Here is a 140139-nt window from a genome sequence, read left to right on the forward strand (position 1 = left end):
GCCACGGCCCTGGAAAATGATTTGTAACAGACTTAATACCACATGCACGATAAGCCTTGCCCGCCAAAATTGTAGGAATGTTCCCGGCTGGGAAGGATATTGTGACGCTTACTATGACGGCGAGTATGACACATACGGCCATCAAACAGTTTGGGAGAAGAACAGAGCTGGCGCATGGATAAGAGCTTTTCCACCCAACGTTGGATGTGCCAAGGCTGTCCTGGGACATGGAATGTCGAAAAGGAAGTAGGTCCTAGGCCGCATAGTGCCATTTGTTGGTGATGCTTTGATAATGCTTGAGGAAGGATATGCCTTCAAGAAAAGTCTATGCAAAGGACGAGAAATTGTCGGTTACAAATGGTTGGGACCCAATCGGATTGAGCTGTGGGAAAGGAAGAGGTCGGCATGAATGTTCTTGGTGGGAAAGAACGCAAATAATAGCTGGAGGAATCATCACCACTTTCGCTGCAGAGACCGGAGAAGTCATTAAAGAAGGTCTCGAAGTGGTGACTGGTTGGATTGGACATTTGTTTGGATATCTTTGGCCCTATCTGTTAATCATAATAGGACTTATTATTGCTGCAGTGATTGGATATGTTTTGTTAAAAGGAAGTTTTGCAGCTGCCCTGCGCTTGTGTGGGAGGAGCACACAACGCAGTGAGATGGAGCCCCTCCCCCGTTAGGGGAGGAGCGATGAAGCCTACAAAGCCTGACGCCGAGACACGCCCTGTTCATTTTGATTTGGGGGAGTGAAGAAAGAAGAAGCATCTACATAACAGCATACAAACTTAAGGAGATAAATAGAAAGAATAAGAGAGCACGATGTCCAACAATACTGGCGACGTAAATGACACCATCTTCAAAGTGAGTAGAGTGGAGTTTATTGCACTACTGTTAGTATGGCTGCTATACTGCTGTGTCGGCCATTGGGACTTACGACAACCACTGCGAATAGTAACGCTACTACATGGATGTGTCAGATTGGTGATCATCAATCTGCACTACGGTCAGAGTGACTTAGGGTTGTCTCTATTCGTCACTCACGTCCTCGGTCGCTTTACTCTCCAGTTTGACTGTTGGAGAATATGGCAGTACACATCAATTACAATGTGGATGGTGATAGATATGACAGCAATCTTTTACGCCCCGGCAGTGATAGCTGACATTGTGTGTGAGGCCGTGATGACCTTGACCCTGTTAGCGTACATAGCTACGTTAACTGGAGCCGTACAACGCAAGAAACCCTGGCTCTACAAACTTGGACTTATCATAATTTGGGGCTTAGGATGGGGAATATTATCAACTTTATACTGGCTGTCCATGGTTAGTCAATTACTCCTGCTGTTATGGTTTACGACCTATGATGCTTGCTTCCCACGTACGGCTCCTTCAGCTACAACGGGAATGACAACGTCACCACAGTCCCGCTCTCCTATGGTGATCATGAGGCATCTCTGGCGTACATCTGAATAATCCCGGCGAACACTTCCGCTTGCTTGCAATATAACAGTTAAAAGACTAATGTTTCCTCTTACACTACAGGGGGATATAAGATGTATTCATTGTCAAGCCACCCTGGAGCAAGCACTCTACTTCCGGGAGATAACACCGACTCTGTGGTGCCCGACGTGCTACGGCAACAACTTCCCTGTTCAAGTGGTGCGGGGAATAGTGGGACGGAAGGATACTTCTTTTCTGCCCCAGGTACCATCGGAAGCATACTTAAAAATTGAGGTCGAGGCACGTGATTTGGCATTCTCTCTTGATTGCTCAATTACGAGCTGACACCATAGTGTCTCCAGAGGGATATATGTACTGCCCCGTGTTTACCAAAATGTGGATGTATCCTACGGGAATAAGATTCTCCACAGCTGATCTCGCCGATGGCCGGATCGTGGCCATTGGTCCTTCATTACCACCAGTTCCACGTTCACCTCCACGGCGCAATACAGAGGTTGGGGTGCAAACCGAGGAAATGAACTGGTGTTTGGAGGCCCTTACGCGGGTGTTCCTGGACGAACACCTTCAACAGCCCGAGTTCCAGGATATTCTCACTGAGGCTTCACCTCGAACGAAGGATACATCATCGCGACCATCTACACCAGTTACATCATGTTATACACCCATCACCCCCACTTCACCATGCGCACCATTGTTCCCTGACGGATTATCATCTCGGGAATATGAGGCAAATCCGCCTCCTTTGGGATTACTATCACAATCACCACTACTGGAAGGGCAGCCTTCTGACAGTGACGGCAATCTACAAGTGGGAGGAGATGAGTATGTGGTGCTGGATGAGTGTCGTTCAACTCCAGCTCCTCCTGTTCTGTCTCCAATGGTGGATGAAAAAGAAGTGCTCACCCTTCATCCTGTCGACGATGACAAGGATGTTTTTATGGAGGTATTGAGAGATCGGCAGAGCTTTAAGTCATGGAGGGGGTGTCAGGAAAGATGACTTTAAGCTTGCTCTCAGCTTGTTTTCATCTTGGAGTATAATACGTGCCATGGGATTAATATACATGCTGTTAAATTAAACTGCACAGTTTTTGGTACCTTCCAGGAGTAAGTGAGATCATGACGGACTTTTCCATTGCAAATGGGGAGGTCCACGGAATGAACTCGGTGGTGAAGACGAGGGAATATATCTAAAAATGATTCTAACATGACAAGTATGATCAAATGAAGTAGTAATGTGTTAAAATTAAGAGTTGATTAGAAGATGTATTTTACGAGTAAGTGAAATGAATGATTATATGAGTTGTTTTCATAAAGAGTGCAGTGTCAGAGAAAAAGAGGGAGTGAAGAAGATGTCGCAAGTGGGGCAAGAAAAACTGATGTGAAACAATTGACCAAATGATTAAGATGTTGGTGAAATATGAAATGAATAATAAGGAATGAGAATGTTTGTATATGATCATATGAATTGTTTTTATGTCAAAGAGAGTTGAAATGAAATGATTGAATATGACTGATGTGATTTTCAAGAAATGATTTAAAAGAATGAATTCTCAGAAAAGCTGAAGTGTTAACAGAAAAGAGGAACTTGAGAAATAAGTTACTGGTAGGGGCTGTGGAGATTTCCAGTAAAGCAGAAGGAGAAGGGAGGAGGTTTTGAGTCAACAGTGTCCCCATGGTAGCCAAGATCATCTGAGGACGACTGGAGTCAGGAACATATATAAGTTGTTGAAACACCAGAAAACGGGGTTATTCTTCCAGGGAGAGGTGCTGTTGCCACTACTCCCCTGCTACGAGTTGATCACAAGACTTGACCATCTAGTGAGCATTAATTGGAATCGTGGAGTGAGAGGATTGGAGCCGTGCAGAGTCGTTTGAGAGATATTACAACGCCCACTCAGGCCGTCCAGTTACGGAGTAGCAGAACAATGGAGGATAACCACTGGCCTTAAGTCTGAGTGGGGAATGTTCAACGATTACTCTCTCAAGGAATATCACAGCATACCAGAATGGATTAGATCAACTTGTGGTTGATTGAAGATGGAATAATATCTTATGTGGATTAACTTTGCTGAAGGATCACAAGATCGCACAAGGATCGTGGTCAGCCAACGACTAATAGCTGATGAAGAGGAAATCAAGTTCATCGAGCTGGGGACCTTAACCTCGAAAACCTTCCTCCCTCACTCCCAGGAAAATTTGTTAAGAAATCAATCCAGTCCCAGTCAAAGCAAGATCAGTCAGAATTATAGTATTAAAAATAAATAAATTAATTAATTAATTAATAATAATAATAAATCTCAGCCAATCATTATTTTAATTGTATTTGTATTACTGTTGTGAAATCATCACCATATAACTCATGATGAATATGTTATCGGCCCTTGCAAAACCTGCAATAAAACTCCAAGCATGCAGTCAAAGTGCTAAGGCTCGGACACTGGATTATTGATGCTTCTTAAGGTGTGAAAGTTAAGTTTATTGGGTACACAACAACAAAGTGCTCTAAAAGGTTAGTCTGGTTTTCAATAAAAATAACACATCCTGGGGACTCGCTGTATGAGTCACTAAATTTAAAATCTAGCAACATTCCAAGAGCCCTGATCCATAAGAGGAGAGCTGCCATTAACGGGCGTGGCCGGTTCGTATCCTGGTTCCTGAGGAGGCTATTCAACCGGGGTGCGAGACCAGCTTCAGCGGGGTGGACGTCCGGATGGAGGCAGTGAGCAGCTAGACGAATCTCCTTGACACCAGCTTAAATAGCCCTTGTGTAGCCTTGCCGGGTAATACCCGTGGAGACACGAAGGTCGGACCCCAGAGACGGAGAGCTGGTTTTACACAACCACACTCACCAGAGGGTGAGTGTGTGCCGTGTATCTAGGTAGTGGGATCGGACAGTATCTCTGACAATACAAAGAACACTACAATCACAATCTAAAAACTGATAATATAATGACATACAACAAGAGAGCTATTACAATAGTATGTAGTTTCCGTACATAGCCAATTTCAGAATTTAACATTTAGTTCAATGTGCTGTAATTTTACAATGAAGACAGTTACTTCAAAAATATTTTCTGGCATTGAGCTCTGGATACCATAGATTGTTTTAGAAGTATTTTCATATTCATCTAAGGAACTTCATTTTTCACCTCTTGTGCACCACAGTTGGTCAACTTGATTGTGATTCAGCCAATTTTATATATATATATATATATATATATATATATATATATATATATATATATATATATATATATATATATACACACATATATATATATATATATATATATATATATATATATATATATATATATATATATATATATATATATATATACACACATATATATATATATATATATATATATATATATACACACACGCACACAGTGGGGTAAAAAGTAGTCAGCCCGACTGTGCAAATTCTCCTACTTAGAAAGATGAGAGACATCTGTAATTTTCACTGTAATTTTAACTGTGAGAGACAAAATGAAAAAAAAATCCAGGAGAGATCACATTGTAGGATTTTTAAAGAATTTATTTGTAAATTATGGTGGGAAAAGACAAAATGAGAAAACAAACAAACAAACAAAAAAAAAAACAGGAAATCAAATTGTAGGATTTTTAAAGAATTTATTTGTAAATTATGGTGGAAAATAAGTATTTGGTCAATAACAAAAGTTCATCTCAATACTTTGTAACATAATCTTTGTTGGCAATGACAGAGGTCAAATGTTTCCTGTAAGTCTTCACCATAATCGTCTTATGTCTTATGTCGTCATCAGAAATAAATGTAAACAAAGCAATTTTGTTTAATTAAAATATTTTTTAAAGTGTTCAAAGTTATTGGCAACAAGAACAAAACAAAATGCTTTAATAAATTGAAAGAAAAAAAATACCACCATAAAGCTATGGTAGTCACATTATTGGCACCCTTTGATGAATTTACAGTAAGTCATCACTTTTACAGCCAGTTTTCTCAGGCAGTGGATATATGAACATTTCCAAGTCACTGAATATGTGTTGGACTCGTTGGACTTCACTTCCATCAATGTTTAAGAAATACAAACAGTATGGTACTGTATAATAAATCTTTATATTTTTTAATTTTTATCTTTGTTTTTATATTTTTATTACATATGCCTTTTTAAGTTCTTCTTGCCCTTCTTAAAATGTATTTCATTCTATTACGTACTTATCATTTTGTATTGTCTTTAAGACACAATGCTGAATGACTTGCATGTTACTTTCTTTTTCAATGCTTTTCATTTGTAAGATTGACCATCTATTTTCTGTACCCACATTCTTTGTTAACATTCGATTGTTTGTAAAAACCTTGTAACTGTTAGAATGGCCCAAGCAGTGGGTCCCTTCTGAGTCTGGTCTGCTTGAGGTTTCTTCCTCAATAACACCAGAGGGATGTTTCTGTGTAGGCTCTCAGTTGTCCAGGTGGTTTCCATAGTAGAGAAGCTTGAATCTTCAACTGGACTGGGTTGCTTGACGTGACGACATTTCGCTTCAAATCACAGAACCTTCCTTAGCTAAAATTCTTGCTCTGGTGGTCTGAAGCAACCCAGTCCAGTTGAAGATTCAAGCTTCTCTACTATAACACCAGAGGGAGTTTTTCCCTACCACTGTCACCTGAGGGGTTGGTAAGGTTAGACCTTACCCATGTGAAGTGCCTTGAGGCAGCATTGTTGTGATTTGGGGGTATATTAATAAAATAAATTGAATTGGATCTACCACCTGCAGTACCTTCATGGCACAACACATAGGTACGTGCGTATGACCTAAATATGGCGTCCACTGCTGTACATGCTGAGAGACTTTCCAGGCACTAGTGCTGTGTTTGCATTTCATGGAAAGTGTTTATTTTTTGACAATCGGGAATCTCCCTATTTGATGATGTAGTTGAAATCCCCCCCTTGCAACCTAATTTTCAAATGGCATTCCTGTGTTGAGTAGAACTTAGGAAATTCCGTGATTGAAAAATTGCAAAGAAAAAGTCGAAGAAATTCACCTTGAAGGCAAGTAAGATTGTTTTTTAAATCATCTAGAAAAATTAATTAATGTATTTACAAACCTTTCTGCAAAGTTTGGTGGTGATTGAAGCCTTCGCATGCATATTTTTATGATCCGCAAAACCGATGTCGAGTCAGCAAGACGGCGGACATGGTGAAATTGATGTTTGTTTACCCTGGAAACTACTCTCAGCAAAAAGTGTTTATACGGCAGATCACTGAAAATCACACATTTAAATGACATAATAATTAGGTCTGACAGAGTACCATCATTTTGAAATGTAAACAATGAGACAGCAGTCACTGCTTTCTGGAGTTTGTTCCTTAAAACACACAGATGTAAATTACCAAGATCTTCCCACCTTAAAATGCGCATAACTTTCTTCATATTTGACATAGAACTAATATTTAAACATCATTTTGAAGGTCTCTATAAGCTCTTTTGCACCCACAATTTCTGTTACAATTCCTTTAATTTTTTTTTTTTTTTTTTTTTTTGTCACGTACTTACCCCAAGGGGCCACAGCTCACACTTTGGAATGTTTGTAGGAAATAAAACTTTTTTTTTTTTACAGTGACTTGCAAAATATTGAATTTCACTTTTTTTTTTTTTTTTGCACATTGCAAGATGTCAATGTTTTTTAGTGAGCCACAATCTGGGACCCCCAACCCCCCCCCCCCCCCCAAAAACAAAACAAAACAATAACTAGTTACGCCCCTGTCTCGGTTCTGAAACTCATTGCTCTCCAGAACATCGATTTAAATTTCTTCTTAATGCTTCGCAAACACTATATTTCAATATCAGAAAGGAGATGCACTCTCACAACAAAAGTGGACATGCTTGATGTGTGCCGCTGAACACTTTGACATTCACGGCTGTCAGCAGCAGCTGCTTTCCAAAGAGAGAGAGAAAAACTAACTACGCAGCCATTTTGAGTCGTCTAACCTAAACTCATATGAACACAACGACGACAGTTCGCATAACTCGGCAGAGACGTGATTGTGAGCACTGCACGCGTCCCACGCAGCGTCTCCGGCGCTCCCAGCAGAGACAACGGCGGCTCCGCGCACCGTATTCCCGTTCCCCTCCGAAGCTCTCACACTGCGTTAGGAGCCTGAACTACAGCTCGGAGCCATCTACCCGGACCTTTATTTCCTTCGACTAACCAATCACAGCCGCCCGAAAGCACACGTCATGAATTGTACATCCAATCGGCGCATGCGTCTCAAGAGCGAGCGTAGCTGGGTAAAGATGGCGGCGGGTTCCGATTTAGATGTTTTCTTCAACACGGAGGCGGCCAAGAAAGTAGTTAGTGCTTCAGCGGGGGACCCGGTGTGTGACTGTGCAGCGGGAGTTCGTCTTAACATTACGGTTCAGGGACAGTGTGTGTAAAATTATGCCGGTAACTTAGCTGTACCTTGTCTTTGCAGTGTTTAGGGCAGTGAAATGGTACTTTTCTAAAGCAGGTAAGATAGCTGCCCACTCTGGTTAGCTAATAGCTAGTTAACGCTCACGTTTTTTGGGGAGGTAGGTGTGGGGGGATTTGCCTTCACTTTTTTCCCCCCATGAAACTAATGCGAGTCAGAGAGTTGTTCGACCGTGGGGTCAGAAGTGCACCGAGGTGTCGTTAACTCCGCGGGTTTCTCGGAGTATGGACGGAGCAGCAGCGGCGGCGGCGGCGGGACCGAGCGCGGCAGCCGCGCAGAGTCACTCCAAGGCGGCACCAGCTGGAGGAGTTATCCCGGTGTTGTCAGACCCAGCGTCTGGCGCCGGGAAAACCGGAATAACTGGTGTGCAAACTTTGAATGGAAGTACAATGGTGATAAACTCTCACACAACCAGAGGAATAGCTGCTGACAGCTCGCACGCTGCTGTCACTCTTGTCAACAACGGACCCGGTTGTGTCAGCAAGGGGAACCTCGCAGTTCTGTCTGCCACACCGAGCAGTACTGTTATTCGGACTTGTGCAACAAATGCGCAGACCGCCGTGACTTCGCCTGCGATCGCTTCTCAGTCGTCTGCGAACGCTGTGCCCACAGTCACGCTGGTCAGGCCACCTATGCAAACTCATACCTCGCAGACTGCCACTGTTTTAACCTCAACAGCAGCCGGTAGTGTCTCTCCTGGCAACAAATGCGACTCTTCAAAAATGCAGTCTGGTGCACACATCGCTTCTTCAGCGGCGATGAGGAGTGCGACTGTTTTACAACATCTGAGGACTTCAGTACCGTCGTCAGTCAGTGGTGCTTCTGGTGGAATCCGAGCGATTGCGCCTCAGGTGCTGGCTCCTCGCCTCAGCCAGCCTCAGCAGAATGCACCCAACATTCAGAACATTCAGCTCCCTCCAGGTATGGCACTTTGAAAGTTAACAGCATGTGCAACCTCAAGGGCATTATTTATTTTTTATTTAAGAGCCACTTACTTTACACAAGTATTAACATTTGTTTGTAGTAGTAATAATAATCATCGTAAAAATTTGACAAACTAAGTATGAGGAATGTTGCTAATAGAAACAGTTTTCTTTGGGCAAGTGAGGAGATGAATACAGGATGAGCATTTCCAAGACTCTGAGTATATCTTGGACTTCATTTCCAAGGAGATAGCTGAAAAGTTATGCCCCCAGTGAGGTTATTTCAATAACATGCAAGATACAGTCAGTTGCCCAGTTCCAGATCACCTTTTTTAAAGTCCCGCTATACGGAGCCATAATGCAACTGAATGTCCTTTATTGCATATTGTTGTATTGGGTATTTGGGTGTTATCTAGCTGAAGAAGTCAGGATGGGGTAGCCCTTCTACTTAAAGTGTGAAGCCACATTATGTGTGGCGCAAATATTTTCCGGAAATGGATCACTTTGCCGGTTCTGGATCACGACACTCTGTGTCACTTTGGGGGTATTCCTGGCATCTGGCTGGAGCCCTTCTAATGCAGAATGATACACACTGTGCCCGAGAATGTGTTTTGAACACAAAATGATATAAATTATACTTATTAAATGAGAATTTACTTAGTTTCGAAAGGCACTGTTCTACGTTTTTACGAGCAAAAAATGAAGTGTAGAAGTGAGATTTCTCCCGAATTAAAAAGTAAAAGCCCCCACATTCATGCCCATTCGTGATGTTGAGATGACCCCCAAAGTCCACATGACTCACAAGTACAGACACGAACGAGGCTGCTGCTTCAGTGATCCACAACCGGCAAATTTTCACGTTGGAGATAAATGCATGCAGCAATTAAACAGCAAGACATAACACACTGCCATTTTCTACCCAAGTAAGTAAGTATTTTCCCACTGTAGAACCAAAAACACAGAATGGCTAACTCACCTTTGCTGCGTCTCAGAGATCATTACTTTCAAACTTGCAGGAATGAGTGAGTGAGAAAAAGCGCGCACACTGCAGACACCGGATGTTTTGATTCCTCTGCTGATCACAAGGATGGCTGGATCCCGTCAAGCTTGTGGTCGTTTGTAGACAAAACATCACTCTTTCCATTGGTACCAAGTATTAGCTTTTTTGCGCTGATTACGAGAAATGGCAGCACAAATACTACAGCAGTGATCCGGAACCGGCAATGATCCAGAACTGAGCAAGTGACTGTATTGAAGTGAAACTTGTACTAGAGTACTCCTTTACTTATTGAGTATCACTATACCAAATGGTTTTCTTCTACAATTTTAGGCTTTCAGCACACTCATGCATGTAGTAGTACGTAAAAAAAAAAAAAAAAAAAAAAAAAAATATATATATATATATATATATATATATATATATATGGCAATGTGCATTTGAAATGGCTTGCTCATGTTGAATTCCTCACCGCAGAGAGAAGTCCCATGGATATTATCAACAAATGTGTAGGAGGAGGAGGTAAGAAAGGAGTTTAAAGGGCGAAAATCCAACTGTGATGAGTCTGCATGACCAGGCTCGTTGTAGGCACCCCATGACAGCCACAAATGCACAGTATCAAATGCAAGTGGATGAATTCCCACAAATATGTGGACACTTTGCAAAAGCTGTGCGCACACTTGAAGTGGGTTTGTCTTGGAAAATTTATAATTCTTCAGCATGACAGTGCTCATGCGCACACGTTGAGAAACACAGGATGCATTGCAGTGGATCAAATAGTAGATCTTACCACACCTGCTGTCCAGTCTGGATCTCACTAAGCATATGCCATTCACATCAAACAGCTACGGGGGCTGCCAAAAACAAAGTACTTATTTTTCGGAATGTTTCTGACAGTGTTTATGTCACTCTGAACAAACATCCAAGCGTGCTGTTGAATGAAATGTAGACAACCTGCTGCTAGCGTAAGAACAGAGCCGCAGATTAATTGCAAAGTTTACATAAGTGTGATGTTGTGGCACAGTGACATGTTTTTAAAGTGATAGCTGTGTTAATTTTGATGCAGTCGCAGTAATAGCAGCAGCCACTCTTGGACTGCAGGAAGATCTGCTTGCGTTTGCACGTTGGTTAGTCTTGAATGCAGCCTGTTATAAACACCATTTCTGCAAAAGACACAGCTTTGTGCATTTTGAGAAGTGTTGTTGATGTAGTAACGGTGAAAAATCGGAGTCTAAGAAATATAGCTGTGTGTTCAGGTAGCCTGAACACACTGCAGTTTCAGATACACGTCCACACAGCTTTGGGGAGAGAGTTCTACATGTGCATTCACAGCGCCAGTTATGATCAGATTAAGAGTGTCATGCTCCGTTGAGACTCTTAACAAATCTGGATCAAAAATCTCACAGACTTTCTCAAAAAATTAAAAGAGTAGAGGGTTAAGTGTCTGTCTCCTCTGTACAGAGCATACTGAATGAACAGAGTAGTGCCTGTGAAGGCTCGTGCACATTCGCAACCTGGTAGAAAGTAAGGATGCACCTATCCACATTTTTTCACTTCCGATCCGATCCTGATACCTGAATTTGGATATCTGCCGGTACTATTCCGATACCAGAGCTCTGTTTGCTTTAATATTATTACAGGGTTCTAGCTAGGATAAAATTTTAGCATAGTGGTAATGTCGAGGGAGCGAAGGTGCGGAAGGGGGGAAGCTTTTGAAAATTCAAGCTAAAAATTGGCCATTCTAGGGGTACCCAAAGGGGAAAAGCCAGGTATGACAGCCCAAGTCCCTTCATCATGTCCAGAAGGCTGGGGAAGTTTGTTGAGTGGGCAATCTCATTCTGGGTTAGCCAGTACATGGCCCTCAGTGAGGCAGTCGGAGTCCGTGGACATTTTTAAGTCGAGACTTAAACCTATTTTTATTCTCTTTCTTATGAGTAGTTTTTATTTTGTTATGATTTATTGTTTTACTTGTTTTTAATTAGGTATTTGAATTTTTTTTATTTTTATTTATTTTAATTTTTTCTGTTGAACTGTTCTGTATGAGGCACCTTGAGATGGCTTTTGTTGTAATTTGGCTCTATATAAGCTGATTAAATTGAAATTGAACAACATTTTATTGAGTCTTAAAGTAAATAAATATGAAATTGATTACTGGATCCTTAAACTCTGGACATAATAAACTCTACATGGTAGATCCTTGATCTCTGGACATAAATAGAAATAAAATGTTAGTTTTTGTCAAAAGCATTTCCTTTCAGACATTATTGGCATGAATGTCTTTCGACACCTATGAGCTGAGCTCTTGCAGCTGTGCTGCAGGTCAGGTTTATAAAGAATGCAGGACGTCTCATTTTGGGAGGAAAAACGTTTTCGTCGATTGTAGTTTATTGTCTGTATTGCAACGTTTGTAAGAGGTGTCATTTTATTTAAAGCGGCAATTTGTTTTGAAGTTATTAAGTCCGAGCGGACTCTCTGTCTCAGCAGAGAGCCGCGCAGCGTTTGAAGCTGAAAAATGTACTTAAATGTACAGGAAATATATGACAGTCTATATGATAGCGATTCTGAAATCCATCCAGCATGTATACACATACATTGCTACATTATAAACAATGTATCACTGAATAAACAAAGCACAGTAACTAACGTGTAGCTAGCTGTACATAAGCTATGCCCATGCATGGACTATATTTTGCCCAAATTCCATTTTTTGGTAATTAATTGCATTGCCCCCAGGGGGTTAATGTCTACAACTGTACATTTTACATATATTTTAAGACAGAATAAACAAATTCTGAAAATATCAAGTTAATATCTTTAATCGGTTTTGATTTATGGCCAAGTAAACATGATCACAAACGGAACTTAGAGGGTTAACACGGACATGCCCCCTTTTTCAAACTCCCATAGAATCTAAATGAAACAAGATATTGAGCTGCCGCCAAGACCATTGTAATTCTCTTAACATGAGCTACAAAATACAGTGAGGAAAATAAGTATTTGAACACCCTGCGATTTTGCAAGTTCTCCCACTTAGAAATCATGGAGGGGTCTGAAATTTTCATCTTAGGTGCACGTCCACTGTGAGAGACATAATCTAAAAAAAAAAAAAAATTGCAGATCAAAATGTATGATGTTTTTAATAATTTATTTGAATGTTACTGCTGCAAATAAGTATTTGAACACCTGTGAAAATCAGTGTTAATATTTGGTACAGTAGCCTTTGTTTTCAATTAAAGAGGTCAAACGTTTCCTGTAGTTTTTACCAGGTTTGCACACACTGCAGCAGGGATTTTGGTCCACTCCTCCATTCAGATCTTCTGTAGATCTTTCAGGTTTGGAGTTTCAGCTCCCTCCAAAGATTTTCTATTGAGTTCAGGTCTGGAGACTGGCCAGGCCGCTCCAGGACCTTGAAATGCTTCTTATGGAGCCCCTCCTTAGTTACCCTGACTGTGTGTTTGGGGTCATTGTCATGCTGGAAGACCCAGCCATGATCCATCTTCAATGCTCTTACTGAGGGAAGGAGGTTGTTTGCCAAAATCTCGCAATACATGACCCCATCCATCCTTCCTTCAATACGGTGCAGTCATCATGTCCCCTGTGCAGAAGAGCACCCCCAGAGTATGATGTTTCCACCCCCATGCTTCACAGTTGGGATGGCTTTGTTGGGGTTGTTCTCATCCTCTAAACATGGTTTGTGGAATTAATTCCAAAAAGCTCTATTTTGGTCTCATCTGACCACATGACCTTCTCCCATGCCTCCTCTGGATCATCCAGATGGTCACTGGTGAACTTCAAATGGGCCTGGACATGTGCTGGCTTGAGCAGGGGGACCTTGCTGCCCTGCAGGATTTTAAACCATGACAGCATCATGTGTTACTAATGTAATCTTTGTGACTGTGGTCCCAGCTCTCTTCAGGTCATTGACCAGGTCCTCCTGTGTAGTTCTGAGCTTTCTCAGAATCATCCTTACCCCACAAAGTGAGATCTTGCATGGAATCCCAGACCGAGGGAGACTGACAGTCATCTTGTGTTTCTTCCACTTTCTAATAAATAATCATAACTGTTGTCATAGTTGTTGTCTTCTACCAAGCTGCTTGCCTGTTGTCCTGTAGTCCATCCCAGCCTTGTGCAGGTCTACAGTTTTGTCCCTGGTGTCCTAAGACAGCGCTTTGGTCTTGCTATGGCGGACAGGTTGGAGTGTGATTGAGTGTGTGAACAGGTGTCTTTTATACAGGTAACAAGTTCAAACAGGTGCAATTAATACAGGTAAAGAGTGCAGGATAAGAGGGCTTCTTAAAGAAAAATTAATGGGTCTGTGAGAGCCAGAATTCTTGCTGGTTGGCAGGTGTTCAAATACTTATTTGTAGCAGTAACATACAAATAAATTATTAAAAAAATCATACATCGTGATTTCCGGATTTTTTTTTTTTTTTTTTTTTTACATTATGTCTCTCACAGCACCTAAGATGAAACTTTCAGACCACGCCATGATTTCTAAGTGGGAGAACTTGCAAAACCGCAGGGTGTTCAAATACTTATTTTCCTCACTGTATATCAAAACCAGGCAATTCTAAACTATAAAACTGGGACTTCCCCTTATTTTGGATGATTTCATATGGAATGACCCAACTGTGAACCACTGTTCCTTTGCTGCAGAGTGCAGGAGAGGGGGAGAGGGGTTCTGAGCTGAGGCATGTATCTCACTGAGATGCCTGACTGTAACAGTTCTATCGCTGAACACTGCAAAACAAATTTTTTTATTTATTCCATCGGCTCCCTGGGCGGAGGCGGACGGCTGCGTTACGACCTGAATCAAACTTTTGAGAAAGTGCCACATTAAATAATGCAAGAATTTTTAAAAATGAAGCAGTAAGACATAATCAGCAAGGGAACAACAGTTTACCCAGAGTGACTTCAAATATGAGTAAATTAATTATATGAGTAATAATTAAATATTTCTATTAACTGGTTTCATGTTGAGTTTTGTAAGTGAGGAAATGCTCTGAAAACACTTCATGTATTGGGCAGTGCAGTCTCATTTGAGGGCGGGCACTAAAGCGTTAAAATATGATGCAATAATCTTACATCCTTGGACAGCCCTATCAGAGTTTTTGGCCAAATTACATGGCAAACAAAGTGAAAATGCAAAGACAAATTGAGGATGCATTGGAAAGTGGACAGGTGTTGCGGTTTGTTTATGACCCGGCACTCTAACCGAGCCTCATGCAGAGGCGGTTGTGCAGGAGAGAGAACACAGCTACTCTGGTGAGCTGTGTAGACTAGTGATGGGATGATGATACCTCAAGGAGTGTATTGACACACTACACAAACTGTGTCGGGACTGTATTGACACTGTGTTGGTCGCTCAATAGTGACCCCTGCCGTAGTTATAAAATCATTTCAGGTAAATAAAATGAAAATAAGATGGAAAAGCTAACGTGCTGCAAACGCAACATCAGCCTGTGAAATAGTTCATCGCCTGTCCTCTATTTAAAATATGATCTCATCATTGCATAATTTCATGTGCTCAATTTGTGTGTCGAGTTACGCTGTTCATGAGAAGAGTTTAAAATTTGCTTAAAACCTTGTTTGTGTAAATGCTAAACTGAGTTGGTTTGTAAAATATATAGCAAATTTGTCTGTAATAAAATTCAGAGTTAAAATTTGTAACTTATGTATGGAAATTTGTTAACTTAAGTGTTAAAGCATACGAAATAAAAGACTAAAAATAGGTTCGTTTATGCATTTTTATTGAGGAACAAAAAGGTTTCTGAAGTGTCTTTGCTCCAAGGCGATTTCTCCTCTTACACACCAGTTCCCCTGCCTTAGAAAAAACTCTTTCACAGGGTACAGATGAAGATGGTGAGCATAAAAATTTCAGTGCGAGTTGATAAAGGTGTGGATATGTTTTCTGGTTATTCTTCCAGTATTGTAAAGGAGTACAAACATAATAAACATAATTGGAAAAAGAACAGTAAACAAAGATTTACCTTATTTGGCGCCAAAAGATCAAAATTATTCCAGACTGGGGAAACGTCTTTGAACGATACATGAAGTCAGTGGAACAAGGTGAGGGCAAGCAAAAATCCAACAGCAAAACTCCATCCAACAAATCCGCAACATGTCGATACAGTTTGTTTCCTTATAAACACAATTTGGCGCGGCACAGTCACATGATTTTTTCTTAAAGCGATACACGCACCAATACGGGGTTTTACTCTTGTGTGCTGACGCACCAGTGTTGTTCATCCCATCACTAGTGTAGACTAACACATACCGACATGACCTCTCCCAGTTGCCTGGTCTTCCCTTCTCCACTGTGAACCGAAAAAACCCCTCCACTTTTCGCGACTGCTTTGGTGATTGCAACCGAAAGCAAAACAGTACCCCATTTATCTGACGTTATGCTGTGTTAGTATTTTGTAATGGGAGGCTGTCCTCAGAAGTGGTCAAATCGTGCGGTATTACGCAGGGGTTCAAAGGAGACTGCGCTGCCCTATTCATAGCGGTGTGCCATCTAGTGTTCAAGAGATGAAACTTCAGCCACTGACCCAACAATAAATAAATTTATTTGATTATTTCACCTTAACAAATTTAGGCTTGCATCTTAGATGTACCTTCTGGCAAATTGTAGCTGTAGTTTTAAGATCTGCAGAATAAATGTTCTCAACATTACATTATATCTGTTTTTGTTTTTTGTTGTTTTTTAATTTATTTTTTATCAATTTAACTTTGCTAAGGGGCACATTCAGAAACACCCACAGTACATTATAATTTTTAGGTATATATCGTGATATATACCTTTACCGTGAAGGGATTCAGTTTATACCGTGATATGAATTTTAGGTCCTATCGCCCAGCCCTAAGCTACAATATGCCAGAAGATACATAGATGCAAACTTAGATTTGATGTTTTGGTGAAAGAATTAAGTACTTTCATTTTTTGGTGGTATCTTGTGGCATTTTGGAAATGTGGAAATGTGCTTCTTCCTCAAAATGGTACATGTCCTTGTATACAGTTTTTGGGGTGCACCTGTGGAAAAAAAAAATCAAATCAAATCTTGATTGATGAAAAATGCAGGTTTTGGAAAAAAGCATAGACTATAGAGAAAAGACAGTGCTCTCTGTTTCTGTCTCTCAAAGAAATTAGCTCTTTAGAATGCTGAAACACACAAATGTAAAAGAACAAAATAAATCTGATTAATGGTATACATGTTTATGTACATGTAAACGGGACCATTGTTGGGTCAGTGGCTGAAGTTTCATCTCTGGAATACCAGATGGCACACCTGCTCGAGTAGGCTACATGTACCATTTTGAGGTATGAGTGCATTTCCAAAATGCCATAAGAAACCACCAAAAAATAAATAAAAGTACTTAATTTACACATATTTGGAGTCTGGGTAAATTGTCGCACCCTTCCTCCCGGCTCCTTTTGTCTTTCTGCCCTCTGTTAAAAAATCCTCGTGCTTTTTAATGTGGTGCTTTTTTCAAATTGATTAAGTTCATTGTATTGTAGGTTGCGACAGAGCCTCCACCTCTCGGTACAACGGCTTTGCAAACATTGCACATTGCTGTCTTGCTTTGCGGTGTTTCTAGTATAAAATATTTCCAACCATCTGTTGATTATTGATAAAATACACGGGCTAGTGTTGTGGATAACCTTTTTGAATAATGAGGAGGGGGCGACATCAAGTGGGCAGGAGGAAGGTTTCATTCTCTCAACAAGACTGATGGCTCTTTCAATGATATTTGTGGAAAACTGTCCAGTACTAATGGCCTGGTGAGACATGGGGTAGGAAAAGAAAAGGGGGGGTGTATGTTTGCCCTGATATCATGGATTTTACTGATTTAAAAAAGGACAAAAAAGGTCCCATAGTCCTCATTAGACTGAATGGTTGCAGCAGAAGGTGCAGGTATAACAGTATTTCTGATTGTGTCAAATAAAATTTTGGTATTTCTTCTACTCTAAAAAATTAGTTTAGAAAAATAAGCAGTATTATTAGCACACCAGTGTAGTATGGAATTATGTTTATTCTCCTTTCAATTCATATTATTAGCAGCAGAACTGGTCTCAGCTTCATTACATCTAAATTCTGGGTTTTCTAGTGAAGCACATTGCTAGCTGCCGGTGGCTACCTTAGTAATCTCTCTGCTTCTCTGTTGATTTATTTCTGGTGATTTAATGTCTTATGCTGCGTTTACACATAGGCAGGACGCGTTACGAATGTCATATTTGCATCATCCTTGGCAGGTTTCTTAATAGTGCGTGTTGGTGCGTGATATTTGTGATTTTTGTGGAGCATGTTTTTGACTGACAAAAAATCTTCCACGAATGTCATGCACAATTAATCATCAGTAATAGATATCAACAGATAGTATCTAAGTTTGGGGTTTCCATTAGAAAGCATATAGAGTATGGATTTGCCTTTCTATAGTAAGCTAGCAGGGTGAACTTTAGATAGATACCTAAAACATATTACATCATAGCTTCTGTTTCTATAAAAAAATAACCATATTTATATCATAGCCTACTAGCTATAATTTAATTTTACAAGTCTACAGACTAGGTATATGTATACTACAATCTTCTCCTGTATGAATATTTAGGTTTTAGAAGCTAACTCCTATAATATTATGTAATAACTATATTTCTTGTATATGTTTTTTATTATCCTGATTATGTAAATATCACTTATACATGTTGTCCATTTTCTTGAGCCACTTAGGTGGGTAGGGAGAGTTCCCATGGGATAAAAAAGCTTTTCAACTTACCATCCCTAGTTCTCAAGACCAGGCACCTAAGTGGCTCTACTCTACTCTTCTTTTTTTTTTAGATATTTAGATAAACTTTAGTATACACAAATAGAGTCCTCCTTAGAATTGGAATGTATTACAGAATACATACCTTACTGAATTGTCATGCACCACCCTCATTTTCATCTCATGTTGTGAAGGTTGCAACTGAGCGCGTTGATCCTTCTTGATTAGTGGTGATCCTTAATAGAGCGTGACAGCGTTCTCTGATGTGCGCACAATTAAACTCCGCTGCACCGCATTCAGTTTCATTGCTGCAGTATACTGAAGGACAGTGACGCCAAGTCAGCTAAAAGTCTCATTCTAGTGCTCATCATTGAGCTTCTGCAGGTGTTCCACCTGCTGCTGCTGCTGTGCTTGATGTGTGCGACAGAGAGGAGAGCTGCGTGGAGCCACACATCTGGCTCTCGCCATCTCCTCCTCTTCTCTGCGCCACTCCATAGCACAGAGCCAAACTAAGCATGCAGTCACAAAGTTCTTCTGCTGTGGATTAATCTAGATTTTGAGGAGCAAACTAGAGCGATCTGAATTGTTGAGCAGCTGATGGTAGGATGAGTATGGGCGTGTGTGTGTCGAGACAATTTGCCTCATTCACAACGTGAAAGAACGTAACGATGCGCTGTTACACGCAGTAGTGCGGAACATTATTCTTGACCGTGCGTAATGGTTCCAGATAATTCGCCAGCAACGTGTCCCATTAATCATAACGCATGGGAACAGGTTGCAGCAGTTCTTGAAGATACCTGACGCCTTTGCCTCAAATCATCACATTCGTGATCAGCGGCCAAGAATGTATACTTGCATCGGGTGCATTTACAACCCCAGTTCCAATGAAGTTGGGACGTTGTGTAAAATGTAAATAAAAGCAGACTACAATGATTTGCAAATCCTCTTTAACCTATATTCAATGTGAATTCAAAGTGATAAACTATATTGTTTTTGTGCAAATATTTGCTCATTTTGAAATGGATGCCTGCAACACGTTTCAAAAAAGCTGGGACAGTGGTATGTTTACCACTGTGTTACATCACCTTTTCTTCTAACAACACTCAATAAGCCTTTGGGAACTGAGGACACTAATTGTTGAAGCTTTGTAGGTGGAATTCTTTCCCATTCTTGCTTGATGTACGACTTCAATTGTTCAACAGTCCGGGGTCTCCGTTGTCGTATTTTGTGCTTCATAATGCGCCACACATTTTCAATGGGTGACAGGTCTGGACTGCAGGCAGGCCAGTCTAGTACCTGCACTCTTTTACTATAAAGCCACACTGTTGTAACACATGCAGAATGTGGCTTGGCATTGTCTTGCTGAAATAAGCAGGCATGTCCCTGAAAAAGACATTGCTTGGATGGCAGCATGTGTTGCACTAAAACCTGGATGTACCATTGATGGTGCCATCACAGATGTGTAAGTTGCCCATGCCATGGGCACTAACACACCCCCATACCATCACAGATGCTGGCTTTTGAACTTTGCGCTGGTAACAATCTGGATGATGTTTTTCCTTTTTTGTCCGGAGGACACAACACCCATGATTTCCAAAAACAATTTGAAATGTGGACTCATCAGACCACAGCACACTTTTCCACTTTGCATCTGTCCATTTCAAATGAGCTCGGGCCCAGAGAAGGCGGCGGCGTTTCTGGATGTTGTTGATGTATGGCTTTCACTTTGCATGGTAGAGTTTTAACTTGCACTTGTAGATGTAACGACGAACTGTGTTAATTGACAGTGGTTTTCTGAAGTGTTCCTGAGCTCACGCTGTAAGATCCTTTACATAATGATGTCGGTTTTTAATGCAGTGCCGCCTGAGAGATCGAAGGTTACAGGCATTCACTATTGGTTTTCGGCCTTGCCGCTTATGTGCAGAAAGTTCTCCAGATTCTCTGAATCTTCTGATTATACAACCACTGGCAAAAATTATGGAATCACCGGCCTCGGAGGATGTTCATTCAGTTGTTTAATTTTGTAGATAAAAAGCAGATCACAGACATGACACAAAACTAAAGTCATTTCAAATGGCAACTTTCTGGCTTTAAGAAACAGTATAAGAAACCAGGAAAAAAAATTGTGGCAGTCAGTAATGGTTACTTTTTTAGAACAAGCAGAGGGAAAAAAATATGGAATCACTCATTTCTGAGGAAAAAATTATGGAATCATGAAAAACAAAAGAACGCTCCAACACATCACGAGTATTTTGTTGCACCACCTCTGGCTTTTATAACAGCTTGCAGTCTCTGAGGCATGGACTTAATGAGTGACAAACAGTACTCTTCATCAATCTGGCTCCAACTTTCTCTGATTGCTGTTGCCAGATCAGCTTTACAGGTTGGAGCCTTGTCATGGACCATTTTCTTCAACTTCCACCAAAGATTTTCAATTGGATTAAGATCCGGACTAATTGCAGGCCATGACATTGACCCTATGTGTCTCTTTGCAAGGAATGTTTTCACAGTTTTTGCTCTATGGCAAGATGCATTATCATCCTGAAAAATGATTTCATCATCCCCAAACATCCTTTCAATTGATGGGATTAGAAAAGTGTCCAAAATATCAACGTAAACTTGTGCATTGATTGACGATGTAATCACAGCCATCTCCCCAGTGCCTTTACCTGACATGCAGCCCCATATCATCAATGACTGTGGAAATTTACATGTTCTCTTCAGGCAGTCATCTTTATAAATCTCATTGGAACGTCACCAAACAAAAGTTCCAGCATCATCACCTTGCCCAATGCAGATTCGAGATTCATCACTGAATATGACTTTCATCCAGTCATCCACAGTCCACGATTGCTTTTCCTTAGCCCATTGTAACCTTGTTTTTTTCTGTTTAGGTGTTAATGATGGCTTCGTTTAGCTTTTCTGTATGTAAATCCCATTTTCTTTAGGTGGTTTCTTACAGTTCGGTCACGACGTTGACTCCAGTTTCCTCCCATTCGTTCCTCATTTGTTTTGTTGTGCATTTTCGATTTTTGAGACATATTGCTTTAAGTTTTCTGTCTTGATGCTTTGATGTCTTCCTTGGTCTACCAGTATGTTTGCCTTTAACAACCTTCCCATGTTGTTTGTATTTGGTCCAGAGTTTAGACACAGCTGACTGTGAACAACCAACATCTTTTGCAACATTGTGTGATGATTTACCCTCTTTTAAGAGTTTGATAATCCTCTCCTTTGTTTCAATTGACATCTCTCGTGTTGGAGCCATGATTCATGTCAGTCCACTTGGTGCAACAGCTCTCCAAGGTGTGATCACTCCTTTTTAGATGCAGACTAACGAGCAGATCTGATGTGATGCAGGTGTTAGTTTTGGGGATGAAAATTTACTGGGTGATTCCATAATTTTTTCCTCAGAATTGAGTGAGTCCATATTTTTTTCCCTCTGCTTGGTCTAAAAAAGTAACCGTTACTGACTGCCACAATTCTTTTTCCTGATTTCTTATAGTGTTTCTTAATGCCAGAAAGTTGCCATTTGAAATGACTTTAGTTTTGTGTCATGTCTGTGATCTGCTTTTTTTCCTACAAAATTAAACAACTGAATGAACATCCTCCGAGGCCGGTGATTCCATAATTTTTGCCAGGAGTTGTATTATGAACTGTAGATGATGGAATCCCTAAATTCCTTGCAATTGAACTTTGAGAAACATTGTTCTTAAACTGTTGGACTATTTTTTTTTCAGGCAGTTGTTCACAAAGTGGCGAGCTTCGCTCCATCTTTACTTGTGAACAGCTAAGCCTTTTGGGGATGGTCCTTTTATACCCAATCATGACACCTGTTTCCAGTTTACCTGTTCACCTGTGGAATGTTCCAAACAGGTGTTCTTTGAGCATTTATCATCTTTCCTAGTCTTTTGTTGCCCCGTCCCAGATTTTTGAAATGTGTTGCAGGCATCCATTTCAAAATGAGCAAATATTTGCACAACAACGTCTATCAATTTGAACATTAAATATCTTGTCTTTGTGGTGTATTCAAGTGAATATAGGTTGAAGAGGATTTGCAAATCATTATATTCTGTTTTTATTTACATTTCACACAACATCCCAACTTAATTGGAATTGGGGTTGTACTTCCGGCTAACTGATTCTGCTCTTTTTCTTTCTGTCTGAGGCATTGATGAGACCTTGTGAATTAAAAAACATTCTGGACTCGCACGCCATTCCAACTCATTGTGGAAACTTTGCATAGTTTTTTACCACCCTTGGAAAAATGTCAGCTGCAGTAATGTTCAGAATAATAGTAGTGCTATGTGACTAAAAAGATTAATTCAGGTTTTGAGTATGCGAGTATTTCTTATTGTTATATACATAAGTTTTCCCCTCTCCAATCAACTTTTTAATCAAACTACGCTGTTCTTCAATCAATCAATCAATCAATTTTATTTATATAGCGCCAAATCACAACAAACAGTTGCCCCAAGGTGCTTTATATTGTAAGGCAAGGCCATACAATAATTACGTAAAAACCCCAACGGTCAAAACGACCCCCTGTGAGCAAGCACTTGGCGACAGTGGGAAGGAAAAACTCCCTTTTAACAGGAAGAAACCTCCAGCAGAACCAGGCTCAGGGAAGGGCAGTCTAGTGCTGGGACTGGTTGGGGCTGAGGGAGAGAACCAGGAAAAAGACATGCTGTGGAGGGGAGCAGAGATCAATCACTAATGATTAAATGCAGAGTGGTGCATACAGAGCAAAAGGAGAAAGAAACACTCAGTGCATCATAGGAACCCCCCAGCAGTCTAAGTCTATAGCAGCATAACTAAGGGATGGTTCAGGGTCATCTGATCCAGCCCTAACTATAAGCTTTAGCAAAAAGGAAAGTTTTCAACTTAATCTTAAAAGTAGAGAGGGTGTCTGTCTCCCTAATCCGAATTGGGAGCTGGTTCCACAGGAGAGGAGCCTGAAAGCTGAAGGCTCTGCCTCCCATTCTACTCTTACAAACCCTAGGAACTACAAGTAAGCCTGCAGTCTGAGAGCGAAGCGCTCTATTGGGGTGATATGGTACTATGAGGTCCCTAAGATAAGATGGGACCTGATTATTGAAAACCTTCTAAGTAAGAAGAAGAATTTTAAATTCTATTCTAGAATTAACAGGAAGCCAATGAAGAGAGGCCAATATGGGTGAGATATGCTCTCTCCTTCTAGTCCCCGCTAGTACTCTAGCTGCAGCATTTTGAATTAACTGAAGGCTTTTCAGGGAACTTTTAGGACAACATGATAATAATGAATTACAATAGTCCAGCCTAGAGGAAATAAATGCATGAATTAGTTTTTCAGCATCACTCTGAGACAAGACCTTTCTAATTTTAGAGATATTGCGTAAATGCAAAAAAGCAGTCCTACATATTTGTTTAATATGCGCATTGAATGAAATATCCTGATCAAAAATGACTCAAAGATTTCTCACAGTATTACTAGAGGTCAGGGTAATGCCATCCAGAGTAAGGATCTGGTTAGACACCATGTTTCTAAGATTTGTGGGGCCAAGTACAATAACTTCAGTTTTATCTGAGTTTAAAAGCAGGAAATTAGAGGTCATCCATGTCTTTATGTCTGTAAGACAATCCTGCAGTTTAGCTAATTGGTGTGTGTCCTCTGGCTTCATGGATAGATAAAGCTGGGTATCATCTGCGTAACAATGAAAATTTAAGCAATGCCGTCTAATAATACTGCCTAAGGGAAGGATGTATAAAGTGAATAAAATTGGTCCTAGCACAGAACCTTGTGGAACTCCATAATTAACCTTAGTCTGTGAAGAAGATTCCCCATTTACATGAACAAATTGTAATCTATTAGATAAATATGATTCAAACCACCGCAGCGCAGTGCCTTTAATACCTATGGCATGCTCTAATCTCTGTAATAAAATTTTATGGTCAACAGTATCAAAAGCAGCACTGAGGTCTAACAGAACAAGCACAGAGATGAGTCCACTGTCTGAGGCCATAAGAAGATCATTTGTTACCTTCACTAATGCTGTTTCTGTACTATGATGAATTCTAAAACCTGACTGAAACTCTTCAAAAAGACCATTCCTCTGCAGATGATCAGTTAGCTGTTTTACAACTACCCTTTCAAGAATTTTTGAGAGAAAAGGAAGGCTGGAGATTGGCCTATAATTAGCTAAGATAGCTGGGTCAAGTGATGGCTTTTTAAGTAATGGTTTAATTACTGCCACCTTAAAAGCCTGTGGTACATAGCCAACTAATAAAGATAGAGTGATCATATTTAAGATCGAAGCATTAAATAATGGTAGGGCTTCCTTGAGCAGCCTGGTAGGAATGGGGTCTACTAGACATGTTGATGGTTTGGATGAAGTAACTAATGAAAATAACTGAGACAGAACAATCGGAGAGAAAGAGTCTAACCAAATACCGGCATCACTTAAAGCAGCCAAAGATAACGATACGTCTTTGGGATGGTTACGAGTAATTTTTTCTCTAATAGTTAAAATTTTATTAGCAAAGAAAGTCATGAAGTCATTACTAGTTAAAGTTAAAGGAATACTCGGCTCAATAGAGCTCTGACTCTTTGTCAGCCTGGCTACAGTGCTGAAAAGAAACATGGGGTTGTTCTTATTTTCTTCAATTAGTGATGAGTAGTAAGATGTCCTAGCTTTACGGAGGGCTTTTTTATAGAGCAACAGACTCTTTTTCCAGGCTAAGTGAAGATCTTATAAATTAGTGAGATGCCATTTCCTCTCCAACTTACGGGTTATCTGCTTTAAGCTGCGAGTTTGTGAGTTATACCACAGAGTCAGGCACTTCTGATTTAAAGCTCTCTTTTTCAGAGGAGCTACAGCATCCAAAGTTGTCTTAAATGAGGATGTAAAACTATTGACGAGATACTCTATCTCACTTACAAAGTTTAGGTAGCTACTCTGCACTGTGTTGGTATATGGCATTAGAGAACATAAAGAAGGAATAATATCCTTAAACCTAGTTACAGTGCTTTCTGAAAGACTTCTAGTGTAATGAAACTTATTCCCCACTGCTGTGTAGTCCATCCGAGTAAATGTAAATGTTATTAAGAAATGATCAGACAGAAGGGAGTTTTCAGGGAATACTGTTAAGTCTTCAATTTCCATACCATAAGTCAGAACAAGATCTAAGATATGATTAAAGTGGTGGGTGGACTCATTTACATTTTGAGCAAAGCCAATTGAGTCTGATAATAGATTAAATGCAGTGTTGAGGCTGTCATTCTTAGCATCTGTGTGGATGTTAAAATCGCCCACTATAATTATCTTATCTAAGCTAAGCACTAAGTCAGACAAAAGGTCCGAAAATTCACAGAGAAACTCACAGTAACGACCAGGTGGATGATAGATAATAACAAATAAAACTGGTTTTTGGGACTTCCAATTTGGATGGACAAGACTAAGAGTCAAGCTTTCAAATGAATTAAAGCTCTGTCTGGGTTTTTGATTAATTAATAAGCTGGAATGGAAGATTGCTGCTAATCCTCCGCCTCGGCCCGTGCTACGAGCATTCTGGCAGTTAGTGTGACTCGGGGGTGTTGACTCATTTAAACTAACATATTCATCCTGCTGTAACCAGGTTTCTTTAAGGCAGAATAAATCAATATGTTGATCAATTATTATATCATTTACTAACAGGGACTTAGAAGAGAGAGACCTAATGTTTAATAGACCACATTTAACTGTTTTAGTCTGTGGTGCAGTTGAAGGTGCTATATTATTTTTTCTTTTTGAATTTTTATGCTTAAATAGTTTTTTGCTGGTTATTGGTGGTCTGGGAGCAGGCACTGTCTCTACGGGGATGGGGTAATGAGGGGATGGCAGGGGGAAAGAAGCTGCAGAGAGGTGTGTAAGACTACAACTCTGCTTCCTGGTCCCAACCCTGGATAGTCACGGTTTGGAGGATTTAAGAAAATTGGCCAGATTTCTAGAAATGAGAGCTTCTTCATCCAAAGTGGGATGGATGCCGTCTCTCCTAACAAGACCAGGTTTTCCCCAGAAGCTTTGCCAATTATCTATGAAGCCCACCTCATTTTTTGGACACCACTCAGAGCCAGCAATTCAAGGAGAACATGCGGCTAAACATGTCACTCCCGGTCCGATTGGGGAGGGGCCCAGAGAAAACTACAGAGTCCGACATTGTTTTTGCAAAGTTACACACCGATTCAGTGTTAATTTTAGTGACCTCCGATTGGCGTAACCGGGTGTCATTACTGCTGACGTGAATTACAATCTTACCAAATTTACGCTTAGCCTTAGCCAGCAGTTTCAAATTTCCTTCAATGTCGCCTGCTCTGGCCCCCGGAAGACAATTGACTATGGTTGCTGGTGTCGCTAACTTCACATTTCTCAAAACAGAGTCACCAATAACCAGAGTTTGATCCTCGGCGGGTGTGTTGTCGAGTGGGGAAAAACGGTTAGAAATGTGAACGGGTTGGCGGTGTACACGGGGCTTCTGTTTAGGACTACGCTTCCTCCTCACAGTCACCCAGTCGGCCTGCTTTCCCGGCTGCTCGGGATCTGCCAGAGGGAAACTGACGGCGGCTTAGCTACCTTGGTCCGCACCGACTACAGGGGCCTGGCTAGCTGTAGAATTTTCCACGGTCCGGAGCCGAGTCTCCAATTCGCCCAGCCTGGCGTCCAAAGCTACGAATAAGCTACACTTATTACAAGTACCATTACTGCTAAAGGAGGCCGAGGAATAACTAAACATTTCACACCCAGAGCAGAAAAGTGCGGGAGAGACAGGAGAAGCCGCCATGCTAAACCGGCTAAGAGCTAGTAGCTGCGCTAAGCTAGCGGATTCCTAAAAGCACACAAAGTGAATAATGTGTAAATAATTTAGAGGTGATTCAGCAGAGGGAGTGCTTTAGTTAAGGCACATGAAGATTACACTGTGAAACAAATCGTTATCTAGGTAACTAGATCAATCTAACTGCGCAGATTAAACAGCTAACAGATGCAGCAAAACACCGCTGTGCTCCGGAACAGGAAGTAATACAATACCGCATTGTATCAAGACATTGTTCTTCTGAACAATGTCTTGAACGTCCCATTTTCCTCAGGCTTTCAAAGAGAAAAGCATGTTCAACAGGTGCTGGCTTCATCCTTAAATAGGGGACACCTGATTCACACCTGTTTGTTCCAAAAAATTGATGAACTCACTGACTGAATGCCACACTACTATTATTGTGAACACCCCCTTTTCTACTTTTTTTAATAATAGCCCAATTTCATAGCCTTAAGCGTGTGCATATCATGAATGCTTGGTCTTGTTGGATTTGTGAGAATCTACTGAATTTACTGGTACCTTGTTTCCCATGTAACAATAAGAAATATACTCAAAACCTGGATTAATCTTTTTAGTCACATAGCACTACTATTATTCTGAACACTATTGTACCTATTTTCTAACCCAATCTATAGCCTGCGTATCCCCATGGGCAACATGCTAGTTTATCATTAAACCTCAAACACAAGAATATGCAAATAAATAAAAAATACTGTTTTTTCTGTAATTCATCCCCTTTAGTAATTGTCTTTCTGTGAGCAAGATTTAAATTTGGACTATATTAATTTTGAAATCTGCTCCTAGCAAGTTCAGATCTGAATGGGGGGGAAAAATCTATTAATGATTCATACTGGGTTTTTTTTTTCCAAAAGGTTTACATGTAACAAATATCCAAGTTTCTTAATGAACAGTCAGTTAAGTGCTAACTAGCTTGAACTAGCGAGCTGTTTTCTGTATCAGAGCAAGTACTCTGTGGTTCAGATAGCAGCTTGTGGTTCAGGCTAATGCTTGTCTCCAAATGAAAATGATTTGAGTCTGTGTTTCCTTGAAAAATGTTGAAAAGCAGGTGTTTGACTCAGATTAAAAGCAGTCAGGACAGAAAAAAACCTGTTGTTGCTGTAATCTGGTGGAAGGAAAAAAGTCTGCATTAATGCTAGCGCTCTGAAAGTAGAATAACTAAGTATAAAATGGCTATTATTCTGAAATGGTTTGTGCAGTGTATGTATTTGTTAAACAGTACATCTTTACAAACATTACTGTCACTGTCCACTCTAGGGCTGTCACGATTAGGAATTTCTGGAGACGATTAATTGTCAGGCAAATAATTGTGATTGACGATTATATTGTCTAGTTTTTTCTTTTTTTCCCTTCTTTATATTCTACTATCGCGGTATGATTACACCACTCTGGAAAAACATTTGGCTTCTCTGAGTGGAGAAGCCAGGAATAATACAACATTTTTATTTTTTATCTTCATTTTACATATAGTTAGGGCTGTCACAATTAGGAATTTCTGGAGATGATTAATTGTCAGACAGATAATTGCGATTGACGAATATATTGTCTTTTTTTTTCTTTTTCCCCCTTCTTTATACTCTGTTGTAATATAATTACACAACTCTGGAAGAACGTTTGGCTTCTGTTAGTGGAGAAACTGGGAATGGTGCAACATTTTTATTTTCATTTTACATACAGTCCCAACTTTTTCAATTTTTATTTATTTGTTCAATCTTGAGCTTACTCAAGATTGAACAAATAAATACCTTTGGAAAATAACAGCTGTTAAAGTTCAGAGTTTTCACCTGCTTTTTGTGATCTGTGCGTTTGAACATCACCACAGCTTCTCCATGTCAGGGTTTTTTGTTTTTTGTGGCTCAGTTCATTCATATATTCTCATTTTTTAAATATGTTTTTAAAGCTATTTCACCGTTTATTTCATCTCATGATCTCATAAATTCAGCATACGACGCGCACATGGTGTGAACACGACGGTAACGGCAGAATCACACCTTTAGAGAAAGTTCAGAGGGAAGTAAAAGCAGCTTCACTTTTTTTTTTTTTTTAACTTGTTCACTCGGGTTAAAATCCTCTCTCTTTTCCGCGCTCGCTGCGCACTGATGGTTCTCAGACTGTAACGTGTCACGCCTGTATTCAGGAATCTCCCTCACGCACCCCCTCCCTCCCAGTCTGCAGCCTGTTGACTCCGTGCGTGCGCGCACACACACACACACACACACACCGACAGCTCCGCATTTTAGACGGCTTTTGAAGAAGACGGCCACTGTTTTAATCGGCCGTCTTATCCAAACGGCAGGACGGCTCGCTCTTCAGCCTCCATGTTATTGTCCCGCCTTAAGACGAGAGCGAGGCTGCAGCACAATGACGTCAGATTCTGAGTCGTTTTATGCTTTGTGGATAAAATAAATAATTCACGGTAATCGCGAATATGAAAAATAATCGCGAATATGAAAAATAATCACGATTGACGAATATTGTAATAATTGTGACAGCCCTATCCACATCTGGACCTGATTGCATGTGATGACCTCCCGGGCTGTGACTAGGGTTGGGTATCGAGCAGAGGTGGGACAAAGTCACTATCAAATCACTCTCAAGTCATGAATCAGCAACTCCCAAGTCATAATGACCACCAATTGTTTGCAAGCAGACTTGGGACTTGCAAATTGATGACTTGAGAATGATTTGACAGTGACTTCCTCCCACCTCTGGTATCGAGAACCGGTTCTTTTCGAGAACCGTCAAGAAATGATTTGGTCCACTGATATCAATAGCCTTTTTTCTTAACGATTCTCTTATCGGTCCTTCAGAGCAGCCATTGTTTTTGAGGGTGTTTATCAGGAAACTAAAATTTCTCTACTTTGATTGCAAATCCTGCAGTGAGTCTGTAATCAACCGCTTCTGCAGTGGCTGTGCTTGAAGCAATGAAGCAGTGCTCCGACCTGCTGCTTCATTGGATCTCTGTAGGGCTGAAACGATTAATCGAGTAATTCGAATAATTTGATTACAAAAAATGGTTGAGGCAAATTCTTTGTCTCAAAGCTTTGTTTAAAGCTGTAGTACATATGCCAGGCCTGTAGGTGGCACTGTAACGCTCCCACAAAAAACCGAGAAGATGACTGTAGTGCATGCCCATAACTAATGTAAGCACTAATCAATGTAGCAGGTGATGCTACAAGTTTACAAAGCCACATGCTGAGTAAAATAAAGTTTTTAAGAGAAAGGGTCTGTGCTGATCATCTGAAATGGACTTATTATGCATTTAAAGTGAAGCAGTGTGTTTTATATATATATATATATATATATATATATATATATATATATATTTTAAATGTGGTTTGCTCCACTGGCTGCTCTCCACCTCCGCAGATGAAGTGAAAGGAAGCGCACTTTAAATTAATCCTGTTTAACTATTCAAAAAAAAAAGAAGCTTTTTTCAGATTTGATAAGAGTTTTTATCAACAGGCTGTAGAGTTAAGTTATCAGTGCAGCTGTTGTGGAAATGTTGCACTCCACAGCCGTTTTTTCAAAGGCGTTGTTATTCGCCAAGTATCCACAGAAAACAAGGAATTTGACTTTGGTTTGAGCTGCTCTGTACTTCATGTAGAAATATACACTAAACACTGAATAAACCATAGCAATAAAAAGTGCAAATAAGAAGTGCCTGGGCTTATGGTTTGGCAAAGCTCCAAAACTCTTAATAATGTGAAAAAATAAATAATTACCTGGGAAAACAGAGAGAGGGAACATCCTAAACTTAAAAATCTGCATGATAGCACAGCGACATTGTGCCATTGCTTAGGGAGACCCCTGCCACTACCGATATTGTTTAAAAATATAAAAGGACTTTTTTATCAGATTACTCCATTAAGCGATAAAATAATCAATAGAATACTTGATTCCAAAAATATTTGATAGCTGCAGCCCTAGTTCTCTGCTTTGCTGCTTTTCAGAAGTGGCAAATCCGTTTCTTAACCCCTCTCAAAGCCATTAAAATATGTCAATCACGAGTCACTTTTGTGTGGATTAATGGCCCAGTCACACGGCACTTAACGAAGGGTGACGAAGCCCTGACGAAACAAGAAATCTGGACTTTCGTTGACTGTCGTTGGCATTGTTTACACTTCGTGCAGCCTCCTTCCTGCAGCTGGCGCTACGTCAGGATTTTTAAGCTGTTGAAAAATTTGAACAAAGGGCAACGAAAACCTCAATTCGTCTGTCTCGTTTTTCTGTCGTTCTTGACGTTTTTTAATTGTTTGTTTAGTTTTTCTCACGTTATTGTTTAATTTGACATCATTGGTGCAGCTGAACGTTTTCACACAGTGCAGGAGCCGGTTTGTGAGCACGGAAACTGCTGCTGCTTCATGTACTGTTGGAAATTACAGGGCAACCTCAGCCTGCTTGCTTGGATTTTTTTTATCTGTGTGGGGGAGCAGTTTCAATGGGCTCAGGCACCTTACATAGGCCAGAATTAATCTTTTGTGTGGATATAATTATTTTGCCACAAGCAACTGTTGAATTTGAAACAACAAAAAATTTGTGTAATTTCCGACGGTACTTGAATGCAGCATCAGCGGCAGCAGGAGCTCCTGCGTGCACTGATTATTTTGTATTAAATATAACAATATGAGTGTAGGAATGATAATCCAGTCTTTCTGTACATGTGGCAACGGGTAGATGAATCAAAAATTATTATATAAAGAGCTGTTCTGGAAGGAAGAATTTACGTTGTGGACACCTCTTTCCAAACGTTGTAATACAGACAACAAACCAAAACATTTTTTTTTCTCCCAAAATAAGACATTGTGTTTTATGAATTACATCCTGACTTGCAGCGTACCCGGCTGAGCTCAGCTCAGATGTTATGGAGTTACATTTGTGTCATTAATATCTGAAAGTAAATGCTTTTGACAAAAACTACAGATCTGGTTTATTTCTATTTATGTCCAGAGATCAAGAATCCAGTGACCAATTTTATATTTATTTACTTTAAGACTCAATAAAATGTTGTTGACATAGAAAACCTGTAAAGCCTACTTTTAGTATACAGAAAATTCACAGGAGGTATTGATAAGGGATTTCATAAGGAATCAGATCGATAAGTGGAATCGATAATGGCATTGATATCGATAAAATCTGATCAGAACCCATCCCTAGCTGTGACTGGTCAGATCAAACTTCTCCGGCCATCCATCCATTTTCTAAACCTACTTATGTCAATGTAGGGTCTGGGCACTGAAGCTTATCCCAGTTATTCCTGGGTGAGAGGCGGAGTACATCCTGAGACAGGTTGCCAGACTATCGTAGTGCCAGATCAAAGTAATCCACAGTGCAAATAACAATTTAGAAACACCAAGCAGTGGTATATAACTATCCATGTTGTCAATGAGGGGCAGTTTCAGTGGTGAGACAGTGGAACTGATGCGCCACAAACTTTGGGTCATTTCACTCCTCTGATATTTGCCTCTTGTAGGTGTGGTCTTGGTTCGCAGTGAGAGTGGGCAGCTGCTGATGATTCACCAGCAGACCTTGGCTCAGATGCAGTCCCAAAGTGCCATGACACCAAGACCAGCAGCCCCAACCAGCACTCCACCCATTCATATCACTTCTCTACAGGTACTCCCACACTGACACTGTGACTACAACAATGCTGGATGCATCGGGCGATTGTTGGTACATGTGACCATAAACCGATAAGGAACTGGCCAGCCATTAATGGTTCCAAAGGCCTCCACGTAACTCAGGTACAAAAAGAAAAAAAAAAGAAATTCACCACTCACTTTCATGATGTAAGCCACGTACAATTCCACCTGGAAAGTTTCCATGCAAAATATGCAAAATCCACTTTATCAAACTCCTGCCGGGCCATGCCTCTGATCAACATCAAATTAGGCTGTGTCTCAATTCACGGGTCACAATTCTCTGACAATTGCATTTGTCGACCGCGGGACTACACTGTCTCATTTCAAAGGCAATGTGGAATGCAGTTGAAGAATGTAGTCTTCCCTGAAAACTGCAGTCAAACAATCTCTAGAGTCATTGCGTGACAATTTCAGGCTTCATATGTACAATTACACATAAGTAACGTTTATAAGTAAAGTATATGTATATAAGTATTGAAAAATGATTACTAAACTACAGGTTTCAGTCACTATGCTAGCTTGTCATATGCAGCTGTTAAGGTTGCTGTGCTACAGAGTGTAGGGACAGGATGCGCTAATGATGCAAGTGCTGCTGTTGATGTGATGCAACCAGTGCATTTTTGTGGTGTTTTATATGTAATGAAAATAAATTATCTGTGTGTCTATGAAAGCCAGAAAATGTTTTGTGGGCTGGGCAGTCTCATTTCACAGTGACTGGATCAGCCTCCATGCTGTCGAAAGCCTTCGAATGATGCGGCCCCTGAACTGAGACACAGGCAAAACTTAACTTTAAATCATCCTGCAATATATTTGTTGACATTTCCCCCCACTTTAACTGCTTTACTGATAAATGCTGTGGTAATAAATTAGCTCCCTCAAGCATTTCTGTCAGAAACATTGTTTTGTTGTTATCACAGGGATTTCATAGGTGTCAAACTGATTCCAGAAAGGGCCAAGAGGGTGCAGCTACTGACTCCACCAGGTGACTCCACTGATTAACATCACTTTGAACAGATGGAATCAGTTCATCATTGAAATCACCTGGTGGAGTTAGTGGCTGCAAAGAAAACCTGCACCCTCTTGGCCCTTTCTACAACCCCTGGCAAAAATTATGGAATCACCGGCCTCAGAGGATGTTCATTCAGTTGTTTAATTTTGTAGAAAAAAAGCAGATCACAGACATGACACAAAACTAAAGTCATTTCAAATGGCAACTTTCTGGCTTTAAGAAACACTATAAGAAATCAAGAAAAAAAGATTGTGGCAGTCAGTAACGGTTACTTTTTTTAGACCAAGCAGAGGAAAAAAATATGGAATCACTCAATTCTGAGGAAAAAATTATGGAATCACCCTGTAAATTTTCATCCCCCAAATTAACACCTGCATCAAATCAGATCTGCTCATTGACATTGACCCTATGCCATGACATTGACCCTGTGTGTCTTTTTGCAAGGAATGTTTTTGCAGTTTATGCTCTATGGCAAGATGCATTATCATCTTGAAAAATGATTTCATCATCCCCAAACATCCTTTCAATTGTCCAAAATATCAACATAAACTTGTGCATTTATTGATGATGTAATGACAGCCATCTCCCCAGTGCCTTTACCTGACATGCAGCCCCATATCATCAATGACTGTGGAAATTTACATGTTCTCTTCAGGCAGTCATCTTTATAAATCTCATTGGAAAGGCACCAAACAAAAGTTCCAGCATCATCACCTTGCCCAATGCAGATTCGAGATTCATCACTGAATATGACTTTCATCCAGTCATCCACAGTCCACGATTGCTTTTCCTTAGCCCATTGTAACCTTGTTTTTTTCTGTTTAGGTGTTAATTATGCCTTTCGTTTAGCTTTTCTGTATGTAAATCCCATTTCCTTTAGGCGGTTTCTTACAGTTCGGTCACAGACGTTGACTCCAGTTTCCTCCCATTCGTTCCTCATTTGTTTTGTTGTACATTTTTCAATTTTTGAGACATATTGCTTTAAGTTTTCTGTCTTGACGCTTTGTCTTCCTTGGTCTACCAGTATGTTTGCCTTTAACAACCTTCCCATGTTGTTTGTATTTGGTCCAGAGTTTAGACACAGCTGACTGTGAACAACCAACATCTTTTGCAACATTGCGTGATGATTTACTCTCTTTTAAGAGTTTGATAATCCTCTCCTTTGTTTCAATTGACATCTCTCGTGTTGGAGCCATGATTCATGTCAGGTCCACTTGGTGCAACAGCTCTCCAAGGTGTGTTCACCTCCTTTTTAGATGCAGACTAACGAGCAGATCTGATATGATGCAGGTGTTAGTTTTGGGGATGAAAATTTACAGAGTGATTCCATAATTTTTTCCTCATAATTGAGTGATTCCATATTTTTTTCCTCTGCTTGGTCTAAAAAAGTAACCGTTACTGACTGCCACAATCTTTTTTTCTTGATTTCTTATAGTGTTTCTTAAAGCCAGAAAGTTGCCATTTGAAATGACTTTAGTTTTGTGTCATGTCTGTGATCTGCTTTTTTTCTACAAAATTAAACAACTGAATGAACATCCTCCGAGGCCGGTGATTCCATAATTTTTGCCAGGGGTTGTAGAATCAGTTTGACACCTATGGATTAGATGGCAGTGTTCTATGCATTTTGACCCATCTACTGGATTGCACTGTAAATAGTGCCTGCCAAATATCACACGGTCGTTGCATTGAAGATTCACACTTAACAAACAGAATTTTCAGTTTTGCAAATGCCTTTTTTTAACAAATGAAAATAATAACATATTTAACCAGTACGCATTTATTTGTAAAAACCAACACACGTTACAGTATCTTGTGTGTTGGTTTTTTTTACATATAATAAATCAACCAATCAGTGATGAGCGGAGGCTCATTTTCCCATAATGCCTTTTGGCATCTGTGTGTGTTAATGTTCAAACCTTCAGAATTAGTGCATTATTTTAAAATTAAAAGATATGTTATATTTTCATTTTGTAAAAATGACAGAGTTGGCATTAATCTATATAAACTATCCAGATAAATTTGGGGTAACGTATATCATAGCTACGACAGACTGGCGTCCTGTCCTGGGTGTACCCCACCTCATGCTCTATGACTGCTGGGATAGGCTCCAGTCCCCGCGACCCTTGATTGACTAAGCGGTTAAAGATGTGTGTGTATCATAGAATCCTATGGATGTTGACCTTGCTTAACCTTTGCTCAACACAGTCAAAACTGTTCCATTGATTAATGCTTTTATGAAAAATTGAACAATACAACCCCTGGCAATAATTATGGAATCACCGGCCTCGGAGGATGTTCATTCAGTTGTTTAATTTTGTAGAAAAAAAGCAGATCACAGACATGACACAAAACTAAAGTCATTTCAAATGGCAACTTTCTGGCTTTAAGAAACACTATAAGAAATCAGGAAAAATAATTGTGGCAGTCAGTAACGGTTACTTTTTTAGACCAAGCAGAGGTAAAAAAATATGGAATCACTCAATTCTGAGGAATAAATTATGGAATCACCCTGTAAATTTTCATCCCCAAAACTAACACCTGTATCAAATCAGATCTGCTTGTTAGTCTGCATCTAAAAAGGAGTGATCACACCTTGGAGAGCTGTTGCACCAAGTGGACTGACAAGAATCATGGCTCCAACACGAGAGATGTCAATTGAAACAAAGGAGAGGATTATCAAACTCTTAAAAGAGGGTAAATCATCATGCCATGTTGCAAAAGATGTTGGTTGTTCACAATCAGCTGTGTCTAAACTCTGGACCAAATACAAACATGGGAAGGTTGTTAAAGGCAAACATACTGGTAGACCAAGGAAGACATCAAAGCGTCAAGACAGAAAACTTAAAGCAATATGTCTCAAAAATCGAAAATGCACAACAAAACAAATGAGGAATGAATGGGAGGAAACTGGAGTCAACGTCTGTGACCGAACTGTAAGAAACCGTCTAAAGGAAATGGGATTTACATACAGAAAAGCTAAACGAAAGCCATCATTAACACCTAAACAGAAAAAAACAAGGTTACAATGGGCTAAGGAAAAGCAATCGTGGACTGTGGATGACTGGATGAAAGTCATATTCAGTGATGAATCTCGAATCTGCATTGGGCAAGGTGATGATGCTGGAACTTTTGTTTGGTGCCGTTCCAGTGAGATTTATAAAGATGACTGCCTGAAGAGAACATGTACATTTCCACAGTTAGAACATGTAAATTTCCACAGTTATTGATGATATGGGGCTGCATGTCAGGTAGAAGCACTGGGGAGATGGCTGTCATTACATCATCAATGCACAAGTTTACGTTGATATTTTGGACACTTTTCTTATCCCATCAATTGAAAGGATGTTTGGGGATGATGAAATCATTTTTCAAGATGATAATGCATCTTGCCATAGAGCAAAACTGTGAAAACATTCCTTGCAAAAAGACACATAGCGTCAATGTCATGGCCTGCAAATAGTCCGGATCTTAATCCAATTGAAAATCTTTGGTGGAAGTTGAAGAAAATGGTCCATGACAAGGCTCCAACCTGCAAAGAGAAAGTTGGAGCCAGCTTGATGAAGATTACTGTTTGTCACTCATTAAGTCCATGCCTCAGAGACTGCAAGCTGTTATAAAAGCCAGAGGTGGTGCAACAAAATACTAGTGATGTGTTGGAACGTTCTTTTGTTTTTCATGATTCCATAATTTTTTCCTCAGAATTGAGTGATTCCATATTTTTTTTCCCTCTGCTTGGTTTAAAAAAGTAACTGTTACTGACTACCACAATTTTTTTTTCCTGATTTCTTATAGTGTTTCTTAAAGCCAGAAAGTTGCCATTTGAAATGACTTTAGTTTTGTGTCATGTCTGTGATCTGCTTTTTTCTACAAAATTAAACAACTGAATGAACATCCTCTGAGGACTGTGATTCCGTAATTTTTGCCAGGGGTTGTAGATTAGTTATGCTGCCTATAATGGGTTGTCTGCATGATGCTATCATGTTAATATGGACCAACATTTCTTAGGGCTCCTTCACACATAGTGTGAATAAAGTGCTACTCAAGGCGAAACAGCTCTTATGATCGAACCACGAAACATTGCGCCGATGGGCAGACATGCACGACTGTTCGTGCATGTGGGAACACACTGCCGGCAGCTGTGAAGAAAAAATAAATAAGAAATAAAAAAATACATGCTGTGAGGGTTTTGTGCACGCAGCAGCACAACAGCTTTTCACAACAGATTTTCATAGCAGCTGGAAAAAAAAATTACATGCCACCCACGGTACTCGAACCCGCGCCTTCAAAGCTCTTATTGCCACTCAGAAACTTTACCACTGAGCTACAATTGCTGTCCTGTGAAAGCTGCGGGAACCTGCCTGATATAAGGAAGGAGATGGATATATTTAAAATGAAATAAACCCATACACCATATAAAAACACCACATTTATCAAGCGGGCAATACAAATATGATCCATCTGTTCCTCTGTAGATGACTCATGGTACAGACATACAGTTATGAAATAACATGAACAAGAAGCAGTTCGATCTTCTTGTGTCCATATCTGCTGGTCCGCTGCTGCCAGCCAGCCCGCGCCTGTTCTGCCTGACGTGTCTTGTGGATGGCGCGCTGCAGCACAGACACTGCATCATGTGGAATAGAGCTTACATGGGTGACGTGACAGTCATATTGCCCGCTGCATGTTATGAGCTGGCGGTTCAGTTTCATTCTGGGGAAAGCCTGTGAATGTGCAGCGGATCGATGGGCTCGCACAGTGCACACTCTGTCTTTCAGCAGCTGGTGTGCGCAAATAGTTGTAGCAACAGGTGTATGATTTATACGTTTTGCACACGATTCCTGCTTCATGCGCACTTAATGCGCAAATTGACCAAATTTGCACTGTGTGTGAAGGGGCCCTTAGGAATGTTTCCAAAGCCTTGTTGAATCTATGCCACAAAGAATTAAGGCTGTTCTGAAGACAAAAGGGGATCCAGCCCAGTAGTAGCAAGGTGTACCTGATAAAGTAGCCGGTTAGTGTATATTTCATCAGTTCTTTGTTGTGGTTTGTTTTGTTATTTCGTTCTTGGTAGTATGACCAAAGCAGATGGTCACCCCACAAAGTCTGGTTGATTGAGGGTTTTTTTCCCCTGTATTCAAATTGCCTGAGGGAGTTTTTTTCTTACCACTGTTTCCACTGTGCTTGCTCAAGGAGTAGGTAAGGTTAGACCTTACTTGTGTGAAGCACCTTTGGGAGACACAAGTTGTGATTTGGTGCTGTATAAATAAATAGAATTGAATCAGTCAGTCATGATTATTATTGTTGTTGATTGATTGTTGATTGATTGAATAGTTTTCCAAATTGACAATATCCTCTGACTTTTACCTTGCTCAACATTAACGGTGGTGTGCTTGTGCAATGTAACTAGAAATATGTTAGTGCTTTGTATCAGTTGTCCATCTGGGCAAGCAAGTGCTAAATTATACTTGCAGTGGTCTGACATTAAGATTAAGTCTGGGAATGTCCCAATCTGATCAGAATCTGCACTGTAAAAGCAATTTTTGATTGATTGGTGTCTGATAAATTCATCCAGATTCACTAAACCGGTGCTTCCTCTTGCTTCGTATCAAATGCACAGTATGAATGGAGGAAGCCAGTCAGTGCTGCTAAGGCGTTCAACACAGAGCTGCAGTGCATCATGTTTTTAAGTGACGTTGTAACACTCTACTTTGGTTTAAAAATGCAACATTTATTTTATTTACACAGATCATCAACAATGCACATCAGTCTCTGTTACGTAGTACATTTTAAATGCATTTTTTGCACATAATAATAATGCTATTAATAATTATAATAATACTATTAATAATTATAATGATGTTAATTGTAATGACTACACTTTTAACAACTAAAACTCTGTTTAATCAATATTACCCTGAATCAAGGCTTTGAACCGGTTCATGGAACTAAAACGAAAACCAGAAACTTTTGGTATTTCCCTAGCAATAAAAAGGAAACCAGAAACTTTATATTTGCATTTAATGCTCTGGAACACAACTGTTTATTTAAAATAATGTTAAGGATTAATGCCATTATTTTTTTTTTTTGTTATTGAATAGATTTCCATTTACAATGACCCGGTGAGGACTTTAGACTCCATTATTGCTCCACACCAAAACAGTTGGTGGTGATTAAAGTGGATATGACACTTAAAGACAACATAGTCTTATTACATGTAACAAAAGTTACATAATTCGGTCAACCTAAGCGTTTTGGGAAAATGGGGAATAAGTTTCATTACACTAGAAGTCTTTCAGAAAGCGCTGTAACTAGGTTTAAGGATATGTTTCCTTCTTTATGTTCCCTAATGCCATATACCAACACAGTGCAGAGTAGCTACCTAAACTCTGTATGTGAGATAGAGTATCTCGTCAGTAGTTTTACATCCTCATTGAAGACAACTTTGGATGCTGTAGCTCCTCTGAAAAAGAGAGCTTTAAATCAGAAGTGCCTGACTCCGTGGTATAACTCACAAACTCGCAGCTTAAAGCAGATAACCCGTAAGTTGGAGAGGAAATGGCATCTCACTAATTTAGAAGATCTTCACTTAGCCTGGAAAAAGAGTCTGTTGCTCTATAAAAAAGCCCTCCGTAAAGGTAGGTCATCTTACTACTCATCACTAATTGAAGAAAATAAGAACAACCCCAGGTTTCTTTTCAGCACTGTAGCCAAGCTGACAAAGAGTCAGAGCTCTATTGAGCCGAGTATTCCTTTAACTTTAACTAGTAATGACTTCATGACTTTCTTTGCTAATAAAATTTTAACTGTATTAGAGAAAAAATTACTCATAACCATCCCAAAGACGTATCGCTATCTTTGGCTGCTTTCAGTGATGCTGGTATTTGGTTAGATTCTTTCTCTCAGATTGTTCTGTCTGAGTTATTTTCATTAGTTACTTCATCCAAACCATCAACATGTCTATTAGACCCCATTCCTACCAGGCTGCTCAAGGAAGCCCTACCATTATTTAATGCTTCGATCTTAAATATTATCAATCTATCTTTATTAGTTGGCTATGTACCGCAGGCTTTTAAGGTGGCAGTAATTAAACCATTACTTAAAAAGCCATCACTTGACCCAGCTATCTTAGCTAATTATAGGCCAATCTCCAACCTTCCTTTTCTCTCAAAAATTCTTGAAAGGGTAGTTGTAAAACAGCTAACTGATCATCTGCAGAGGAATGGTCTATTTGAAGAGTTTCAGTCAGGTTTTAGAATTCATCATAGTACAGAAACAGCATTAGTGAAGGTTACAAATGATCTTCTTATGGCCTCAGACAGTGGACTCATCTCTGTGCTTGTTCTGTTAGACCTCAGTGCTGCTTTTGATACTGTTGACCATAAAATTTTATTACAGAGATTAGAGCATGCCATAGGTATTAAAGGCACTGTGCTGCGGTGGTTTGAATCATATTTATCTAATAGATTACAATTTGTTCATGTAAATGGGGAATCTTCTTCACAGACTAAGGTTAATTATGGAGTTCCACAAGGTTCTGTGCTAGGACCAATTTTATTCACTTTATACATGCTTCCCTTAGGCAATATTATTAGACGGTATTGCTTAAATTTTCATTGTTACGCAGATGATACCCAGCTTTATCTATCCATGAAGCCAGAGGACACACACCAATTAGCTAAACTGCAGGATTGTCTTACAGACATAAGGACATGGATGACCTCTAATTTCCTGCTTTTAAACTCAGATAAAACTGAAGTTATTGTACTTGGCCCCACAAATCTTAGAAACATGGTGTCTAACCAGATCCTTACTCTGGATGGCATTACCCTGACCTCTACTAATACTGTGAGAAATCCTGGAGTCATTTTTGATCAGGATATGTCATTCAAAGCGCATATTAAACAAATATGTAAGACTGCTTTTTTGCATTTACGCAATATCTCTAAAATTAGAAAGGTCTTGTCTCAGAGTGATGCTGAAAAACTAATTCATGCATTTATTTCCTCTAGGCTGGACTATTGTAATTCATTATTATCAGGTTGTCCTAAAAGTTCCCTGAAAAGCCTTCAGTTAATTCAAAATGCTGCAGCTAGAGTACTGACGGGGACTAGAAGGAGAGAGCATATCTCACCCATATTGGCCTCTCTTCATTGGCTTCCTGTTAATTCTAGAATAGAATTTAAAATTCTTCTTCTTACTTATAAGGTTTTGAATAATCAGGTCCCTTCTTATCTTAGGGACCTCATAGTACCATATCACCCCAATAGAGCGCTTCGCTCTCAGACTGCAGGCTTACTTGTAGTTCCTAGGGTTTGTAAGAGTAGAATGGGAGGCAGAGCCTTCAGCTTTCAGGCTCCTCTTCTGTGGAACCAGCTCCCAATTCGGATCAGGGAGACAGACACCCTCTCTACTTTTAAGATTAGGCTTAAAACTTTCCTTTTTGCTAAAGCTTATAGTTAGGGCTGGATCAGGTGACCCTGAACCATCCCTTAGTTATGCTGCTATAGATGTAGACTGCTGGGGGGTTCCCATAATGCACTGAGTGTTTCTTTCTCCTTTTGCTCTGTATGCACCACTCTGCATTTAATCATTAGTGATTGATCTCTGCTCCCCTCCACAGCATGTCTTTTTCCTGGTTCTCTCCCTCAGCCCCAACCAGTCCCAGCAGAAGACTGCCCCTCCCTGAGCCTGGTTTTGCTGGAGGTTTCTTCCTGTTAAAAGGGAGTTTTTCCTTCCCACTGTCGCCAAGTGCTTGCTCACAGGGGGTCGTTTTGACCATTGGGGTTTTTACGTAATTATTGTATGGCCTTGCCTTACAATATAAAGCACCTTGGGGCAACTGTTTGTTGTGATTTGGCTCTATATAAATAAAATTGATTGATTGATTGATTGACAGCAGACACTTTCCTCTACCGTCTCCATATTCTCGCACCGCTCACAGGAACACCTAAAATGTCAACTCCAAATAATATGTTCACAATAATCTTGAAATGGTCAAGGAACTTGTAAAAATATCAGTGCAATACGTAGTAAACACAGCGGCGGCATGTTCACTGTTGTTTTCGGTGATCTTTTTTGAAACTTTGCCGCTTATTTCCTATTCTTTTGTGAAAATAACGTAACAAAACACAGATGAATGCAATGCCTGGCACTCAAACGGCAAAAACCCCAAGGTAATGATGGTGGTCCGCAAGTAGTAGCTACACTATCGCAGCTCCGGAAAAATAACAAAGGCAGTAAACAAATGCTCGAATCGAAAATGCTATAATTATAGTGTTATAAACAGCAGCAACAAAAATCAAAGCCTCCCTTACCATTCCGTATTCTGCAGCCTTTCAAAATCCATCGGAATTGGCACGTCTCTTGCCTCTGCTTCGGCTCCACCATAAGCACCGTCTGCATTATTTTCGCTGCCAGAATGCTCCTGGTTTGAATGTTCGTCTGAAAGATACGGCTCGAATCTTTAGGGTCTAATCACTGCTGCAGCATCCTCAGGATCCGAGTCAGTCTCGATTTCCTCACAGAAATAATCCACTTTTGAAGAGGAGTCAGAAAAGTTCTCGATCTCGTCACTGTCCATGCTGAGGTCTGTCTGTTCCTGTTGTCAATCTAACAGACAAACATGGGACTCTACACGCTGTGACGTCACGGCATCACGTGACCGCTGATGGAACGCTGCCAGCGCACTTTCAAGAAACACACTTTTGAGAAGCTGTACAAACTTTATTTCTCAGTGATAATGATTAAAACCACTTTCAACTTACTATACTGTATGTATATTTTGATATTTATATCAGTTTAACCTAATTTTTTAGGTGTCCTATCCACTTTAATGAACCTTGCCAGTTTGCAAACCGCCAATAAACTTGACAGAGGAAGAAGAAGAAAACCCATATAGGTTCATTTCCATCTGTGTATGTGACCGCTGATGGAACGCTGCCAGCGCACTTTCAAGAAACACACTTTTGAGAAGCTGTACAAACTTTATTTCTCAGTGATAATGATTAAAACCACTTTCAACTTACTATACTGTATGTATATTTTGATATTTATATCAGTTTAACCTAATTTTTTAGGTGTCCTATCCACTTTAATGAACCTTGCCAGTTTGCAAACCGCCAATAAACTTGACAGAGGAAGAAGAAGAAAACCCATATAGGTTCATTTCCATCTGTGTATTTTAGATGTTGGCAGGACAAAGCACTGTTGTCCCGTGTTTCATGCTGAGAAACGCGCCCGAAGCAAACATCAAGTGACTTCTTTAAAAACACTGCATTTATTTGGGTCACTGTTGTGCCTTTATTTTTTGTTGTTGTTGTCTTGGTGGATCAAATGGGATTTTTTTTCATAGAAAGCAGAATGCAGAAGATATGTCAAATGCCTGAACGCTGGCAGGAATATATGTCTGCTTTTAAAATAACTTATTTTTCTTGTTGTTGTGGGACAAAATGCTGGAGTTCACTGGTTCAGGCTGAGAAACACACCTGGAAACACACCCTGTGTCAATCAGACTGTATAATCCCCCCCCCCCGCATGATGAATACATAATGAACAGAGTTATTCAGTTACTCAGAGTTATGTACAGTATTGTTGACCATGTTATGCAGAAAACGTTCACTGTTTATTGCCACTGTTTCGGTACTCTGGCAAAATAATTTCCTTTGGGATAAATGAAGTTGATCTTATTCCTAAAGGCAAAGGTGTAAAGGAGCACAGCTAACAAGCTAATTAATGTCTTTATATGGGCAGAAAATGCGAATAAACTGCTTCTTTCAGCCACTGAACAGACGATCATACTGTTTATGTTTGGAACAAACCAGTTGGGGAACAAAAAAACTCTGGTTCAAAGCCCTGTTCTGAATGTCCTTGTTTTACGCCTACAATTCTGTATCAAGTGACATTGAGAAGCCAAAAAAAAAAGTTTATTTTTTTAAAATAAATAAATTCACTCCTATATGGCAACATTTTGTAACAGAAAAGATGAGAATTAGCAAGGTTAATATTACTAAAAATGCCATCCATCTTGATGTTGCATTTATAGTACCAGATTGGAGGAAATGACTTCATTATAAAATAGTTGTTAAAAATTTCCTGAAGTGTGCTATGCAAAAAGCAGGGCAAGTGGCACAAAATGCTTAATGTCAAAGCCTGCCGTTTTGTAACACAGAAACATATTTCTGTCAATGTTGCTGGCATTTGATCAAACACTTGATTGAAAAGATATGAATATGAATTTAACAAATATAGACTGCTTGAGTTCAGATAACACCAGTTACCTGCTACATGGTATGTGGTGGGAGCAGTGGCTGTGATTCTGGGGATGTGCTGAAAATCTGTCTTTGAATCCAAATTGTGAGCTGCCTAGTGATTCTCACCCCTAGTTAATAATACAGTAACATGCTTTTGGAGGGCGGTATGCATTTTCAGAGGCCCGACGTCCATGCCCAGTTGTCCAAAATGACCGATATTCAATAAAAAAGTTGGCTCACTTTAGCTGGCTGCTTTGGCTGCTGTTCATTGTCGGACTATCCATGATAAAATCATCCGGAATATCCATATTGGGACCAACACACACTTCTCGACTTTTCATGTTAGTGTCTATAACGTCTATATAATAAGCATTACCTCTAGCAAGGGGATGATGTTTTTGCACAACTACGATTCCCTGCCCCATCAGAGGAGGGGTATTTGGGGGGCTGCACGCACGCACACACCTTTTCTGAAGTCCACAGTTGTGTGAATTGATGTCGGAGTACTAATTGAAAGCTGATATGTGGAGGTATATTTCTAGTCCGTCATTCTGAAACTGCTGTTGTAATTGTGGATCTTTTTAAATATTGTAAATCTCAAAAAATGTAAAGGGGGCACTGTTGTTTTTTTCCAGTGTTGTTCAATACTGAATGTCAAACATGTAATACCTCCTTGCATACTTCTTGTTGTTCGGAAGGCCCCAGGCGCATCCCATCTGTCTCGTCAGGTTACCTCCACTGCCATTATCACACAGGGTTCCACAGTACAGACCTCCGTGCCAGCCACCACCACACTGCAGAGGCCTCCTGTACTGCAGGTAAATGGAAATTGTTGACCAATCAAACTTTTCACATGCTAAATTTAATATTCCATATCACATCTGTTATTCAAAATACATGTACAAAATGCCAATACATCTGCATGGGTCAAAACTAATGATAAAGTATCTCAGGGGTGGGTCTAAAGCATCAAAATGGTGTAGGGTTTTCTTGCTATTGATCACTTCAGCAGGTGATTTTGCTGATGTTCAGGACTTTTAAATTGTCAAACCATTTGGTGAGGCGATTGGTTGCAATAAAAGCCTATACCATCTAGGCCCTGTATGTCTTGGAGATGTATGTTTCTGTTGTTGAAACCCTGACCAAGAGTAACCTCAAAAAAAAAGCTGTACTTCTGCATCCCTTGAAATGACCCGACTTCCGATATGCACACATGAAGATGTTCACACCTATGGAGACCCTGAGTTACTGTAGACAAGAACAATAGAGGAAAAGAAATTATAGCTCTAGAAATGCTATTGCGTGCTCACAACATATAATTCTTTCCCATCATTTCATTAATTCCTGCCCACTAGATGAAAAATGTAATCATTTTGGCAGCTCTTACAGCTAAGACACTCCCCATTGCTGCATCCGCATGCATGTATCTCTCTGAGCAAACAAAATGTATTCTGTGTTTAGTAACAGTAATTCCTTGTTTGCTCGTAACATCTGTCACTCACAATTTAGCGCACCTTGTGCCTGCTCATCTTGCCACAGCTTATGAACTAGTCAAATGTGGGAAGGACTTCATCAAATCATGCTAACATATTGTTTCTTGTGCACATACAAGAGCATTTTGAGAGCTTAAGGCGCTGTGTCCATGTAGCATTTTTTTCTGACAGAAAAGTGCTGCGAGGGTGTATCTCATTTAAGTGATTTCTTAAAAACCTAAAGTGCCCCTTGTGGGATTTGTTCCTGTGACAACAATAAATAGTTAATGACTAGCTTATAATGTATGCCAATTAAAAATCACTACCCCTGAACAGAAACATAGCGTCTGTCCAGTCTGCTATCACAAAGTACTTTTTTTTTTTTTTGTCTCTATTGTAATAGATTTTTTTATGACATATCAGCTGACTGTTGAGAGGAGTGGCAAAAACAAACTACTTCAAGGTGCTGCAGTGACATCACTGTTCCTTTTTGAAAAATTCTGAGATTTTCAACTTACAGTTCCCATTGCTGCGGTACCTATATGCTTGCTGTGGTAAGGAAAAACTCCCTCTGGCATTTTTTTGAGGAAGAAACTTCAAGCAGACCAGACTCAGAGGGGTGAATCACTGCTGCTCACTGCTTAGGCTATTCCAACAATAACAGAGATCATATGCACAAAATACAACAGAGAATTATCAATCATACGAAACAAAAGTCAGATTATAGATCATTGTTATTGTCCATGTCTTCATCCTTGAAAAGGCAATTTCAGGTATAGCTCAGCTGCATCCCCAAGCAGGGGTCTAGTAAACAGGACCTTGCTTCATAGAGCCTCAAACCGAGAAACAGGGCAGACTTAATCACCCGGAACTGACGCCACACAAAACATTACGTGACACCCCCCCCGCCCCCGCCAAACACATCAGAAAAAACAAAATGTTTTTTATGTCTCTTCTGCATCTGACATGATGATGTCATCAGTTTGACCTGTGCTCTTATTTCGAAAGACTCTTGTGCAAGAAACAGGAAGTGTTCCGGGGCAGGGGCTAGCTTTGTACAAACCCCAGTCACACTGTGACTGATCAAGGAAAAATATAGAGCGGATACTATCAGTTTGTGTTTGCTTTTGTCAGATGAAGGTCCTTTTCCCTCCACAAGACGAGTTCCTTGTCAGCTGATGTCAGCCATGTTCGCTGGAAAATTTTGTGCATGTTCAAAGCTTTGAGCGGAGTTCAGGTGGAGAGCTTTCCTGCTACCTGCACATTTGTTTCTTTTTTATTTTTCTTGTGGCTGTCCGACAGTTCATTCTGAATTTCTAATTCACCAAAAGTGCATCATCAGTAGAGAAAGGACAGGAAATGGTAAATAGACTGCATTTATATAGCACTTTTCCATCTGCATCAGAGGCTCAAAGCGCTTTACACATCAATGCCTCACATACACCCCAATGTCAGGCTGCTGCCATGCGAGGCACCCACTACACACTGGGAGCAACTAGGGGATTAAGGACTTTGCCCAAGGACCTTTAGTGATTTTCCGGTCAGGCTGGGATATGAACCGATGATCCTCTTGTCTCAAGCCCAACACTTAACCACTAGACCATCACAGGAGAGCTCTCTCGGTCTCTCAGCGAGTAGACGCAGGCGCGCATGAACAGACGTCATGCTTTCAGACCACCCAGCTCCACTGAAATCCAGGACATTTGTCAATAAACTGGGAAAATGACACTGTGTACAGTGATTTCAAAATGTGTACAGAGTGAGATTTTATGAAATGCTGTCATTTGTGCAAAAATAAAACAAAATGGACAAAATATTCAGGGGAGTCTGGCTCCAAATGTGGCGTGACATAAACAAACAAAAAACAAAACACTTAACGTGCTGCACAGTAATTTCATCCCAAAGCAGATGATGAGATGTAATCCATTCATAAACGTTTAATGATAAAGTTTACATTTGCACCCTGTCTCACAGTACTAAAGTGTCTGATGGCAGCTGTGTGCTGCTCAGATTAAAGCTCCTGTACCGAACCGTGACATCTAAACACAAATATGTATTGAACCGTGACTTTTGTGTACAATGACACCCCTAGTGTATATGCACACACACACACACACGTAGAGTGCACTGTGTCAAAACTGTGACAATGACCTTCTCATTTTCCTGAGTCAGTTCACATGACTGTATATCCATTGACTCATATAGAACACCATCATGTTGGGAGGAACTGCCAATACCACAGGACAGCCACTGGGAGGACCTGCTGCAGTGCAGCCAGGATCAGCAGTAACACAGAGGGTTGTGCCCTCTGGAATCCCCGGGACTGCTGTCACTCCAACAGCTATCTCAACTGTAAGAGAGAAGTACTAACACACAATGCTTCTGTCGAGTAAAATGTGAACTCTGCAGGTTCTTATTTGTTCACAATGCACCCACAAAATTCACTTTTTAGCAGTTCATTTATTTCTATTCTGCTTTTCACTCACTGAGTCTGTGTATGTTGCTTTACAGGAGACACTGGAGAATGTGAAAAAGTGTAAAAACTTCTTGTCCACTTTGATTAAGCTGGCATCCACTGGAAAACAGTCACCTGAGACAAAGGCCAATGTTAAAGAATTGGTCAAGAACTTGCTGGTATAGTTCCCCCCCCCATATCTGTTCTTTTTTTTGTCAAAAGTTTCAGTGTTTCAACACTACTGTACTGTTTTTGTCTGTTCCTTGTTCTTATTGAATGACAGGAGGCGAAAATCGAGACAGAGGATTTCACCAGTCGGTTATACCAGGAGCTCAATTCCTCACCACAGCCATATCTCGTGCCTTTCCTTAAGGTGAGTACAGCTTAAGTTAGAAGAAGAAGGGAGGGGCCTGTATTGTCATTGTACACAGATACATACAACAGAATTTGTCTCTGCATGTAACCTGTCCTGATTACAGTTAGGCACAATCCAAACTCTTGGAGCAGTGGGCAGTCACAGTCCGTGACTTGGAGATCAAGTCCACATCTGGAGATACTGCCATGGGTGTAGAAGGAAGCATGTCCCTAATCAAATCAATTTTATTTATATAGCGCCAAATCACAACAAACAGTTGCCCCAAGTCGCTTTATATTGTAAGGCAAAAGCCATACAATAATTACAGAAAAACCCCAACGGTCAAAACAACCCCCTGTGAGCAAGCACTTGGCGACAGTGTGAAGGAAAAACTCCCTTTTAACAGGAAGAAACCTCCAGCAGAACCAGGCTCAGGGAGGGGCAGTCTTCTGCTGGGACTGGTTGGGGCTGAGGGGAGAGAATCAGGAAAAAGACATGCTGTGGAAGAGAGCAGAGGTCAATCACTAATGATTAAATGCAGAGTGGTGCATACAGAGCAAAAAGAGAAACAGTGCATCATGGGAACCCCCGAGCAGTCTAAGTCTATAGCAGCATAACTAAGGGATGGTTCAGGGTCACCTGATCCAGCCCTAACTATAAGCTTTAGCAAAAAGGAAAGTTTTAAGCCTAATCTTAAAAGTAGAGAGGGTGTCTGTCTGCCTGATCCGAATTGGGAGCTGGTTCCACAGGAGAGGAGCCTGAAAGCTGAAGGCTCTGCCTCCCTAATGTGCATATTGTTAATGTGCGATAGGGTGAAAGCAGCAGCTGTAACAACCTCAGCTGCACAATTACAACAAAGGAATCTTGTACCTTTTTCCAGATTGTTGCAGCTACTAGGGGCGATGGAGACGTTTTAAGCCTGACCCAGAAAAAGCAGGGTGTGGTTCTCCATTTTTTGCATTCTGAGAAACTGACATTTATCGAGAATGTTTGAAGTTTTGACTCACTGGGTGCAGTGTTGAGTTTATAGATATAATTTGCTTTAAAGTCATTAGATGAAGAAATAAAAGTATTAGGAACATTCTTGGCATGCAATTTTGTTTTGTCAAACAGCAGACATTTGTGCATCATCAGTTATCAATTGTATAAGTCATAACGATTGATAATTAAATGCAGTCATGTACATTATACATGTAATTATCAATCGTATAAGTCATAACGATTGATAATTAAATGCAGTCATGTACATTACACATGTAAAGCTTTGTAGAAATCTGATTCATAACTTTTTCATCCATTTTTTTTAAGTTTCAAGGAGCAGATTTGAAATGAATCAAATTATATAGTTATTAAAAAGGGTCATATATAGCATAACAACTTTACATTTTCCAGTGTTTGTTTGATGTTCAACATCTCCAAAGTTACAATTCTATAAGTGTTTTACACAGACATTCTCCTGCTATAAACATCAGTTCAGCCTGACACAGCTTGTTTCAGACCTCTATCACATAACAAAAATAACATCCAAATGCTTTAATTTGATCTCTGATTGCTGAAAGCCCCCACCTCCGTGCACTCAGTGACACACAGTTATCACTCCGTTCTGAAAATCATAAAAAAATAAATAAACTAACTGATATGCAAGGTGATAATTGATTCATCACACACACCACCACTTTTAATTGGGTAGAATAAAAAAACCCCCCAAAAAGTGAAAATAATTTTTTTTTCGTGCAACAATGAATCATGCCATGATGTGCTAATTTTTCACAGGCTACACAGTTTAATTTTAAACATGAAAATATTTCTGTAATTTCCAATGAAAGTGAAGTTTTTTTTTATTTTTAATGTTGTTCATTTATTATTTTGCAATCACTGATTTGCATTTCTGAGTGTGTTACATGTTTCCGCTGTTAGTGCAGCAGCTAAGACAATATTTACAGCAAAATCGTGCAAATGGTGATACAAGCACCAAAGTTGGCACAAATACTCCTTAGACATTACTCTTTTGAAAAAACTGACTGGCCATTTGAATTTTCAGTAGGCAGCCAGGTAGGGGTCAGTTGAAGAATTACACAGGGGTCAAAATTAAAAATGCTCAAATCATTTTGAAAACTACGCCACATTATTTGTCTGATCGTAAAGATTCCAAAAAGGTATAGTTTGGACTATCTATGACTGAATGATCAGGGGTTATGGGGTAAAAACTGTAAAAATGGTGACAAAGGTCAGTTTCAGTTTGTACAGGGGTCAGAAGTTAAAATTGCCCCAATTTTGGTAAAAAATTGACCCCTGTACAAACTGAAACTGACCTTTGTCGTCACCATTTTTGTTGTTTTTACCCCATAACTCCTAAATTTTCATCCCCCAAATTAACACCTGCATCAAATCAGATCTGCTCATTGACATTGACCCTATGCCATGACATTGACCCTATGTGTCTTTTTGCAAGGTATGTTTTTGCAGTTTTTGCTCTATGGCAAGATGCATTATCATCTTGAAAAATGATTTCATCATCCCCAAACATCCTTTCAATTGTCCAAAATATCAACATAAACTTGTGCATTTATTGATAATGTAATGACAGCCATCTCCCCAGTGCCTTTACCTGACATGCAGCCCCATATCATCAATGACTGTGGAAATTTACATGTTCTCTTCAGGCAGTCATCTTTATAAATCTCATTGGAAAGGCACCAAACAAAAGTTCCAGCATCATCACCTTGCCCAATGCAGATTCGAGATTCATCACTGAATATGACTTTCATCCAGTCATCCACAGTCCACAATTGCTTTTCCTTAGCCCACTGTAACCTTGTTTTTTCTGTTTAGGTGTTAATGATGCCTTTCGTTTAGCTTTTCTGTATGTAAATCCCATTTCCTTTAGGCGGTTTCTTACAGTTCGGTCACAGACGTTGACTCCAGTTTACTCCCATTCGTTCCTCATTTGTTTTGTTGTACATTTTTCGATTTTTGAGACATATTGCTTTAAGTTTTCTGTCTTGACGCTTTGATGTCTTCCTTGGTCTACCAGTATGTTTGCCTTTAACAACCTTCCCATGTTGTTTGTATTTGGTCCAGAGGTTAGACACAGCTGACTGTGAACAACCAACATCTTTTGCAACATTGCCTGATGATTTACTCTCTTTTAAGAGTTTGATAATCCTCTCCTTTGTTTCAATTGACATCTCTCGTGTTGGAGCCATGATTCATGTCAGTCCACTTGGTGCAACAGCTCTCCAAGGTGTGTTCACTCCTTTTTAGATGCAGACTAACGAGCAGATCTGATATGATGCAGGTGTTAGTTTTGGGGATGAAAATTTACAGGGTGATTCCATAATTTTTTCCTCAGAATTGAGTGATTCCATATTTTTTCCTCTGCTTGGTCTAAAAAGTAACCGTTACTGACTGTGCCACAATCTTTTTTTCTTGATTTCTTATAGTGTTTCTTAATGCCAGAAAGTTGCCATTTGAAATGACTTTAGTTTTGTGTCATGTCTGTGATCTGCTTTTTTTCTACAAAATTAAACAACTGAATGAACATCCTCAGAGGCCGGTGATTCCATAATTTTTGCCAGGGGTTGTATATACCCTTTTATGTTAAACCGACCTGTTACGGTCTTCTGAAACAGTTGATAGATGTGTTTTATAACTTAAAAATGGGACCGATGTTAATGCGTTAGCATGTCTATGGTGTTTTCAATGTTAAAGTTAGCTTTAGCTGTTGGCATTTCATCACCTTTGTGTGCATTTGTTTTCTGTATAATTAATGGCTCAGTGCTTGTCCTAAAAGAGTCAAATGTATTACAAATTGTAATATTTTTAATTTATATATTAATAATAATAATAGCAATAATACGAATAATAACTCGTCAGAAGCGGCAAGTTGGCACAGCTCCAAATGCTATGCGGCTCTCTGCAGAGACAGAGTCCGGTCGGAATTAATAACTTGAAAACGAATTGCCGCTTTAAATAAAATGACACCTCTTTCCAAATGCTGTCATACAGAAAATGAACTACAGTCGACTAAAACGTTTTTTCTTCCCCAAAATGAGATGTCCTGCATTCTTTATGAATTAAACTGATGCTGACGTGAAGCACAGCCAGCTGCAAGAGCTCAGCTCAGAGGTATGGAAAGACATTCATGCCATTATGTGAAAGGAAATGCTTTTGACAAAAAAATACAGATTTTGTTTATTTCTATTTATATTCAGAGATCATGGAGCCACCATGTAGAGTTTATGTCCAGAGTTTAAGGATCCACTGAGCAATTTCATATTTATTTACTTTAAGACTCAATATAATGTTGACATAGAAAACCTTTAAAGCCTACTTTTAGTACACAGAAAATTCACAAGCGGTATCGATAAGGGAATCAATAAGGAATTGGATCGATAAGCGGAATTGATAATGGTATCTATCGATAAAATCTTATCAATACCCATCCCTAACTACACTCCATACTCCCACAGAATCTCGCGCATATTGAAATGTATGCTGTCGATGCGTGGCGCGTGCGTTTGGCTGTTTCCGTCACCAATATTCTGCATTGTTCCTTAGCATCTTTAAATGCCCGGGAAGCTGCAAGTAACAAAGACGATCAAGACGCAAATCTAACAGAGCGCTTTGAAATTTGAATTGAAATATGTTTGAACTACATCCACCCAAACCTGGACAACAACCAGGAAAGAGTTTTGCTAAAGGAATTGGCCATAAGAGGAAGCTTAGTGATGATGAGTTAAGGGAGAGGGACAGGCTATATGAAAGAAACAAGAGGAAGAGAGGTTTTGTCCTGACCTGGCCACAGAAATGGCCTTGGCTTGGTCATCACCAAGAGAAGAATGAGGTTTTCTGCCAAATCTGCAGGGCCTATCTGTCATATGCTGACAAGTATGTAAAGTACACTCAACAAAAATATAAACGCAACACTTTTGGTTTTGCTCCCATTTTGTATGAGATGAACTCAAAGATGTAAAACTTTTTCCACATACACAATATCACCATTTCCCTCAAATATTGTTCACAAACCAGTCTAAATCTGTGATAGTGAGCACTTCTCCTTTGCTGAGATAATCCATCCCACCTCACAGGTGTGCCATATCAGGATGCTGATTAGACACCATGATTAGTGCACAGGTGTGCCTTAGACTGTCCACAATAAAAGGCCACTCTGAAAGGTGCAGTTTTGTTTTATTGCGGGGGGATACCAGTCAGTATCTGGTGTGACCACCATTTGCCTCATGCAGTGCAACACATATCCTTCGCATAGAGTTGATCAGGTTGTCAATTGTGGCCTGTGGAATGTTGGTCCACTCCTCTTCAATGGCTGTGCGAAGTTGCTGGATATTGGCAGGAACTAATACACGCTGTCGTATACGCCGGTCCAGAGCATCCCAAACATGCTCAATGGGTGACATGTCCTGTGAGTATGCCGGCCATGCAAGAACTGGGACGTTTTCAGCTTCCAAGAATTGTGTACAGATCCTTGCAACATGGGGCCATGCATTATCCTGCTGCAACATGAGGTGATGTTCTTGGATGTATGGCACAACAATGGGCCTAAGGATCTCATCACGGTATCTCTGTGCATTCAAAATGCCATCAATAAAATGCACCTGTGTTCTTCGTCCATAACAGACGCCTGCCCATACCATAACCCCACCGCCACCATGTGCCACTCGATCCACAACATTGACATCAGAAAACCGCTCACCCACACGACGACACACACGCTGTCTGCCATCTGCCCTGGACAGTGTGAACCGGGATTCATCCGTGAAGAGAACACCTCTCCAACGTGCCAAACGCCAGCGAATGTGAGCATTTGCCCACTCAAGTCGGTTACGACGACGAACTGGAGTCAGGTCGAGACCCCGATGAGGACGACGAGCATGCAGATGAGCTTCCCTGAGACGGTTTCTGACAGTTTGTGCAGAAATTCTTTGGTTATGCAAACCGATTGTTTCAGCAGCTGTCCGAGTGGCTGGTCTCAGACGATCTTGGAGGTGAACATGCTGGATGTGGAGGTCCTGGGCTGGTGTGGTTACACGTGGTCTGCGATTGTGAGGCTGGTTGGATGTACTGCCAAATTCTCTGAAACGCCTTTGGAGACAGCTTATGGTAGAGAAATGAACATTCAATACATGAGCAACAGCTCTGGTTGACATTCCTGCTGTCAGCATGCCAATTGCACGCTCCCTCAAATCTTGCAACATCTGTGGCATTGTGCTGTGTGACAAAACTACACCTTTCAGAGTGGCCTTTTATTGTGGGGAGTCTAAGGCACACCTGTGCACTAATCATGGTGTCTAATCAGCATCTTGATATGGCACACCTGTGAGGTGGGATGGATTATCTCAGCAAAGGAGAAGTGTTCACTATCACAGATTTAGACTGGTGTGTGAACAATATTTGAGGGAAATGGTGATATTGTGTATGTGGAAAAAGTTTTAGATCTTTGAGTTCATCTCATACAAAATGGGAGCAAAACCAAAAGTGTTGCATTTATATTTTTGTTGAGTGTATATGCTTGGTCCTGGTAGACCCTGACTGTTTTGAACCTAGTTTAAAAGTCTAATTAGCTTGCCTTTGTGGAAACCCCACAGTGACAATATTAGCAAAGGAGCTAAACATATATATATTTTTTTAATTTTTAGATCTATAACTCCAATCCAGACAAGGCATGCTTTTTAGTTTTGATATGACCTACATCTGTATTTTACATTTCTGACTGTGAGTTAGCCAACTCTGAGGGTTGCTTAAAAAATGCCCTCTAAATTTTATGGGAGTCACTTTATTTTTTTACACTTGAGAATGCCCTCTGATAAATTCTATTTTTGTTTTTTTACTTCATGGTCCATAGACTATTGTAAGATTTTTATTTTTTATTTTTTTCTGGATTGGTTTATTTTATATAGGCAGTTTTATTTGCAGGATTTCAAGGTGGAATATCATGAACTCTCACTCCCAAAACCATGGGCCAGTGCTCCTACACTGTGGCCCACTAACTTCTAAATTCTACTGGCCCTGTGGTCCAGTGAGGCAAATTGGTTTATGTCAAGTCAAGTTATATTATGGACTGTAGATGATGGAATCCCTAAATTCCTTGCATTGAACATTGAGAAACATTATTCTTAAACTGTTGGACTATTTTTTTTCATGCATGTATATACAAAAACAATAATGTTTATCAGTTTGAACATTAAATATTTTGTCTTTGTGGCGTATTCAATTGAATATAGCTTGAAGAGGATTTGCAAATCATTGTATTCTGATTTATTTTGTATTCTGTTTTTGTTTACATTTTACACAACTCCCAACTTCATTGGAATTGGGGTTGTACATGTGAACTCCTTGGGCCTCATGTAAGAAATATTGCATAGAATTCATACTAAAAATATACGTATGAACAAAAGCAAAAAAATGGCTTACAGACAAAAGAAAAAAAAAATCAGACTTATAAAACCATTTGTAGGTGCAACTGCAAGCAAAATCCACTTTATAAATCACACACTCCATTGATTTTGATCTGCTTCATATCTTTCCCTCTACACACCCACATTCAGACACAAATAGTTAACGCAAAACATCTCATGAATATTCATCTTTACTTGTGACGTCCAAAATGTGTACCTGTCATAGCATCATGGCACCAGAGAGAAAGAGCAGGAAAACCCTACTTGTGAAGGCACCGCCATCTTGTTTGCGAACATAGATCGAGCTCTACAGGGAGAGTAACATTAGGAATTTACAGCAGGCCATGGAGCAGGTGATGAGAGACCCTGCAAGGCTTATGACAAATGTGGGTGTGGAATCAGTTAGCTTACCGGGGAAATTAGTGCAGAAAATCCACTATGGTGATAGTGCAGTTTATTTGCCAGGGAGGGAAATTCAACAAGTTGAGACTGTGGCCTGCTTCCGTAGACGTGTCCATAAAAATTGTAGAGGGATATGCTTTGCAAACTTAATACCCATTATAGGATGATGTTGAAATTGAGGATGGCCCACTGGCTGTTCCAGCGATATTAAAGATTTCGTGTCTGCTACCTACAACATGTGTGGAATGTCTCAAATCTAAACCTACTTCTAGGCATCTTATATATGCTGCTCTGGAACCACCCTTAAACCCAAACAGTTCAACTGTCAACCCAACTGAGGTCCCTCGTCTGGGCCTCATTAACATAAGATCACTATCCTCAAAAACATTGTTGATTAATGATCTAATTATTGATCATCACTTAGATATGATTGGGTTATGTGAAACTTAAACCTGCAGCTGTCCTCCCCTTAAATGAGGCCTGCCCACCAGCATAAACATTTAGTCATGTCCCTCGTGATACGAATCAAGCTGGGGGTGTTGCTCTTATTTCTAAATCTAGGTTTAGCTTATTAGCTGTTGAGGGTCACAAATATAACTTGTTTGAGCATCTGATTCTCTGCTCTGCTCAGGATATTACGCATTGCCAAGGTCAGAAGCCTAAAAATCAGCCGTATTGCTTTGTATATAGGCCTCCTGGCCCATATTCTGAATTCTTAGATGAATTTGGTGCATTCATCTCTAACTTGTCAACTAGTGCAGATTACATTCTGATCATTGGTGACTTTAATGTTCATATGAATAAGCCTTCTGATCCCCTCTGCAAATTATTTATAGAAATTGTGGCTGCATTAGGATTTCAACAATGCATTCGGGACTCAACGCACATTGGTGGAAATACCCTGGATTTGGTTCTCGCATGTGGTATTGTTGTCACGAATATTGACATCATGCCTCTTACATCAGTGGCCTCTGATCACTTACTTATTACGTTTACAATTTCGCTGCTGGATCTGTTCCTAAATGTTTCAAATCTGCAGTGATTAAACCATTACTTAAAAACCAGAATCTTGACCCTAGTGTATTGAAAAACTATCGGCCGATATCAAATCTATCATTTTGCTCTAAAAGTCTGGAAAAAGTGGTGTCATGGCAGCTCATGGACTATCTTACTGAGAATAATCTCTTTGTGCCACTGCAGTCTGCTTTTAGAAAATGTCATTCCACAGAGACAGCTCTCACTAAAGTGGTGAATGATCTTCTGCTTGCAATGGATTCGGACACCACTATGGTTCTGGTGTTGTTAGGTCTCAGTGCCGCATTTGATACTGTGGATCATCATATTCTACTTGATAGGCTGGAAAATCACTTTGGGATTACTGGGAGTACCCTTGCACGGTTGAAGTCATACTTGACCAGTCATTCTCACTGTGTTTTGTACAGTAACCTCTAAACTTAGTGACATGAAATTTGGGGTTCCACAGGTCTTAGGCCCCCTGCTTTTCTCCCTTTATATAGCATCCCTTGGGCACATATTGCAGCGTTTTGGGATTACCTTTCACTGCTGTGATGATGATACTCAGTTATACATGCCGATAACTGCTGGTAATCTCATTCACATAAAATCCTTAGAAGATTGCCTTGCATCAGTGAGATGTTGGATGTCTAGAAACGTCCTACTTTGAAACTCTGATAAGACTGAAATGATGTTCTTGGTCCAGTAAGGCATCGGCATCAATTTGACCAGTTAACGCTTACCCTATGCTCGTGTGTCATACATCACACTGACAAAGTGTGATGTATGACAAAATTACCCTTGGGGTAATTTTTGATCCTACATTGTCCTTTGACCTCCACATTAGAAATATTACGATGACTGCTTTCTTCCACCTGCAAAACATAGCGAAGATTCATCCCATCCTGTCTATGGCTGATGCTGAGACCCCGATCCATGCGTTTATCTCTTCTCGATTGGACTACTGCAATGTTGTATTTTCTGGTTTACCGCACTCCAGCATTAGGGCTCTCCAGTGAGTTCAAAATGCTGCAGCCAGACTTTTGACACGAAGCAGAAAGTTCGACCACATTACACCCATTTTGGCATCCCTTCACTGGCTTCCTGTCCCAGTGAAATCAGATTTTAAGCTTCTGCTACTAGTCTATAAAATTGTTCACGGACTGGCACCTCCCTACCTAGCTGACCTAATTACACCTTACGTACTGGCCCGGGCTTTGCGTTCTCAGGGTGCAGGACTACTTTGTGTCCCTCCGGTGAATAAGAAGTCTGCGGGTCACAGAGCTTTCTCTTATCGTGCCCCTGTTCTGTGGAATGATCTCTCTGTGTCAATAAAACAGTCAGATTCTGTGGAGACTTTCAAGTCCAGACTTAAGACGCACTTATTTTCCCTTTCGTATAGCTAGCATACTGGCATAGTATAGTTTTGCGCTTTTTGCTCTTTTAATTCATTTTGTTAGGAAACAGCGTGCTGCAGCCTCAACTTTTATCTAAATCCTGGGTCTTTTAGTGAAGCTCAGAGCTAGTGGCTGGCGATCGCCTTAGTATTTCCTGTTTTTCTTGTTCTTTAATGCTGACAAATTATACTGTATTTCTTGTCTTTGTGATGCCTGATTCTGTTTTTTCTCTCTGTTTAAGGTGCAGCTCCATCCAGAGATGGGTGTGGTATTTGTGCTGGAGACCCTCCTGTCCTGTGCACCAACAGCATTTCCTGTATATTAGTTTTGTGAATTGTTCTGTAATTTATGTCTGTAGCATGGCCCAAGCAGAGGGTCACCACTTTGAGTCTGGTCTGCTTGAGGTTTCTTCCTCAGAGGGAGTTTTTCCTTACCACTGCTGCTCTGGGGGTTGGTAAGGTTAGACCTTACTTGTGTGAAACACTTTGAGGCAACTCTGTTGTGATTTGGCACTATATAAATGAAAAAACTGAAAATTAAATTGAAAAAACAAACATTTGAGACATAAATTGAGGCATGTGTGTGGTCATAGAGGTAAGGTAACAAAAACAATAAATGAAGTGAGTGACAACACACGGGGAAAAGTACTTTTGAACCTAACTATTCACTTAATGAGCAGCATGTTGGTTCTTAATTTTGAAGGCACAGTCGTTTACAGACATGAGGTTAAGATCACCATAAGATCACCACAAGAAACAGCATGAAACCTTCCAAATAACAGAGTAACTAGACAAATGTTTGTTGTTACAGTTGTTCCGGAATCCTTTGTGCTACTGTGACTTCACAGTGCTGCTGTCTTTTGTTGAGATAAAATCTCTCCTAAAATATTTTTAACAGTGAAAATGCCTTATGTCTATTTTCAATATAAAATTGCAGGAGAGAAACTTTTTTATGGCAGTAAAGTAGGTAGGTCCTTGTCCAAAGGATGGCAATAATCCAGTCATTTCCACCACTAATATATTTACATTTCAGCAGCTGCGGTACGTTGATAAAATATTACATGTGTGGTTTGATGTGAGATCGGAGTCTGCTAGTGTATTTAACAATTGAACAGTCCCCATGGGTCAATTATGGCTCATGATCACATATAATAATGCTTAATTTATGATAAAGTAGATGCATATGTGATGTGTTATTAAGTGGAATTAAATGTGCACATGACATCGATAATATGTAATTATGGCACTCACATTTTTCCCACGATCTGGGTTCATAGCATTAATGGCTGGTTTGTAGGGAAAAATACATCAAGCTGACCGCATTTGAATGGGCCCTATTGACTCTATGTATGACTCTTTCAAAATAAATTATTCAAAAAAAATAATTTTTTGCAATTGAAGCAGTCACCAAAGGTGAATCGAGTATTTAGAGGTTTTGTTGCAAAGTACTATGAAAAGGACTCTTAAAAAAGTGATTGTTTAATGCAAATGATCAGCTTCCTGTCTTAAACAGATGAGTTAATTTTCCCAGCCCTAATATTTATACAGTATGTTGTGCAAAACATACTGAGTTAAATTTTTACCATCAACTCCCAGCCTTAACTCATTCATCACATATTATTTGTAATAATATTAAGTCATATATATAAGTTCAAACTTATATTCATAAATATATTTACACTTCATCTTTATTTGTTTTTTTAACCTGTCTGGTCATATCACTGGCATGAGTCAGATACCATTGTGTGTCTTTGGCATTTTTTTTGGCTACAACAGAAGAAGAATTTTTATTTATTTACTTTGTGAGTGTGTGTGCGCATGTGTCTTGTTATGCTCAACACCACTCCTCTTTGGGAGACCAGCCTGTATTGCAGATATTAGTTATGCCTGCCCGAGGGAGGAGGTGTTACACCCAGAAACAAAAGAAGAAACAAATAGTAAGGTTGGCTGTGCACGATCAAAGAATGGTAGAAGAAATAACAGCAAGAATTACAACATATCGGGACTTGCCCCGTTTTGGAACATTTGAATGCTCATAACAAACCAGTGCTGACACCAACATACAATTATTATACATCAAAATGTCAAGCAATGTCTCCTCTACAAAAGTATCCACTTCAGTCACATATCAACTAACCACAGCTCAAATGCCAAGCAAATAGACATAAATCGGAATTCATTTTCTGGGCAAAAAAACTAATTTGCTCCTACCAAGTATTATTTGCTTTCATTTTTTTGCATCCACAACATCCCCTAGGACCTGTCTTTTAGCTGATCCAAAGTTTTGAATTTTTGACCTTGTACAAACTTAGAAATAAATCATAATGTATGGGTATGTGATTTTGGTGAAATAGGCCCTAGGGCTTAAGAGGATAAACAAATAGTGTAGCATCAGTGTGTGGTGGAAAGCCAGCTTTGCATTCATTCTTTTCTGTTGCATGTTACCTTCAGAGAAGCCTTCCAGCCCTGCGCCAGATGACCCCAGACTCTGAAGCATTCATCCAGCAGAGCCTGGTGCCTCAGCCTGCTCCTCAGCCGGCTTCAACAGGCTCCACAGCCTTCACAACCATGGTGGTGCGACCTCCCGTCTCTCCTGCTACCACGACTGCCATAAGTGCGGATGGAACCAAGGCCACTGTTATCAGCCTCACTCAGACTAAACCTGGACTGGTAATGCTGCTGCTCATAGACATAGATTACTGCCTCTAACAGAATTCGCTGAGATTTGTTACTTATCGAACTGGAGTATCAGATGTCAGGTGTTACACCGCCTTACTCTCCTGTGATTGTGTTCTCTGTGTTCCAGATTGTATCTCAGCAACAGGGCACGATGGTGAGGCCCCAGGTGACCCTGGCTCAGTCTCCCATGGTAACGCTCAGAGGACAAGCTCCGAGCCGCATCATTGTTGGCCAGCCACAGGTGGTCAAACATCTGCAGACGGGTGTGTGCGTGTTATCCAGTCATTCAGTCAATTTAGTCCTATTAAATGAAAATATGTTTTATTCTTATTAAAATACAGATATGTAACAGGTCCAGTTAAAAAAAAAAAAAAAAAAAAAAAAAAAAAGACACTAAACAGCTGGGAGGCATTGGTTCATTCTGTATCTGGTTTGTCATAAACTGAGTTCAGTGTGGTATTGCTGCCACCTTGTGGCTAGTCTTTGTGATTTTGGAATGTAAATTGTAGGAAAAAAAATATTTGATATAACTAAGCCAACTGGGCATGAATTGTTTTAACTACAATTCTTTGTTCTTTGCTAACAATACAAGATCATCTGTCTTTGTTTTTATTAGTTCCAGCGGTGAAACCAAACTTGTTTCCAGGGGCCAAAGGAGTACATGTAATCAGTCAGGCCACCACTCTTAGTGCAGCTCAGAAGAACAAGCTGAAAGAAGCAGGAGGGGGAACCTTCAGGTCAGATTTAGATTATTAATGTCTCACAAACACTATATTGCCTCATCCTGACAGAACAGTACATGTTTTTACTTGAACCAGTTTTCAACCAGTTTGACATGTGGTTACTTTTGCTACTTACCAGTGTAGGAGCAATTCCACAAACCTACATCACATAATCAGGAATAACACTGTATATCACCGTAGGAAGTTGCTTGATGATGATTTTGCAGCAATGCTGACAAATTTGTAGGATAACCAAAACCCAAGTCCTGGTGCTTTCTGCCTTCCTGTGTGGTGGTGTGACCTGCACACTAACCAGTGACCTAGATGGTCCTTGGGTACCACTGGGATGACATGCGTCAAACTAGCAGTAAGAGAGACAACATTATGACCATGAGGCGTGCTCCTCTGTGCGTGATCCATTGTGCAAGTGCCTCAGTGCAGAGGACCCCAGCAAGTGGAAAAGACCCATAAAAGACTCATATCACCTGGCTGTGACAGATAGATGGATCCTTCTGGAAGACAACAGCATGACTCCAAAATTGAATTGAGCATCAGCAATACATTTGAGTCAGATTATATTCAAAAAGATGAATTGCTGTGATTATTGTCAACATAGGTTATTAATGGTTTAAAAATGGCAATTGTTAGCAGAAACTATGTACATGTACTCGAAAAGTGCAATTTGGAACAATTCTAACAATTACATCTATCAGTTCTATCAGTTATTATAGGTGATTGTTATCTTGTATTGTTTGTGAGTATAATTTTGTTTAAGTGATAAGCATGTAACTGCTGAATAGAATTATAGAAGTTTTTTTTTAATAACTAAACACACAAAAATTGTAAAAGTTGTGGTCTTTGTTTCTTGTGCAGTCTTTGTTTAATGACAGTTGTTTTCTATTTGATTGCACTCCGTTGGATTTTTCATAACGAGGTTCACTGGGTTTCATTTCATCCAGGGATGACGATGACATCAATGATGTGGCATCCATGGCAGGAGTCAACTTGTCAGAGGAGAGCGCTTGTATCATAGCAACCGGCTCTGAGCTCGTTGGCACAGTGACGCGATCCTGTAAGGACGAGACTTTCCTCTCCACCGCTTTACTCAGCAGACGAGCTCTGGAAATAGGTGAGACGCACAGACACAAAAAAATCCTCACCTGTGGAGGAAATGCACAGCTTGTTCTGCTTTCAAAGTTGTTGCACACAGTGTAATTCTGCACCCCAACATTTGTAACAGGTAAGAAGTTTGGTGTCAGCGAATTGGGCACAGATGTGATGGACTACATTTCTCACGCCACACAACAGCGTCTGCAAAATCTCCTGGAGAGGTTGTCACAAGTGGCACAGCACAAGAACATAACCCTAAAGGTGGTAATTATAATTTTCCCAAATTTGACACTTGGCACTTCTTGGATTTGTTTACTAAGTTTTATTGTCTCCTGTGGTATCTTGCCCTCCTTTCTTCTTGCAGGAGGACGAGCGGTTTGAACAGATCAGTGACGTGCGGGCCCAGCTCAAGTTCTTTGAGCAGCTGGATCAGATGGAGAAACAAAGAAAGGAAGAGCAAGAGAGAGAGATCCTTTTGAAGGCTGCAAAGGTAACAAAAGATAAAGAGAGAAACTGCAGAAGGCTTTTACACAATCGCATGGAAAGGTCAGTGCGTGAGCCATTTGTGAACTGACAGGATAAGGCCTGATGGAGAGTTGATTGAAAAATAAGAGCCTGTCATCATGAATGACTAATTATGTCTCATAAATTCTGTAGTCTCGGTCACGGCAAGAGGACCCTGAGCAACTACGACTTAAACAGAAGGCCAAAGAGGTGAGTACGAGCCCATTATCTGCTGCCGCTTTTCCACTTGTTTGGTATAACTTGTTCGCTAAAGTGAATTGCACTGTAATTTTATGGACAGTTTTTGGCGGCGGGTGCAGAAATGTTTATGTATGGTGTGTTTGATCGGTTTTACTGCTCAAACGTTGAGAATCATAATCATCACTCTAACTCAGTTTTTGATGGTTGAAAAGATGGCACACTGCAAGGAACATATTTCGTTATGTTCGGAGAGCAGCGGAGTGATCAGTGGGACCGCTGTGAGCAAAATGACCAGTTATTAGAGGTTGAAGTTCCATCTATCCATTCTCTATACCCACTTACTCCAGTTAAGGGCCATGGGGGATTGGGGGGTGGGGGTTACAGGACACCAGTCTATTGCAGGGCCACATATGTCTGCATGCAGTCTCCGGTTAATGTCAAGTTTTTATTTCACCTACATGTCTTTGGATGTGGGAAGAAGCCAAAAGACCCGGAGGGAACCCACACAAACACGGGGAGAACATTTCAAACTCCACACAGAAAGGCGATCCCCTAACCTTCTTGCTGGGAGGCAGCGGTGCTAACAGAAGTTGAAGTTTCTCTCCAAAATATTCCTAAAGCATTTCATGCTGGAGCCTCCAATGAATGTTTCTGTTGTCAATACAAAATAAAAATTTATAATAGGAATGGCAAGAAACACAATATTTATGTTGAAAGTTGAGCACAAAAGTAAGTAGTTTTTGCTTTATTTATATTATATATATCAATCAATTCAATCAATTTTATTTATATAGCGCCAAATCACAACAAACAGTTGCCCCAAGGCAACTGTTTGAACATTAAATATCTTGTCTTTGTGGTGTATTCAATTGAATATAGGTTGAAGAGGATTTGCAAATCATTATATTCTGTTTTTATGTACATTTCACACAACATCCCAATTTAATTGGAATTGGGGTTGTACTTCCGGCTAACTGATTCTGCTCTTTTTCTTTCTGTCTGAGGCATTGATGAGACCTTGTGAATTAAAAAACATTCTGGACTCGCACGCCATTCCAACTCATTGTGGAAACTTTGCATAGTTTTTTACCACCCTTGGAAAAATGTCAGCTGCAGTAATGTTCAGAATAATAGTAGTGCTATGTGACTAAAAAGATTAATTCAGGTTTTCAGTATGTGAGTATTTCTTATTATATACATAAGTTTTCCCCTCTCCAATCAACTTTTGAATCAAACTACGCTGTTCTTCAATCAATCAATCAATCAATTTTATTTATATAGCACGTATTGCACTGATATTTTTACAAGTTTCTTGACCATTTCAAGATTATTGTGAACATATTATTTGGAGTTGACATTTTAGGTGTTCCTGTGAGCGGTGCGAGAATATGGAGACGGTAGAGGAAAGCGTCTGCTGTCAATCAATCAATCAATCAATTTTATTTATATAGCGCCAAATCACAACAAACAGTTGCCCCAAGGTGCTTTATATTGTAAGGCAAGGCCATACAATAATTACGTAAAAACCCCAACGGTCAAAACGACCCCCTGTGAGCAAGCACTTGGCGACAGTGGGAAGGAAAAACTCCCTTTTAACAGGAAGAAACCTCCAGCAGAACCAGGCTCAGGGAGGGGCAGTCTTCTGCTGGGACTGGTTGGGGCTGAGGGAGAGAACCAGGAAAAAGACATGCTGTGGAGGGGAGCAGAGATCAATCACTAATGATTAAATGCAGAGTGGTGCATACAGAGCAAAAGGAGAAAGAAACACTCAGTGCATCATAGGAACCCCCCAGCAGTCTAAGTCTATAGCAGCATAACTAAGGGATGGTTCAGGGTCACCTGATCCAGCCCTAACTATAAGCTTTAGCAAAAAGGAAAGTTTTAAGCCTAATCTTAAAAGTAGAGAGGGTGTCTGTCTCCGTGATCTGAATTGGGAGCTGGTTCCACAGGAGAGGAGCCTGAAAGCTGAAGGCTCTGCCTCCCATTCTACTCTTACAAAACCTAGGAACTACAAGTAAGCCTGCAGTCTGAGAGCGAAGCGCTCTATTGGGGTGATATGGTACTACGAGGTCCCTAAGATAAGATGGGACCTGATTATTCAAAACCTTATAAGTAAGAAGAATAATTTTAAATTCTATTCTAGAATTAACAGGAAGCCAATGAAGAGAGGCCAATATGGGTGAGATATGCTCTCTCCTTCTAGTCCCCGTCAGTACTCTAGCTGTAGCATTTTGAATTAACTGAAGGCTTTTTAGGGAACTTTTAGGACAACCTGATAATAATGAATTACAATAGTCCAGCCTAGAGGAAATAAATGCATGAATTAGTTTTTCAGCATCACTCTGAGACAAGACCTTTCTGATTTTAGAGATATTGCATAAATGCAAAAAAGCAGTCCTACATATTTGTTTAATATGCGCTTTGAATGACATATCCTGATCAAAAATGACTCCAAGATTTCTCCCAGTATTACTAGAGGTCAGGGTAATGCCATCCAGAGTAAGGATCTGGTTAGACACCATGTTTCTAAGATTTGTGGGGCCAAGAACAATAACTTCAGTTTTATCTGAGTTTAAAAGCAGGAAATTAGAGGTCATCCATGTCTTTATGTCTGTAAGACAATCCTGCAGTTTAGCTAATTGGTGTGTGTCCTCTGGCTTCATGGATAGATAAAGCTGGGTATCATCTGCGTAACAATGAAAATTTAAGCAATACCGTCTAATAATACTGCCTAAGGGAAGCATGTATAAAGTGAATAAAATTGGTCCTAGCACAGAACCTTGTGGAACTCCATAATTAACTTTAGTCTGTGACGAAGATTCCCCATTTACATGAACAAATTGTAATCTATTAGACAAATATGATTCAAACCACCGCAGCGCAGTGCCTTTAATACCTATGGCATGCTCTAATCTCTGTAATAAAATTTTATGGTCAACAGTATCAAAAGCAGCACTGAGGTCTAACAGAACAAGCACAGAGATGAGTCCACTGTCTGAGGCCATAAGAAGATCATTTGTAACCTTCACTAATGCTGTTTCTGTACTATGATGAATTCTAAAACCTGACTGAAACTCTTAAAAAAGACCATTCCTCTGCAGATGATCAGTTAACTGTTTTACAACTACCCTTTCAAGAATTTTTGAGAGAAAAGGAAGGTTGGAGATTGGCCTATAATTAGCTAAGATAGCTGGGTCAAGTGATGGCTTTTTAAGTAATGGTTTAATTACTGCCACCTTAAAAGCCTGTGGTACATAGCCAACTAATAAAGATAGATTGATAATATTTAAGATTGAAGCATTAAATAATGGTAGGGCTTCCTTGAGCAGCCTGGTAGGAATGGGGTCTAATAGACATGTTGATGGTTTGGATGAAGTAACTAATGAAAATAACTCAGACAGAACAATCGGAGAGAAAGAGTCTAACCAAATACCGGCATCAAAGAAAGCAGCCAAAGATAACGATACGTCTTTGGGATGGTTATGAGTAATTTTTTCTCTAATAGATAAAATTTTATTAGCAAAGAAAGTCATGAAGTCATTACTAGTTAAAGTTAAAGGAATACTCGGCTCAATAGAGCTCTGACTCTTTGTCAGCCTGGCTACAGTGCTGAAAAGAAACCTGGGGTTGTTCTTATTTTCTTCAATTAGTGATGAGTAGTAAGATGTCCTAGGTTTACGGAGGGCTTTTTTATAGAGCAACAGACTCTTTTTCCAAGCTAAGTGAAGATCTTCTAAATTAGTGAGACGCCATTTCCTCTCCAACTTACGGGTTATCTGCTTTAAGCTGTGAGTTTGTGAGTTATACCACGGAGTCAGGCACTTCTGATTTAAAGCTCTCTTTTTCAGAGGAGCTACAGCATCCAGAGTTGTCTTCAATGAGGATGTAAAACTATTGACGAGATACTCTATCTCACATACAGAGTTTAGGTAGCTACTCTGCACTGTGTTGGTATATGGCATTAGGGAACATAAAGAAGGAAACATATCCTTAAACCTAGTTACAGCGCTTTCTGAAAGACTTCTAGTGTAATGAAACTTATTCCCCACTGCTGGGTAGTCCATCAGAGTAAATGTAAATGTTATTAAGAAATGATCAGACAGAAGGGAGTTTTCAGGGAATACTGTTATTTTTTACATTTTGAGCAAAGCCAATTGAGTCTAATAATGGATTAAATGCAGTGTTGAGGCTGTCATTCTCAGCATCTGAGTGGATGTTAAAATCGCCCACTATAATTATCTTATCTGAGCTAAGCACTAAGTCAGACAAAAGTTCTCAAAATTCACAGAGAAACTCACAGTAACGACCAGGAGGACGATAGATTATCTATCTATCTATCCATCTATCCATCTATCCATCTATCCATCTATCTATCTATATACACATACACACACAGTAGTGTTCAGACTAATAGTAGTGCTATGTGACTAAAAAGATTAATCCAGGTTTTGAGTATATTTCTTATTGTTACATGGGAGACAAGGTACCAGTAGATTCTCACAAATTCAACAAGACCAAGCATTCATGATATGCACACTCTTAAGGCTATGAAATTGGTCTGTTAGTAAAAAAAAAAAAGTAGAAAAGGGGGTGTTCACAATAATAGTAGTGTGGCATTCAGTCAGTGAGTTCGTCAGTTTTGTGGAACAAACAGGTGTGAATCGGGTGTCCCCTATGTAAGGATGAAGCCAGCACCTGTTGAACATGCTTTTCTCTTTGAAAGCCTGAGGAAAATGGGATGTTCAAGACATTGTTCAGACGAACAGCGTAGTTTGATTAAAAAGTTGATTGGAGAGGGGAAAACGTATACGCAGGTGCAAAAAATGATAGGCTGTTCATCTACAGTGATCTCCAATGCTTTAAAATGGACAAAAAAAAAACAGACGCGTGGAAGAAAACAGAAAACAACCATCAAAATGGATAGAGAAATAACCAGAATGGCAAAGGCTCACCCATTGATCAGCTCCAGGATGATCAAAGACAGTCTGGAGTTACCTGTAAGTGCTGTGACAGAAGATGCCTGTGTGAAGCTAATTTATTTGCAAGAATCCCCCGCAAAGTCCCTCTGTTAAATAAAAGACGTGCAGAATCAATCAATCAATCAATCAATTTTTTTTATATAGCGCCAAATCACAACAAACAGTTGCCCCAAGGCGCTTTATATTGTAAGGCAAGGCCATACAATAATTATGTAAAACCCCAACGGTCAAAACGACCCCCTGTGAGCAAGCACTTGGCTACAGTGGGAAGGAAAAACTCCCTTTTAACAGGAAGAAACCTCCAGCAGAACCAGGCTCAGGGAGGGGCAGTCTTCTGCTGGGACTGGTTGGGGCTGAGGGAGAGAACCAGGAAAAAGACATGCTGTGGAGGGGAGCAGAGATCGATCACTAATGATTAAATGCAGAGTGGTGCATACAGAGCAAAAAGAAAAAGAAACAGTGCATCATGGGAACCCCCCAGCAGTCTACGTCTATAGCAGCATAACTAAGGGATGGTTCAGGGTCACCTGATCCAGCCCTAACTATAAGCTTTAGCAAAAAGGAAAGTTTTAAGCCTAATCTTAAAAGTAGAGAGGGTGTCTGTCTCCCTGATCTGAATTGGGAGCTGGTTCCACAGGAGAGGAGCCTGAAAGCTGAAGGCTCTACCTCCCATTCTACTCTTACAAACCCTAGGAACTACAAGTAAGCCTGCAGTCTGAGAGCGAAGCGCTCTATTGGGGTAATATGGTACTACGAGGTCCCTAAGATAAGATGGGACCTGATTATTCAAAACCTTATAAGTAAGAAGAAGAATTTTAAATTCTATTCTAGAATTAACAGGAAGCCAATGAAGAGAGGCCAATATGGGTGAGATATGCTCTCTCCTTCTAGTCCCCGTCAGTACTCTAGCTGCAGCATTTTGAATTAACTGAAGGCTTTTTAGGGAACTTTTAGGACAACCTGATAATAATGAATTACAATAGTCCAGCCTAGAGGAAATAAATGCATGAATTAGTTTTTCAGCATCACTCTGAGACAAGACCTTTCTGATTTTAGAGATATTGCGTAAATGCAAAAAAGCAGTCCTACATATTTGTTTAATATGCACTTTGAATGACATATCCTGATCAAAAATGACTCCAAGATTTCTCACAGTATTACTAGAGGTCAGGGTAATGCCATCCAGAGTAAGGATCTGGTTAGACACCATGTTTCTAAGATTTGTGGGGCCAAGTACAATAACTTCAGTTTTATCTGAGTTTAAAAGCAGGAAATTAGAGGTCATCCATGTCTTTATGTCTGTAAGACAATCCTGCAGTTTAGCTAATTGGTGTGTGTCCTCTGGCTTCATGGATAGATAAAGCTGGGTATCATCTGCGTAACAATGAAAATTTAAGCAATACCGTCTAATAATACTGCCTAAGGGAAGCATGTATAAAGTGAATAAAATTGGTCCTAGCACAGAACCTTGTGGAACTCCATAATTAACTTTAGTCTGTGAAGAAGATTCCCCATTTACATGAACAAATTGTAATCTATTAGACAAATATGATTCAAACCACCGCAGCGCAGTGCCTTTAATACCTATGGCATGCTCTAATCTCTGTAATAAAATTTTATGGTCAACAGTATCAAAAGCAGCACTGAGATCTAACAGAACAAGCACAGAGATGAGTCCACTGTCCGAGGCCATAAGAAGATCATTTGTAACCTTCACTAATGCTGTTTCTGTACTATGATGAATTCTAAAACCTGACTGAAACTCTTCAAATAGACCATTCCTCTGCAGATGATCAGTTAGCTGTTTTACAACTACCCTTTCAAGAATTTTTGAGAGAAAAGGAAGGTTGGAGATTGGCCTATAATTAGCTAAGATAGCTGGGTCAAGTGATGGCTTTTTAAGTAATGGTTTAATTACTGCCACCTTAAAAGCCTGTGGTACATAGCCAACTAACAAAGATAGATTGATCATATTTAAGATCGAAGCATTAAATAATGGTAGGGCTTCCTTGAGCAGCCTGGTAGGAATGGGGTCTAATAAACATGTTGATGGTTTGGATGAAGTAACTAATGAGAATAACTCAGACAGAACAATCGGAGAGAAAGAGTCTAACCAAATACCGGCATCACTGAAAGCAGCCAAAGATAACGATACGTCTTTGGGATGGTTATGAGTAATTTTTTCTCTAATAGTTAAAATTTTGTTAGCAAAGAAAGTCATGAAGTCATTACTAGTTAAAGTTAATGGAATACTCAGCTCAATAGAGCTCTGACTCTTTGTCAGCCTGGCTACAGTGCTGAAAAGAAACCTGGGGTTGTTCTTATTTTCTTCAATTAGTGATGAGTAGAAAGATGTCCTAGCTTTACGAAGGGCTTTTTTATAGAGCAACAGACTCTTTTTCCAGGCTAAGTGAAGATCTTCTAAATTAGTGAGACGCCATTTCCTCTCCAACTTACGGGTTATCTGCTTTAAGCTACGAGTTTGTGAGTTATACCACGGAGTCAGACACTTCTGATTTAAAGCTCTCTTTTTCAGAGGAGCTACAGCATCCAAAGTTGTCTTCAATGAGGATGTAAAACTATTGACGAGATACTCTATCTCCCTTACAGAGTTTAGGTAGCTACTCTGCACTGTGTTGGTATATGGCATTAGAGAACATAAAGAAGGAATCATATCCTTAAACCTAGTTACAGCGCTTTCTGAAAGACTTCTAGTGTAATGAAACTTATTCCCCACTGCTGGGTAGTCCATCAGAGTAATGTAAATGTTATTAAGAAATGATCAGACAGAAGGGAGTTATCAGGGAATACTGTTAAGTCTTCTATTTCCATACCATAAGTCAGAACAAGATCTAAGATATGATTAAAGTGGTGGGTGGACTCATTTACTTTTTGAGCAAAGCCAATAGAGTCTAATAATAGATTAAATGCAGTGTTGAGGCTGTCATTCTCAGCATCTGTGTGGATGTTAAAATCGCCCACTATAATTATCTTATCTTAGAAGAGGTTACAATTTGCCAAAGAACACATCAACTGGCCTAAAGAGAAGTGGAGGAATATTTTGTGGACTGATGAGAGTAAAATTGTTCTTTTTGGGTCCAAAGGCCACAGACAGTTTGTGAGACGACCCCCAAACTTTGAATTCAAGCCACAGTTCACAGTGAAGACAGTGAAGCATGGTGGTACAAGCATCATGATATGGGCATGTTTCTCCTACTATGCTGTTGGGCCTATATATCGCATACCACGTATCAAGGATCAGTTTGGATATGTCAAAATACTTGAAGAGGTCATGTTGCCTTATGCTGAAGAGGACATGCCCTTGAAATGGGAGTTTCAACAAGACAATGACCCCAAGCATAGTAGTAACTGAGCAAAATCTTGGTTCCAAACCAACAAAATTAATGCCTCGCAGATGTGAAGAAATCATGAAAAACTGTGGTTATACAACTAAATACTAGTTTAGTGATTCACAGGATTGCTAAAAAAGCAGTTTGAACATAATAGTTTTGAGTTTGTAGCGTCAACAGCAGATGCTACTATTATTGTGAACACCCCCTTTTCTACTTTTTTTTACTAATAGCCCAATTTCATAGCCTTAAGAGTGTGCATGTCATGAATGCTTGGTCTTGTTGGATTTGTGAGAATCTACTGAATCTACTGGTACCTTGTTTCCTATGTAACAATAAGAAATATACTCAAAACCTGGATTAATCTTTTTAGTCACATAGCACTACTATTAGTCTGAACACTACTGTATGTGTATGTATTACAAGCTTGTCAGCATGAGGTCAGTGTGAGTTTAAGCAGTTCCTTGAATGTTTCCATTCAGGTTGTACTGAGAACCATTTGAGCCGACCTATTGTGGACTCTAGTCAGGGCTTCTTTATGTGACAGTATGCTGCACAGATGTCCCGACCGAATGGGGGGAAAAAATGGTGTTTTATAATTTTTTTTTTTTTTTTTTTTTTTTTTTTTTAAGCAAAGTGAAGACTGAGAGTTTCACAGTCATCTGGCATGTGCTGTTTGTATGACAGATGCAGCAGCAGGAACTGGCTCAGATCCGGCAGAGAGAAGCCAACCTAACAGCTCTGGCAGCAATCGGCCCGAGGAAAAAACGGAAAATGGACTCTCCTCTTAGAGACTCCAGCACAGAGGTGAGAAACATCGAGCTGTTTGGCCTGCTTATAGTACAAGTTGCAGACTGTTTTGTTTATTTTTCAACGGTACATTAATAGAGTAGCAGTGAGTTTCTACATGTTTTCTTTTCTTACCTGCTGCTCTCACACTCCAGGGCTCTGGGTCAGGCTCTTCACAGACTGGAGGCTCCAGCGGTGGAGGCTTAAGACAGTTTACGCGACAGCGTATCACCAGAGTGAACCTCAGGGATCTACTTTTCTGCCTGGAGACTGAGCGAGGTAGCGGCCACTCGCACCTGCTTTATAAAGGCTTCCTCAAATAGCAGCCACATTTAAGCGACGAGTGCCACTCCCTGTTGTCACGAAGTGGAGCTGACCAGCCGCTCAGATGCTTTCTGCAGGCACTGAATGACAGCACATATCTGGAATCCTCACATCACCTTCTGAAAGTCTCTTCGAACACAGGCTGTGTGAATTTCTATCGCTGAGATGGAACTTTAAAGCCACGCTGTCACCCAGTCGCACTTTTCTCACGCACTGCCACCTCGCTGCCCAGAGATGGAATTGCTTTAACTGAACTGATCACACCAGAGAAACCTGTCGGTGTCACCGTGTTGATGTGAGTTCTAGCAGCAAATCTCTGAAGTGGATTGAATTTGGTTATATTGTACTAAAAGTACAATTACTGCAGGCTGTTTTTATTTTATAAGCTGTAGTAATGTCTTATTTACAAAACATGTTTATTTAAGTTCCTAACAGAGATTTTATTTTCTCACACATTTACACCATATTTTAGCACAGAGTGAATATCTGTGGATTGTTTTAACTAGACTAATAGTCCTGTTACCTGCTGAGTTGCCTTCTTACCAGTTTAAGCCATATAATGCAGATTGTGTCCGTTTGAGACACTTTGTCCATCTCAAAACACTTGCCTGGTTTGTAGGATGTGTGCTTTAAAAAATTTTGTTGCCAGATTTCTTATCTTTATGTGATCGTAGAAAAAAAGAAATAATACGTAGTAATAATGTCATGCGTTGATGAAGACATATCGCCAATGTTTGTGTTTGAACATTCACCACTCCAGAAGCTTTACTGGAGGAACTTCTGATACTGTTTTGAAAAGAGACATTCCTGGTTTTAAATCAGGTTCTAGCAAATTTACAACACATGCAGAGTCTGAGCAACTTTCCCCCTCCTCTCCAGCAATCAGCTTAAATAACAGAACTTCCATCATAGTCAAACTCCAACTCCAATTAGTCGTCGTTGCTACTTTATTGTTGCAAATAATTATTTCAAAAGTGTGCAAGTTTGCCGAGCCTGACATGGTGAACATTACAGAGAGGCCTTTCAGTGGTTGAAAACATCTTTAAGTTGTAGCACTAAAATCTGCCAGACTTGTTCTTGCCTACATATAAGTCACTGACTTACTCTTTTAATGCGTAATGTTACAGTAATCCAGTATAAAATTGTTTGGGCAGGATCTGTACTGTGACGGATTACCCAGCTAAGGCAACCTCTAGTCTGCAAATTGTATTTTGTAGCACAACAAAATGAACAGCCTAACTTAAACTGGACAAATTAAAAAAAATGTCCACTATGAAAACATTTGGTAGCCATGTGTAGTAAATGGGTTAAAATGGTGAATTTTAGCTGGAATTTACAGAAATTAATCTGGAATGACTTGCTGATTGCTGTTACTTTTGTGAATGACCTGTCCTTGTATTTGGATTCAAGAATCAGGCAGTTTGTTGAGGAATATGTGCAGTATAACTGCACTTTGACAGATTAGTTTTGTAATACCAGTTGAATAGGTATCTGTACCTGCTTTAACTTTTTATATTTTTAGGGCACATGTAAATTTTGGTCTTTGTATCTTTTATTGTCATTTTACAAAATAATGCCTAAACAAATTTATTATTGTATATATACCTGTGTTTGATTTGTTTTACCCTTATGTACACAGTGTCATGTAAAAATTTCAGAACCCTCAAGCTTTAACACAATTATTTTTATGACAAATTGTAAAAAGAACAACAATTCTAGCTTCTCTATGTTCAAATTTCTAAAATAGTCTTAAAATTACAGTGAAAACGAATCTCTACAACATGGTAGAAATTAAATATACTGTATCAAAGTAAAATGATTGAGTGCATCAGTACAGGTGTGTTTTAGTAGAACAACTAAATTATCACTTTTACAGACAGCTTTCATAAGGCAAGATGGGATGCATATGGAAAGATATATGTCTTACATCATTAAGTCAAAACCATATGGTAAAGTGTGGAGGCTAGCCGTGAGGGAAGCCACCAAGACACCTTTGGAAACTTGAAAGATCTATATATAGGTTACTTTGTGCAACTTATGTGTTGCATCAGCTTTAACATCTACATGGTAGAACTGGTCCATGGGCCAAGCAGGTTTTTGGTACAACTTAAGAGGGGGAAAAAAAACGACACTTAGAATCCAGCCTCAGTGTATCATGGCCTACACAAAAATGTATGATAGCCTTCCCAGGGTGGTAGCTGTAGCCAGGTAGGGATCAATGAAGAATTACACAGAGGTCAAACTTTAAAAATGCTCCAGTCATGTTGAAAACTATATTACATTACTTGTCTGATCATAATGCTCCAATTTCAGTAAAAAAATTGTGCAAATTATTGTTTGGGTTAATAGGGTTCTAAAAAGGAATAGTTTGCACCATCTGTCATGCTTAGTTATCATGTTACAGGGTAACATATGTCACATGTCATAGAATTCAATGGATGTTGACCTTGTTTGACCTTTATTTTGGAGCCAAAGCATTCAACACAGTCAAAACTATTCCATTTATTGATCATTTTTATTTCAACCAATAATCTGCATCATTTTTTGCTGAAATTGGAGCAACTTTAACTTTTGACCCCTGTACAAACTGAAATTGACCTTTGTCACCATTTTTGCTGTTTTTACTTCATAACTCCAGAACATTCCATCATTGATAGTCCAAACTATACCTTTTTGGAATTGTTATGATCAGACAAATAATGTGATATAGTTTTCAACATAATTGGAGCATTTTTAAAGTTTGACCTCTGTGTAATTCTTTATTGACCCCTACCTGGCTACAGGTACCACCCTGGGATGGCTATCATACATTTTTATGTAGGCCATGATACACTGAGGCTGGATTCTAAGTGTCGTTTTTTTTTTCCCCCTTAAGTGGTACCGATTAGGTCAAAATTCATGAATGGCTCATGGACTAAATGGAACAGGGGAGGGTTTTTGTTTTTAATGAAGTATGATGTAAAATATCAGCTAGTTAGCTAGAAGGCACACAGGATACCAGAACCGAGAAGGCTCTGTTTTCTTGTGACACAGGCTGTTTTTCCCATTTAAAAAAAAAAAAAAAAAAAAAAACCTTTTATCATGTTTTAAAGATTTGTTTTATTTGTGAGTTTGAAGGGCAAAATTTTAGAAATTGCAACATGTAGAAACCTGAATTAAAAAAAAAAAAAATGTACAGGATGCCCCCCCCCCCCCCCCCCCCCGAAAAAAAATTAACAGAGCCCGTAAATATTGTAATTAATCCTACAAAGGCCCCCAACATGTCTTGGTCAATCAAGGAAAAGACATTTTGCCTGGAGGTCTATTTCACTAACAAATCCTAACATTTGGAGCATAATTTTGAAAGAACATGACTTTTATAGTACACATTCGGAAGTTTAAGTCAGGATTTGCAGGATTTATTACAACTTTTATGGGGTTTTTTTTTGGGGGGGGGGTCACTATCAAAGCCTGAGGGTTCTTGCTCTGTGTGTGTGTGTGTGTGTGTGTGTGTGTGTGTGTGTGTGTGTGTGTGCGCGCGCGCACTGTATATGCCAAATTTGTCTTGTAAATTTTGCACAATTTGTATATATGTAAATATTCAAATTTAAAAATTTTCAATTGTTATTTTATAATGGTTGAGACAGAACAATCTCTATTAAAATTAAAAATAAAAATTACAAATTCTTGGAATTGCACAAAGTGATCTTGTTTACTACCTGGTGGCAGTAGTACCTGATGTACCTTTGGCATAAGATTTGTTTAATTTGACAGTATTTAGTTATATAATTGTTCAGGAACACAGATGGCACAACGGGAAAATATTACAACCCTGCAAGAACATAGATGCAGATTTCATAGTGCATACGTTCATCCAAGACGACTGAGCTTGACTTGCACTTCTTTGCTGGAGTTGGTGGTGGTGTTGCACAAAGCTTCAGAAAAATCACATTAAGTAGATGAAACACAGGTACTTTTCAAATCTGTCAAAGTGGCTTATCATGTTTTGTCAGTGTTTATTTAGCCGTCAAACATGGGTGAGTCAGCTGTGTTATTCAGGTACTGGATGTTTTTAAGTGTTCCATTATGTTGTTGGGGGGATCATGATGGCATGACTGACTTCAGATCGTGGCTCGTTTTGTGGTTCTTGGACACAGAGCCTTTGTTCCTCCCCTTGTAAGTGCTGGTTCAGTAATTTTCATCTGCAGTCCTCAGAGCAGACAGCTGCTACGGACCATTGTGCATCGGCCGTGTTAACAGGTAATGTTGCTGTTTAAAGCTGTATGGAGTCTGTTTGCTGCTTGAAGAGACCCAAATACTGCCATTGATGGAAGGAGAAGTTATCGGACATAACTTTGGTTCTGACACAATCTGCAGCCATTTAACAGGTATTTCTCTGCAATATCAAAGTGTGAATGCAATCCAAGAGTTGTGTGATGTGAAATATGTATTTAAAAAAAATAATCACAGTGCTGTTGTAGAGCCACTGCAGCTTGATGTACTGTAATTGTAGTTGAGGCTTGATTTCAGACTCGTGCTTGAGTCGGGATGTTGGATATTCCAAAAGATTTTCGTAGCCATGTTGAAGGCACCAAAGCTGGCGTGAATGACTGCCTCCTCAGTAGAAGCTGGTAACCGAAAAGGAAAATTTGTGAAGCACATTTTCTCAAAACATTTAGTGTCTGTTGATGGTCGCCTGAACTTACCAGCTGTACTCAAGCTTCTACAAATATTTCTACTAGCTTCAGTGACTATGTGACGTGTTCCGAGGTACGTAAGACTCCTGTGCCAGACTCCAGTCACGATGATGGAGATGTGAGGGACTGTGACAGTTTACACCTTCATGGTTGAGTATGGCTTCTTAAATCATGTTTAAATAAATCGGGGATTCTTTAGTTGTAGATCTTTTGGCGTTAAAGCCAGTTAACAGTCTCTTACTGTATGTTGATGGGGCTTGTACTGACCTAGGTTTTTTTTAAGAGTTGTAAATAGTGAACTCGAATCATATGTTGTATGTGGTGTTGCATGTGTCTTCTGTTTACAATGTGACAGCTGCAGTTTCAGCAGAAAAAAAAATCTGTAATTAGGTCAACCACATTATGATTCTCAATAAGACTGAATAAATGACACATTTTAAAATTTTAGAAATTTGATAAACTTTTCACACATTCATAGTACTATACACAGTATTACAAACAGTATTTTAATACTTAATTTATAAAGTGAACGTCAGAAATTGTCATATTTGTGTTAAATGAATTCAGCATATAAATTGCTAATTTAAAATGCTGTTTTAAACTATTAGTCTGAAACAAATTCTGTGCTTTAAACTTTTTCAGGGTTGCTGCAAACGGAGAATAATTAGTGTGTGTGTGTGTGTGTGTATACACGCACACTAATAATTAAGAACCTATTAATGCATGAGACCTTTCACTGCAAAGTAATTTCCTTCTAACCTTGAAATATAATCAAAGGCTAATTTTTATCCATAATAAATCAAGTTTATTAATTTTCTGTAACATTCTTACTGCTTCTTAACAGGATTTGCAGGAGAGTAAAGATGATAGACCAAAATTACCAACAAATGGCTTACAGTTGTATGCCAAAGTTTGCACTCTAAGAACTAAAACATTAATTTAATTGATAAACTTAAGGTAACTTTTTCCACATAACATTGTCAATTAAGTGCAAAACAATATTGTAGTTGAAAATAATTAAATGAAACATTATTACTTAAATCCTCGAAATTAACAATTGCAAGTATATTGAAAATAATAGCATTAATTAATTGTTTCATTTCTTAGAGTGTGGGCACTGCTGATAATTTTCATGATTTTCCTTTATAAATCATTGGTTGTCTGGATCAGAAATTTCAATTAAATATATAGCAGACAAACACTGATATTTAAGAAGTGAAATTAAGTTTCTAGTATTTACAGAAAGTGTGCAATAATTATTTAAACAAAATTAGGCAGGTGCATAAATTTGGGCACCCTTGTCATTTGATTAATTTGAATACATTTAGCACTAATTACTGGAACACAAAATTGGTTTGGTAAGCTCATTGACCCTTGACCTCCTTACACATGTGAATCCAATCATGAGAAAAGGGTATTTAAGGTGGCCATTTGCAAATGTTTCCACTCTTTGCATCTCTTCTGAGTGGCAATATGGGACCCTCAAAACAACTCTCAAAAGAACCGAAAAACAGATCGTTCAACAGTGGCGGCTCCAGAGATTTCTTTTTTTCTGCAGGTGCTATGGGGGAGCTTGGTATTTTTATGAGGGTGCTATGGGCTCGTGTCACGACAGCTCTCTACTACACCTCTGTCACATTCACGGGCGTGCGTACACATATCCACATTGTCATCTGTGACTAGGGAAGGGTATCGAGAACCGTTCTTTTCGAGTATTGTTAAGAAATGATTTGATCCACCGATATCAATAGCCTTTTTGCTTAACGATTCCCTTATCGGTCCTTCAGAGCAGCCATTGTTTTTAATTGTGCTTGTTGGGAAAATTATCATTTTTCTACATTGATTACAAACCTTGCAGCGGGTCTGTAATCACCGTTTCTGCAGCGCGATACCACTTTGAAGCGTGAACCAATGAAGCAATGCTTCAATCCACTAGCTCGTTGGTTCTTTGATTCGCTGCTCTTCAGAAACGGCAAGTCCGCTTCTTAACCCCTCTCAAAGCCATTAAAATATCGAGAGACACTTTTGTGCGTATTAAAGTCACTAACTGGGACTCTTGTTGCAGTCAAGAAACAAGAATCATCCTCCGTTCCGTTGGCACAGCTCCAAATGCTGCGCCGCTTTCTGCCGAGACAGAGTCCGCTCGGAATTAATAACTTCAAAATGAATTGCCACTTTAAATAAAATGACACCCCTTACAAACATTGTAATACAGACAAGAAACTACAATTGACTAAAACCTTTTTTTTTTTTTAAAAATGAGACATCCTGCATTCTTTATAAATTACATCCTGACGTGCAGCACAGCCAGCTGCAAGAGCTCAGCTCAGATGTATGGAAAGACATTCATTTAATACAACAAAGACACGCACATCCAAAACACATAAAAAGGCATGCAGGACCAAAAAAAAAAACAAACCAAAATGATCCACACAGCCACAGCGCTCCAACACAAAAAGAGGCTGCATTTAACAAAAAACAAATGTGACTTTTCGGGCACCAGCCCTTCATTAGACTATCTGCCCATTGTGGCACACCTGTTACGGGAGTAACCCTCCTCTATCAGCTGTGCGGATCATTTTGGTTTTTGTTTTTGGTATGTTTTTTTTGGTCCTGCATGCCTTTTTATGTGTTTTGGATGTGCGTGTCTTTGTTGTATTATTTGTATTTTTTTGACGCTGCACTCCGTTTTTTGACTCCTGCCTATATTGAGCTGATAGAGGAGGATTACTCTCGTAACAGGTGTGCCACATTGGGCAAATTGTCTGATGAAGGGCTGGTGCCCGAACCGTCAAATTTGTTTTTTGTTAAATGTAGCCTCTTTTTGTATTGGAGCGCTGTGGCTGTGCGGATCATTTTGGTTTTTGCTTTTGGAAAGACATTCATGCCAATAATGTCTGAAAGGAAATGCTCTTGACAATAACTACAGATTTTGTTTATTTCTATTTATGTCCATAGATCAAGGATCCACCATGTAGAGTTTATGTCCAAAGTTTAAGGATCCAGTAACCAATTTCATATTTATTTACTTTAAGACAAAATGTTGTTCAATTTCAATTTAATCAGCTTATAAAGCGCCAAATCACAACAAAAGCCATCTCAAGATGTCTCACATAGAACACTTCAACATAAAAAAATTAAATAAAAATTAAAAAATTCAAATACATAATTAAAAAACAGAAGTAAAAGAATAAAACAGCTAAAAAAAAACAAATATTCATAAGAAAGAGAATAAAAATAGGCTTTAAGTCTTGACTCAAAAATGTCCACGGACTCCGACTGCCTCACGGTCACAGGAAGGCCGTTCCACAGAGCGGGTGAACGATAAGAAAAAGCTCTTTGACCCGCTGACATAGAAAACCTGTAAAGCCTACAAAAAATTTGCAAGAGGTATCTATCAATAAAATCTTACCGATACCCATCCCTATCTGTGACAGTTACTGACATACAGAATGACCAAAATCACACACAAACCTAGGCTACTGTTCAGTACAAATATTCACAGACCTACACATGTAGCCTATAGCCTCAGGAGAAAAATACTAAAGGCAGGCAGAGAGAAAATCTTTCACCTACCACTGATGTCTTCATAACAGCACAATGCGCTTGTTGTTGTGGTTAAGAGCAAAAGAATCAATGATTCGGTTGCTGTCCAATCAGTCAATCAATCAATTTTTTATATAGCGCCAAATCACAACAAACAGTTGCCCCAAGGCGCTTTATATTGTAAGGCAAGGCCATACAATAATTATGTAAAACCCCAACGGTCAAAACGACCCCCTGTGAGCAAGCACTTGGCTACAGTGGGAAGGAAAAACTCCCTTTTAACAGGAAGAAACCTCCAGCAGAACCAGGCTCAGGGAGGGGCAGTCTTCTGCTGGGACTGGTTGGGGCTGAGGGAGAGAACCAGGAAAAAGACATGCTGTGGAGGGGAGCAGAGATCGATCACTAATGATTAATGCAGAGTGGTGCATACAGAGCAAAAAGAGAAAGAAACAGTGCATCATGGGAACCCCCAGCAGTCTACGTCTATAGCAGCATAACTAAGGGATGGTTCAGGGTCACCTGATCCAGCCCTAACTATAAGCTTTAGCAAAAAGGAAAGTTTTAAGCCTAATCTTAAAAGTAGAGAGGGTGTCTGTCTCCCTGATCTGAATTGAGAACACAGTCCAGAGGTTGTGTTCTCTGAGGGGTCATTGCCAGGAGTGACACTGGGTCACTGGTTTGTCTGTGCCTTCTGCTGTTCCTCAGGTAGTTCTTTAGGTGACACAGACTTCACTGCTTTCCAATTCCACTCTTGGATATTTGGGCAGCAAAAACTGAACCATTTCAGCAACTTGAAACTACACTCACTGCAGTACGACATCAGTGATGCCGGAAAAACTTGCCCATGCCTTTGTCTCCTCTGGGCTTGACTGCTATAACTCGTCGTCCAGTCACTATTAAGTTGTTCCATGAAGAACCGCCTCTTTGGAACAATTTTGGCTGGGCTGAAAATCACCATGACTGCTCTCGTAGACTTTCATGAGAGCCGTCATTTCAGTTTTGGCATGAACGTCCTCACATCATACGTAACTCGGCGCTGAGCTGCAGCTTGTTCAGCTCCTCACTGCAGTGAGTGAAGACCTCATCTACCTGTAATACACAGGACCAGTCAAAACGTTGGACACACTTTCCCAAAGTGTGTCCAAACTTTTGACTGGCACTGTACATATGTTCACAGCTTGGCAGTGTGCTCACCTGCACGCCAGTACCGAAAGAGAGGACTCCACAGCTATGTGAAATTGTGTTGGTGTCACATTCTATAGTGTTTTGTGTGTCGTATCACAAAAATAGCTTCTGATCTCATTCAAGATAAATAACATTACAATTAACATTCAACATTTTTTTTAAATCATTAACATCATTTGAGTATTTAGTGTAAACTAAGTCTCTATTGGTCGCCGCAGCAGATCAGAGGTGGATCTGCAGGTTGATTTTGCACGGGTTTCACCCTTCCTGACGCAACTCCATATTACATGGAAAATGAATTGAGGTTGGTTTTGAACCAGGAACCTTCCGCACTGAAAATAAGCACATTTAACCACTTGGCCACTAATTTAACATGTCACAAACCTTTGACCCAGTGTGTTCATTACGTGGGTTTCCGAATGATTTGCAAAAAGATGAATGCATTTTCAAAGGTGGCTTATTTGAGGGTTAGACTTTAAACGGTAGTGAGGCTGTGGTTTGGGAGTTCCAGGGTTTTGGAGGGAATGTAACTACTCCTTAGTTACCATTGTTCTGGGGCAGATGTACCACCCATGAGCCTCACATGTCAGGCTTACAATACTGCTATAACTGTGGTAGAGTTCATCTCAGGATCCAGTGGCTCGTGGTGGGCCCCCAATCAACACCTAGACCTGAGTGTGGCAGAGGATTTCCCCGATGGCACAATTTGGCTGCAATCTCTTGTCTTTCCCAGTGTCTTGACTACATTTTCTTGCCCTTGATCCAGAAAGTCAGAAGGCCAAGTTTGGTTTCAGTTGTGTACCTGGTACTATTGCACACACACACGCTGCTTAATGAATTAAAGATGGGAGGCCCTGTGGCTCAGACGTGGCTGAGTCTCTGCTCAATCTATAATCCACCATACTCACCTATGAGTGGCTCCAATGACAACGATTTGAGGGAATTCTGACAGATGATTCCATAATGCAGGGATTAAAGTTCTCTGTTGCTACGATGAATTTCTGTCAACTGGGCTGCAAAAACGCAGCTGACTCCGTCCTGATGCAAAATCAAGGCTGAATTCAAGATATAAAATTTACCGTGTTCAAAAATCTATTTTTAGTATATCATCTCTGTTTTGTTTGTTGTTGATTTTTTTCTTTTGTCCTGGCAGCGAGTCCCTGTGGCTGTTCCTGTGTATCCGGTCTGCAGCAGGAGGAAGGAATGCTTGAGTGTCTCACAGTGCAGCAGTGATGACAGTGAACAAAGAGCAGAGTTTTACATATTTTTTAAACTTAACTTTTCTTTCAAAGTCTGCTCAGCATGTCTCTGAGTGTCCTTGCTGTGGTTAAACTAAAAACACAGCTGCAGACTTGATGTCTTTTTTTTTTTTTTTTTCCCCCACCCAAAATACGCTGAAAATCTTTGAGGACTGCACGATAAAAAGCGCTCATAAAACCTTCTTTCCTCTCAATCAGCTCATGTTTTTCACATAAATACACAGCTTCTTGATTGTTCCTTCTCAGAGACTGCAAACCAGGGGCAAATCCAAATGGAAAGAGGGTGTTGTGGGGAGCACATGCTCCCCACAATACATGTCCACCATTCACTCCTCATGCACGTAACACGCATGTGATTGCTGGCTGCAGATCCACGCACTTTCACCTTCTTAAGTTCTCTCACGATTGTGGCACATTAATAAAGTCCATTACCTCGTGGGCCCGTATCTGCGAACCAACTCAAAGAGCTCCTAACTTAGCCTAAAATTTCCTGGGAAGCAATCTTAGCCTAAGAGTGAGCCAGCAGGTGTCTAAGAGTGTTTTTGAGCAAGGAGAGCACTGAAACTCCTATCTTTGTGAGGAGGGTGGGGTTGACCCCATTGCTAGGTATGACGCAGTCCTCTAAGAGCTGTGATTGGCTGTCACGAAAAGAGGAGGAGAAATAAAAAAACAAATGCACTCCACCCTCCTAGTAATGAATGGACAGTGAAATCAACCGATCATATAACCTGAACCGTATTAAGACGTGTAATCGTGAAGATAACTTTATGATGGAACCCAGCAAAATTTAATGAATTGTTACACAGATTGAAATGTTTGAATGTACCTCATTCACATGCTGAATACTAGGGATGTGAAGCTTACAACAACTCCGCGATTCAATTCGATTCCGATTCTTGGGGTGATGATTTGATTCAGAATCGATTTTGATTCAAAGAGCTCTGAGAAATAGTTCTATTACTTAAAAAAGGTTATGTTTAAGAAAATGCAGCTTTACAAGGTTAATCAAAGTGATTCTAGATGTAAATTTACTTATGTGCTTTGCTCATTCAGAGTTGGCTGGCAGTTTAGCGAAGCACTGATCAGTAGTTGGCAGAGACCGCTGCTCCCCTCTTTTAACTCCGGGTGATGGCGTAGCATGTGGGCTTGTGGATTTGAAGTGTTTCCGAAGTACTTGGCTTTCATTTTGCAGATTTTGCACACTGCATAAGTCATGTCAAGCTCCTTCTTACGCAGCAAATAAAATCCAAAATGCGCCTAAACATTTGCCTTCAGCAAAGACGGTGCTGGCTGAATTAGCTCTTCGCCCGCCATGTTTAGCTGCAGCTCAAGAATATTTGAAGCACTGCCGGACCCTCCCCTCGCGGGGACACTGTAGTACAGAAGCCGTTGCCTGACAAACAGTACACGCAGCGAGTAAGCAAGAAAATGTTTTAAAAAATGCTTTTTAAAATCTATTCTTGGACATTTGGATCAATTCAGAATTGTATAAATAAGATCGCGATTCAGACGTGAATCGATTTTTTTTTTTTCTCCCCCGACACCCCTACTGAATATCTATATATTAAAAGCGTGTGCGTTTACTTGTATGTTCATTGTGAGTAATAATATCATTGTAAATATGTTAAAAAATACATACTTGACACAAGAAAGTGAAAACACTTATTTCCATTATGGTCCATTTAAAAATCAAATGACAAAATAGATGTAATAATAAAGAAAATTGTCATGATTCTGCCCACTTGTGGCCCTTTTTATGTTTGTCTCCATGCCCCCTCTCTTTGATCCTCTGTCTTTGATTTTCTGTTTGTGATTTTTGTCGTCTCTGGTTTTGTTTATCATTTTTTCTTTTGTGTATCTTACTTTGGTCGTGTGGTCTAGTTCCATCCTCGTTTCTGTCCAGTCTTTATGTCTCTCCATTGTGTAATCATTAGTTATATCACATGTTGTTTTTCTTTTGTCTTATGTTGAATTATCTGTTTAATTTTACTGTTGGCACTTGTTTATTTCATTGTTGTTCTGTTTCAGTGCTTCAATTTTCTGGTTAATTCTTTGTTCTTGTATGTTGGGTCTTCTTAGTTTATTTCTTATTTATTAGAACTTGGGTTTTGTTCTTCTGTGGTTTTGGTATTTTGTTTAGATCACTGTGCTTTTAGATTCATCTTTGAGTTGGGGTCCTGTTCACTTTGCTGTTGTTTTACTGCAACGCTCTTGTCTGGTGTTCAAAGTTTGGTATAGGTATGTCCTGTCCCTTCTGTTTGCCACACCCCTCTTCCAGATTGTTCCTCCCACCCGGTCTCATTAATTACCACTGGTTTCTATTTAAGCCCTTTGTGTTTGCCCCCTCACTGCCAGTTGTTGAATTTCATTCACATTCCAGCCGACTACCTCAGTCCTGCTTTGCCTCGTTTGCAGCAATTTCAATTTTCAGTTCAATTTATTTCATTTAGATAGTGCCAATCACAACAAAGCTGCCTCAAGGCGCTTCACACAAGTAAGGTCCTAACCTTACCAACCCCTAGAGCAAGCACACAGATGACAGTGGTAGGAAAACTCCCTCTGATGATTTGAGGAAGGAACTTCAAGTAGACCAGACTCAAAGGGGTGACCCTCTGCTTGGGCCATGCTACAACACAACTTACAAACAATGTAACTGCCTGCTTGTATTTTGACCCTGCTTTGTTGTTCAACTTTGAATATTGTCTTTGCCACTGAACTCCACCACGCCGTGTATTTTTGACCTCTGCCTGTTTCCTGGACAAACACCTCAGTCTCTCATCTGTCTGCTATCCCCGCCTCGCTGCTTGACCACCCATGTACCGAATCTCTGCTGGTTTTTCAACATTAAACCCTTTTTCTTTCACCATCAGCTTGTGAGAGTTTGCATTTGTGTCCTACCCTGTTTGAGCCACGCCTCTGCCAAGCTTGACAAAAATAACTATTAATAATACAGATAATAATAATAAAATAATATTAAGTGCATATATGATAACAACCTAAACAATTTATAAATACATTAAGACATTTATGTAAATTAACATAAAATAGTTATGCAGATCAAGTGGGTAGCGTGTTACTGACTCACTGTCATCCTACATATGGAGAACATCTCTGTTCCCTCTCTGTCTTTTCCACCATCTTCTCTGTTTAAGACAGTCTTAGGCTTCTTAAAAGTCCTCCTCAGTACTCTTACCAGTTGGCACCTTAGGAGTTTGATTAAGCCTCTGGGGCCGACGCCGTCGTATACGACGGCTAAGACCAAGCTTTACTAATTATAAATAACTTTTGAATGATATGAGATAGAAACTTACTTTTTTTTTTTTGGCTGAAAAGTTAAGTCTGCGAACTTTTGAGCCAGCCATCCATCTTTGTACTCCTCATAGAAGCTGTGTGATGAAGTGCGCAATGCAAGTGTCCAATTTCAGTTGGTTCATCGTCGCATGGTTTTCCAAAATCCAATTGTAGGGCGAATTTACCTCACATGAAAAGCCAAAGATCGTTTTCAGGAGTGATATGTTACTAGTTGGCCTATTTGAATAGCCCCCTGGGTGCTCCATTGAGTACATACTCCAATGCGCCCTGCGCCATTACGCACAGCGAAAGTGAAAGCAGACAGAGCAGATGGAGAGCCTCTGATGACAATCTCACGTGCTCAAACAGAGTGTGTAACTATCAGGATTGCTCCACTAGTTTGCATGTGAATGTTACTGGATAACTCTGTTGCTTTCTCGGCATAAAGCACTGTTTGCCATATCAAAATAAAACGCATAGACCATTTTGTATATATTCAAAATGTGCATTTGTGTTTATTGTTTGAACCTTTTGTTGTACAGTCTCACACAACACCTCAAATTACTTTTATAAAGTGTCAAAACAGTTGTTTGTTATAGTTTGCTGTGTGATTTGAATGTGGTGGAAAATTTGTTTTCACTTTATTTTTTCCTTTCTTATTTCTGATTGTAAACCTTTATTACACTTATAAACATAACAAAAACTATATATTCTGAAAGCACAGATTGTCTTGGAAAAAAAGAGACATAGAACTTGATTGTGGGATGCAGGGAGAGCTGTTAACAGCAATAATAAAACATTTATGCCAGGCGAGTGAACTGTCCAAAAAATGCCCTCGGACCCCAGAGGGTTAAGGTCTAAGGTGCTTTGCAGACAACTTTCAAGGGCAAATTCTAAGAAATGTCTAAGAATTCAAGGAATTCTAAGATTTTTCTTAGAATAACATCTGAGGCAGCAGCCCTCCCGCTGTACGTCTGGAAACGAGAGTGCCACTCGTACTATTTTGAGAACGGAGCACATTTCCACAATGTCAAAAAAAAAAAAAAAAGTGGACAGAAAAAGAAGCAGAAAAATAACGAGGGCTACATACATGGCAGTAAGCAACTGAAAGGAAGACTAGGAATGCAACCACACGCAATCACATAACAGCCTACACAGGGACTACGCCAAAGCTGAGCAATTTTCCAGCGTACTCCATACGCATCACACCGCAACTGTGAAAAGGCCTTAAGACTTTAATTTTATTCAAAAAGACATACATTAAAATAGATGTAATTGTCCACAAGCTTCAAGGGAAATCTTTGTCTTGTGTTGCTAACTCATGGTTACTGGTGGTATTGCTCCATGAGATAATCAGAAATTGGCACGTTTCCTGATGACTAATTTGCACAATACATTGTAAGTTATATGTTAATTTTTGAATGGGTCACCTTTGTCCTCATCGTCGCAACTGCCCACCCTGAGACATTTTTCAGGAACCGCCACTGCTGCAAGTTACTGCTGCCTGTGAGCACTCAGTTTTCCCTCCTTTCAATGAGTTGTGGTGATGGGTTGGTGTTTGTGGTGTTTGGGCTGTTTGGCTGGTATTGAGTATCTATTTGACTAGTTATGTTCAAGACTTGGCGGCTCCATGTAGGACTGATCCGATTCTTGCTTTTCCTAATAAGTTCAGATATTAATTAGTTGGGTTTTATCCTCTTTTCCCCCAGTACACCCTGTAATTGGAACCATGCAAATTACTAAACAAATGTTAAGAGGATGGATTTAACACTGTAGACAATTCAGTCTGCATGCATGCAAAAATAATTTAAGACATTGCTCATTAAATGACTAAAGCTGAATCTAATAATCCTTCCAGTATAAGACCCCTTACCAAAAAATAGTACTGATAAGTATATAAAAAGTAAACTGGAAGTATACTTGAAACATACTTGCATGTACTACTTTTTGGTAAGGGCTAGCAGGATTTATTTTTATTTTTTTACAAGCACAAAGAACTGGCCAACAATGCAGTATTAAATCATTCAATATTCATCAAGCTGGCATTTTTAACAATGTGGTGCTAAATTATTTCTCTACTGTTATGTTGACATGCATTGCTAAGCCAGGTAATAAATCTAATATTTATGACTTGTCTGTGAGGGTGACTGGCTGCAGCTGTTTGTAGGACAGTAGCTCAGAAATCCTGGTCTGAGACTCACAAGCTGCACTGACATTTAATGGACAGGATTTAAAATCAAGGATCCTCAACAAACCGTTCACATGACTGCTTATGTACACTTTATGATTTATCATTAAACTTGGCAGCTCTCATTCAGCGATTTTTAAAATCTACTGCGAGATGCGTAGGTTGCAGTACAGCTACTCTCCACACGGGGGCACTGCCGTATCACTTTAGAGCCTAAACCTTTCCAAACAGTCACAAATCATGCCCTGCCCTCCTGTCTTCTGTATGCTTTATCACAGCATATATTTGAAGGTGAAACTCATTATTACAGTCATTTTGACTTGATTATTGCATCTATTGTGCTCTGAGGAGGCCGGTAGCAGTATGAATTCATGATATGTGCATTATGGATGATACCTTTACACATAAAACACATGCACACACACAGATGTGCAACTCGACTGCGGCTCACACCAAAGCACTACTTAGTTTTCCTTCACATTTAGCGGATTTGAGAATTAGAAAGTTGTTTGCTCTGCTTAATCTGTAGACAAGGTGTCTCACGCCTGTAGCTGCCTGAACCGTTGTTGTCTGTGTCTTGATATCCGGCACAGGCAGACTTCTAAGTCTTCTCTGCTATGAGTTGTCAGGCGATATTTGCTTATGTTACTCTGGGACACCAAACTCAATTCCACTGCCTTGTTTGATTTTGAATAATGAAAAGCTGCTGGTTGCTCACAGGATAATGTCTTTGAGTGACAGGTCTGGAAATGAAGGCATTACATTTTACAGTGCTGATACATTCAAAAGTGTCATATGTATACCTAAAAAAAAAAAAACAGAAGAAAAGGTGAAAAAGACTTAATACAATATATGGTGGCCAAGATAGGCTGCACTTCCAAATTAAAACACTAGCAAAAACATCCACAAAAAAAAAAAAAAAAAACTTCCGTTAATTCAACAACAGGTTGTTGAATTAAAAAAAGGTCTGCAAATTGATAAAAAGTTTGGAAAGACACAGAACACAAATATCCCATAGCATGTGTTATAATTTGATAACCCATTTTTCTGCAAATTCACAGATGGAAGCACCAAAAACATAAGGTTTTTTCTTCCCCAGAGTATTTTTTCTTACAATGCATTGTACATAAATGCAAAGATACAGCTGGCTTAAAATCATCAATTCATAACATTTATTCAGCTCCAGCCAGGTATGTGCTATAGGCTAAAATAATGGAACGCTGAGATGTACTCAAAAGTCTATCAGTAAAGTCCTTGGGGCAGAAACCTCTTTCTATATTGTCAGTATTTACATTGCTTTATGGAGCTTTGCAACATATGTTTTTTTACAGGCATTGTGTGAACTTGCAGCAGATACCTTATGAATTAATTTTTGCATATGCTGTAGATTATATTTTTGTGCAGGTGTGTTTTTATGCAAATATTATTGAATTGATGCAAATATTTTTTTATTTATATTTTATTATTTTTTTGGCATTTGCTAGTACATTGCATTTGGAAGTGTTGTGGCCCTCTTGGCCACCCTACTGTCATGCCCATCTTACTTAAAGTAACTTTAGTTTAATTGAAATATTATTAGTAATCAGTAATGGTGTCCTGTGTTGTACTTTGACAGTCTTATTTTTATTTTTATTTTTTTTTGCAAATGACTGAAAAGGAAATACATACAGCACATATCCTGGTGCACCTGTAGTAGAGCTCAAAATAAATGCAGACCCTGCTTTTCTCAATCTTAAAATTGCATGGCCTGGAATAATGCATTCTTGCATTTTGATTTCTTACAACACTTTAAGAAAGTACGACACAAAGGTCTATAAGTATTTGGACAATGATGGAATTTTGCCTGTGTGCAGCGCAGCAATGGAGTTAAAATGAAACGATCATGATGTGCTTGTACTGTTGAATTTTGGCTTTAATTTAAGTAACAAAACTGTTATGTTAACTATTTAGTAGCTCCAGCCATTTTTATACACAGTAAAAGTAATGGACAAACTAAATATAAGGGTTATTCTTCACACAATCATCACTTACAGCCAGTTTTCTTTGGATGAATCAGGGGATGGAGAAGTGAACATTTTCAAATCAATGAATATGTCACTGTCTTAATTTAATGATTAAGAAATACAGACTTTATGTTGCTGTCTACACTGATGGCACTGATGAGTGCCCCACTCTGTAACCTATGGCATCAACCATAGACTGTGGGTGTTAAGGCAGAGCGTTGGGTTCGAGTATATAAATGATGTGAGAAAATGGGAATAATGCCAAACTGGTGGTGCAGTTGACGGCTGGTACATTTGGGAACATTTTTGGTGGACAGGCGGCCGAGCCCACCATCTACAGCTGTTCGGCAGAGGGGGAGCGCGATGTTTCCGGTGGCTGTTGAGAGCTCGCCGCACTGTGGCGGTACCAGGTTGGTAGACTATAGGGGCATTTGTCTTTATTCTAAATATCAAACCTCTGGTCATATCTGGCCTTTCTTTTCATTCCTTTTGCTTGTACCTCACAATGGCAGCCTTTTGGTCGAAGCAAGAACTATCAAAATTTGCAGATGTGCAGACAGTCCTATGGTAAATCTGTCTGCAGTGGGGAGTTCTCAAAACTTGAGTTACTGTGCAAGACGTCCATGCATGACCTGGGCAGTAGAAATGAAGCCCAAACACACACAAGCTCAGCCAACAGGCTAACCTCAGTTCAGGTGTTTATTAAATCATATTTTTGGAGGCTAAGTTGATTCAATAATTTTGTTTTGTTGTGAGCATTAACATGATGACACACTTATTTCCTTCAGAATTATGGATTAACCCAATGTCCTCAAAATACCGATACCTGGTACAAATGTTAACTGTTAGCATCTTACTGACAAGCACAACTAACAGACTAACCTCAGTTTGGGTATTTATTACATCAAATTTTGGGGGTTAAGTGTGGTTTCATGATGGTTTTGCTTTGGTGTGAGCATTAAAAATTATGACTCGCTTATCAGCACTCCTGGATTAAAATTCTAACGTCCCAAGACACCGATATCTGCTACAAATGCTAATGCCATTACTATCATACAGACAAGCTCAGCTAGCAGGCTAACCTCAATTCGGGTGTTTATTACATCATATTTTGGGGGCTCAGGGGTGTTCTTATGATGGTTTTGCTTTGGTGTGCATTAAAAATTATGACCCACTTATTTCCTCAGTAATAATGGATTAATGACCTAAGGTCACGAAGATATGCTGTTAGAAATGCTAGCACTGTTAGCACTTGCTTCAGCAGAGTGAGCAACAGTCCGTTCAAAGATGATGACAATAACTATTGTCAGCATAGCCAATATTTAGAGTCATTTTCAAACAGTTAATTTTCTGATGACTACAATATGCTCACAGCATTTATTTATCATCTTAAGCTTTCTGTATTGTAACCAACTGGTATTTCTGCTAGTAAACACAAACAGGCTTCATGTAAAATAAGCTGTGTCATTGCAGGGTTCATGTACCTTGTTTATAATACGACGATTAAGAAATAGACTCCAACAGCTCCGGCAAATAACAAACCACACTGAGCCACTCTTGCATGAATCAGGCTCTTACAATCAGACCATTTCATCATGAACTTGGTTTATAGCAGATAACGTTTTACATTTTATCTCTGCACCACAGTGTAAACGCACAACAAATCCCCCAAATCGAAGCCCTCTATTCACTCCGCTGTTCACTGCTGAAGTGGTTCTGTTTTACTCTGAGTCCCTCCAATAGCAATGATCCAGATATAAACAGATGTATCCCTTTTTAATAAAAAGTCACTCAGCATGAGTAAAACTAATCTTTCTTCCATCAACACCAAATAACAGTCTGTTTTGTCCATTTTAAGAGGCCCACACAAGGTTTTGTCTTTATTTTGAAGATGGTGTTTGTGAATCAATGCGGCGTTGGATATAAGGAAAGGAGTTTTTTACAGCCTGTAAATCAAGCTTAAAGGAGTCACATTTTACCCTTTTTCAACAAACTGGTATAGGTTACTAGATGCCTTACAACAATGATTTTTCAGTCACAACAATTACAGCTAAACATTTACAGGTCTGTAAAACCCCATTCTTACGTTCAGGGCTTTGCATCCTAGACGGTCACAGTATGAAGCCCTGCCCATACCTTTGAAAACCTAAGGGCCCTGTCACATTTAAGCCCCGTCATGCATAGCAAGAATGTCCAGGAACCAGGCCAACACGGCAAATCTTACTATAATAATAATTTAGGGGAGGTGATGGTAAGCATTGGGCTTGAGACCAGAGGATCCTTGGTTCAAATCCCAGCCTGATCGGAAAATCACTAAGGGCCCTTAGACATGTTCATTAATCCCCAAGTTGCTCCCGGTGTGTATGAGCACCTTGTATGGCAGCACCCTGATATCGGGGTGAATGTGAGGCATTATTGTAAAGCGCTTTGAGCGTCTGATGCAGATGGAAAAGTGCTATATAAATGCAATCCATTTATAATCGGACGCAGTTGGTTCAGCAGTGTCAGAACGCAGCCAAACTACCTCATCCACACCTGCACAATAACATCCAAAGTGCATGTAGACAACAGGTAGATGACACAGACTGCCATCAGATGGCCATAAAATGTGCTGAAGACTGCCCTATGTCCAAATGTCTGGATGGAAAACACGGGACCGGAGCTTTTGTACAAAAGCTTCAGATATCTGTCGATTGTTGTACAAAGCTTCAGATGTTTGTCGCTGAGAGAGATAATGACTGGAGTGCAGTTTGAGCAGTGCTGGGCACAGTTCCGATAATCTGATAACAGATAATTATCGAAGATAATGTTTTCATTATTGGATTATCTTTTTAGAAAACTTTAAAAACCATTATCGGACTAATTATCTTCTGATAAATTTTTGTCCGATAACTTTTAAATCAAACCATTCAATTTTATTTATATAGCGCCAAATCACAACAAACAGTCGCCCCAACGCGCTTTATATTGTAAGGCAAAAGCCATACAATAATTACAGAAAAACCCCAACAGTCAAAACGACCCCCTATGAGCAAGCACTTGGCGACAAGCACTTGTTAAAACTCCCTTTTAACAGGAAGAACCTCCAGCAGAACCAGGCTCAGGGAGGGGCAGTCTTCTGCTGGGACTGGCTGGGGCTGAGGGAGAGAACCAGGAAAAAGACATGCTGTGGAAGAGAGCAGAGATCAATCACTAATGATTAAAAGCAGAGTGGTGCATACAGAGCAAAAAGAGAAAGAAACACTCAGTGCATCATGGGAAACCCCCCAGCAGTCTGTCTATAGCAGCATAACTAAGGGATGGTTCAGGGTCACCTGATCCAGCCCTAACTATAAGCTTTTTCAAAAAGGAAAGTTTTAAGCTTAATCTTAAAGTAGAGAGGTGTCTGTCTCCCTAATCCGAATCCGGCGCTGGTTCCACAGGAGAGGAGCCTGAAAGCTGAAGGCTCTGCCTCCCATTCTACTCTTACAAACCCTAGGAACTACAAGTAAGCCTGCAGTCTGAAAGCGTAGCGCTCTATTGGGGTGATATGGTACTATGAGGTCCCTAAGATAAGATGGGACCTGATTATTCAAAACCTTATAAGTAAGAAGAAGAATTTTAAATTCTATCTGGAATTAACAGGGCCAATGAAGAGGGCCAATATGGGTGAAATATGCTCTGTCCTTCTAGTCCCCGTCAGTACTCTAGCTACAGAATTTTGAATTAACTGAAGGCTTTTCAGGAACGTTTAGGACAACCTGATAATAATGAATTACAGTAGTCCAGCCTAGAAGAATAAATGCATGAATTAGCTTTTCAGCATCATTCTGAGACAAGACCTTTCTAATTTTAGAGATATTGCACAAATGCAAAAAAGCAGTCCTACATATTTGCTTAATATGCGCATTGAAGGACATATCCTGATCAAAAATGACTCCAAGATTTCTCACAGTATTACTGGAGGTCAGGGTAATGCCATCCAGAGTAAGGATCTGGTTAGACACCATGTTTCTAAGATTTGTGGGGCCAACTACAATAACTTCAGTTTTATCTGAATTTAAAAGCAGGAAATTAGAGGTCATCCATGTCTATGTCTGAAAGACATTCCTGCAGTTTAACTAATTGGTGTGTGTCCTATGGCTTCATGGATAGATAAAGCTGGGTATCATCTGCGTAACAATGAAAATTTAAGCAATGCTTTCTAATAACACTGCCTAAGGGAAGCATGTATAAAGTGAATAAAATTGGTCTTAGCACAGAACCTTGTGGAACTCCATAATTAACATTAGTCTGTGAAGAACTCTCCATTTACATGAACAATTGTAATCTATTAGATAAATGATTCAAACCACCGCAGCGCAGTGCCTTTAATACCTATGACATGCTCTAATCTCTGTAATAAAATTTTATGGTCAACAGATCAAAAGCTGCACTGAGGTCTAACAGGACAAGCACAGAGATGAGTCCACTGTCTGAGGCCATAAGAGATCATTTGTAACCTTCACTAATGCTGTTTCTGTACTATGATGAATTCTGAAACCTGACTGAAACTCTTCAAATAGACCATTCCTCTGCAGATGATCAGTTAGCTGTTTTACAACTACCCTTTCAAGAATTTTTGAGAGAAAAGGAAGGTTGGAGATTGGCCTATAATTAGCTAAGATAGCTGGGTCAAGTGATGGCTTTTTAAGTAATGGTTTAATTACTGCCACCTTAAAAGCCTATGGTACATAGCCAACTAATAAAGATAGATTGATCATATTTAAGATCGAAGCATTAACTAATGGTAGGGCTTCCTTGAGCAGCTGGTAGGAATGGGGTCTAATAGACATGATGGTTTGGAGGAAGTAACTAATGAAAATAACTCAGACAGAACAATCGGAGAGAAAGACTCTAGCCAAATACCAGCGTTACTGAAGGCAGCTGAACATAAAGATATGTCTTTGGAATGGTTATGAATAATTTTTTCTCTAATAGTTAAAATTTTATTTGCAAAGAAAGTCATTAAGTCTTTGCTAGTTAAAGTTAAGGAATACTCGGCTCAATAGAGCTCTGACTCTTTGTCAGCCTGGCTACAGTGCTGAAAAGAAACCTGGGGTTGTTCTTATTTTCTTCAATTAGTGATGAATAGTAAGATGTCCTAGCTTTACAGGGGGCTTTTTTTTATAGAGCAACAGACTCTTTTTCCAGGCTAAATGAAGATCTTCTAAATTAGTGAGACGCCATTTCCTCTCCAGCTTACGGGTTATCTGCTTTAAGCTGCGAGTTTGTGGGTTATATCACGGAGTCAAGCATTTCTGATTTAAGGCTCTCTTTTTCAGAGGAGCTACAGCATCCAAAGTTGTGCTCAATGAGGATGTAAAGCTATTGACAAGATATCTATCTCACTCACAGAATTGAGGTAGCTACTCTGCACTGTGTTGGTATATGGCATTGAAGAACATAACAAAGAAGGAATCATATCCTTAACCTAGTTACAGCGCTTTCAGAAAGACTTCTACTGTAATGAAACTTATTCCCCACTGCTGGGTAGTCCATTAAAGTAATGTAAGGGTGATTCTTTAACTACGGGCACTATTGGCCTTGTAAATGTAATTTCCACCACACCATTGCCTTACAATATAAAGCACCTGTTTGTTGTGATTTGGCGCTATATACATGTGCTCTGATGTCACTGTTTATCTCCAGGGTTGCACTGGACTCCCCTGAAATCTGATTGGACATAGATGATTGACATGTCACAGCACCGCACGTCTGGTTGAAAAGAACTGCATTTTGAAATCAGTGAGTCACAATGACTGCTAGGTTCCTCCTGTCCAGTAGCTGGTGCCGTGTCCCACAAAAAGTTCTAATCCATCTTAGTAGAAGACAAAATGTTTGCCTCAGATTTGAAGTGAACTCATAGCGTGGATCATATTTTACTCGACAGGCTAGAGAATCATTTTGGGATTACTGGGAGTGCCCTTGCATGTGTTGTGGCTGGTGTGCCTGGCTGGCTTTTGTGTGTCTTTTGTTTCTGTCTTTTGGTTTTCCTTCCAGGTGGTGTGCATTTGGGACTGAGTGGCTGTGTAGCTGAGTTTATCAGGACCTCACCCTGATCACCTGCGGCTCGTCAGGACTCACAGCTGTGGTGCATCTACATGGATTGGAACATGGTGGCATTTAAGACTGGAGTACACAGTGTGTATTTGCCAGAGACTCGACCTTGTGACCAGACGGATGAGATCGTCGTCTCTAGAGCCATCTCCCATCAGTGGATGCAGAGAACGTCCAGGTTTGATGCATGGTCTGTGAAAGAGGAGGGGTGAGGTCTCACGCTCGTCAGCACACTTCCTGAGGTACGTTTGGTTTTGTGACTAACATTTATACAGTCAGTAAATGTGGTGTCCCTCACACCTTATTATTGAGCTGTATGTTAGTCATTTAAATCAGCTTCCACTGCAGTGGAGTTTTGTGAACAGGGTGTTCTATGCCTGCAGGGTGGGAAGCTGATTTGCAATTAAGCCAGGAAGTGTTTGCTGTTTGTACACCTTTGAGTGGTCTCTCTGTGTGTTGAGTGTGGCCTCACATAATGATTTCTTCTTTCACAGACTCGGTTTGTCGCGGCCACCTGGGGGGTGTCGGCGGGGTCCTTGGGTCCGAACAGTTTTCTGGCTCCGGACCGTTAGCGCTGCTGGGAGCGCACCGCAATCCACCATGCCAGACCGCGCACTCTTTTGTTGTTTTCGTATCACTTCACTGTTATGTTTATTAAACTCTGTTATCCTTTGTACCGTGCTCTGCTTATTTTATACTGGGTCCTTCGGGCTGCGTCCGACACATAACAGCATGGTTGACGTCATACCCGATCAGTCTTTCTTAATGTGTTTTGTACAATAACACTACCTCTAACCTTAGTGACATGAAATTTGGAGTTCCACAGGGTCCCGGTGAGGCCCCCTGCATTTCTCCCTTTTATAGCACCCCTTGGGCACATATTGCGGTGTTTTGGGATTACTTTTCACTGCTATGCTGATGATACTCAGTTATACATGCCGATAACTGCTGGTAATCTCATCCACACAAAATCCTTAGAAGATTGCCTTGCATCAGTGAGAAGCTGTCGAGCAAATTCCTACTTTTAAACTCTGATAAGACTGACATGATGGTTCTTGGTTCAGTGAGACATCGGCATCAATTTGACCAGCTAACGCTTGCCTAGGCTCATGTGTCATACATCATATGGACAAAGTGAGGAACCTTTTTGATCCTACATTGTCCTTTGACCTCCACATTACAGATATTAAGAGGACTGCCTTCTTCCACCTGCGAAATAGCGAAGATTCATCCCATCCTGTCTATGGCTGACACTGAGACCCTGATTCATGCGTTTGTCTCTTCTAGATTGGACTACTGCAATGTTCTATTTTCTGGTTTACCGCAGTCCACCATTAGGGGTCTCCAATTGGTTCAAAATGCTGCTGCTAGACTTTTGACACGAAGCAGAAAGTTCGACCACATTACACCCATCTGGGATGACAGAGATGACCGAGACGCATCACTCAGGTACATTTGGATGGACATGTTGTAAAGGATAGATGGTAACATTGGGCGTTTGTTCACAGAATCAGAAATGCCAGTTTGGTTTGAGTTAATAATTCATGGGGGAAAAAATAACTGACATTCTGCAGATGTCAGATCTGAACATCTGAAAGGTTTGGTTTAGGATTGCAATGAGAAACACTCAGACTTCTTAATACTTGCACAGTTTGCTAGTTTTTCTCAGCAGTAGCTCCTCTATGCACGTGCACTATGGAGACTGCGAGCTGGCACATTATGCTCACAGGAAGCAATAAATAAATCCGTGTAGTATTGCATTTTCTAAGTGATATTAGAAAGTGGAGAGAGGCTAAAGAAATAAAAACTCATGCTGTCACTGTTATTGGCTTTGCAGAGAATGGATATTACATCTAAAATGGCTTAAAGCATGATATAATTTACTGATTTCATGATATTTGTACTTAAAGGACCACACAGGTCATTTTGGTGCTTGAAACATAAATACGGATTCAGTAAAAATACAGAATCCATTTGGGGTAATTGCTTTTCTTTGCTGAATGTTGGACCATCATCCTCTCTTTTTATGTATTTTATTTTATTTTATTTTTTACCAAATTATGGTTGCTGGACAACAGTTGTTTGACAAGGAAACTATCCATATTTAATCATGTTGGCATACCAAATAAAATGGAATAACTGAAAAAAAAAAACTCTTCTTGTGCTGTGTGACAAATTGTTTTGTTTATTTCAACATTAAAGAATGTTACAAACTGAGACTGAAAGCATTGGGTTTCGAATGCAAAGTAAATTTTCTGGTGGGGTTATTTTGGAGTGACTTGAATTCTTGGGGGGATAAAGACCCCTGCAAATAACAGCTAAAACATATGTATATGGGGGTAAAAACCCTGCTCAGTGACATCGGCTGTTGTAGACTGCATCCTTCAAAGGCTGCATGCATCCACCACGTGTGTTATAGCAGGACCACGAGGCTGAATTTCAGAGGCTCCTTGGAATGCGACCTAAATGCAGTTTTCTTTCCCTGACAATGAATAATAATAATAATAATTAATTGGATTGATAGAGTGCCTTATTATCATGAGATACCCAAATCTCTTACAAATTGTGTTATTATTCATTATTATTCAATCATCATTATTATTCATTCAATGAAGGACACAACAGGTGTATCCTTCGTAGACCACTGCACAATTTTTCCCGAAGACTAAATGGTTGGTAAATTTAAAAAAAAACAAACAAACAAACAAAAAAACAAAGCTAAATGATGATTTTAGCTTCAATATGTACAGTATAAATAAGTACTGAAAATGATTACTAAGCGACAGGTTATGCCCACTACACTAGCTTTTCCTGTGCAGCTGTCATTGTTGCTAAGCAACGGAGGTGGGGGGGATAACCTCATGATGCAAAAGCAAAATGCTCCGTTGGCTTGACATTCTCATTTCAGAACAGTTGGTTCAATTTCCTCGGTCTTGGAAGATTAGATCCTCGAAGATGCAGCCTTCGAAGGATGCGGCCGTGTTTGGGACGCAGCCATAGTTCACTATGATGTACTTGTCAAAATGGTTTCACCTATCAGCAGTTGATGACTTCTAACGGTTAAACTGGTTGATATCTGAGGACAAACAACTTCCAGTGTTTTGTTGCAGGAATCAGATTGGGTTTTTTTCCCCCGTGGAGCAAAATTTATGGCATTAAATCAGTTCAGAGCTCGACAACCTTTCATCACTGACAGTAACATTATAATTCAGACTGATCATCTTCATCCGTAATGCATTTTTCTTGTGCGTTGGGTGTCATTAGTCCTGGAAATGAGACAGACATGGTTTGGGGGGGGGGTGTCACTGGGTGTTGGTCATACGATGCAGCCTGATGTGGAACTTCGCCGTCACGGACTCCAGCTTTCATGCTGCATTTCATTCCTGTCTGCATTGCCTTTGATGGATGTGGACTCATTTTTGTCAGCTCATTTTGGTAAGCAAAGGCAGCGGGCAGATGCGGTTCCCCCGGGGGCCGACAACAGCCTACGCCTGCATCCTCTGCGCATAATTGAACAAATTAGCTGTGAACAGCTGTTACCTGTTAAAATGACCCGCTTTCATTTTATCGTCATGGACAAGAGGTCTGATAGCATCTGCATGCTACAGCTGTCAGCCATTTTGATCAGCTCGCCCGTTCCTGCCTTCGATATATCATGACAAACATAATTACCTCAACATGCTCTTTTTATGGATTCAACAAATCGTCAGATGCACCAAGCATGCCAAGTGTCCATCAATTACACCATCGCAGTGTGTTTGTAATCTCTTGGCTGCATTGCCTTTTGTCAAACCACTTTTCTTCACGGGAAGCTTGTTTTTTTTGTGCTTCTCATAGATTGTAAATGTGGTTTAAAATGAGATTGACAGGATGCTGAGTGCAGACGTATGTGCACTTACAGCCTTCCTACTTAGTCTTTACTGAAATAAAAAACATAAAAAAGGTGACATCATGCTTTTTTTTCATTCAGTCATAGATAGTCCCAACTATACCTTTTTGGTATCGTTGTGATCAGACAAATAATGTGGTATAGCTTTCAATATGATTGGAGCATTTTTAAATTTTGACCCCCTGTGTTTGTGTTTGACCCCTTAATTGACCCCCTACCTGAACACGGATTGACATTCAGGTGGATACACAAGTTTTTTTCAAAAGAGTAATGTCTAAGGAGTATTTGTGCCAACTTTGGTACTTGTTTCCAGAAATGAACAATTGTTACAGTTATCTGATCCACTAACGGGTTACTTTTCAGAGCAGAATATGTGTTTGTTTTTATTGTTTGTTTGTTTTGTTTTTTTTTAGCAAAACTCATTAAATATGCTATTAATTTGTCAATCAAAACCTTATAGGTCATTAAATCGCCTTTAAAGTCCATTTCTGCACCCGCTCTGTAAAATTAATTTATTCTCAGGGAAATTTCCTAAAAGAGACTTGGATCTAGCAGCAGTGTCTCATCCCAAGGCGTTCATACAGCAACATCTAGTGATGCTCTCAAACGCATAAGAAAAAGCTCTGTAGGAGAGACACAGGAATTTTTGACTTTTTAAAGTACCATTTCTTTTTAGAGATGAATATTGGGATATATATTTTTTTAACAAGCATGAAAGTGTTCAGGAAATTCCAGAACTCTACAAGTGTTGAAATTCTATATTTTCTAAATGTACATAGAGCACGCTACCGATACATAATATGTATATGTCACGGACATGAATGAGTGAAGCTCTTCAGCATCTCACCATGTGATTTAGGTCTGTCAGACTTTTTTTGAGTAAATTGCTTCAGGGGAGCATTAGCATGGCTAAAACCTTTCAACTTCTGCAGGAGCTCTGCCCCCATACTCCTTACCTTTTTTAAGCACTTTTTTTTTTTTGCCTTTCAGCTGATCCCCCTAATTACAGCCCTCTTAACCGCCTGCCACTTTAAGCATTTTTTTTTTAAATTAGATGTAAATTAATATTCAAAGTTTTCACTAGTTGAGAGTAGGGCTGTACAATATGGCCAAATTATCATATTTCAATATTTCCATATCAATATGATATATGATATGACTATGATTTGACACAAAGTGTAGCAACAGTGAAAATTAAACATTCTTAAACAAAACAGTAATAATACCACACTCATTTTGCACTCATCATAAGGTTATAATACTGTAACCTCCAAAAGTATTGGAACACTTGGAATTTCACACATTTTAATTTGTTTATGCCATTTCAAATACAATAAATACAAAAATAAATAAATAAAGAATAAACATTTCTAAAATTATCTTCCTAAAATTCAAACAAAGCAAATCTCTAAAACTTGATAAAAACTTTTAATTATAATCAGTTTTATTGCCAGTTTTCTTCAGACAAGTCAGGGGATGGAAACATGAACATTTCCAAGTCAATGAATATTAGACTTTATTTACATCAATTATGAAGAAATACAAGGCTTCTTTCACCAAAACATGAAATCTAGGCTTTTATTTGAAATGTAGTTTCTGGCAAATTGTAGCTGAATGTTCAGGTCTTCTTTTTTTTATTATTATTCTTTATATTTGTTTGCATCACTTTGAGCAGATAGAATCAGTTAATCAGTGAAATCACCTGGTGGAATCAGTGGCTGCAAAGAAAACCTGCAGCCTCTTGGCCCTTTCTGGAACAAGTTGCCCACCCCTACAGTCTAAATTAAAAGATGTTCCAATCATACAGAAAATTACACCACATTATTGCCTGATCATAAAGATTCCAAAAAACATATAGTTTGGACAATCTGTGACTGAATGTTATGGAATTATGAGGTAAAAGCAGCAGTAATGGTGACAAAGGTCAGTTTCAGTTTGTACAGGGGTCAAAAGTTAAAGTTGCTCCATTAATTTGCTCCCAGCTGTATTTGTGCTGAATTTGATGCTTGTGTCACCATTTGAAGGATTGTTTCAGTTATCTGCTGCACTAATAAGCCAACAGAACCAGCTGCTGTCTGTTAGTTTAAAGATGTGTACATAAGCCAACCCAAATTAAAGGAGAAATGCTGCTTTTAACAACCTGAACCTCATTTCTGTCATAAAATACGGTCGTTTACTCACCAATATAAGTTTGGTGTGATTAGAAGTCCAGAGTTCAAACAACATGTTCAGTTCAAATCTGGAGCAAACATTTTTCTTCTTCTAAGGTGGATTAGAACTTTTTGTGGTACACAGCACAAACTACTGGACAGGAGGAACCTCGCAGTCAATGTGACTCACTGATCTGAAAATGCAGCTCTTTCAACCAGACGTGTGGTGCCGTGACATGTCAATCATCTGTATCCAATCAGATTTCAGGAGAGTCCAGTGAAACCACAGCCTCCACTCTAGTTCCACCCATGCCAGGAAGTGTTTGACATTTGAACATTTCCTGTTTCACTGTGACTGAAAAACTGGCACTTCCTGTTTGAGTGTGAGCTTGCCACTGAGTTCCCGCGAGATTCCGAGGAATCTCGTCTGTCAAACCAGGAAATGTTTGACATTTGAACATTTCCTGTTTTACTGTGGATTTGAAAATTGGCACTTCCTGTTTAGGATGCCCTGTACCATGTGTGAGCTTCGCGCCGCTGCGCGACGCTTCTCTCATAATATATATAGCAGGTATAGTGCAGGTAAACCACTGACAGATCACATCAACAGTATGTGTGCGAGAGAGCCACTGATAGATGGCTATACTGTGAATAGCTGTAGAGCGTAATATGATTTGGATGTAAGAATGGAACCTAAATCTGATTTCCAGCAGTACTATGGGCCCAGAGCTTGAGTGCTTTATCTCTGTCCCCGGTCAAACATAATGTGGTCAGCTGCTGCTTTTCTCTCTGGGGTGTGGTCTCACTGACACTGGAGGAAACATTATCGCGTCTAATCTCAGCTTTGAAGTGAGTCTCATCAGCTCATTACACCCGTCGTACCTGCTGCTGTCATCCGAACTTCTCGTTGACTGCAGGCTTGGAATGAAAATGAGTGCTTTAGGTCGACGCGCCGAATGGTAGTCAGGATGGATGTAAAATTCCAGGATTGTTTTCCTTGTGTGGTTTTGTGGTTCGATTGACTGTTTGAAACCCAGTCTCCTTTCCTTGCGAGCCCCACTCCTCCCCTATGGTGAAAGGATTAGATGAAGAGTTCACCATGAGGGTATCAGCCAATCTGCATACAACAGGGCCACCAGGAAGGGAATAAATCAGCCCTGGTGTAAGACCAAAAAAAAAACCCCAAAGCAATATGGCTAGTTGTTTGTTCTTATGTCAGCAACGCACTTGAATCCTTATGGGTAAACATATTACGTGGGAGGGATGAAGAACCACCCCTGCCATCTATATTTCACTCTACATATGTTATGTCTGGGTCTAGGGGCAGCCTGGCGGGCCACTGAGGCATCCAATAGATGGAGATCCAATCAGACTTGGCCATCACCTTCTTTCCCCAGCTTCTTCTGCCCCCTCATCCTCAGGCTATCACAGTGGAAATGGCAGTCACTGATGGAGAATATGGCTGAAATGAACAGTCTGACTATGAATACATAGTCAGAGAGTCAGGCCCATAGATATTTTGGAAAGTGACACATAGTGCAGGGCAATCTACAAAGAGAGTAAACCATTTCTTTTCATTAAAATGTCATTAGAGTGCATCGTTTAGGGCCCTTCCACATAAACAAAGTTGGGCAAAGGACACAGTAACCAGCTGAAAATTCGCAAACAAAAATGAAATGGGGAACCGTGAAACATTCAGCTGCTGTCACAAGGGACACATGGTGGACAGGCATGCATGATTACCGTGGCGACGGTTTTGTGCATGCTCGTGTGCATGCACGAACACAGTGCGAGCAGCTGGAACATGTGGCATCACATTGCGCTGCTGTTATGGGGGAACTGCACACACCATAAAAAAACCCCACAATTTCTAATATTTAATCCCTCTTATCAAGCGGACATTAGCAAGTATGATCCTTCTGTTCCTCTGTATATGACCCATGGTCATAGATGTCAAGTCATGAAATGACAGGAATGGAGCAGTGTGCTCCTATCATGTCCACATCTACTGAACCCGGTGTGTCCAGCCAGCCCCACGTGGGTGTCCAGCCCAATACGGGTGTCTTGTGGATGGCGCACTGCAAGACAGACATGCGTCATGTGGAAACAGAGCTCACGTGGGTGACGGGACATTCAGATCACCTGCTGCGTACCATGATCTGACGGTCCATATCACCAAGGGCATCCTGTCAGTGTGCGTACTCTCCAGCCCAGCATACTCTCTTGCTGTCCATGTGACAGCAAGCACACACGTTGTGTGCACTGAACCGTCATTTCCAGCTGTCAATGAGTGGCTGGCTGGTGATCAGTTGAGAGGCGCCTTGCTGTGCTGTCTGCGCTCAGACATGGTTGGCCAGTCTCCATGTGGATCTTGTCTGTACATAATTATCAGCATGTCATGCCTGCCCAGCCTCAGCTAACTCTGTAGCTACATCAGACTTGCACCATTTAAACATCAAACCTGCTCTTCAGAAAACCTATGAGTGGTATGACAGAGAGTTTGTCCAGTATATATAACATCCTATGGTTGAAGCCATAGATTTTATATATATATATATATATATATATATATATATATGGTAAAGCCTGCCTGACGTCAACCACTGGTTTTCCATAGAGACCTGGAACAGCCGATATGAAGCCCATAACTGGGCTTTCACCACACAGCAAGCCATATTTGTTTGTAAAAACAAAAATAAATATAATAATAATGAATTGAAACAAAACAAACACAGCCTCCACAACAGCTAGCAGCTGCATTGAGCAGACACTGAGTTACAGTTGGACGTTTCTGTGTAGGCTCTCAGTTGTCCAGGTGGTTTCCATAGTAGAGAAGCTTGAATCTTCGACTGGACTGGGTTGCTTGACGCGAGGACGTTTCGCTTCAAATAGCAGAAGCTTCCTCAGCTAAAATTCTTGCTCTGGTAGTCTGACTTCTGTCTTGACTCTTGTAGAGAAGAATAAACAGAAGTCAAAAGCTGGAGTTCCCAGTTTACTTTAAACCGGTTAACCACCTTGAGACAGAAATTAGTTCACCCTAAGGACAGGATCCCTATTACAACAGAGCAATGTAGTGTATTCTATCAGATGTCAGGAAAACTGTAACAAACACTACATAGGTGAGACTAAGCATCCTTTACACAAAAGGCTATACCAGCACCGCAGAGAGGGCACCAGTGGACCTCAGACTGCAGTTCATCTCCACCTTAAAGACACTAACCACACGTTTGAGGACAAGGAAGTTAAAATCTTAGCCAGAGAAAAGAAATGGTTTGAGAGAGGGGTCAAGGAGGCATTCTATGTGAAACAGTTGAAACCCAGCCTTAACTGGGGAGGAGGTCTGAGACACGCTTTGTCCCCTGTTTACAATGGGTTACTCAGGTCAAAGCAGTTTCAGTCTTTTGTTCATGGTAATGAGTCATTCACGTCATCAGGAGAGTCGTCAAGGGAGCCATCAGGAGAGACGTCCGTCCATTCCCGTCCCCTAACTAGAGCACAATAGTTGCTAATTAGAGCTATTGTTTAGTCACTAGCCCAGGGGTGGCCAAGTTCGGATTGGATTCAGGTGTGTTGGAGCAGGGAGACAACTAAGAGTGTCAGGAAGGTGGCTCTCGAGGACCGAACTTGGCCACCCCTGCACTAGCCTATAGCAGTCTGCCTCTCGGTAGGAGGGGTCTGGTTAGGTTTAAAACTCCAGTTTTTGTGGCTTCTGTTTATTCTTCGCTACAAGAGTCAAGACAGAAGTCAGACTACCAGAGCAACAATTTTAGCTGAGGAAGCTTCTGCGATTTGAAGTGAAACATGCTCGCGTCAAGCAACCAAGTCCAGTCAAAGATTCAAGCTTCTCTATTACAGTTGGTCACTATGACAGGTCGAGCATCTCGGCAAAGCCACTGTCACTAACAGTGACCACGCCCTTAATCATGCATAACATTATGGCTCAAAATGTCTCAAACTAAGACATTATAAAAAAATTCACCCCCAACAGTGAAGGAGGAAATTATTTATAGAGACCAACCCAAGGGCATAATTTAGAACTGGAAATTGTGGGGGACAAAGTGCGAGGCTTGCAGGGCAGAAGCCCATAGGCCGGGGGTCTGGGGGCCACTTTAGGCCCCCAGAAGCCAACGGTTTCTAGATAAGCTCAGATGCATTCTGAAAATCCAGAACAGTAATTTTAATGTTTTCAGAAGACCATAAAGTGGACACCATTTGACTTATGCAATTTGAAACTGTGGATATAAGTACTTTATTCTGAGAATAGCCACCGCTGATTTTATTAACATTCTGGTGTAAATAAGGTATCACCACATGTGTAGAACTCAAAAAGAATGATAGGTTGAGTTTTCATTAAAAAAAACAACTGCAATGTGGTAAAATGTATTCATAAATATGAAAGAACAGGCTCCTAATAATTATTAACTATCGCATACTGTATTTTTTTTCTCAAGATTTGTTTTTGCAAAAGTTTGAAAAAACAACAGATCATAAGTTTAGGATAAATTACTTATCATGAATTTAATTTTCGAAGTGGCACTAATGACAACACTCATACTGAACATAATTTCGCTTGCATAGACTGATTTTGGAGATCAAGCAATAATTGCAGATGGGCTTTCTGAGGTCCCAGATAGCTTTTCTGATTTCCTTTTCTAACTTTCAGAATTTAGTAAATTAGCATATGGTCCTTTGATACTTATGTGTAGACACTAGTCCCTAGAGGCAAATATTTTTGGTTTCAAATCTGGGCAAATGCAGCCCCAGAAAATTCCGAATGTGACAAACAAGAAACAGGTGTTGTAAACAAGTCAATTCTGCTAAAAATACACACTTGCAGAAACAAAGATACTATTCTGACATGGTTTTGCACATAAGACTGACATGGTTTTGCACATAAGACTGGCATAGCATGTTTCAAGTACACACATATATGTCAGAAGGTGGGGGAGACATACCATATTCTGTCCCCCCTGGTTGAAAAGGTGGGGGGGACATTGTCCCCCTATCCCCCACCAAATTGCGCCCATGACCAAAACCGGTACTTTGTGGTATCCATGGACAAGGTCCACCTTGGAGAAGATGACCGTGCCCACCAGGTGTGCTGAAATGTCCTGGATGTAGGGCACGGGGTAGCAGTCCACCGTCGTTGAGTCAGCAGTAATCCCTGCATGGGCACCACCTGCTGCCGGGTTTGGGCACCATGTGGAGGTGTGATGCCCTCAGTTCTTTGGAACAGCAGATGATGCCGAGGTGTTCTGTCCTGTCAAACTCTGCTTTGGCGTATGCTGATCTTGGCTGGGTCGAGGAGTCTTACACCAGCGGGCCTATGGTGGCAATGTGGTACTCACTCCGTGCTTAGCAGTGGAGACAGAGAAGCTCAGCTGTGTAATTGCGGTGAATTCACTGAGGCAGGTGGTGGAAACACGTCCGCCTGCGACAACACACTGGACAGACTGACGGGAATCCACGCTGCTGAGGGTGCAGCTGCAGAGGAGAGGGTGTGGTGTTGATCACACGGCGGTTTTTGACATCCACCAGCAGTCCATATGAGCAGAGGAAAGTTCTGCGCATGTGTTGGGGGGGGGGGGGGGGGGGGGGCACACTTACTTGACTAATATGTTGCTTGGTATAGCACACTCATGTTACACTTAGACCAATTTTCACAGACAGCTCGAATATGGTCATCTGCACTCCACTATCATGCCAGGGAGCGTGCTTAGTGCTGCCTTTTTTTGGAGACAAAAACAAGAGGTGACAAAATATCACTCACATTCAAAATGCAATAAGACTCACTAAACTACTTGCTTTTCACTTCTCCCAGCTACACTCTCTGACTATCAACAGCCAAGAAACTGAACTGAAGGACCTAGTTTGTTACCATTCCAAAGCTAGCTTCCTGCACATAGTATGTATGGTCTCTACGAAATCCCTGGCAAAGTTACATTTTTTTCAAAGAACTGCAGGAACATTCCAAGAGCCACCCAGCAAACACATGACGTATGGTGACGTTAGGTTTGGTCATGATATTGTCATGTCAAAACATGACATCATCATGACGCCACCTTAACACCAACAACTGATGCCAATTTAATGACATCCACAATCAGTTGTCATGTGATGTCATTTGGATGTATTTTATGGATCACCCTGTGACATCCGTAAAATGACATCCAACAGACGTCATGTAAATGTTGCACGTGACTGGTTATTGAATGCATCAGAACATCGCTGTGACGTTGTGTTGACGTCACTTTCTAGTCAACATGATGTTTTATGTTGACGTTGTCATGACGTCATCATGTAGACTCCCAGCTATGTTTTAGTTATGTCATCAAGTGATGTTGTATTGTGACCATTACACAACCTTCTCGCAACCAAAAATGACCTTTATAACGATAATGATATATGAAAAATTGTGGGCTCCAGGCTGTTCACAAACAAACAAACAGACAAAAAAACACAAAACAGGTTTTCGTTGGCAGATGTAATCAGAGCCCAGGTTGAAAAACATCCCCTTTAACAATTAATGTTAGCATTATCTGCAGTTAGCATGAGCAGACATACTTAGGCTTATGTTTTCTGTAATATGTCCTGTTAGTCATCAACCATACCATTTTGACATAATATCTGCTATAAATGGTAAAATGCAGTAACTAATCATTTAAAACAACAGAAACACAAGCCAGTTGTAGCTTACTTGATTCTTATTATTTTTTTGGTTAATGTGTTACCTCAGTCTCATTGTAGTATTTCTGACTACAAACTTTATTTGCTGACTTGTGAAAAGGTGTGAATATGATTTACTGATATCATACATGATTCTGATAATTAAGTATAATAAGCCACATTGACAAAATATGCTGTCATCATAGTACAGTACATATGTGTGTTTGTCTGCAACATAGACTACATTATTTAAAACATGGGTATAATTATAACAAAAGTTTCCCATGAAGAAGATGATGAGATTATTATTACCTCCTCCAAGGAGGTTATGTTTTCGATCGTGTTTGTTTGTTTGTCTGTCAGCAGGATAACTCAAAAAGTTTTGAACGGATTTTGATGAAATTTTGTGGAGTGGTTGGGAATGACAAGAGGAACAAGTGATTAAATTTTAGTGGTGATCCGGATCACGATCCGGATCCCGATGCTAACAGGTTAGCATGTCTATGGCATTTTCAATGTTAAAAGTTAGCATTAAGCAGCTGTCATCACGTTTGGGTGCATTTGTTTTCAAATTGTAATATTTCTTAAATTTATTTTTTTGTTTATATATTAATAATCTAATGATTATTATATACAATTTTAGAGAAAGAGACAAAAAGAAATAGATCACTGTGCCAGGAGGGAATCTCTTTAGGGTCAGTGACCCTATGGCCTTGTTTAGAGAAGTGTTTCATAAATGTTAAAAAATTCATATATTTGCAGTTTAGTTGAATAATAAATTGAATTTTTTTCTCTTGTTTTTGTCTATAAGCACATGCAATATCAATTCAGTGCTCAGATGACAGTAGCTTCTGGGAAAGTTGCAAGTTGCAATAAACTGTGATGCCAAGCGCTAAGGATACATGCTATCCAGTCACAGCAGATGAAACTTTTTTTTACTACTGAGCAAACATCATTACCTCCGCCATGGAGGTTATTGTTAGACTTTTTTAGGTTCAGTGATTCTGAGGTTTGCACTCTCTGAGTGCTTCTAGTTGCATTTGTAATTACTTGCATAAATTTGCATTATGTGCTGACGCGGGTCAGAGAACCGAACCAGCATCTGACAAGGGCCCAGCGCTAAATAACCAGAAAAGCGGTTCCAAAAACAAAACAAATTTATTTCCCTCCTGTGCAATAATTTGTGTACAACATAAATGTTCGGTTGTCTGGCGAGGTGAAGGACGGCGTGCTCTCCAGCGCCCAAATGGATCAAAGCCCGGCGCTTCTGGACTCAGATTCACCGCCGAACACCCCCCAGGTTGGATACGACAAACTGACTCTGTGAAGGACGGAAAAGGTGAGGTAAGTCAACAGAGCTACAATAAATATCCTTCAAAGGCACACACTATCAGCACACATTCAGGTCTGAATTTAAACTGTATGTAAATGCAGCAGCTTCTCCCAACAGGTGGAGATCATCAATCCGTATGCCACGACAGTGAGGAGCGAACTGCACAATTCTCATCAATGTTCAAATATACTGCGTAACAAAATACCAAATTACTGTTAACACTTATTCAGACAATCATCACCTCTGATGTGTGCTGACAGCATGTGTCCCTCACCCGTCCTCCTTCACAGGCACAATGTGTCAAACCCTGGCGCGGCTCCTCAGCGTCTCACAAACGAACGTCACAAGGTCGTGTTCCCGGCAATTCTGCTCGAATCACTCATGGCTTAATGCAGAAACGCCATCTTATTATCTGCTTCAGCTGAAAGTCTTTAAGTTTGCACGTGAGCATCATCCACAGGTGCTGCAAGTCGTTAGGCCTGCACGTGAACATCCTCCGCAGGTGCAGCCAGTAGTTCTGATGAAGGTGAAGGACTCTTCTGCCAGTACCTTCTCCACAGAAAAGCCAGTTTGCATACCACCTGGAGCGCAAAGAAAAGAAAACAACACCAAAATGTCCAGCCAAAACCCCCAACACACAACATTGCATTACATAATGAAAACAGCACTTCTTGAAACTACAACTGTTTGTTGAAATACATGGGGGGTAAACAATTATTATTAAATTACAAAATAAGAAAACAGTACAGTTGTTTGCATTTGTCGTTGCTCTTGGTTTTTGGATTGAACACAAATTTTGCCTTAAAAAATTGTGGCATGCATATTGATTTTCAACCTTTTTCAGTTAACTTTCATACTAACATGCCAGTTCTTTCATTTTCAATACAGCTGAAACCAGAATTGTCTGGGAACATCAAGATATTTTCCAATTAAAGCATTAATTAGTTTAATTAATTAGCTTAGTGGCACAAGTAGCGGTGTTTAATTTATCACTATTATTATGCAGGGAGATTAGGTACCTCCAACGTTCTCATTTTCAATTTCTGGATTTATAGATGCCATTAATCAAACAAGCAGTTGGGTCCTTGGTGGCCACCAGACCAAGGGTTTGGAAATGAAAGAAACTGACAAACAACCTCAATTCAAAGTAGATATACTGTAACTGCAAAACTGTACATACACTCAACGGATACTTTATTAGGTACACCTGTTCAAATGCTTGTTAACACAAATAACTAATCAGCCAATCATATGGCAGCATTCAACACATTTAGGCGTCTAGACATGGAGAAGACGACTTGCTGAAGTTCAATCAGAGCATCAGAATGGGGAAAAAAGGGATTTATGTGACTTTGAATGTGGCCTGGTTGTTGGTGCCAGACGGGCTGGTCTGAGTATTTCAGGAACTGCTGATCTATGGCTATTTTCACGCACAACCATCTCTAGGTTTGTATAGAATGGTCTGAAAAGAGAAGATATCCAGTGAGCAGCAGCTGTGTGGATGAAAATGCTTCCTTGATGTCAGAGGGTCACAGGAGAATGGGCAGACTGGTTGATATGGGCGACTGTGTGATGCCATCGTGTCATTATTGACTAACATCTTTGAAGAATGTTTCTTACACCTTGTTGAATCTTTGCCATGAAGAATTAAGGCAGTTCTGAAGGCAAAAGGGGGTCCAACTCGGTGTATCTAATAAAGTGGCCAGTGAGTGCATTTTGAGAGAGTAAAAGTAAGTTAACTAACCAAAAAGTTAGCTTTGATAACCGCTAATCCGCTTACTGAAAGTTAACTTTTATAATGCTAAACTGATAAACCACTAAAAAAAATTGGCTGAAGTTAAGCTAACTGCTAACTTTTAGTGTTGACTCAGTACACTACCAGCTACTGATAAACCAGTTTCGAGGTTAAGCATTGCAAGGGCTGCTGGGTAAATTCAAAGGCGATGAAAAACAGAAAACAAGCAACTAGCCAGCGTTTGTTTCTTTATGAACCTGGCCCACTGGTTCCATATTAAGAAAAACATGTCATTTACTTCCTACATGCAATGACACAGACAGTGGGCAGGAGACATGAAACGCAATGCACTTTTCACTCATGGTTTCATTTGTAAACAAAACTAATTCTGGACAGTTTATTGACATTAATGGCAACGCTGTCATTTTTACAAAGTGAAAATATTGGACATATCTTTTAAAGTAATGCGCTAATTCTGAAGGTTTCAGCATTAACAGGCACACACATCAAAAGGCATTATGGGAATGACTGAGTCTCCTCTCTTCACTTCCTGCTCCCCCCCCAGTCAAAATGCAGAGAACACTGCCATCTGCTGGATGGGAGTATTGTAACAGCTGTTAATCAAAACATAACTGTTTATTTCTCTGATTTAGCAAATAAATAGTGTATCTGCTAGGCTAGTACACCCTAGTCTGTTCTTGCCATTCATTCACTTGTTTTATTATGTTTCAACACCAGAGTTGGCAAATGAAATTTGTTAATAATGAGACTAGTTTTATGATGTACTCACATATATGGCGGTATCATCTCTCATGGCAACTGTGCCTGTACCTGTTTGTGTGAATATATAAATAAAATTGATTGATTAATTGATTGATTGAATATGTATTAGCCAAGCGTGTAGCCAGAGGGGAACAAAAATCCATGCAGACAGACTTCATATGAGATGATGCTTAGTGAGTTTAATGATAAAGATCCAGTGCGAGGAGAAAAGCTGTTCAATCATTGCAAGGCTGGATTTCAAGCAGAGCAAATCCTGAGCCTCCCAGGGGCTCCAGAGGCCCCCGTGCTCACCGCTGTGCTAACCGCTTTCTGCTAATTTGATTAACTGCTAATTGTCTATATTGTGGAGAGGCCCTGAGTCAAAAAGCTACATAATCTACCCAGTAACATTATTTCAAGAATAAATTTACAAAATAGATTTCTGTTTAATCAAATTAACAAAAAATTGAGTTCATGTGTGGCCCAGCAGGTTCTTCATTATTGTTTTTATTTTTTTCTATCCTGTTTCACTCAAATGTGTCATCACTAAAGTTTTTTTCCTCTCGTTTCCACATGATTGAAGTACTATAAGGAACGTTACTGACCTGCAACACTCGGCTGGAAATCGTAAATAAGATGCAGCTCAGAATCAATACTAGATGGAAATTACCAACATGTGCGAATCCATGCGAGGTCAAATTCAGCACAGGGCAAATCCAACAGTTCTACAAGTTGTACGAATCAATTAATTGTGATTCTTCTGTCAATCATTGGTTATAGGACATAAAAGAATATCACTAGAACGTTGTTGTTAAGTTATTCATAAAATAGTATGCCAGCGTGCTATCGAGACGTGCACAAAGCAGATTTGATGCAGTGGAGCATGTTCGTGTTGCTCTGACAGATCAATCCATAAGGAGGAGATGCAGTCTGCTGTTGATTCATTGACCTGTTGTGCCAAGCACGGGTCACCTCCTCCTGCTCCACATCCAGCTGTGACCTCCTGCACTGATTGCTTCTTGATTTTTACCTCCACGTTTCCTATTTTTATTGTGGCCAGCCCCTGAAATAGATAGAAAATGTCAACTGAACATGTTTTAGTATGTGTTGCTTTGCACATAGCACACTAGAAAAGGCTTGCACAAAGTTTGGCCTGCGGGGGGGTTTTGTGTACTATACTTCCACATCTACTTCTATTTTGATTTACATGACATTGTTTTAAAGGACACTTTTTGAATCACAAACTGGTAAACATATGTTGTGATCATTGCAACAGGTACGGGAGCAAGCACAGGTGCTGGGTGTTGTACCATCCACCACAGTATAGAACAACCCTAGGCCCTGGATGGAACCACAGAGCCGTATATATGAGTATTAGAGTCCACACTCCCAATGCTGCCTACTAAATGTGAATGCCCCTTCATGAACAGTGACATCATGACATCTCCTAACCGGGCAAAATATTGACTGCAGACATGAAGGCACAATTTCATACAATCCAGACTGGGCACACAAGTGCATTAATTAATCCACATGGTCCACAATAATTAAATCCAATTTGTATACTGAATAAATTCAGCTTTCAGATTTCAGACATAACACTTTACACCAGTTTATCGCCCAAAAGTCACAGAAAAAGTAACAACTGCTTAATTATGGAATGAAATGTTGTCCCCCTTCTTCCTCTGTTTGTGGCATTGCCAACATGCATAGCTTTCCAGCATTTTGCATCTGTTTCTTGATGAGACTCATTGAGCGTCAGTGCTCGCTGCCCACTGAGTTGCCCTAATCTAAAATGGCGACCAAACCGCTTTGCCGGGACACGTCTCAGTGCGACTGGAGACTCTAGTACTCTTATATAAGACTCTGTAGCGGGAATCCACTCAGGCGGATAACCAGTCCATCACAACTTCTTCAAAGGAACCATTTGTCCTCAACAGCCAGGTGAAACATGGGCATCTCCTTGGCCTTGTTCATCCACTGGGGTCCTCAACACAGAGGCACCTACATGGTGTTTCATCTACAGAGAAACGAATCACATGGCCAAAATGTTGTAGCTGATGTTCCCTCACAATGCAAGAGATACCCCTCATCTGAGTCTCTCTAAGTAACCGCTCTTATGAAACAGTCATTCCAGTGCTACCCAAGAGCCTCTGAAGACCTGGTACCAAAGGTATCCAGTTGTTGCCTGAGATCACTGGTTATTTCCAAATCTTACAACTATATAGTAACACAGGAAGTATCAGCACCCCAAAAGACTAAGACCATCTTTCATCTCTAGTGACACTGGCATTGCCAAACAGCTCTGGCCAGTGTCTTCATGACTCTGTACGATCTTACCAGGTGTCTGTTGTCAGAGGCAGAGGACCCAGAGTGATGTGATGTGAATGTTACTGCTGAGGTAAGTGTGTGTCTCGAGAAGTTGTCTACATTTTCACCATAGGCAGATATGCTTGTGGGACAAAATGTCCTTTCTTTAAGTCCATATAGGGATGAAACCTGCCTCCCAGATTGAAAAAAAAGATTGTTTGCTATTTTTATTTATTTTATTTAACCTGTATGTAACCAGGAATAATCCCATTGAGATTGAGAATCTCTTTTGCAAGAGAGTACTGGCCAAGAGAGCAGCACAGTAATTCCACATAAAGTACACACTTGAAATAACAACAAAACAAACATAAAAACAGTTAAAACAATTTAGGAAATCACATCATTACATTATAATCACCAGCTGCGTTCAGTAAGAGGACATGTGTTGTGTGGGCCGCCAGAAGAGGAGGTACTACTGGCCCACCACCAGAGGGCGCCCTGCCTGAAGTGCGGGCTTCAGGCACGAGAGGGCGCTGCCGCCACGGACACAGCCGGGGGTGACAGCTGTCACTCATTATCTCTTGACAGCTGTCACCCATCTACTCTACAGCATCTCACTCCATAAAGACCAGACGTCATCTCCACCTCGTTGCCGAGATATCATACTTCTATGGAGGTAACTGTCTCTGCCTGTATTAATTGATTCTAAGAGCTATTGTTTTGCAGCTGTCAACCAGAGGACCGGCGTGGGTCGCGACTGTTTCGTCCTACGTCCGTCAGATAAGTGGTTAAACAGACGCTGCACGAGTGTGTGTTAGAGGTGGAGGTGGCATTCCCACCGTTGTTGTTACGGGGTGTACACACACCCACACTTGACTGTCTTTGTTCTTCGCCAGCAGTACCAGATCCGACAGTCGGGGACGGTGATCACCTGGGAATTCAGGACTTGGCGGCTCCAGTATTCACCAGGTTCGGTGGCGGCGGAAATCGTGTGGTTCCGGCTCTTCTCAGGACAGACGTCTTCTATCCTCGAGCCTGCCCACACGTCACCTTTGTGGATTGACTGTTATCAGATTCTGAGATTGTCTGTGTATTTGTTGTGCACCTTCACAACATTAAATTGTTACTTTTTGGCTCATCTATTGACCGTTCATTTGCGCCCCCTGTTGTGGGTCCGAGTCACTACACTTTCACAACAGGATATCTCGGCCAGCGTCATGGATCCCGAGGGGCATCCATCTGTTGGACAGCCAATGGAAGAGCAGGGTGCACAGGCGTCTGCAGGAGGCGTGCTCGGTGAGTTGCAGCAAATCCTCACCGCCTTTACCGCTCGGCTGGATTTGATGTCCGAGCAAAACGTCATCCTTAATCGCAGGATGGAGGCTCTCACCGCACAGGTGGAAGCGCGCAATCAGAGCGCTGCTGCGGCTCCTCCTCCTGCCGACCCGGTGCCGGGTATTAACATTCCACTGGTCGTTCAACAAACCCCCCACCATCCCCTGAAGCATACATAAGTCCCCCTGAGCCGTACGGGGTTGTGTGGAGACGTGTGCGGACTTTCTGATGCAGTGTTCGCTCGTCTTTGCACAACGACCCGTGATGTACGCGTCTGACGCCAGCAAGGTGGCTTATGTTATTAATTTGCTTCGGGGTAAGGCACGCGCCTGGGCTACGGCGCTCTGGGAACAGAACTCACGGTTGTTATCAGCATACACTGGGTTTGTGGGGGAGTTCAGAACAGTGTTTGAACACCCTAACGGAGGAGAGACCGCTTCAACAATGCTGCTGTCAATGCGACAGAGGCGCCGGTGCGCAGCCGAATATGCAGTCGACTTCCATATCGCGGCTGCAAGGTCCGGCTGGAATAACGTTGCGCTCCGCGCCGCCTTCATAAACGGACTGTCATCGGTCCTGAAGGAGCATCTGGTAGCTAAGGAGGAACCGCGGGATTTAGATGGGCTTATAGATCTCGTTATACGGTTAGACAATCGGTTGGAGGAACGCCGTCGGGAGCGAGGCGAAGGATGTGGCCGGATACGCGCCGTCCCTCTCCCTTCCGGGTTCGAAAAGGGGCTGCCCTCCCCACGCTCCACAGCCGCAGCACTCCGTGGGGCAACAGCTCCCCCTGCTGACGTTGTTAGGGAAACGCACAAGGTCAAAATGAGGAGGCTGGTCCGCGGGGAGTGTTTTCTCTGCAGCTCAAAGGAGCACATACAGAAAAACTGCCCCAAACGGCCACAACAACAACCGCCCTTAGAGACTGGGTTAAGGGGGGGTCAAAACATTCACGTGGGACACACACAGATTGCCACACGACTCCCAGTTACAATCCTGAGCGGGGATTTAACCCTTCAAGCCCCAGCACTGGTGGACACGGGGTCAGAAGGGAATTTGCTAGACAGCAGATGGGCAAGGGAGGTAGGGCTCCCTCTGGTGGCGCTTCCTTCGCCATTGCAGGTGCGGGCACTAGATGGCACCCTCCTCCCTTTAATCACACAAGACACAACCAGTAACTCTGGTGGTGTCTGGAAACCATCGGGAGGAGATTGAGTTTTTGTAACTCCTACCTCCCGCGTGATTTTGGGCTTCCCATGGATGTTGAAGCACAATCCCCGGATTGATTGGCCGTCTGGGGTGGTGGTTCAGTGGAGCGAAACCTGCCATCGGGTGTGTTTAGGATCCTCGGTTCCTCCCGGTTTACAGGCTAAGGAGGAGGTCAAAGTCCCTCCCAATCTGACGGCACTGCCGGTTGAGTACCACAATCTTGCTGACGTCTTCAGCAAGGATCTGGCACTCACCCTTCCTCCGCACCATCCGTACGATTGTGCCATTGATTTGGTTCCAGGCGCTGAGTTCCCGTCCAGCAGGCTGTACAACCTCTCACGACCTGAGCGCGAATCAATGGAGACCTACATCCGGGACTCATTAGCTGCCGGGCTGATCCGGAACTCCACCTCCCTGATGGGGGCAGGTTTCTTTTTTGTGGGCAAGAAAGATGGCGGACTCCGTCCATGCATTGATTACAGGGGGCTGAATGAGATTACGGTTCGCAACCGATACCCGTTGCCATTGTTGGATTCCGTGTTCACCCCCCTGCATGGAGCCAAAATCTTTACTAAGCTGGATCTTAGAAATGCGTATCACCTGGTTCGGATCCGGAAGGGAGACGAATGGAAGATGGCATTTAACACCCCTTTAGGTCACTTTGAGTACCTGGTCATGCCGTTCGGCCTCACCAATGCCCCCGCGACGTTCCTTGGTTAACGACGTCTTGCGGGACTTCCTGCACCGATTCGTCTTCGTATATCTGGACGATATTCTCATCTTTTCTCCGGATCCTGAGACCCATGTCCAGCATGTACGTCAGGTCCTGCAGCGGTTGATAGAGAACCGACTGTTTGTGAAGGGCGAGAAGTGCGAGTTTCACCGCATGTCTTTGTCCTTCCTGGGGTTTATCATCTCCTCTAACTCTCCCCGCCCTGATCCGGCCAAGGTTGCGGCGGTGAGAGATTGGCCCCAACCAACAAGCCGTAGGAAGCTGCAACAGTTCCTCGGCTTCGCTAATTTCTATAGGAGGTTCATTAAGGGCTACAGTCAGGTAGTTAGCCCCCTGACAGCCCTGACCTCTCCAAAAGTCCCCTTCACCTGGTCGGATCGGTGCGAAGCCGCGTTCAAGGAGTTGAAACGACGGTTCTCTACTGCGCCAGTTTTGGTGCAGCCCGACCCTAGCCGCCAGTTCGTGGTTGAAGTGGACGCCTCTGACTCAGGGATAGGAGCCGTGCTATCCCAGAGCGGAGAGACTGATAAGGTTCTTCACCCGTGTGCCTACTTTTCACGCAGGTTGACCCCGGCTGAACGGAACTATGACATCGGCAATCGAGAACTCCTTGCGGTGAAAAGGCTCTTGAGGAGTGGAGACACCTGTTGGGGGAGCGTCTGTGCTGTTCACGGTTTTCACTGACCATCGGAACCTGGAGTATATCAGGACCACCAAGCGGCTGAACCCCAGGCAAGCCCGCTGGTCACTGTTCTTCGGGCGTTTTGACTTCCGGATCACCTATTGCCCCGGGACCAAGAACCAGAGGTCGGATGCCTTGTCCCGGGTACACGAAGAGGAGGTCAAAACTGCACTGTCAGATCTACCGGAGCCCTCCTGCCTGAGTCCACTATCGTGGCCACCCTCACCTGGGACGTGGAGAAGATCGTCCGGGAGGCCCTGGCACGGAGCCTGGACCCCGGAACTGGTCCGAAGAACCGTTTGTACGTCCCACCAGAGGCCAGAGCTGCAGTCTTGGACTTCTGTCACGGTTCCAAGCTCTCCTGTCATCCAGGGTGCGAAGGACCGTGGCAGTTGTCCGGCAGCGCTTCTGGTGGGCGTCCATGGAGGCCGACGTCCGGGAGTACATCCAGGCCTGCACCACCTGTGCCAGGGCAAGGCAGACCATAAAAGGTCCCAAGGACTTCTCCAGCCGCTACCTGTGCCTCATCGCCCCTGGTCCCACATCGACCTGGATTTCGTCACGGGCCTCCCGCCGTCCCAGGGCAACACCACCATCTTCACAATAGTGGACCGATTCTCCAAGGCGGCCCACTTCGTGGCCCTCCCGAAGCTCCCAACAGCCCAGGAGACAGCAGACCTCCTGGTCCACCGCGTCGTCCGTCTGCATGGGATACCCACCGACATCATCTCTGATCGTGATCTCCAGTTCTCCTCACACGTCTGGAGGAGCTTCTGCCCGAACTGGGGGTACTGTGAGCCTCTCGTCCGGGTATCACCCGCAGACCAATGGACAGGCAGAACGGGCCAATCAGGAATTGGAGCAAGCCCTGCGCTGTGTGACGTCCGCACACCCGACGGCCTGGAGTAAACATCTGGCCTGGATCGAGTATGCGCATAACAGCCAGGTGTCCTCTGCCACCGGCCTCTCCCCATTTGAGGTGTGTTTGGGGTATCAGCCCCCGTTTTTCCCGTGGTGGAGGGAGAGGTCGGTGTGCCCTTGGTCCAGGCCCACCTGCGGAAGTACCGTCGGGTTGGCGCTTCGCCCGTTCTGCCTTGTTGAAGGCCCGGATGAGGGCGAAGACCCATGCAGACCGCCGGCGATCCCCGGCCCCTGCTTACTAGCCCGGGCAGGAGTGTGGCTATCCACGAAGGACATCCCCCTCCAGGTGGACTCCCCGAAACTCAAGGACAGATATATCGGACCATACAAGATTTTTTTTTTTCCCCCTTAAGTGGTACCGATTAGGTCAAAATTCATGAATGGCTCATGGACTAAATGGAACAGGGGAGGGTTTTTGTTTTTAATGAAGTATGATGTAAAATATCAGCTAGTTAGCTAGAAGGCACACAGGATACCAGAACCGAGAAGGCTCTGTTTTCTTGTGACACAGGCTGTTTTTCCCATTTAAAAAAAAAAAAAAAACAAACCTTTTATCATGTTTTAAAGATTTGTTTTATTTGTGAGTTTGAAGGGCAAAATTTTAGAAATTGCAACATGTAGAAGCCTGAATTAAAAAAAAAAAAAATGTACAGGATGCCCCCCCCCCCCCCCCCCCCCGAAAAAAAATTAACAGAGCCCGTAAATATTGTAATTAATCCTACAAAGGCCCCCAACATGTCTTGGTCAATCAAGGAAAAGACATTTTGCCTGGAGGTCTATTTCACTAACAAATCCTAACATTTGGAGCATAATTTTGAAAGAACATGACTTTTATAGTACACATTCGGAAGTTTAAGTCAGGATTTGCAGGATTTATTACAACTTTTATGGGTTTTTTTTTGGGGGGGGGTCACTATCAAAGCCTGAGGGTTCTTGCTGTGTGTGTGTGTGTGTGTGTGTGTGTGTGTGTGTGTGTGTGTGTGTGTTGTCGCGCGCGCACTGTATATGCCAAATTTGTCTTGTAAATTTTGCACAATTTGTATATATGTAAATATTCAAATTTAAAAATTTTCAATTGTTATTTTATAATGGTTGAGACAGAACAATCTCTATTAAAATTAAAAATAAAATTACAAATTCTTGGAATTGCACAAAGTGATCTTGTTTACTACCTGGTGGCAGTAGTACCTGATGTACCTTTGGCATAAGATTTGTTTAATTTGACAGTATTTAGTTATATAATTGTTCAGGAACACAGATGGCACAACGGGAAAATATTACAACCCTGCAAGAACATAGATGCAGATTTCATAGTGCATACGTTCATCCAAGACGACTGAGCTTGACTTGCACTTCTTTGCTGGAGTTGGTGGTGTTTGCACAAAGCTTCAGAAAAATCACATTAAGTAGATGAAACAGGTACTTTTCAAATCTGTCAAAGTGGCTTATCATGTTTTGTCAGTGTTTATTTAGCCGTCAAACATGGGTGAGTCAGCTGTGTTATTCAGGTACTGGATGTTTTTAAGTGTTCCATTATGTTGTTGGGGGGATCATGATGGCATGACTGACTTCAGATCGTGGCTCGTTTTGTGGTTCTTGGACACAGAGCCTTTGTTCCTCCCCTTGTAAGTGCTGGTTCAGTAATTTTCATCTGCAGTCCTCAGAGCAGACAGCTGCTACGGACCATTGTGCATCGGCCGTGTTAACAGGTAATGTTGCTGTTTAAAGCTGTATGGAGTCTGTTTGCTGCTTGAAGAGACCCAAATACTGCCATTGATGGAAGGAGAAGTTATCGGACATAACTTTGGTTCTGACACAATCTGCAGCCATTTAACAGGTATTTCTCTGCAATATCAAAGTGTGAATGCAATCCAAGAGTTGTGTGATGTGAAATATGTATTTAAAAAAAATAATCACAGTGCTGTTGTAGAGCCACTGCAGCTTGATGTACTGTAATTGTAGTTGAGGCTTGATTTCAGACTCGTGCTTGAGTCGGGATGTTGGATATTCCAAAAGATTTTCGTAGCCATGTTGAAGGCACCAAAGCTGGCGTGAATGACTGCCTCCTCAGTAGAAGCTGGTAACCGAAAAGGAAAATTTGTGAAGCACATTTTCTCAAAACATTTAGTGTCTGTTGATGGTCGCCTGAACTTACCAGCTGTACTCAAGCTTCTACAAATATTTCTACTAGCTTCAGTGACTATGTGACGTGTTCCGAGGTACGTAAGACTCCTGTGCCAGACTCCAGTCACGATGATGGAGATGTGAGGGACTGTGACAGTTTACACCTTCATGGTTGAGTATGGCTTCTTAAATCATGTTTAAATAAATCGGGGATTCTTTAGTTGTAGATCTTTTGGCGTTAAAGCCAGTTAACAGTCTCTTACTGTATGTTGATGGGGCTTGTACTGACCTAGGTTTTTTTTAAGAGTTGTAAATAGTGAACTCGAATCATATGTTGTATGTGGTGTTGCATGTGTCTTCTGTTTACAATGTGACAGCTGCAGTTTCAGCAGAAAAAAAATCTGTAATTAGGTCAACCACATTATGATTCTCAATAAGACTGAATAAATGACACATTTTAAAATTTTAGAAATTTGATAAACTTTTCACACATTCATAGTACTATACACAGTATTACAGACAGTATTTTAATACTTAATTTATAAAGTGAACGTCAGAAATTGTCATATTTGTGTTAAATGAATTCAGCATATAAATTGCTAATTTAAAATGCTGTTTTAAACTATTAGTCTGAAACAAATTCTGTGCTTTAAACTTTTTCAGGGTTGCTGCAAACGGAGAATAATTAGTGTGTGTGTGTGCGTGTATACACACACACAAATAATTAAGAACCTATTAATGCATGAGACCTTTCACTGCAAAGTAATTTCCTTCTAACCTTGAAATATAATCAAAGGCTAATTTTTATCCAATAAATCAAGTTTATTAATTTTCTGTAACACTTACTGCTTCTTAACAGGATTTGCAGGAGAGTAAAGATGATAGACCAAAATTACCAACAAATGGCTTACAGTTGTATGCCAAAGTTTGCACTCTAAGAACTAAAACATTAATTTAATTGATAAACTTAAGGTAACTTTTTCCACATAACATTGTCAATTAAGTGCAAAACAATATTGTAGTTGAAAATAATTAAATGAAACATTATTACTTAAATCCTCGAAATTAACAATTGCAAGTATATTGAAAATAATAGCATTAATTAATTGTTTCATTTCTTAGAGTGTGGGCACTGCTGATAATTTTCATGATTTTCCTTTATAAATCATTGGTTGTCTGGATCAGAAATTTCAATTAAATATATAGCAGACAAACACTGATATTTAAGAAGTGAAATTAAGTTTCTAGTATTTACAGAAAGTGTGCAATAATTATTTAAACAAAATTAGGCAGGTGCATAAATTTGGGCACCCTTGTCATTTGATTAATTTGAATACATTTAGCACTAATTACTGGAACACAAAATTGGTTTGGTAAGCTCATTGACCCTTGACCTCCTTACACATGTGAATCCAATCATGAGAAAAGGGTATTTAAGGTGGCCATTTGCAAATGTTTCCACTCTTTGCATCTCTTCTGAGTGGCAATATGGGACCCTCAAAACAACTCTCAAAAGAACCGAAAACAGATCGTTCAACAGTGGCGGCTCCAGAGATTTCTTTTTTTCTGCAGGTGCTATGGGGGAGCTTGGTATTTTTATGAGGGTGCTATGGGCTCGTGTCACGACAGCTCTCTACTACACCTCTGTCACATTCACGGGCGTGCGTACACATATCCACATTGTCATCTGTGACTAGGGAAGGGTATCGAGAACCGGTTCTTTTCGAGTATTGTTAAGAAATGATTTGATCCACCGATATCAATAGCCTTTTTGCTTAACGATTCCCTTATCGGTCCTTCAGAGCAGCCATTGTTTTTAATTGTGCTTGTTGGGAAAATTATCATTTTTCTACATTGATTACAAACCTTGCAGCGGGTCTGTAATCACCGTTTCTGCAGCGCGATACCACTTTGAAGCGTGAACCAATGAAGCAATGCTTCAATCCACTAGCTCGTTGGTTCTTTGATTCGCTGCTCTTCAGAAACGGCAAGTCCGCTTCTTAACCCCCTCAAAGCCATTAAAATATCGAGAGACACTTTTGTGCGTATTAAAGTCACTAACTGGGACTCTTGTTGCAGTCAAGAAACAAGAATCATCCTCCGTTCCGTTGGCACAGCTCCAAATGCTGCGCCGCTTTCTGCCGAGACAGAGTCCTCGGAATTAATAACTTCAAAATGAATTGCCACTTTAAATAAAATGACACCCTTACAAACATTGTAATACAGACAAGAAACTACAATTGACTAAAACCTTTTTTTTTTTTAAAAATGAGACATCCTGCATTCTTTATAAATTACATCCTGACGTGCAGCACAGCCAGCTGCAAGAGCTCAGCTCAGATGTATGGAAAGACATTCATTTAATACAACAAAGACACGCACATCCAAAACACATAAAAAGGCATGCAGGACCAAAAAAAAACAAAACCAAAATGATCCACACAGCCACAGCGCTCCAACACAAAAAGAGGCTGCATTTAACAAAAAACAAATGTGACTTTTCGGGCACCAGCCCTTCATTAGACTATCTGCCCATTGTGGCACACCTGTTACGGGAGTAACCCTCCTCTATCAGCTGTGCGGATCATTTTGGTTTTTGTTTTTGGTATGTTTTTTTTGGTCCTGCATGCCTTTTTATGTGTTTTGGATGTGCGTGTCTTTGTTGTATTATTTGTATTTTTTTGACGCTGCACTCCGTTTTTTGACTCCTGCCTATATTGAGCTGATAGAGGAGGATTACTCTCGTAACAGGTGTGCCACATTGGGCAAATTGTCTGATGAAGGGCTGGTGCCCGAACCGTCAAATTTGTTTTTTGTTAAATGTAGCCTCTTTTTGTATTGGAGCGCTGTGGCTGTGCGGATCATTTTGGTTTTTGCTTTTGGAAAGACATTCATGCCAATAATGTCTGAAAGGAAATGCTCTTGACAATAACTACAGATTTTGTTTATTTCTATTTATGTCCATAGATCAAGGATCCACCATGTAGAGTTTATGTCCAAAGTTTAAGGATCCAGTAACCAATTTCATATTTATTTACTTTAAGACAAAATGTTGTTCAATTTCAATTTAATCAGCTTATAAAGCGCCAAATCACAACAAAAGCCATCTCAAGATGTCTCACATAGAACACTTCAACATAAAAAAATTAAATAAAAATTAAAAAATTCAAATACATAATTAAAAACAGAAGTAAAAGAATAAAACAGCTAAAAAAAACAAATATTCATAAGAAAGAGAATAAAAATAGGCTTTAAGTCTTGACTCAAAAATGTCCACGGACTCCGACTGCCTCACGGTCACAGGAAGGCCGTTCCACAGAGCGGGTGAACGATAAGAAAAAGCTCTTTGACCCGCTGACATAGAAAACCTGTAAAGCCTACAAAAAATTTGCAAGAGGTATCTATCAATAAAATCTTACCGATACCCATCCCTATCTGTGACAGTTACTGACATACAGAATGACCAAAATCACACACAAACCTAGGCTACTGTTCAGTACAAATATTCACAGACCTACACATGTAGCCTATAGCCTCAGGAGAAAAATACTAAAGGCAGGCAGAGAGAAAATCTTTCACCTACCACTGATGTCTTCATAACAGCACAATGCGCTTGTTGTTGTGGTTAAGAGCAAAAGAATCAATGATTCGGTTGCTGTCCAATCAGTCAATCAATCAATTTTTTTATAGCGCCAAATCACAACAAACAGTTGCCCCAAGGCGCTTTATATTGTAAGGCAAGGCCATACAATAATTATGTAAAACCCCAACGGTCAAAACGACCCCCTGTGAGCAAGCACTTGGCTACAGTGGGAAGGAAAAACTCCCTTTTAACAGGAAGAAACCTCCAGCAGAACCAGGCTCAGGGAGGGGCAGTCTTCTGCTGGGACTGGTTGGGGCTGAGGGAGAACCAGGAAAAACATGCTGTGGAGGGGAGCAGAGATCGATCACTAATGATTAAATGCAGAGTGGTGCATACAGAGCAAAAAGAGAAAGAAACAGTGCATCATGGGAACCCCCCAGCAGTCTACGTCTATAGCAGCATAACTAAGGGATGGTTCAGGGTCACCTGATCCAGCCCTAACTATAAGCTTTAGCAAAAAGGAAAGTTTTAAGCCTAATCTTAAAAGTAGAGAGGGTGTCTGTCTCCCTGATCTGAATTGAGAACACAGTCCAGAGGTTGTGTTCTCTGAGGGGTCATTGCCAGGAGTGACACTGGGTCACTGGTTTGTCTGTGCCTTCTGCTGTTCCTCAGGTAGTTCTTTAGGTGACACAGACTTCACTGCTTTCCAATTCCACTCTTGGATATTTGGGCAGCAAAAACTGAACCATTTCAGCAACTTGAAACTACACTCACTGCAGTACGACATCAGTGATGCCGGAAAAACTTGCCCATGCCTTTGTCTCCTCTGGGCTTGACTGCTATAACTCGTCGTCCAGTCACTATTAAGTTGTTCCATGAAGAACCGCCTCTTTGGAACAATTTTGGCTGGGCTGAAAATCACCATGACTGCTCTCGTAGACTTTCATGAGAGCCGTCATTTCAGTTTTGGCATGAACGTCCTCACATCATACGTAACTCGGCGCTGAGCTGCAGCTTGTTCAGCTCCTCACTGCAGTGAGTGAAGACCTCATCTACCTGTAACACAGGACCAGTCAAAACGTTGGACACACTTTCCCAAAGTGTGTCCAAACTTTTGACTGGCACTGTACATATGTTCACAGCTTGGCAGTGTGCTCACCTGCACGCCAGTACCGAAAGAGAGGACTCCACAGCTATGTGAAATTGTGTTGGTGTCACATTCTATAGTGTTTTGTGTGTCGTATCACAAAAATAGCTTCTGATCTCATTCAAGATAAATAACATTACAATTAACATTCAACATTTTTTTTAAATCATTAACATCATTTGAGTATTTAGTGTAAACTAAGTCTCTATTGGTCGCCGCAGCAGATCAGAGGTGGATCTGCAGGTTGATTTTGCACGGGTTTCACCCTTCCTGACGCAACTCCATATTACATGGAAAATGAATTGAGGTTGGTTTTGAACCAGGAACCTTCCGCACTGAAAATAAGCACATTTAACCACTTGGCCACTAATTTAACATGTCACAAACCTTTGACCCAGTGTGTTCATTACGTGGGTTTCCGAATGATTTGCAAAAAGATGAATGCATTTTCAAAGGTGGCTTATTTGAGGGTTAGACTTTAAACGGTAGTGAGGCTGTGGTTTGGGAGTTCCAGGGTTTTGGAGGGAATGTAACTACTCCTTAGTTACCATTGTTCTGGGGCAGATGTACCACCCATGAGCCTCACATGTCAGGCTTACAATACTGCTATAACTGTGGTAGAGTTCATCTCAGGATCCAGTGGCTCGTGGTGGGCCCCCAATCAACACCTAGACCTGAGTGTGGCAGAGGATTTCCCCGATGGCACAATTTGGCTGCAATCTCTTGTCTTTCCCAGTGTCTTGACTACATTTCTTGCCCTTGATCCAGAAAGTCAGAAGGCCAAGTTTGGTTTCAGTTGTGTACCTGGTACTATTGCACACACACACGCTGCTTAATGAATTAAAGATGGGAGGCCCTGTGGCTCAGACGTGGCTGAGTCTCTGCTCAATCTATAATCCACCATACTCACCTATGAGTGGCTCCAATGACAACGATTTGAGGGAATTCTGACAGATGATTCCATAATGCAGGGATTAAAGTTCTCTGTTGCTACGATGAATTTCTGTCAACTGGGCTGCAAAAACGCAGCTGACTCCGTCCTGATGCAAAATCAAGGCTGAATTCAAGATATAAAATTTACCGTGTTCAAAAATCTATTTTTAGTATATCATCTCTGTTTTGTTTGTTGTTGATTTTTTTCTTTTGTCCTGGCAGCGAGTCCCTGTGGCTGTTCCTGTGTATCCGGTCTGCAGCAGGAGGAAGGAATGCTTGAGTGTCTCACAGTGCAGCAGTGATGACAGTGAACAAAGAGCAGAGTTTTACATATTTTTTAAACTTAACTTTTCTTTCAAAGTCTGCTCAGCATGTCTCTGAGTGTCCTTGCTGTGGTTAAACTAAAAACACAGCTGCAGACTTGATGTCTTTTTTTTTTTTTTTTTCCCACCCAAAATACGCTGAAAATCTTTGAGGACTGCACGATAAAAAGCGCTCATAAAACCTTCTTTCTCTCAATCAGCTCATGTTTTTCACATAAATACACAGCTTCTTGATTGTTCCTTCTCAGAGACTGCAAACCAGGGGCAAATCCAAATGGAAAGAGGGTGTTGTGGGGAGCACATGCTCCCCACAATACATGTCCACCATTCACTCCTCATGCACGTAACACGCATGTGATTGCTGGCTGCAGATCCACGCACTTTCACCTTCTTAAGTTCTCTCACGATTGTGGCACATTAATAAAGTCCATTACCTCGTGGGCCCGTATCTGCGAACCAACTCAAAGAGCTCCTAACTTAGCCTAAAATTTCCTGGGAAGCAATCTTAGCCTAAGAGTGAGCCAGCAGGTGTCTAAGAGTGTTTTTGAGCAAGGAGAGCACTGAAACTCCTATCTTTGTGAGGAGGTGGGGTTGACCCCATTGCTAGGTATGACGCAGTCCTCTAAGAGCTGTGATTGGCTGTCACGAAAAGAGGAGGAGAAATAAAAAACAAATGCACTCCACCCTCCTAGTAATGAATGGACAGTGAAATCAACCGATCATATAACCTGAACCGTATTAAGACGTGTAATCGTGAAGATAACTTTATGATGGAACCCAGCAAAATTTAATGAATTGTTACACAGATTGAAAATGTTTGAATGTACCTCATTCACATGCTGAATACTAGGGATGTGAAGCTTACAACAACTCGCGATTCAATTCGATTCCGATTCTTGGGGTGATGATTTGATTCAGAATCGATTTTTGATTCAAAGAGCTCTGAGAAATAGTTCTATTACTTAAAAAAGGTTTATGTTTAAGAAAATGCAGCTTTACAAGGTTAATCAAGTGATTCTAGATGTAAATTTACTTATGTGCTTTGCTCATTCAGAGTTGGCTGGCAGTTTAGCGAAGCACTGATCAGTAGTTGGCAGAGACCGCTGCTCCCCTCTTTTAACTCCGGGTGATGGCGTAGCATGTGGGCTTGTGGATTTGAAGTGTTTCCGAAGTACTTGGCTTTCATTTTGCAGATTTTGCACACTGCATAAGTCATGTCAAGCTCCTTCTTACGCAGCAAATAAAATCCAAAATGCGCCTAAACATTTGCCTTCAGCAAAGACGGTGCTGGCTGAATTAGCTCTTCGCCCGCCATGTTTAGCTGCAGCTCAAGAATATTTGAAGCACGCCGGACCCTCCCCTCGCGGGGACACTGTAGTACAGAAGCCGTTGCCTGACAAACAGTACACGCAGCGAGTAAGCAAGAAAATGTTTTAAAAAATGCTTTTTAAAAATCTATTCTTGGACATTTTGGATCAATTCAGAATTGTAATAAATAAGAATCGCGATTCAGACGTGAATCGATTTTTTTTTTTTTCTCCCCCGACACCCCTACTGAATATCTATATATTAAAAGCGTGTGCGTTTACTTGTATGTTCATTGTGAGTACATAATATCATTGTAAATATGTTAAAAATACATACTTGACACAAGAAAGTGAAAACACTTATTTCCATTATGGTCCATTTAAAAATCAAATGACAAAATAGATGTAATAATAAAAGAAAATTGTCATGATTCTGCCCACTTGTGGCCCTTTTTATGTTTTGTCTCCATGCCCCCTCTCTTTGATCCTCTGTCTTTGATTTTCTGTTTGTGATTTTTGTCGTCTCTGGTTTTGTTTATCATTTTTTCTTTTGTGTATCTTACTTTGGTCGTGTGTCTAGTTCCATCCTCGTTTCTGTCCAGTCTTTATGTCTCTCCATTGTGTAATCATTAGTTATATCACATGTTTGTTTTTCTTTTGTCTTATGTTGAATTATCTGTTTATTTTACTGTTGGCACTTGTTTATTTTCATTGTTGTTCTGTTTCAGTGCTTCAAATTTTCTGGTTAATTCTTTGTTCTTGTATGTTGGGTCTTCTTTATTTTATTTCTTATTTATTAGAACTTGGGTTTTGTTCTTCTGTGGTTTTGGTATTTTGTTTAGATCACTGTGCTTTTAGATTCATCTTTGAGTTGGGTCCTGTTCACTTTGCTGTTGTTTTACTGCACGCTCTTGTCTGGTGTTCAAAGTTTGGTATAGGTATGTCCTGTCCCTTCTGTTTGCCACACCCCTCTTCCAGATTGTTCCTCCACACCGGTCTCATTAATTACCACTGGTTCTATTTAAGCCCTTTGTGTTTGCCCCCTCACTGCCAGTTTGTTGAATTTCATTCACATTCCAGCCGACTACCTCAGTCCTGCTTTGCCTCGTTTGCAGCAATTTCAATTTTCAATTTCAATTTATTTTCATTTATATAGTGCCAAATCACAACAAAGCTGCCTCAAGGCGCTTCACACAAGTAAGGTCTAACCTTACCAACCCCTAGAGCAAGCACACAGATGACAGTGGTAAGGAAAAACTCCCTCTGATGATTTGAGGAAGGAACTTCAAGTAGACCAGACTCAAAGGGGTGACCCTCTGCTTGGGCCATGCTACCAACACAACTTACAAAACAATGTAACTGCCTGCTTGTATTTTGACCCTGCTTTGTTGTTCAACTTTGAATATTGTCTTTGCCACTGAACTCCACCACGCCGTGTATTTTTGACCTCTGCCTGTTTCCTGGACAACACCTCAGTCTCTCATCTGTCTGCTACCCCCGCCTCGCTGCTTGACCACCCATGTACCGAATCTCTGCTGGTTTTTCAACATTAAACCCTTTTTCTTTCACCATCAGCTTGTGAGAGTTTGCATTTGTGTCCTACCCTGTTTGAGCCACGCCTCTGCCAAGCTTGACAAAAATAACTATTAATAATACAGATAATAATAATAAAATAATATTAAGTGCATATATGATAACAACCTAAACAATTTATAAATACATTAAGACATTTATGTAAATTAACATAAAATAGTTATGCAGATCAAGTGGGTAGCGTGTTACTGACTCACTGTCATCCTACATATGGAGAACATCTCTGTTCCCTCTCTGTCTTTTCCACCATCTTCTCTGTTTAAGACAGTCTTAGGCTTCTTAAAAGTCCTCCTCAGTACTCTTACCAGTTGGCACCTTAGGAGTTTGATTAAGCCTCTGGGGCCGACGCCGTCGTATACGACGGCTAAGACCAAGCTTTACTAATTATAAATAACTTTTGAATGATATGAGATAGAAACTTACTTTTTTTTTTTTGGCTGAAAAGTTAAGTCTGCGAACTTTTGAGCCAGCCATCCATCTTTGTACTCCTCATAGAAGCTGTGTGATGAAGTGCGCAATGCAAGTGTCCAATTTCAGTTGGTTCATCGTCGCATGGTTTTCCAAAATCCAATTGTAGGGCGAATTTACCTCACATGAAAAGCCAAAGATCGTTTTCAGGAGTGATATGTTACTAGTTGGCCTATTTGAATAGCCCCCTGGGTGCTCCATTGAGTACATACTCCAATGCGCCCTGCGCCATTACGCACAGCGAAAGTGAAAGCAGACAGAGCAGATGGAGAGCCTCTGATGACAATCTCACGTGCTCAAACAGAGTGTGTAACTATCAGGATTGCTCCACTAGTTTGCATGTGAATGTTACTGGATAACTCTGTTGCTTTCTCGGCATAAAGCACTGTTTGCCATATCAAAATAAAACGCATAGACCATTTTGTATATATTCAAAATGTGCATTTGTGTTTATTGTTTGAACCTTTTGTTGTACAGTCTCACACAACACCTCAAATTACTTTTATAAAGTGTCAAAACAGTTGTTTGTTATAGTTTGCTGTGTGATTTGAATGTGGTGGAAAATTTGTTTTCACTTTATTTTTTCCTTTCTTATTTCTGATTGTAAACCTTTATTACACTTATAAACATAACAAAAACTATATATTCTGAAAGCACAGATTGTCTTGGAAAAAAAGAGACATAGAACTTGATTGTGGGATGCAGGGAGAGCTGTTAACAGCAATAATAAAACATTTATGCCAGGCGAGTGAACTGTCCAAAAAATGCCCTCGGACCCCAGAGGGTTAAGGTCTAAGGTGCTTTGCAGACAACTTTCAAGGGCAAATTCTAAGAAATGTCTAAGAATTCAAGGAATTCTAAGATTTTTCTTAGAATAACATCTGAGGCAGCAGCCCTCCCGCTGTACGTCTGGAAACGAGAGTGCCACTCGTACTATTTTGAGAACGGAGCACATTTCCACAATGTCAAAAAAAAAAAAAAAAGTGGACAGAAAAAGAAGCAGAAAAATAACGAGGGCTACATACATGGCAGTAAGCAACTGAAAGGAAGACTAGGAATGCAACCACACGCAATCACATAACAGCCTACACAGGGACTACGCCAAAGCTGAGCAATTTTCCAGCGTACTCCATACGCATCACACCGCAACTGTGAAAAGGCCTTAAGACTTTAATTTTATTCAAAAAGACATACATTAAAATAGATGTAATTGTCCACAAGCTTCAAGGGAAATCTTTGTCTTGTGTTGCTAACTCATGGTTACTGGTGGTATTGCTCCATGAGATAATCAGAAATTGGCACGTTTCCTGATGACTAATTTGCACAATACATTGTAAGTTATATGTTAATTTTTGAATGGGTCACCTTTGTCCTCATCGTCGCAACTGCCCACCCTGAGACATTTTTCAGGAACCGCCACTGCTGCAAGTTATACTGCTGCCTGTGAGCACTCAGTTTTCCCTCCTTTCAATGAGTTGTGGTGATGGGTTGGTGTTTGTGGTGTTTGGGCTGTTTGGCTGGTATTGAGTATCTATTTGACTAGTTATGTTCAAGACTTGGCGGCTCCATGTAGGACTGAAACGATTCTTGCTTTTCCTAATAAGTTCAGATATTAATTAGTTGGGTTTTATCCTCTTTTCCCCCAGTACACCCTGTAATTGGAACCATGCAAATTACTAAACAAATGTTAAGAGGATGGATTTAACACTGTAGACAATTCAGTCTGCATGCATGCAAAAATAATTTAAGACATTGCTCATTAAATGACTAAAGCTGAATCTAATAATCCTTCCAGTATAAGACCCCTTACCAAAAAATAGTACTGATAAGTATATAAAAAGTAAACTGGAAGTATACTTGAAACATACTTGCATGTACTACTTTTTGGTAAGGGCTAGCAGGATTTATTTTTATTTTTTTACAAGCACAAAGAACTGGCCAACAATGCAGTATTAAATCATTCAATATTCATCAAGCTGGCATTTTTAACAATGTGGTGCTAAATTATTTCTCTACTGTTATGTTGACATGCATTGCTAAGCCAGGTAATAAATCTAATATTTATGACTTGTCTGTGAGGGTGACTGGCTGCAGCTGTTTGTAGGACAATAGCTCAGAAATCCTGGTCTGAGACTCACAAGCTGCACTGACATTTAATGGACAGGATTTAAAATCAAGGATCCTCAACAAACCGTTCACATGACTGCTTATGTACACTTTATGATTTATCATTAAACTTGGCAGCTCTCATTCAGCGATTTTTAAAATCTACTGCGAGATGCGTAGGTTGCAGTACAGCTACTCTCCACACGGGGGCACTGCCGTATCACTTTAGAGCCTAAACCTTTCCAAACAGTCACAAATCATGCCCTGCCCTCCTGTCTTCTGTATGCTTTATCACAGCATATATTTGAAGGTGAAACTCATTATTACAGTCATTTTGACTTGATTATTGCATCTATTGTGCTCTGAGGAGGCCGGTAGCAGTATGAATTCATGATATGTGCATTATGGATGATACCTTTACACATAAAACACATGCACACACACAGATGTGCAACTCGACTGCGGCTCACACCAAAGCACTACTTAGTTTTCCTTCACATTTAGCGGATTTGAGAATTAGAAAGTTGTTTGCTCTGCTTAATCTGTAGACAAGGTGTCTCACGCCTGTAGCTGCCTGAACCGTTGTTGTCTGTGTCTTGATATCCGGCACAGGCAGACTTCTAAGTCTTCTCTGCTATGAGTTGTCAGGCGATATTTGCTTATGTTACTCTGGGACACCAAACTCAATTCCACTGCCTTGTTTGATTTTGAATAATGAAAAGCTGCTGGTTGCTCACAGGATAATGTCTTTGAGTGACAGGTCTGGAAATGAAGGCATTACATTTTACAGTGCTGATACATTCAAAAGTGTCATATGTATACCTAAAAAAAAAAAAACAGAAGAAAAGGTGAAAAAGACTTAATACAATATATGGTGGCCAAGATAGGCTGCACTTCCAAATTAAAACACTAGCAAAAACATCCACAAAAAAAAAAAAAAAAAACTTCCGTTAATTCAACAACAGGTTGTTGAATTAAAAAAAGGTCTGCAAATTGATAAAAAGTTTGGAAAGACACAGAACACAAATATCCCATAGCATGTGTTATAATTTGATAACCCATTTTTCTGCAAATTCACAGATGGAAGCACCAAAAACATAAGGTTTTTTCTTCCCCAGAGTATTTTTTCTTACAATGCATTGTACATAAATGCAAAGATACAGCTGGCTTAAAATCATCAATTCATAACATTTATTCAGCTCCAGCCAGGTATGTGCTATAGGCTAAAATAATGGAACGCTGAGATGTACTCAAAAGTCTATCAGTAAAGTCCTTGGGGCAGAAACCTCTTTCTATATTGTCAGTATTTACATTGCTTTATGGAGCTTTGCAACATATGTTTTTTTACAGGCATTGTGTGAACTTGCAGCAGATACCTTATGAATTAATTTTTGCATATGCTGTAGATTATATTTTTGTGCAGGTGTGTTTTTATGCAAATATTATTGAATTGATGCAAATATTTTTTTATTTATATTTTATTATTTTTTTGGCATTTGCTAGTACATTGCATTTGGAAGTGTTGTGGCCCTCTTGGCCACCCTACTGTCATGCCCATCTTACTTAAAGTAACTTTAGTTTAATTGAAATATTATTAGTAATCAGTAATGGTGTCCTGTGTTGTACTTTGACAGTCTTATTTTTATTTTTATTTTTTTTTGCAAATGACTGAAAAGGAAATACATACAGCACATATCCTGGTGCACCTGTAGTAGAGCTCAAAATAAATGCAGACCCTGCTTTTCTCAATCTTAAAATTGCATGGCCTGGAATAATGCATTCTTGCATTTTGATTTCTTACAACACTTTAAGAAAGTACGACACAAAGGTCTATAAGTATTTGGACAATGATGGAATTTTGCCTGTGTGCAGCGCAGCAATGGAGTTAAAATGAAACGATCATGATGTGCTTGTACTGTTGAATTTTGGCTTTAATTTAAGTAACAAAACTGTTATGTTAACTATTTAGTAGCTCCAGCCATTTTTATACACAGTAAAAGTAATGGACAAACTAAATATAAGGGTTATTCTTCACACAATCATCACTTACAGCCAGTTTTCTTTGGATGAATCAGGGGATGGAGAAGTGAACATTTTCAAATCAATGAATATGTCACTGTCTTAATTTAATGATTAAGAAATACAGACTTTATGTTGCTGTCTACACTGATGGCACTGATGAGTGCCCCACTCTGTAACCTATGGCATCAACCATAGACTGTGGGTGTTAAGGCAGAGCGTTGGGTTCGAGTATATAAATGATGTGAGAAAATGGGAATAATGCCAAACTGGTGGTGCAGTTGACGGCTGGTACATTTGGGAACATTTTTGGTGGACAGGCGGCCGAGCCCACCATCTACAGCTGTTCGGCAGAGGGGGAGCGCGATGTTTCCGGTGGCTGTTGAGAGCTCGCCGCACTGTGGCGGTACCAGGTTGGTAGACTATAGGGGCATTTGTCTTTATTCTAAATATCAAACCTCTGGTCATATCTGGCCTTTCTTTTCATTCCTTTTGCTTGTACCTCACAATGGCAGCCTTTTGGTCGAAGCAAGAACTATCAAAATTTGCAGATGTGCAGACAGTCCTATGGTAAATCTGTCTGCAGTGGGGAGTTCTCAAAACTTGAGTTACTGTGCAAGACGTCCATGCATGACCTGGGCAGTAGAAATGAAGCCCAAACACACACAAGCTCAGCCAACAGGCTAACCTCAGTTCAGGTGTTTATTAAATCATATTTTTGGAGGCTAAGTTGATTCAATAATTTTGTTTTGTTGTGAGCATTAACATGATGACACACTTATTTCCTTCAGAATTATGGATTAACCCAATGTCCTCAAAATACCGATACCTGGTACAAATGTTAACTGTTAGCATCTTACTGACAAGCACAACTAACAGACTAACCTCAGTTTGGGTATTTATTACATCAAATTTTGGGGGTTAAGTGTGGTTTCATGATGGTTTTGCTTTGGTGTGAGCATTAAAAATTATGACTCGCTTATCAGCACTCCTGGATTAAAATTCTAACGTCCCAAGACACCGATATCTGCTACAAATGCTAATGCCATTACTATCATACAGACAAGCTCAGCTAGCAGGCTAACCTCAATTCGGGTGTTTATTACATCATATTTTGGGGGCTCAGGGGTGTTCTTATGATGGTTTTGCTTTGGTGTGCATTAAAAATTATGACCCACTTATTTCCTCAGTAATAATGGATTAATGACCTAAGGTCACGAAGATATGCTGTTAGAAATGCTAGCACTGTTAGCACTTGCTTCAGCAGAGTGAGCAACAGTCCGTTCAAAGATGATGACAATAACTATTGTCAGCATAGCCAATATTTAGAGTCATTTTCAAACAGTTAATTTTCTGATGACTACAATATGCTCACAGCATTTATTTATCATCTTAAGCTTTCTGTATTGTAACCAACTGGTATTTCTGCTAGTAAACACAAACAGGCTTCATGTAAAATAAGCTGTGTCATTGCAGGGTTCATGTACCTTGTTTATAATACGACGATTAAGAAATAGACTCCAACAGCTCCGGCAAATAACAAACCACACTGAGCCACTCTTGCATGAATCAGGCTCTTACAATCAGACCATTTCATCATGAACTTGGTTTATAGCAGATAACGTTTTACATTTTATCTCTGCACCACAGTGTAAACGCACAACAAATCCCCCAAATCGAAGCCCTCTATTCACTCCGCTGTTCACTGCTGAAGTGGTTCTGTTTTACTCTGAGTCCCTCCAATAGCAATGATCCAGATATAAACAGATGTATCCCTTTTTAATAAAAAGTCACTCAGCATGAGTAAAACTAATCTTTCTTCCATCAACACCAAATAACAGTCTGTTTTGTCCATTTTAAGAGGCCCACACAAGGTTTTGTCTTTATTTTGAAGATGTTTTGTGAATCAATGCGGCGTTGGATATAAGGAAAGGAGTTTTTTACAGCCTGTAAATCAAGCTTAAAGGAGTCACATTTTACCCTTTTTCAACAAACTGGTATAGGTTACTAGATGCCTTACAACAATGATTTTTCAGTCACAACAATTACAGCTAAACATTTACAGGTCTGTAAAACCCCAT

General features: G+C 40.4%; 1 protein-coding gene across 1 annotated transcript; it reads left to right on the forward strand.

Annotated features, from left to right (window-relative positions):
- Positions 1–7885: 7885 nt before the first annotated feature.
- Positions 7886–76211, forward strand: LOC117512652 (transcription initiation factor TFIID subunit 4-like). The gene is made up of 15 exons (XM_034172805.1): positions 7886–8834; positions 32911–33053; positions 46036–46155; positions 49015–49161; positions 49321–49443; positions 49548–49637; positions 62298–62516; positions 62653–62788; positions 63142–63262; positions 64207–64376; positions 64488–64618; positions 64722–64847; positions 65015–65071; positions 74079–74198; positions 74336–76211. The coding sequence occupies exons 1-15, from the start codon at positions 8138–8140 to the stop codon at positions 74501–74503; spliced, it is 2568 nt and encodes an 855-aa protein (XP_034028696.1). The 5' UTR covers positions 7886–8137; the 3' UTR covers positions 74504–76211.
- Positions 76212–140139: the final 63928 nt, after the last annotated feature.

This window comes from Thalassophryne amazonica, chromosome 6, assembly GCF_902500255.1.
Source record: "Thalassophryne amazonica chromosome 6, fThaAma1.1, whole genome shotgun sequence".
NCBI classification, from domain to species: domain Eukaryota; kingdom Metazoa; phylum Chordata; class Actinopteri; order Batrachoidiformes; family Batrachoididae; genus Thalassophryne; species Thalassophryne amazonica.

Bases quoted from the DNA above. Each gene is read 5' to 3' on its own strand.
- LOC117512652 (XM_034172805.1), top strand. From the start codon at position 8,138: ATGGACGGAGCAGCAGCGGCGGCGGCGGCGGGACCGAGCGCGGCAGCC. The intron at 49,444-49,547 runs GTATAGTTCCCC...ATTGAATGACAG, and splicing joins AATTGGTCAAGAACTTGCTG to GAGGCGAAAATCGAGACAGA. The intron at 65,072-74,078 runs GTGAGTACGAGC...TTTGTATGACAG, and splicing joins TTAAACAGAAGGCCAAAGAG to ATGCAGCAGCAGGAACTGGC.